We start from the raw sequence: 144179 nt of genomic DNA, 5'->3' as shown, positions 1-144179 counted from the left end.
TGTGGCATTTCATTAACAAAGTTATGTAATCCTGGAAACCCAAAATTTCCTTCTCAGTAGCGGAATGAGGCGTTACCTGTATGTTTTTCACCATTGCACTATGAGCCGAAAGTACTTTCTTACGATTTCCTTATCGATGTTTGATCTGACTGCTTGTAGATCTTTCACAGGAGGGATAAAAAATTCACAGTAAGTGAGACTAGAACCGGGAAGCATAACAGATGGTTTTCCACAAGTCAGTACATTACCACAGAGTTAGCGAAGAAATATATTCCTTCACTACCTCTTACGAGGCCAATAGTGGCTAGAACTCGTAAACCCCTATTTAAAGGACGAGATTAGTTGCGATTTCAGAGTACTATGACTTTCGCGGACTGAAAATCGTAAATTTACAATGTTTTGTTACACCTCAAGCAATAATACCTCAGATTATTCAATGGAAATGACTGGAAAACTCAAGTGAACTTTGAGGCTTAATTCCGTGCACACCAGGAAGTAACTCGTCGATCACAGAGTTGCCAAACATACCTAGCCTGGTTGCCAAATCTCAGTTACAGTACCAACAGGAAGAGGACGAACAGATGTGTGCCTACAGCGGGCTGGGAAGTGACCATAGCTGGCGTCTCAAAGATGCGGCTGTCACGGGCTGGAAATACGTAATGCATCTGATTCGCATATCTGTAACTAGTTTTAGGGACTGGAGTATACTAATAATACTCAGAACTGACTGCAAACTAAGCATCATAAATCAGTAACTCTCATAATTGTTTTTATATTCCTTTCATAAGTGTACTCAAAACTAAGAAATTCATTCATGGTCATTTTCGTGCTTGGCCGATAGTCGAGCACAACAAACAAATAAAATTAAAAAAAGAATGTGTGTGTGTGGTTGTGTGTGACAAGAGAGAGAGAGAGAGACATAAATATAAAAAAGAATGAGAGAGAGAGAGTAAAAAGTAGTTGTAAAGAAAATTAAACATGGTATGTAAAGAAACCTTTCATTATAATGACACGTTCCACATCATTACGTAATGTCATATTCATGATCTATGGAACAAGTATTAATCTAATCAGATTCAATCTAATTTAATCATATCATATTGCTGACTAGCCATGAAGAGTCAGGAATTACCGAAATTTTCGCCAATATCCGTAACCAAATCTAAGCTTGAAAATAAAAGACGACAGTTTTTGTAATAAACCGGGACTCCATTCGTCCCTGTTAACTAACCACGAAAGATGTCTAATATACTTCCATTCAGAAGTAATAAAGTGTGCATGCTTTTTAAGATGAAGTGCATGATGAGAAGTTCTGTGATGGAGATACGAATGCAGCTCATAATCGGATTGTTAATTAAGTAAAATGAAATGTTACGTATCGGTTTTTCTTACCAGCTGCTAGGTGTTTGAATCTAAAATAAGGATACAAATTTTTGTGCCTGAGCGACAATCGAGCCGCACACCTACCGACATTCTTTATCATCCACGAATATAGCTTAAGTATTAATTGTTTAGTCATCAACAGTAAGATGTGTGCGTGATTGACCAGAAATAACGACGCCTATTGCGATTGTTGACAACACATGAACAGACATTAAAAATGCACATTAATTTTCACTAGCAGGCTGGTTTGCAGGTGAAAATGAAATTAAGAATATTTTGGTACTGGATCAGGATTCGGACCCACATACCTACATTTGGAGGAGACCTAGAGAAGACTGCAGTGTTGTGAAAAGGAACGAAATTATTGAATTATACTGTTCCGAGATATTCAGATCCTCAAAAGAGGAGATACGAATTCGAATCACAGAACAGCACCAAATTTTTCAACGTCTCTATTTCAATCAAGTACAGATAAAATAAGAGCCCTGTTCCTTTAAATGGCTATCGGTTCATGAAACAAAATAAAATTTTCTAATTTAAGTAAGTTTAGTGGCGACAGTATTTCTGTTTATCATGACATCCACCTATGTCATTTCCCAACGTAAACAGCATCTGCCCAGTTGGTAATGAAGGAACGTGATGTTTTATGCGGATACTGGATTATATCGTCTTTCTCTTGAGGTTACCAAAGGTAAAGTAAATCTGTTTGTGCGTCTCAAAAGTAAAAGTCTGAACCCACGCGTTGCACCTGTGATACTTCGTTCCACCACGCCATTGTGGCCACATTTCCCAGCCCAAGGAGTGTACTGTAAAGGAATATGTGCTTAGCTTACAACATTAGTCACGGTGGAAAAAATGCGAGTCTATTAAATGGTTAAGTAGAAGCAAGCTTCTGACGCGGATATTATGCTATTCTCATGTGAGCAGGGTGTAAAGAATCTTCAATGTATCATAGCCTCGATGTGAAGCCAATTTGAAAATTTCACTAATTCAACAAGTTTCTTACTTCGAGAAAATCAACTGTGAAGTGTGGAATTACCGGAAAATTCGATTTTTACCGTCATTATTACTTTCATTTTCTTCATACCGCTGATTTAACACATTTGCTTGAAGATCATTTAATGCCTTTTGGTGATTATAGAAGCAGTTGCCCAAGAACAGGTTCTTTCCCTGTCTACGGAATCCTTTTCATGTTAATATCAAACATCTGCAATTACTAGTAGATTACATTAAAACTAAAGTAACTGATGAAGACGTTACTTGATAACAAAAACGCGCCGCCTTTCTTCATTTACTTTCGCCTAGAAATGGCAGTCGAATACAGCCAAACCAAAAGCCAAGGGATCTTACTGCTTTCCGATATACGTCGCTGTCAGTTCTTCCATATGATTTGGTCGACGTGATCTGTTTCAAGTTGTGTATGACAGAGAATGTTTTAGAAAATCAATTGTTTTCCTTTGCAGTAAACAGAAAGATTTACATAAGCTATGCAAGTTCAAACTTTTCGCAATATTAGTTCAAATTTATTACTCGCTTCAATAATGTAGGGAAGTATTTCACAGTTGCAAGACCCACATCCGACTCATTGACCTTACACTTAGTCGCTGACCATGAATTCTAGCTCAGAGTGACGCCAGTTTAAGTAACCTAATGTAGGGAAGAGTGTTTGGAATTGCTCTGTCTTACCGGGAAATAGGCCGTTCACTCATTGGGCTCCATAAGTACACTGTAACAGTAATTTCTGTGTGTGTGCAATGCATACGGATTGTAGAGTTTAGTGGTGCTCTCTCTTCTACTTCTGTATACAATATGCCTGAGCTAAACGGACCGTTTCTCATTATAGGCTCTGGGCAGTACAACATCATACTGACAACAGTAATGTGCTTATACTGACAACCTCACTGTTCGTTTTACCTGATTTTGTAATCATTTAAATAAAACAACAAGATCTTCCAGTGGGAGACGTTTCGTCCCCCTTTTCCTTCTGTGTAATTTGTCAGTAAGCTTTTTGCCTTCCAACCAGCGAAATGCGGCAGAGGACGGTCGGTAAAGGATTCACAAACCACGATTTAGTGCCGTTAAGACGATTTGTTTAAACATTGTCGCAGCTGAAGGAATTAAATTTCTTCTTAAATCGCCTTATGCAGCAACGTTCACAGACATCTCAAATAGGAAGAGCTCTTTATCCCGGTACGAAGGTTGTAAAACAAACTTCTCACAGTTTGTGTCAGGTTGATCTTTTCGTCTGATAGCACTGCATTAGTATTTTGTCTAAGAGGTATGTGCTGTATGTCTAGAGGAGGCTGAAATGCACGCGTTTAAATACACGCAGATTGGCGTGAGGTCTGGAACAGGACAATGTCTTGAGAATTGCAATAAAGTACGAAAATCTTGCAATACTTAACTTTAATCCACATTTGTAGAACATCGCTCTTGATGATACAGAAGTATAATAGCAATAATAACAAAGGATAATGGCGCCTTGCTAGGTCGTAGCAAATGACGTAACTGAAGGCTATGCTAACTATCGTCTCGGCTAATGAGAGCGTAATTGTCAGTGATCCCCTTCTGGCAAAGTCGTCTGTACAACTGGGGCGAGTGCCAGGACGTCTCTCTAGACCTGCCGTGTGGTGGGGCTCGGTCTGCTATCACTGACAGTGGCGACACGCGGGTCCGACATATACTAATGGACCGCGGCCGATTTAAATGCTACCACCTAGCAAGTGTGGTGTCTGGCGGTGACACCACACTATGCAAGTAGTGTTCCTGTGGCTGTAGGTATCATTGGTTGAAAACGAGTTTAAGACCAATGGGTACAGTACTGCTAAATATTCAAAATGAATATCAACCTAACAGAATTTTTTCTGTAAATTAGCAGCTCCATTAAATAAATCAGAAAAAGAGCTTGCACATGCTGACCCCTACCACGGTTATAACTGCGACACGAGACACGGGCGGTACCATGGGGCTACGGACACACAAATGCCAACACCTATCACTCATCATGGTATTAGTCGCTCAGCCTCATGACGCATCGTGAAAGATAATAAAATTTGTCACTTATGTGAAGAACAGAATTTCTTCAGCCAAAAAAATTGAATTTTCATTCTCAGCGTCTTAGTTTACGTGAGGACTATATAGCACGAATCATTCAAATGGAAAGGGAATATGAAGTGAATTTAGCAAGTCGGTTCAGTACCATACACGGAAGTGATTGCACTGTCACAGTGTTGCCAAATGTTTGTGACGATGTTGCCAATTCTCAGCTGTGGTAGGACCAGCACATAGAGGCATTCGACTGAAACACAGCCATGACCAAGATTGTAACTGGGTTCGACAGCATCGTCGTCTACCACCTTGACAAATCGAACGGTGATAGTGCTCGGCCGGTTACTTACGTTTACTGGTATCAAAATTACTACATGAAAACACAAAAATGTTAACATCCCAGAGATCATTAGCTTTGAAACCCATAGTAAAGTAAAGCAATCATCAGTCGGAAGTTTGGTTTGGACACCACAGTGCTTTAATAGGCGCGGTCTTTTTGGAGGTGGTTTGCCGTTGCTATCCTCCGACCTTTGAGTTGACTTACCTTACTAGTTAATAGTGGAACCTACAGTTTAACGAGGCTTTCGGACCACAGTGCAACTCGGCATTTTTCACATCAACAAACACTGCACGAGGTGAAATAAGTGTATAGTGGCACATGAAAATCGTGGTACTGATCAAGCTTGCACCCGAGACCATTGTAGTCTTAGTCTTGCTCTTAACCACTTCGCCACCATGTAACGGCTGGAAGCTCTAACCTACTAATGAAATGTTTTATTTGTAGACGCTCCTTCGGTGTACAGCATTTAAAATGCGATTGTCCGTCCTCAACTTTGTCCTCGATTTTTTCAGATGCTAGGGAGTGTATAGCACAAAGCTAGAACATCCATGCAATATTTGACAAGAATCGGTAGCGCACTTGTCAGACCCTCTCCTTGTGAAACTTATTTGCAAATCGGAAGTTTGTGGAGACTGTTTCCCCCTGATCTAAGTGACATACAGCAATGTATGCAATACCTTGAATACACTGAACGCCACAGTTTACTTTACTAAAACATGTTCGTTCCTTCGAAATAATAGTTACGACAAAAACATATTTCTGTTTAACATGAATTTTGTTGGACAGGTATAAATTGTCATCTAACACAGATCATAAAAATTTGAGACTTGTGATTTTGGCTGATATACCCATAAACCCAACACACCTATCAGTTGCAACTGGATCATCTGCAACAGCATTGATTTAATGATATTTCTCTAAACGTTCCAGTGAAATCGTGAATATAATTCGCGTGTCACAGTATTGAAAGCTTGAAATCTGGAATGAATTTGACGTCGGTGCTCGTGCGAGTGCTCTGCGTCCTGTGTGCCACTTCGTTTCCTGTTGCCTTGTGAGTCGGTTCTTACTTCTGTCAAGGCGACATGTCACAGCTCAGTGAGTTTGATAAAGGTCGTATCGTTGCGCTTTATGAAGACGGGTACTGGTTCAAATGGTTCAAATGGCTCTGAGCACTATGAGACTTAACTTCTGAGGTCATCAGTCCCCTAGAACTTAGAACTACTCAAACCTAACTAACCTAAGGACATCACAGACGTCCATGCCCGAGGAAGGATTCGAACCTGCTACTGAAGCAGTCGCGCGGTTCCAGACTGAAGCGTCTAGAACCGCTCGGCCACTCCCGCCGGCAAGACGGGTACTGTATCAGTGCCATTTCCCGTGTTCTCGGATACAGCAAATCCACTGTTCATCTCTGGGTGAAGAGGATGGAACATGGCCACGTAAACCTTCGTCGTCACTCTGGACGCCCACGGAGCACCACAGAGAATGAAGACAGGAGTTCACTCCGCTGCAGTGTTGAGGACCCTTTCAGGAGTGGCAGAGAAATTAAAAACATCCTGCAGCTAACATTGAGCAGGTCGACGATACGTCATCGGCTCAACAAGGAAGGATGATATGTACGGAAAACGGCTGCTAAGGGAATGCTGAACGAGCAACACAAGACTGCCAGGTTAAATTTCGCACTGGCCTGTGGGAGGAAGCCGCTTTCGGACTGGGACCGAGTTATGTTTACCGACGAGAAGGTATTTTCAACTGCTGCAAATAGCTCTGTCCATGTGTATCGACTAAAAAAAACCTAAGGCCTCGAGTTCGAGTCTCGGTCGGGCACACAGTTTTAATCTGCCAGGAAGTTTCATATCAGCGCACACTCCGCTGCAGAGTGAAAATCTCATTCTGGTGTATCGACTAAGTTTAACGGGATACGACCGTAAATATGTCCAACAGAGGCAAAGGCGTGGCCGGACGTCTGTCACAGTTTGGGGCTGGATATCAGCAAATGGTTGCGGCGTGCTGTGGGAACTCGAGCGTCCGCTTTGTAGTGCTTATTAGTGCGAAATACTGGAAGAAATCATACTTCCTTCTGTTCGCCAGCGATTTCCTGGAGGTAGAATCATTTTCCAACATGACCATTCCCCAATTCATACAGCCAATCGAGTAAGACACTGGTTTCAGATGAAAGGAGACGTTGAGCTGTTAGACTGGCCTCAAAAGCTGCTGACCTCAGTCCCACAGAGCACGTGTGGGCAGAGATGGAAAAAATTATTAGGAGGAAAAGACCTGCATCAACATCCAAGGCAGCGTTGTCGGAAGCAGTTCACGCTGCGTGGGAAGAGATGTCACAGTGACAGATGCATCAGAAAAGCTTGTTGCCTCTGTTCCCTGGCGATTAAATGCATTTGTAGAAGAGGACGGGGCTGGACGCGGTACTGACCCTACTGTGTTAACAGGAAGAAGACTTTGTTTAAAGCACATATTGTTTAATTTCAGCTTAACTTCTCTTCAGCGATTAAGATGCTGTGAACAAAAGGAAAACGTCTCCTATTTTAATTTTGTTAGTAAAATTTTAATGTAAAATAAATCGCAAATATTTGCATAACAGGACGAAGATGTTTATTTCGATGAAGATTACGTTTTTAATCATAAGACGCATAATGGCAATGAAGATTAAGGCATCAAAGAGAGATCATTTATGTTGTTTAATTTTTCTCCATTTCTGTTTATGCCAACTTGGAGGTACTACATTCAATTCAGTTCTATTTACTTTGGCGCAGGGACACGCAAGTGCCAAGGCACAAACGAGGGGTTCTTAATGTTAAGGACAAACAAAAGCCACAGTGGTGGCTACGTGGTGGCAAAGTGGTAAAGAGCAGTCAGCGGTGGGGCAAGGTCGTCGTGCCTGTGTCCCCCTGTTAGCGTACCGCGCGCGCGCGTGTTTACTTGTTTACCTTCCGGTGCGGCGAGTGTCACGTGTCCGTGTCTCGGTAATGCCATGGCGCACTCGTACGGCAAGTCCACAATTAAGATCACATTTCAAGCGGACTACGCAAGACCTCGAGCAATTGACATTGAACGTTTCATCCGGGAAGAACTTCAATTGCACCTCAAGACATCATTTGGATCCACTTTTCCATAACACAAAGTGATAAATGAAAAGGCGTGCACTGATGTTGTGCGCCGACACACTCATGGCCACATAGGAACTGTCACGATCGACCACGCTGGATTAGGCCTTCGCACTCTGAGGATCTTCGAGCTGCCATTCGAAGTCCCACCAGATGTTGTGGTGACAACTTTAAAACTGTACGGCAACGTGCTAAGCCACCTGGCTGAAAAATGGCATACGTTTGAGACATACCTCGTCCTAAACGGAGTGCGACAAATTAAGATTGAACTGACGAAGCATGTGCCATCCTATCTAGTAATTGCGGCTGCAGACCCATTGTCATGTACGACGGACAACCGGGCTTGCGCCGGTTGTGGCCAGGAAGGACATGTCCGATCGGTCTGCATTCAACGCCGACTGACCCAGACACCGGTTGGTGAAGTTCCATCCCCGGCGACGCCTACTTCACTCCCCATCACGTATGCAGCGGCTGCAACCGCAACAGCTTTTCCTGCCCAGGATCGTAACACCATATTGCAGTCAGTGGTCGATGACAGTGTGGCGGACAGAATATCCCCCTCTATGACGTCATCGGCAGACCTGCCTCAAGACGGTGATAAATTGTGCCACCGAGACGAGCCTAAAGAGAACATGGAAATTGTCCTGACTTCTGCCTTCCTACCAATGGAGACCACATCAAACGATTGCCGCCCGCACTCTGACACTGAACAACATGTCCGAAAACAACGGACCCCTCGAAAACGCAAGAAACGGCGCCATACGCCATCCGATGCCTGCCTGCTGTGTGACCCGGACGAATATCCGTCATCGGACGACACTCAGGACTCTATCACCACAACTCACCCTTCCCGTCACGATTCTACGGCGAATACTGTTTCTGAGCCTCGGTCTGACAACACGACTTCTGCTACTGAACATGCGCGTGAGCGCTCTACTGACAGCACTAATCAACAGTTACCAACTGCTGCATCTGATTCTTCGGCGGATGACGTCGAGGATGAGCCACAGCACCAGGAGGATGCCGAGGGCAGAGATGTTCCCTCGGCTGTACCCAGCACCGACCAACCACAGCGACTAAGGCTGTATCGTCAGCCTCTGTGGGGCCGCCCCTGCCGCCCACACCTGGCCTCCTAAATAACCCAGTTTCCGACCTGGCTGACCAGACATATCGTCTAGCAACGATTAACATCAACAACATACGTGCCCGACATAAACTAGCGATGCTAGAGGTTCTGCTCAACGCAGCAGACATCGACATTGCGCTCCTTCAAGAGGTGTATAGGTGTATGTCGCAGACTTCAAGGAACCCTATGGCTAGAAGACTTGGGTCTCACATGCGTCGGACAATGGCAGTGGTGTGGCGATCATCCTCCGCGAAGCTGTATCCGCAGAAGATGTCGAGTATCTCCCTGACGCCAGAGGCATGGCTCTTACTATCCAAGGAGTCAAACTTATTAACATCTACGCACCGTCAGGATCTGGTCGGCGTCGCGAACGATCCACCTTTTTCGCTCATACAATCACGCCCCTCTTCATGGGCTGTCAGGATAGACTTCAGCTGTAGCCAAGCACCTAAGGATCAGTTACCACATCATTCTCCCTGCAAAGAACTTGCGACAATTATAAATAATCTTCAATTGGTGGACTCGTGGGAACGTGTTTGTGGCGATCGGTCCGGATTTACTCACTACACCAGCCATTCCTCCAGCCGTATCGACCAAATTTACATCTCGCGCTCCATAGCTGTGGGGGCGAGAGCTGCCGAAGTTTGGCCCTCAGCGTTTTCTGACCACGAGGCCTACATCTGCGCCATTACCCTCGGCTGTCAGAAGGTATGGCACAGCTGTGGGCCATGGAAGTTGAACGTCACTCACCTAGCCTCTCAGGAAAGCCGCCGCCTTATAGGGAACATGTGGGATTCCTGTAGCCGCCGGCGTGGAACCTACCGGTCTACACTGTCGTGGTGGTTACTCTGCACCAAACCGGCCCTCCGGAAGATCTTGATAGGCTACGGCCGAGATGTTGCAGCATGGAAGAGACATACCATGGACTTTTACTACAGCATCTTAATGGAATGTACAACATTGCCGTACTCACGTGCATTGCAGGTGACAGTGGACCGTGCCAAAGCACAGATCATCAGATTAACACGTTGCCACCTTGAGGGTGCGAACGTCAGTACATGCACTCAAGACACAGTGACCCAGGAGGAACAGTCCATGTATCACGTCATTGCAGAACGACGGCGCCGACGCAGGACACTGATCCAAGCTATCACGACGGAAGACGGACGACGCCTTGATACCCAGCGCGATATAGGAAACGCCCTTCATGCTCGCTACACTAGGCTGCACTCGGGACATCGACATCCCCCAGAGGTGATCGCCGAATTTTCTCAACTCACTTATGCCACGATCTCTCCGACAGCGGCAGCGGATTTGACTGCAGATGTAACGGAGGAGGAAATCATTGAAGCAGTACAGGTCTCCGGGACCTGATGGCCTTCCTCTGGAATTTTACCGGACATATCAACAATGGCTGGCACCAGCATGGACTGATATTTGCCGCGATCTTACGTCTCCCATGACGCAGATCCCTGGGGCTTTCCTAGAAGGACTGATTGTGCCCATACACAAACCACGAGGCGGATCCAGGATCAGTGATTGTCGCCCCTTGGCTTTACTCAACAGTGATTTGAAGATTTTCACCCGGCTTCTGGCGGCACGCCTAAAGCGATTGGTACAATGTATTGCGTCGCAGGACCAGGCATTGTTAGGTGAAGACCATAATATTCGCACTGCACTGTGCCGATAACGAGACATCATCGCGCTAGCCAAAGCTCGCCAACTGCCAGGAGTTTTGGCGTCACTCGACTTTAGCCAGGCCTTTGACAGACTCCACCACTCATTTTTGATGGAGGTACTGCGACACATTGGGTATCCGGACATCATAGTTAAGGTACTGATGCGTCTCCTACGCGGCGCGACCTCCAAGGTGTTATATAATGGCCGTCTCACACCGCCGATACAGATCCAGCGATCGGTGCGACAAGGCTGCCCTCTTTCGGCGATATTGTACACCCTCGTCTTGGAACCACTCCTCTGCGGCCTCCGACAACGCCTAAATGGGATGTCCCTTAGTGGACACACTTTTTGCTGCACTGCCTATGCGGATGATATGGTACTCCTTCTTCGCAGTAATGACGATGTTTGTGCAGTACTGGCGTGGGTGGAGACCTACGGCGCGGCATAGGGGAGCAATCTCAATCTCCACAAATCGCACGCCCTGCCTATTTTCTACCCGACGCTACGAATCAGTGACACAATCCGCTGTATTGGCATTGAATTCACATCTGACATGAAGCGTTAAACAGCCCTTAACTACAGGCGTTTATAGAATCAGATGAGAGCAGGAATAAGTGACCACCGTCTGAGACATCTAGACCTCCTGCAACGGTCACGACATGCTAACGTCTATTTGGCGTCACGTATCCCCCATTTTGCACAGATACTCCTGATACCACCTACTCTGGCTCACCGCATGTTGGCGGTTTTGGGATCCTTTGTTATTACGGACATGTTATTTAAGATTCGTTACAAGTCCCTAACCTTCCCGAGGAGCAGAGGGGGTTTAGGCCTTTGTCATGTTCAGAACATAGCGAAGGCCCTGTTCGGTAGGTGTCACCTGCAACTGTGGCGACGAAGTCCGACGTGCCTCACAATTCTCTTACTGGAGACCTTACGACCAATCTCACTCGCACCCCTTGTGATGATATCGGACATCCCACCACCTTTCTTTTACATTAGCCAATTCTTCCTTGAAATAAGCTACATCCGCACCGCACTACTACCCACACGCCTGAAGATGACGAGGGCGATATATGCTGCCAAGCAAATGAACAGGACGCCGAATGTGATTGAAAGCAAACACCCCCCTAAAAAGTGGCGTGCTGTGTGGCACGCAGTGAATGCCACCACCCTTGATAGTGACGTGCAGTCTGCATGGCGCGTAACTGTTAATGGGAAACAGTTGTGCCAGACCCGCCTACATCACATCCACCTCGCCGATTCACCCTTGTGCGCCACATGCCAAGTGATTGACACGTATGAACATCGTTTCGAATGCGGGTCGGCAAAGTACGTTTGGTATTTGGTGCGTCAGATATTGGCTTTTCTCACACGCAATACTCCCGACAGGATAACTACCCGGTCACTTCTTTTGCCCGATGAGATGTATTTCCAGAGAGCAAAAACGAACTCTATGATGTGGATTAGCGGCCACGCTGTTCACTACCTGTTCGGTAATGGCGAAAAGACAGTACCCGATTGTTGGTATTACGTCAACGAACGACATTTTGCGATCGTGAATAACCCTAATTATAGGCAATATTTTCCCAATCGCCTTTGGAGTGCATTTCATAATCCACCTCGCAGCTGGATTATCGATGAAATGAGAAGATAACCACAGCACCTCTTCCCAGTTCCTATTTATATGAGATTGAACAAACAACGGAAACAACACAGCAACGAGACGACAGTCATCGAAAAATTCGCAGCGGGCTATAGTATGTAGCATGTTTTATCGTAACGGGACGGCTTCCTATTATTCTGTTTATGTACCCGAAGAGGAACGGCCTTCCTTTTATCCATTTGTATAAAAATAAAATAAAATAAAAATACAAAAAGCAGAAAAACAAACCTTCCACAATCCTTTTTCCTTTTTTTTCAAAATAAATAAATAATGTAGGCATTGAAAAAACAAAAAAAAAGAAAAAAAAACAAAAAGGAAAAAAAGAAAAAACTAAAAAAGTGGTAAAGACAAAGGAATACAAAGTTTTCAGTTTCGATCCCTGGTCAACACCACAATTTTTATGTGCCATTTTACACATACAGTATTTCCGCTCGGGCAGTGTTTGTTGATGTGAAAAATGCCGAGTTGCACTGTGGTCAGAAAGCCACGTTAAACTGTAGTTTCCCACTGGCTAGGTAAGTCAACTCAAACGTTGGAGGAAAGCAATGGCATACGGCCTCCAACAAGACCGTGCCTATTAAAGCACTGTGGTGTCCAAGCCAATCTTCCGATTGATGACTGCTTTACTTTACTATGGGTTCCAAAGTTAATGATGTCCGGGTTATTAACTTTTTTGTGTTTTCATGGTGTAGCTTTGATGCCAGTAAACGTAAGTAACCAGCCGAGCACTGTCGCCGTTCGATTTGTCAAGGTGGTAGACGACGATGCTGTCGAACCCAGTTACAATCTTGGTCATGGCTATGTCTCAGTCGAATGCCTCTATGTGCTGGTCCTAGTACAGCTGAGAACTGGCAACATCGTCACAAACATTTGGCAACATTGTGACAGTGCAATCACTTCCATGTATGGTACTGAACTGACTTGTTAAATTCACTTGATATTCCCTTTCCATCTGAATGGTTCGTGCTATATAATCCTCACGTAAACTAAGACGCTGAGAATGAAAATTCAATTTTTTGGATAAAGAAATGCTATTCTTTACGTAAGTGACAAATTTTATTATCTTTCACGATGCGTTATGAGGCTGAGCGACCAATACCATGATGAGACAAGGGTGCTGGCAGCTGTGTGTCCGTAGCCCCATGGTACCACCCGTTTCTCGTGTCGCAACGGCTCACTTAGTCGTCAGTTATAACTGTGGTAGGGGTCAGCATGTGCAAGCTCTTTTTCTGATTTATTTAATAGAGCTGCTAATTTACAGAAAAACATTCCTTAACGAAATCTGAAGAAAACCTTTACACTTCACGTCCTCTTGGTAGCTCGACTCAGTAAGTTGTCTTAATGGTCATAGATCTCGGCTTTATGACTGCCAAGCTGCTTCACAATACAAGCGTCTCTGAAGAAATTCGACTCGACCATCAAAGATACAAATTTCATTGTTGTTCTTCACTTAGGACTCACATGCCACGGTGATATGTATGAAGGAAATGAACCTCTTGATTACTATAGGGCCTCTATGCTAAATTTCCACAGCAGCAATTAGGAACTCTCTGCAGACGTTTGCTAACAGAGGCTCCAGTAACTTACTTTTTCTCTGGGTAGCTTCAAATATGTGCAATTTTGTCACCTTAAATCCAATTGAATATTTTAAATAACACTTTTGAACAACGTTCACTTCTCCATTAATTAATGTATGAACCTGAAAACAAGCAATTTGCCTGAGTAGCTATAGAACAGGTTCTGTAAGGTATTGACACAATGTTTCGCATCCATTTACCATAGGGAATCAAAGAAAGAAACCAAACACGTTACACTGCATTTACACTCTGTGCATTGAATAACACGTATGAATACAAGACAAAAACAAATTATTTGAAGAATCTCCTGTAAAAGGAAAAAGAACACGATGTGACGCTTTAATTATAGCACACTGGATCAGGAACAATGAAATTAATACTGTGCCACATTGATGTATTGCATACTAGTGTAATAAAATACTCATCAAATAAAAACGGTTTTGTGCTTCCATTGCTATCGAGTGTGAAACACAAATCGTAGACAGATTTCATGGGTCACCACTCAACAACATTAGTGCATGTTACATCGTCGAGAGTGAGGAGTGGAGCAGACGTTGTCGGAGAAGGCGAGAGAGCGCAGTGCCTCAGACCCCGCCGGTAGGCAGAAAACGGGTCCCAGAGAACTCAGACACATGCAGTGTACAGAGGCAGATGGTCAGCCAAGAAATCTCTCGCTAAAATATTGTTGAACATAACTGTAATTACCGATGTGACAGGAAGCGAAATATATTGTACATTCGCTTGAATTACACTCATAGCTTCAGCACCGAGAGGAAAGATGCGATAAAAACTTTGTCGACGTGTGCTTTCGGTTGCCAGACATCGTATTAGCTAGTCCCGCGTTTTACCTCAAGAATACGGTCATAGTCAAGGGTGATGTACTCAGACTGTTGTCAAGAATTCCTCCGGGAAGTGCCTCAGTCTACAATGTTGCCAGATCGAGTATATTGCCGTACTTAGAATTCTGAGTGGAGCACGACAGAATTGTCCACCTTACATAAACGACTCGGCGGTCAATGTTTTTGTCTAAGACAACACACATTGCACGCTCAAGACCTAGAAGAATTTACAAAAAATCACTTTATGAGAGCAATATTAATTGTAGCGTTCGAAGTATTCATAGTATTGTATACGTGTGTGTAAACGCCTTCCAATGTGCACTCAAGGAAGACAAGGATACACAGTCTAGCTTCAATATTATAAATACGCCTCAGTTTGTGGATGAACTCAGACTTAGGTTGATTATCATTTTGAATATTCAAACTTAGGTTGATTATCATTCTGAATATTCAGCATTCGTGTTAAAATCGTTTTCAACCAATGATTCCCACAGTTATAGGAACACTACTTGTGATACCTCTTGGACAAAATACTTACGCAGTGCTATCAGACGAAAAGATCAACCTGACACAAACTGTGGGAAGTTTGTTTTAACACCTTCGTACCTGGATAAAGGGCTTTTCCTATTTGAGATATCTGTGAACGTTGCTGCATAAGGCAATTTAAGAAGAAACTAAATTCCTTCAGCTACCACAATGTTTAAAGAAATCGTGGTTTGTGAATCGTTTACCGGCCGTACTCTGCCGCATTTCGCTGTTTGGAAGGCAAAAAGCTTACTGACAAATTTCACAGATGGAAAAGGGGAACGAAACGTCTCCCACTGGAAGGTCATGTTGTTTTATTTAAGTGATTACAAAATCAGGTAAAACGAATACTGTTACAGTGTACTTATGGAGCCCAAGGAGTGAACTGCCTATTTTCCGGTGAGAAATAGCAATGGCAGACAGTCGTCGCTACATTAGGTTCCTTAAACTGGCGTCACTCTGAGCTAGAATTTGTGGTCAGCGACTAAGTGTAAGGTCAATGAGTCGGATGCGGGTTTTGCAACTGTGAAATACTTTCCTACATTATAGAAGCAAATATTCAATTTGAACTAATATGGCGAAAAGTTTGAACTTGCATAGCTAAGAATGTAAATCTTCCTGTTTATTGCAAAGGAAAACAATTGACTATCTAAAACATTCTCTGTCATACACAACTTGAAACAGTTCACGTCAACCAAATCATATGGAAGAACTGACAGCGACGCATATCGGAAGGCAGTAAGATCCCTTCGCTTTTGGTTTGGCTGTATTCGACAGCCATTTCTAGGCGAAAGTAAATGAAGAAAGGCAGCGCGTTTTGTTATCAAGTAACGTCCTCATCTATTACTTTAGTTTTAATGCAATCTACGAGTAATTGCTGTGTTTGATATTAACATAAAAAGGATTCCGTAGACAGGGAAAGAACCTGTTCTTAGGCAACTGCTTCTATAATCACAAAAAGGCATTAAATGATCTTCAAGCAAATGTGTTCCATCAGCGGTATGAAGAAAATGATAGTAATAATGACGGTAATAATCGAATTTTCCGGTAATTCCACACTTCACAGTTGTTCTTCTCGAAGTAAGAAACTTGCTAAATTAGTCAAAATTTCAAAATGGCTCCACATTGAGGCTACGATGCCCAACAGAGTCTTTACATCCTGCTGACATGAGAATATCATAATCTCCGCGTCAGAAGCTTGCTTCTACTTAACCATTTAATAGACTCGCATTTGAAAGCTAAGCACATATTCCGTTACAGCACACTCCTTGGGCTGGGAAATGTGGCCACAATGGTCTGGTGGAACGAACTATCACAGGTGCAACGCGTGGGTTCAGACTTTTACTTTTGAGACGCACAAACAGATTTACTTTACCTATGGTAACCTCAATAGAAAGACGATATAATCCAGATTCCGCATAAAACATCACGTTCCTTCATTACCAACTGGGCAGATGCTGTTTACGTTGGGAAATGACATAGGTGGATGTCATGATAAACAGAAATACTGTCGCCACTAAACTTACTTAAATTAGAAAATTTTATTTTGTTTCATGAACCGATAGCCATTTAAAGGAACAGGGCTCTTATTTTATTTGTACTTTATTGAACTAGGGACGTTGAAATATTTGGTGCTGTTCTGTGATTCGAATTCGTATCTCCTCTTTTGCGGATCGGAATCTCTCGGAACAGTATAATTCAATAATTTCGTTCCGTTTCACAACACTGCAGTCTTCTCTAGGTCTCCTCCAAAGGTAAGTATGAGGGTCCGAATCCTGATCCACTACAAAAATATTCATAATTTCATTTTCACGTGCAAACCAGCCTGCTAGTGAAAATTAATGTGCATTTTTAATGTCTGATCATATGTTGTCAACAATCGCAATAGGCGTCGTTATTTCTGGTCAAACACGCACACATCTTACTGTTGATGACTAAGCAATTAATACTTAAGCTATATTCGAGGATGATAAAGAAGGACGGTAGGTGTGCGGTTTGATTGTCGTTCAGGCACAAAAATTTGTTTCCTTATTTTAGATTCAATCACCTAGCAGGTGGTAAGAAAAACCGATACGTAACATTTCAATTTACTTAATTAACAATCCGATTATGAGCTGGCTTCGTATCTCCATCACAGAACTTCTCATCATGCACTTCATCTTAAAAAGCATGCACACTTTTTTACTTCTGAATGGAAGTATATTAGACATCTCTCGTGGTTAGTTAACAGGGACGAAAGAGTCTTGATTGGAGTCCCGGTTTATTACAAAAACTATTGTCTTTTATTTTCAAGCTTAGATTTGGTTACTGATATTGGCGAAAATTTCGGTAATTCCTGACTCTTCATGGCTAGTCAGCAATATGATATCATTAAATTAGATTAGGTCTGATTAGATTAATACTTGTTCCATAGATTATGAATACGACATTTCGTAATGATGTGGAACGTGTCATTATAATGAAAGTTTCTTTACTTACCATGTTTAATTTTCTTTACAACTACTTTTTACTCTCTCTCTCTCATTCTTTTTTATATTTATGTCTCCATCTCTCTCTCTCTCTTGTCACACACAACCACACACACACATTCTTTTTTTAATTTTATTTGTTTGTTGTGCTCGACTATCGGCCAAGCACGAAAATGACCATGAATGAATTTCTTAGTTTTGAGTACACCAATGAAAGGAATATAAAAACAACTATGAGAGTTACTGATTTATGATGCTTAGTTTGCAGTCAGTTCTGAGTATTATTAGTAACTCTACTCCAGTCCCTAAAACTAGTTACAGATATGCGAATCAGATGCATTGCGTATTCCAGCCCACGGCAGCCGCATCTTTGGGACGCCAGATATGGTCACTTCCCAGCCCGTTGTAGGCACACATCTGTTCGTCCTCTTCCTGTTGGTACTGTAACTGAGATTTGGCAACCAGGCTAGGTATGTTTGGCAACTCTGTGATCGACGAGTTACTTCCTGGTGTGCACGGAATTAAGCCTCAAAGTTCACTTGAGTTTTCCAGTCATTTCCATTGAATAATCTGAGGTATTATTGCTTGAGGTGTAACAAAACATTGTAAATTTACGGTTTTCAGTCCGCGAAAGTCATAGTACTCTGAAATCGCAACTAATCTCGTCCTTTAAATAGCGGTTTACGAGTTCTAGCCACTATTGGCCTCGTAAGAGGTAGTGAAGGCGCATATTTCTTCGCTAGCTCTGTGGTAATGTACTGACCTGTGAAAAACCATCTGTTATCCTTCCCGGTTCTAGTCACACTTACTGTGAAGTTTTTATCCCTCCTGTGAAAGATCTACAAGCAGTCAGATCAAACATCGATAAGTAAATCGTAAGAAAGTACTTTCGGCTCATAGTGCAATGGTGAAAAACATACAGGTAACGCCTCATTCCGCTACTGAGAAGGAAATTTTGGGTTTCCAGGATTACATAACTTTGTTAATGAAATGCCACAGTGCGAAAATTTCGTAAGGTTTCTTTTAGTGTTGTTAAAACAGTAGTAAATCTGAGAGACAAATAATTCATCAACGATATATGCGAATTCTCTGGTGTTATCTATAACCGTCTGACAATACACATGCAGTTTATTGATTACATGCATGTAGAAAACTTGTTCTGAGTTAAGGCTGTCAAACAAGGTTTGAAGAACAATAAAATGCTACTACCACACGACAGCTAATGCAGGAAATACTTTTCTGACGTATTTTGGCACGTTGCGCTTGCCCCATACTTAATACAAAAGTTTGGAGTTGCATCTGCTGCCTGGCCGTCTATTAAACCTGAAAAGAACAAAATGTCGCAGAAGTTAGCCCTTTATCCACATGCGGCTATTTTGGGTTTATAAGTGAAGGGAATTATGTTCAAAGTTCCATTAGATTGATAACCTCAGCAGACAGCAGAATTGCGTTTTAAGAAATGCAGCAGTGAATGTATTTGAACTCGCGACACTTACCATGACGCTACCAGCTGACACATAGCTACAGCAGTTGCAGAAGTCAACAACAATTCCTCCAGAACTCTTGCATTCCTCAGTGCTGTGAGATAATGCATATGGACGGATCTAGACTCCTGAGAGACAGACAGTTACACCTTTTCTCTTGCACTGCACGACGTTTTCGACAAACAGATAGCGTAATAGAATAGCTCAAGTGGAAAGGAACACTTCCCATTTAAATTTCTGCATCCTACAGTGTTGGCAGTTCTGTGTAGGTGTAAGTTACATGATTTTATTTCGGCGATTACAAGATAGAGTCGAATGTATGCGCTGGGTAGCCGAGGCAGCTGGTTTATGGCGATTTGGTCAACGAAGTAAATGAATGTACTGAACATGCTGCAAACCACTACAGGGAGCCTGTGTGTCAGAATTCTCATCCAGTGTGGCTCAACGGCGTTCCGATAGAAAAATGAGCCACCGAGATGAGGATTTGGTAGTCTGTTGGATTGATGATAGGTTGATATAGTTATGGTCGGGGTTTAATTCCAACTTCTGCCAATGATTTTTGACAGGGAGAGAGAGAGATTCTTTTCTCTTCTGCCAACGCCAAGTGAAGAAGGTGTAATGGCATTGTTGTCTGAAATTCCCATTAAACATGATACTCCGTCTCTACCGGGTAGACGTTAGGCTGAACCACAATAGAGCCTGCAGTGGCGACATGTAGGGACTCTTATCACCAGTAACCTTTCTTATATTAGTTATTCATTTCTAGTGACGATACATACGCTATGTAGGGTCACAGGACGCTTATTCTATCTTTTATTTGAGCTTCTGTATGTCGATAAAATTGATTCTGTACTGGGGATACAACTCAGAGCGCCCTTAACGCGGAATTTGACCTCTTAGTGACAATACAGCTCGGCTACAATTTGTTGTTTGTTCTAAACTGTAGATTCTTCAGCATCTCCACATATTGCGAGTGAATGGGTTTGAATCCTGTAATGAATACGGATGCAATTTCTGTGTTTCATCGTCAATGTCATGGTCGAAGGGTTACAGTAAACCTGCTGTGGTGCATCGGAGTCTAAAACTGGGCCCCAAGGAAAGAGCCAAAGTACATATTCTTTGAAACGGTACTCCTGTGGACATAAATCGGCATTACGAATTTTGTATTGAATCCGGATGCAATTTCTGTGTTTCATCGTCAATGTGATGGTCGAAGGGTAACAGTAAACCTGCTGTGGTGCATCGGAGTCTAACACTGGGCCCCCAGGGAAGAGCCAAAATACAGACTCCCCGAATCGTTATTCTCGTCAATATAAATCGGCATTGCGGGTTTTGTATTGAATCCTGACGCAATTTCTGTGTTTCATCGTCAGTGTGATGGTCGAAGGGTAACAGTACACATGCTGTGGTGCATTGGAGTCTAACACTGGGCCCCCTGGGAAGAGCCAAAATACATGCTCCCCGAATCGTTAGTCTCGTCAATTTAAATCGGCATTGCGTATTTTGTATTCAATCCGTCAATATCAATCTGCATTGCGTATTTTGTATTGAATACGGGTGCAATTTCTGTGGTTCATCGTCAATGTGATGGTCAGAGGGTAACAGTAAACCTGCTGTGGTGCATCGGAGGCTAACACTGGGCCCCCAGGAAAGAGCCAAAGTACATACTCTTCAAAACGGTACTCCTGTGGATATAATCTGCATTGTGAATTTTGTACTGGTTCCCGATGCAATTTCTGTGTTTCATCGTCAATGTGATGATCGAAGGGTTACAGTAAACCTGCTGTTGTGTGTCGGAGTCTAACACTGAGCCCCCAGGGAAGAACCAAAAAACAGACACCCCGAAACGTTACTCTCGTCAATACAAATCGGCATTGCAAATTTTGTATAGAATCCGGATGCAATTTCATTGTTTCATCACCAGTGTGATGGTCATAGGGTTACAGTAAACCTGCTCTGGTGCATCGGAGTCTAACAATGAGCACCCAGGGAAGATCCAAATAGAAGACTCCCCGAAACGTTACTCTCGTCAATATAAATCGGCATTGCGAATTTTGTATCGAATCCGGATGCTATTTCTGTGTTTCATCGTCAATGTGATGGTCGAAGGGTAACAGTAAACCAGCTGTGGTGCATCGGAGTCTAATACTGAGCCCCCAGGAAAGAGCCAAATAGAAGACTCACCAAAACGTTACTCTCGCCAATATCAATTGGCATTGCGAATTTTGTATTGAATCCGGATGCAATTTCTGTGTTTCATCGTCAATGTCATGGTCGAAGGGTTACAGTAAACCTGCTGTGGTGCATCGGAGTCTAAAACTGGGCCCCAAGGAAAGAGCCAAAGTACAAACTATTCGAAACGGTACTCCTGTGAACAGAAATCGGCATTGTGAATTTTGTATTGAATCCGGATGCTATTTCTGTGTTTCATCGTCAATGTGTTGGTCGAAGGGTAACAGTAAACCTGCTGTGGTGCATCGGAGTCTAACACGGGGCCCCCAGAGAGGAGCCAAAATACAGACTCCCCGAATCGTTATTCTCGTCAATATAAATCGGCATTGCGGGTTTTGTATTGAATCCTGATGCAATTTCTGTGTTTCATCGTCAGTGTGATGGTGGAAGGGTAACAGTACACATGCTGTGGTGCATTGGAGTCTAACACTGGGCCCCTGGGAAGAGCCAAAATACATGCTCCCCGAATCGTTAGTCTCGTCAATTTAAATCGGCATTGCGTATTTTTTATTCAATCCGGATGCAATTTCTGTGTTTCATCGTCAATGTGATGGTCGAAGGGTAACAGTAAACCTGCGGTGGTGCATCGGAGTCTAACACTGGGCCCCCAGGGAAGAGCAAAAGTACATACTCTTCGTAACGGTACTCCTGTGAAGATTAATCTGCATTGTGAATTTTGTAATGGTTCCCGATGCAATTTCTGTGTTTCATCGTCAATGTGATGGTCGAAGGGTAACAGTAAACCTGCTGTGGTGCATCAGAGTTTAACACCGGGCCCCCAAGGAAGAGCCAAAGTATAAACTGTTCGAAACGGTACTCCTGTGAACAGAAATCGGCATTGTGAATTTTGTGTTGAATCCGGATGCTATTTCTGATTTTCATCGTCAATGTGATGGTCGGAGTGTAACAGAAAACCAGTTGTGGTGCATCGGAGTCTAACACTGGTCCCCCCTGGAAGAGCCAAAATACAGACCCACCGATTCGTTACTCTCGTCAATATAAATCGGCATTGCGAATTTTGTATTGAATCCGGATGCAATTTTGTGTTTCATCGTCAATGTCATGGTCGAAGGTTAACAGTAAACCTACTGTGGTGCATTGGAGTCTAACCCTTGACCCCCTGGGAAGAGCCAAAGTACATACTCTTTGAAACGGTACTCCTGTGAACAGAAATAGGAACTGTGAATTTTAAATGGATTCCCGATGCCATTTCAGTGTTTCATCGTCAATGTCATGGTCGAAGGGTTACAGTAAACCTGCAGTGGTGAATCAGAGTCTAACACTGGGCCCCAAGGGAAGAGCCAAAGTACATATTCTTCGAAACGGTACTCCTGTGGACATAAATCGGCATTACGAATTTTGTATTGAATCCGGATGCAATTTCTGTGTTTGATCGTCAATGTGATGGTCGAAGGGTAACAGTAAACCTGCTGTGGTGCATCGGAGTCTAACAGTGGGCCCCCAGGGAAGAGCCAAAATACAGATTCTCCGAATCGTTATTCTCGTCAGTGTAAATCGGCATTGCGAATTTTGTATTGAATCCTGATGCAATTTATGTGTTTCATCGTGAATGTGATGGTCGAAGGGTAACAGTAAACCTGCTGTGGTGATTTGGGGTCTAACACTGGGCCCCCAGGTAAGAGCCAAATTACAGACTCCCCGACCTTTACTCTCGTCAATGTAAATCGGCATTGCGAATTTTGTATTGAATCCGGATGCAATTTATGTGTTTCATCGACAATGTGATGGTCGAAGAGAAACAGTGAACCTGCTGTGGTGCATCGGAGTCTAACCCTTGGTCCAAGGTGAAGAGCCAAAGTACATACTCTTCGATACGGTACGCCTGTGGACAGAAATCGGCATTGTGAATATTGTATTGATGCCCGATTAAATTTCTGTGTTTCATCGTTAATGTGATTGTCGAAGGGTAACAGTAAAACTGCTGTGGTGCTTCGGAGTCTAACACTGGGCCCCCAGGGAAGAGCCAAAGTTGAAACTCTTCGAAACGGTACTCCTGTGGACAGAAATCGGCATTGTAAATTTTGGATTGAATCCAGATGGTATTTCTGAGTTTCATCGTCAATGTGATGGTCGAAGGGTAACAGTAAACCTGCTGTGCTGCATCGGAGTCTAACACTGGCCCCCAGGGAAGTGCCAAAGTACATACTCTTCGAAACAGTACTCCTGTGGACAAAAATCAGCATTGTGCATTTTGTATTGATCCCCGATGCATTTTCTGTGTTTCATCGACAAAGTGATCGTCGAAGGTTAACAGTAAACCTGCTATGGTGCATCGGAGTCTAACACTGGGCCCCCAGGGAAGAGCAAAAGTACATACTCTTCGAAACGGTAATCCTGTGGAGATTAATCTGCATTGTGAATTTTGTATTGGTTCCCGATGCAATTTCTGTGTTTCATCGTCAATGTGATGGTCGAAGGGTAACAGTAAATCTGCTGTTGTGCATCGGAGTCTAACACTGAGCCCCAAGGGAAGAGCCGAAGTACACACTCTTCAAAACGGTACTCCTGTGGACAGAAACCGTCATTGTGAATTTTGTATTGAATCCGGATGCAATTTCTGTGTTTCATCGTCAATGTGGTGGTCGGAGTGTAACAGAAAAGCAGTTGTGGTGCATCGGAGTCTAACACTGGTCCCCCAGGGAAGAGCCAAAATACAGACCCACCGATTCGTTACTCTCGTCAACATAAATCGGCATTGCGAATTTTGTATTGAATCCGGATGCAATTTTGAGTTTCATCGTCAATGTCATGGTCGAAGGGTAACAGTAAACCTACTGTGGTGCATTGGAGTCTAACCCTGGACCCCCTGGGAAGAGCCAAAGTACATACTCTTTAAAACGGTACTCCTGTCGACAGAAATAGGCATTGCGAATTTTGTATTGAATCCGGATGCAATTTCTGTGTTTCATCGTCAATGTGATGGTCGATGCGTTACAGTAAACCTGCTGTGGTGCATCGGAGTCTAACATTGGGCCCCCAGGAAAGAACCAAAAAACAGGATCCCCGAAACGTTACTCTCGTCAATATCAATCGGCATTGCGAATTTTGTATTCAATCCGGATGCAATTTCTGTGTTTCATCGTCAATGTGATGGTCGAAGGGTAACAGTAAAGCTGCTGTGGTGCATCGGAGTCTAACACTGGGCCCACAGGGAAGAGCCAAAGTACAACCTCTTCGAAACGGTACTCCTGTGGACAGAAATAGGCATTGCGAATTTTGTATTGAATCCGGATGCAATTTCTGTGTTTCATCGTCAATGTGATGATCGATGCGTTACAGTAAACCTGCTGTGGTGCATCGGAGTCTTACACTGGGCCCCCAGGGAAGATACAAAGACAGACATTCCGAAACGTTATTCTCGTCAATATAAATAGGCATTGCGAATTTTGTATTGAATCCGGATGCAATTTCTGTGTTTAATCGTCAATGTGATGGTCGAAGGGTAACAGTAAACCTGCTATGGTGCATCGGAGTCTAACACTGGGCCCCCAGGGAAGAGCAAAAGTACATACTCTTCGAAACGGTAATCCTGTGGAGATTAATCTGCATTGTGAATTTTGTATTGGTTCCCGATGCAATTTCTGTGTTTCATCGTCAATGTGATGGTCGAAGGGTAACAGTAAATCTGCTGTGGTGCATCGGAGTCTAACACTGAGCCCCAAGGGAAGAGCCGAAGTACACACTCTTCAAAACGGTACTCCTGTGGACAGAAACCGTCATTGTGAATTTTGTATTGAATCCGGATGCAATTTCTATGTTTCATCGTCAATGTGATGGTCGGAGTGTAACAGAAAAGCAGTTGTGGTGCATCGGAGTCTAACACTGGTCCCCCAGGGAAGAGCCAAAATACAGACCCACCGATTCGTTACTCTCGTCAACATAAATCGGCATTGCGAATTTTGTATTGAATCCGGATGCAATTTTGAGTTTCATCGTCAATGTCATGGTCGAAGGGTAACAGTAAACCTACTGTGGTGCATTGGAGTCTAACCCTGGACCCCCTGGGAAGAGCCAAAGTACATACTCTTCGAAACGGTGCTCCTGTGGACAGAAATCGGAATTGTGAATTTTAAATGGATTCCCGATGCCATTTCAGTGTTTCATCGTCAATGTCATGGTCGAAGGATTACAGTAAACCTGCTGTGGTGCATCGGAGTCTAACACTGGGCCCCAAGGGAAGAGCCAAAGTACATATTCGTCGAAACGGTACTCCTGTGGACATAAATCGGCATTACGAATTTTGTATTGAATCCGGATGCAATTTCTGTGTTTGATCGTCAATGTGATGGTCGAAGGGTAACAGTAAACCTGCTGTGGTGAATTGGAGTCTAACACTGGGCCCCCAGGTAAGAGCCAAAATACAGACTCCCCGAATCGTTACTCTCGTCAATGTAAATCGGCATTGCGAATTTTGTATTGAATCCGGATGCAATTTTTGTGTTTCATCGACAATGTGATGGTCGAAGAGAAACAGTGAACCTGCTGTGGTGTATCGGAGTCTAACCATTGGCACCCTAGTGAAGAGCCAAAGTACATACTCTTCGATACGGTACGTCTGTGGACAGATATTGGCATTGTGAATATTGTATTGATTCCCGATGCCATTTCTGTGTTTCATCGTCAATGAGATGGTCGAAGGGTTACAGTAACCGTGCTGTGGTGCATCGGAGACTAACACTGGGCTCCCAGGCAAGGGCCAAAGTACATACTCTTCGAAACGGTACTCCTGTGGACAGAAACCCTCATTGTGATTTTTCTATTGTTTCCGGGTGCAATTTCTGTGTTTCATTGTCAACGTGATGGTCGAAGGGTAACAGTAAACCTGCTGTGGTGCATCGGAGTCTAACACTGGGCACCCAGGGAAAAGCCATATACGGATTCAATACAAAATTCGCAATGCCAATTTATATTAACGAGTGTAAAGATTCGGGGAGTCTGTATTTTCTCTCTTCCCTTGGGGCCCAGTGTTAGACTCCGATGCACCACAGCAGGTTTACTGTTACCCTTCGACCATCACGTTGACAATGAAACACAGAAATTGCACCCGGAAACAATAGAAAAATCACAATGAGGGTTTCTGTCCACAGGAGTACCGTTTCGAAGAGTATGTACTTTGGCCCTTGCCTGGGAGCCCAGTGTTAGTCTCCGATGCACCACAGCACGGTTACTGTAACCCTTCGACCACCTCATTGACGATGAAACACAGAAATTGCATCCGGATCCAATACAAAATTGGCAATGCCTATATTTTATTGACGAGAGTAATTTTCGGTGAGTCTGATCTTTTGGATCTTTCCTGTGGGCTCAGTGTTAGACTCCGATGCACCACAGCAGGTTTACTGTAACTCATCGACCATCACATTGACGATGAAACACAGAAATTGCATCCGGATTCAATACAAAATTCGCAATGCCGATATCTGTCCACAGGAATACCGTTTCGAAGAGTATGTACTTTGGCTCTTCCCCGGGGGCGCAGTGTTAGACTCTGATGCACCACAGAAGCTTTACTGTATCGCTTCGACTATCATATTGACGATGAAACACACAAATTGCTTCCGGATACAATACAAAACTCACAATGCCGATTTCTGTCTACAGAAGTACCGTTTCGAAGAGTATGTACGTTGGCTCTACCCTGGGGGCCTAGTGTTAGACTCCAATGCACCACTGCAGGTTTACTGTTACCCATCGACCATCACATTGACGATGATACACAGAAATTGCATCCGGATTCAATACAAAATTCACAATGCTGATTTCTGTCCACAGGAGTACCGTTTCGAAGAGTATGTACTTTGGCTCTTCCCTGGGGGCCCAGTGTTAGACTCCGATGCACCACAGCAGGTTTACTGTTACCCAACGACGATCACATTGACGATGAAACACAGAAATTGCATCCGAATTCAATACAAGGTTCGCAATGCCGATTTATATTGACGAGTAAAGTTTAGGGGAGTCTGTTTTTTTGGCTCTTCCCTGGGGGCTCAGTGTTAGACTCCGATGCACCACAGCAGGTTACTGTTACATTTAGACCATGTTATTGACGATGAATCACAGAAATTGCATCCGGATTCAATACAAAATTCGCAATGCCGATTTGTATTGACGAGAGTAACGTTTCGGGGAGTCTGTTTTTTGGCTCTTCCCTGGGGGCCCAGTGTTAGAATCCGATGCACCACAGCAAGTTTACTGTTACCCTCCGACATCACATTGACGATGAAACACAGAAATTGCATCCGAATTCAATACAAAGTTCGCAATGCCGATTTATATTGACGAGTAACGTTTCGGGGAGTCTGTTTTTTTGGCTCTTCCCTGGGGGCTCAGTGTTAGACTCCGATGCACCACAGCAGGTTTACTGTTACCCTTCGACCATCACATTGACGATGAAACGCAGAAATAGCATCCGGATTCAATACAAAATTCACAATGCCGATTTCTGCACACTGGATTACCGTTTCGAAGAGTATGTACTTTGGCACTTCCCTGGGGGCCCAGTGTTAGACTCCAATGCACCACAGCAGGTTTCCTGTTACCCTTCGACCATCACATTGACGATGAAACACAGAAATAGCATCCGGATTCAATACAAAACTCACAATGCCGATTTCTGTCCACAGGAGTAGCGTTTCGAAGAGTTTGTATTTTGATTCTTCCCTGGGGGCTCAGTGTTAGACTCCGACACACAACAGCAGGTTTACTGTAACCCTTCGACCATCACATTGACGATGAAACACAGAAATTGCATCCGGATTCAATACAAAATTCGCAATGCCTATTTCTGTCCACAGGAGTACCGTTTCGAAGAGTATGTGCTTTGGCTCTTCCCTGTGGGCCCAGTGTTAGACTCCGATGCACCACAGCAGCTTTACTGTTACCCTTCGACCATCACATTGACGATGAAACACAGATATTGCATCCGGATTGAATACAAAATTCGCAATGCCGATTGATATTGACGAGAGTAACGTTTCGGGGATTCTGTTTTTTGGTTCTTCCCTGGGGGCCCAGTGTTAGACTCCGATGCATTACAGCAGGTTTACTGTTACCTTTCGACGATCACATTGTGGATGAAACACAGAAATTGCATCGGGAATCAATACAAAATTCACAATGCTGATTTTTGTCCACAGGAGTACTGTTTCGAAGAGTATGTACTTTGGCACTTCTCTGGGGGCCCAGTGTTAGACTCCGATGTAGCACAGCAGGCTTACTGTCACCCTTCGACCATGACATTGACGATGAAACACAGAAATACCATCTGGATTCAATACAAAATTTACAATGCCGATTTCTGTCCACAGGAGTACCGTTTCCAAGAGTTTCAACTTTGGCTCTTCCCTGGGGGCCCAGTGTTAGACTCCGATGCACCACAGCAGGTTTACTGTAACCCTTCGACCATGACATTGACGATGAAACACTGAAATGGCATCGGGAATCAATTTAAAATTCACAATTCCGATTTCTGACCACAGGAGTACCGTTTCGAAGAGTATATACTTTGGCTCTTCCCAGGGGGTCCAGGGTTAGACTCCAATGCACCAGAGCAGTTTTACTGTTACCCTTCGACCATCGCATTAACGATGAAACACAGAAATTGCATCGGGAATCAATACAATAATCACAATGCCGATTTCTGTCCACAGGCGTACCGTATCGAAGAGTATGTACTTTGGCTGTTCACTGGGGGCCAAGGGTTAGACTCCGATGCACCACAGCAGGTTCACTGTTTCTCTTCGACCATCACATTGACGATGAAACACATAAATTGCAACCGGATTTAATACAAAATTCGCAATGCCGATTTACATTGGCGAGAGTAACGATTCGGGGAGTCTTTATTTTGGCTCTTGCCTGGGGGCCCAGTGTTAGACTCCAATTCACCACAGCAGGTTTACTGTTACCCTTCGACCATCACATTCACGATGAAACACATAAATTGCATCAGGATTCAATACAAAATTCGTAATGCCGATTTATATTGACGAGAATAACGATTCGGGGAATCCGTATTTTGGCTCTTCCCTGGGGGCCCACTGTTAGACTCCGACGCACCACAGCAGTTTTACTGTTACCCTTCGACCATCACATTGACGATCAAATACAGAAATTGCATCCGGATTCAATACAAAATTCGTAATGCCGATTTATGTCCACAGGAGTACCGTTTCGAAGAATATGTACTTAGGCTCTTCCCTTGGGGCCCAGTGTTCGACTCCGATGCACCACAGCAGGTTTACTGTAGCCCTTCGACCATGACATTGACGATGAAACACTGAAATGGCATCGGGAATCAATTTAAAATTCACAATTCCGATTTCTGACCACAGGAGTACCGTTTCGAAGAGTATATACTTTGGCTCTTCCCAGGGGGTCCAGGGTTAGACTCCAATGCACAACAGTAGGATACTGATACCCTTCGACCATGACATTGACGATGAAACACAAAATTGCATCCGGACTCAATTCAAAATTAGCAATGCCGATTTATATTGACGAGAGTAACGAATCGGGGGGTCTGTATTTTGGCTCTTCCCTGGGGGACCAGTGTTAGACTCCGATGCACCACAACTGGTTTTCTGTGACACTCCGACCATCACATTGACGATGAAACACAGAAATTGCATCCGGATTGAATACAAAATACGCAATGCCGATTTAAATTGACGAGACTAACGATTCGGGGAGCATGTATTTTGGCTCTTCCCAGGGGGCCCAGTCTTAGACTCCAATACACCACAGCATGTGTACTGTTACCCTTCGACCATCACATTGACGATGAAACACAGAAATTGCATCCTGATTCAATACAAAATTCGTAATGCCGATTTATGTCCACAGGAGTACCGTTTCAAAGAATATGTACTTTGGCTCCTTCCTTGGGGCCCAGTTTTAGACTCCGATGCACCACAGCAGGTTTACTGTAACCCTTCGACCATGACATTGACGATGAAACACAGAAATTGCATCCGTATTCAATACAAAATTCGCAATGCCAAATTATATTGACGAGAGTAACGTTTCGGTGAGTCTGTGCTTTGGCTCTTCCCTGGGGGCTCAGTATTAGACTCCGATGCACCACAGCTGGTTTACTCTTACACTTCGACCATCACATAGACGATGATACACAGAAATTGCATCCGGATTCAATACAAAATTAGCAATGCCGATTGATATTGACGAGAGTAACGTTTCGGGGAGTCTTCTCTTTGGCTCTTCCCTGGGGGCTCAGTATTAGACTCCGATGCACCACAGCTGGTTTACTGTTACCCTTCGACCATCACATTGACGATGAAACACAAAAATAGCATCCGGATTCGATACAAAATTCGCAATGCCGATTTATATTGACGAGAGTAACGTTTCTGGGAGACTTCTATTTGGCTCTTCCTGGGGGCTCATTGTTAGTCTCCGATGCACCAGAGCAGGTTTACTGTAACCCTATGACCATCACACTGGTGATGAAACAATGAAATTGCATCCGGATTCAATACAAAATTCGCAATGCCGATTTATATTGACGAGAGTAACGTTTCGGGGGGTCTGTTTTTGATTATTCCCTGGGGGCTCAGTGTTAGACTCCGACACACAACAGCAGGTTTACTGTAACCCTTCGATCATCTCTTTGACGATGAAACACAGAAACTGCATCGGGAATCAATACAAAATTCACAATGCAGATTAATTCCACAGGAGTACCGTTTTGAAGAGTATGTACTTTGGCTCTTCCCTGGGGGCCCAGTGTTAGACTCCGATGCACCACAGCAGGTTTACTGTTACCCTCCGACCATCACATTGACGATGAAACACAGAAATTGCATCGGGAACCAATACAAAATTCACAATGCAGATTAATCTCCACAGGATTACCGTTTCGAAGAGTATGTATTTTGCTCTTCCCTGGGAGCCAACTGTTAGACTCCGATGCACCACAGCAGGTTTACTGTTACCCTTCGACCATGGCATTGACGATGAAACACAGAAATTGCATCCGGATTCAATACAAAATTCGTAATGCCTATTTATATTGACGAGAATAACGTTTCGGAAAGTCTGTTTTTTGGATCTCTTCCTGGGGGCTCAGTGTAAGACTCCGATGCACCACAGCAGGTTTACTGTAACGCATCGACCATCACATTGACGATGAAACACAGAAATTGCATCCGGATTCAATACAAAATTCGCAATGCCGATTGATATTGACGAGCGTAACGTTTCAGGGGTTCTGTTTATTGACTCTTCCATGGGGGTTCAGTGTTAGACTCCGATGCACCACAGCTGGTTTTCTGTTACCCTTCGACGATCACAATGACGATGAAACACAGAAACTGCATCAGGATTCAATACAAAATTCCCAATGTCTATTTTTACTGACGAGAATAACGTTTCGGAAAATCTGTTTTTTGGAACTTCCCTGGGGGCTCAGTGTAAGCCTCCGATGCACCACAGCAGGTGTACTGTAACGCTTCGACCATCACATTGACGATGAAACACAGAAATTGCATAGGGAACCAATACAAAATTCACAATGCAGATTAATCTCCACAGGATAACCGTTTCGAAGAGTATGTACTTTTGCTCTTCCCTGGGGGCCCAGTGTTAGACTCCGATGCAACACAACTGGTTTTCTGTTACACTTCGACCATCACATTGACGATGAAACACAGAAGTTGCATCTGGATTCAATACAAAATTCACAATGACGGTTTCTGTCCACAGGAGTACCGTTTCGAAGAGTGTGTAATTCGGCTCTTCCCTAGGGGGCTCAGTTTTAGACTTCGATGCACCACAGCAGGTTTACTGTTACCCTTCGACGAGCACATGGACGATGAAACACAGAATTTGAATCGGGAATCAATACAAAATTCACAATGCTGATTTTTGTCCACAGTGGTACCGTTTCGAAGAGTATGTACTTTGGCACTTCCCTGGGGGCCCAGTGTTAGACTCCGATGCACCACAGCAGGTTTACTGTTAACCTTCGACCTTTGCATAGACAATGAAACACAGAAATTGCATCCGGATTCAATACAAAATTCGCAATGCCGATTGACATTGACGAGAGTAACGTTTCGGGGAGTCTGTTTTTTGGCTCTTCCCTGGGGGCCCAGTGTTAGACTCCGATGCACCACAACTGGCTTTCTGTTACACTTCGACCATCACATTGACGATGAAACATAGAAATAGCATCTGGATTCAATACAAAATTCACAATGCTGATTTCTGTCCACAGGAGTACCGTTTCAAAGAGTATGTACTTTGCCTCTTCCCAGGGGGTCCAGGGTTAGACTCCTTTGCACCACAGTAGGTTTACTGTTACCCTTCGACCATGACATTGACGATGAAACACAAAATTGCATCCGGATTCAATACAAAGTTCGCAATGCTCATTTATATAGACGAGAGTAACGATTCGGGGGGTCTGTATTTTGGCTCTTCCTTGGGGGACCAGTGTTAGACTCCGATGCACCACAACTGGTTTTCTGTTACACTTCGACCATCACATTGACGATGAAACACAGAAATTGCATCCGGAATCAATACAAAATTCACAATGCCGATTTCTGTCCACAGGAGTACCGTTTCGAAGAGTATGTAATTTTGCTCTTCCCTGGGGGCCCAGTGTTAGACTCCGATGCACCACAGCAGGTTTACTGTTACCCTTCGACCATCACATTGACAATGAAACACAGAAATTGCATCCGGATTCAATACAAAATTCCCAACGTCTATTTTTATTGACGAGAATAACGTTTCGGAAAATCTGTTTTTTGGAACATCCCTGGGGGCTCAGTGTAAGCCTCCGATGCACCACAGCAGGTTAACTGTAACACTTCGACCATCACATTGATGATGAAACAAAGAAATTGCATTTGGATTCAATGAAAAATATTGACAAGTTAACGTTTCGGGGAGTCTGTTTTTTGGCTCTTCCCTGGGGGCTCAGTGTTAGTTCCGATCACCACAGCAGGTTTACTATAACCCTTCGACCATCACATTGACGATGAAATACAAAACTTGCATCGGGAATCAATACAAATTTCACAATGCCGATTTCTGTCCACAGGAGTACCGTTTCGAAGAGTATGTACTTTGGCTCTTACCTTTTGCCCAGTGCTTGACTCCGATGCACCACAGCAGCTTTACTGTTACCCTTCGACCATCTCATTGACGATGAAACACAGAAATTGCATCCGGATTGAATACAAAATTCGCAATGCCGATTGATATTGACGAGAGTAAAGTTTCGGGGATTCTGTTTTTTGGTTCTTCCCTGGGGGCCCAGTGTTAGACTCCGATGCATTACAGCAGGTTTACTGTTACCCTTCGACGATCACATTGTGGATGAAACACAGAAATTGCATCCGGATTCAATACAAAATTAGCAATGCCGATTTATATTGACGAGAGTAACGAATCGGGGGGTCTGTATTTTGGCTCTTCCCTGGGGGACCAGTGTTAGACTCCGATGCACCACAACTGGTTTTCTGTGACACTCCGACCATCATATTGACGATGAAACACAGAAATTCATCCGGATTCAATGCAAATTTCACAATGACGGTTTCTGTCCACAGAAGTACCGTTTTGAACAGTGTGTACTTAGGCTCTTCCCTTGGGGCTTAGTGTTAGACTCCGATGCACCACAGCAGGTTTACTGTTACGCTTCGTCGATCACATTGACCATGTAACACAGTATTTGCATCGGGAATCAATACAAAATTCGCAATGCCGATTTCTGACCACAGGAGTAACGTTTCGAAGAGTATGTTCTTTGGCTCTTCCATGGGGGTTCAGTGTTAGACTCCGATGCACCACAGGTGGTTTTCTGTTACCCTTCGACGATCACAATGACGATGAAACACAGAAATTGCATCAGGATTCAATACAAAAATCCCAATGTCTATTTTTATTGACGAGAATAACGTTTCGGAAAATCTGTTTTTTGGAACTTCCCTGGGGGCTCAGTGTAAGCCTCCGATGCACCACAGGAGGTTTACTGTAACGCTTCGACCATCACATTGACGATGAAACACAGAAATTGCATAGGGAACCAATACAAAATTCACAATGCAGATTAATCTCCACAGGATAACCGTTTCGAAGAGTATGTACTTTTGCTCTTCCCTGGGGGCCCAGTGTTAGACTCCGATGCACCACAACTGGTTTTCTGTTACACTTCGACCATCACATTGACGATGAAACACAGAAGTTGCATCTGGATTCAATACAAAATTCACAATGACGGTTTCTGTCCACAGGAGGACCGTTTCGAAGAGTGTGTAATTCGGCTCTTCCCTAGGGGGCTCTGTTTTAGACTCCGATGCACCACAGCAGGTTTACTGTTACCCTTCGACGAGCACATGGACGATGAAACACAGAATTTGAATCGGGAATCAATACAAAATTCACAATGCTGATTTTTGTCCACAGTGGTACCGTTTCGAAGAGTATGTACTTTGGCACTTATCTGGGGGCCCAGTGTTAGACTCCGATGCGCCACAGCAGGTTTACTGTTAACCTTCGACCTTTGCATAGACAATGAAACACAGAAATTGCATCCGGATTCAATACAAAATTCGCAATGCCGATTGACATTGACGAGAGTAACGTTTCGGGAAGTCTGTTTTTTGGCTCTTCCCTGGCGGGCCACTGTTAGACTCCGATGCACCACAGCAGGTTTACTGTTACCCTTCGACGATGACATTGACGATGAAACACAGAAATTGCATCGGGAATCAATACAAAATTCACAATGCTGATCTGTGTCCACGGGAGTACCGTTTCGAAGAGTTAATCTTTGGCACTTCCCTGGGGGCCCAGTGTTAGACTCCGATGCACCACAGCAGGTTTACTGTTACTCATTCGAAAATCACATTAAAGATGAAACACAGAAATTGCATCCGGATTCAATACAAAATTCGCAATGCCTATTTATATTGACGAGAATAACGTTACGGAAAATCTGTTTTTTGGATCATCCCTGGGGGCTCAGTGTAAGACTCCGAAGCACCACAGCGGGTTTACTGTAACGCATCGACCTTCACATTGACGATGAAACACAGAAATTGCATCCGGATTCAATACAAAATAAGAAATGCCGATTTCTGCCCACAGGAGTACCGTTTCGAAGAGTATGTACTTTGGCTCTTCCCTGTGGGCCCAGTGTTAGACTCCGATGCACCACAGCAGGTTAACTGTTACCCTTCGACCATCACATTGCCAATGACACACAGAAATTGCATCCGGATTGAATACAAAATTAGCAATGCCGATTTATATTGACGAGAATCACGATTCGGGGAGTCTGTATTTTGGCTCTTCCCTGGGGGCCCAGTGTTAGACTCCGATGCACCACAGCAGGTTTACTGTTACCCTTCGACCATGACATTGACGATGAAAAACAAAATTGCATCCGGATTCAATACAAAGTTCGCAATGCCGATTTATATAGACGAGAGTAACGATTCGGGGGGTCTGTATTTTGGCTCTTCCCTGGGGGACGAGTGTTAGACTCCGATGCACCACAACTGGTTTTCTGTTACACTTCGACCATCACATTGACGATGAAACATAGAAATAGCATCTGGATTCAATACAAAATTCACAATGCTGATTTCTGTCCACAGGAGTACCGTTTCAAAGAGTATGTACTTTGCCTCTTCCCAGGGGGTCCAGGGTTAGACTCCATTGCACCACAGTAGGTTTACTTTTACCCTTCGACCATGACATTGACGATGAAACACAAAATTGCATCCGGATTCAATACAAAGTTCACAATGCCGATTTATATAGACGAGAGTAACGATTCGGTGGGTCTGTATTTTGGCTCTTCCCTGGGGGGCCAGTGTTAGACTCCGATGCACCACAACTGGCTTTCTGTTACACTTCGACCATCACATTGACGATGAAACACATAAATTGCATCCGGATTCAATACAAAATTCACAATGACGGTTTCTGTCCACAGGAGTACCGTTTCGAAGAGTGTGTACTTCAGCTCTTCCCTTGGGGCTCAGTGTTAAACTCCGATGCACCACAGCAGGTTTACTGTTACCCTTCGACGATCACATTGACGATGAAACACTGAATATGGATCGGGAATCAATTCAAAATTCACAATGCCGATTTCTGTCCACAGGAGTACCGTTTCGAAGACATTGTACTTTGGCTCTCCTTGGGGGCCCGGTGTTAGACTCAGATGCACCACAGCATTTTTACTGTTACCCTTCGACCATCACATTGACGATGAAACACAGGAATTGCATCGGGAACCAATACAAAATTCACAATGCAGATTAATCTTCACAGGAGTACCGTTTCGAAGAATATGTAATTTTGCTCTTCCCTGGGGGCCCAGTGTTAGACTCCGATGCACCACAGCAGGTTTACTGTTACCCTTCGACCATCACATTGACAATGAAACACAGAAATTGCATCCGGATTCAATACAAAATTCCCAAAGTCTATTTTTATTGACGAGAATAACGTTTCGGAAAATCTGTTTTTTGTAACATCCCTGGGGGCTCAGTGTTAGACTCCGATGCACCACAGCATTTTTACTGTTACCCTTCGACCATCACATTGACGATGAAACACAGAGATTGCATTCGGATTCAATACAAAGTTCGCAATGCCCATTTATATTGTCGAAAGTAACGTTTCGTTGAGCCTGTTTTTTGGATCTTCCCTGGGGGCTGAGTGTTAGACTCCGATGCACCAGAGCAGGTTAACTGTAACACTTCGACCATCACATTGATGATGAAACAAGGAAATTGCATTTGGATTCAATGAAAAATATTGACGAGAGTAACGTTTCGGGGAGTCTGTTTTTTGGCTCTTCCCTGGGGGCTCAGTGTTAGTTCCGATCACCACAGCAGGTTTACTGTAACCCTTCGACCATCACATTGACGATGAAATACAAAAATTGCATCGGGAATCAATACAAAATTCACAATGCCGATTTCTGTCCACAGGAGTACCGTTTCGAAGAGTATGTACTTTGGCTCTTACCTTTTGCCCAGTGCTTGACTCCGATGCACCACAGCAGGTTTACTGTAACCCTTCGACCATCACATTGACGATGAAACACAGAAATTGGATCGGGAACCAATACAAAATTCACAATGCCGATTTCTGTTTACAGGAGTTCCGTTTCGAAGAGTATGTACTTTGGCTCTTCCCTGGGGACCCAGTGTTATACTCCGATGCACCACAGCAGGTTTACCGTTACCCTTCGAACATCACATTGACGATGAAACACAGATATTGCATCCGGATTCAAAACAAAATTCGCAATGACGATTTATATTGACGAAAGTAACGTTTCGGAAAGTCTGTTTTTTGGATCTTCCTTGTGGCTCAGTGTTAGACTCCGATCCACAACAGCAGGTTTACTGTAACGCTTCGACCATCACATTGACGTTGAAACACAGATATTGCATCCAGATTCAATAGAAAATTCGCAATGCCGATTTCTGTCCACAGGAGTACCGTTTCGAAGATTATGTACCATGATTCTTCCCTGGGGGCCCAGTGTTAGACACCGATGCACCACAGCAGGTTTACTGTAAGCTTACGACCATCACATTCACGATGAAACACAGAAATTGCATCGGGAATCAATACAATATTCACAATGCCGATTTCTCTCCAAAGGAGTACCGTATCGAAGAGTATGTACTTAGGCTCTACCCTGGGGGCCCAGTGTTACACTCCGATGCTCCACAGCAGGTTTACTGTTACCCTTCGACCACCACAATAACGATGAAACACAGAAATTGCATCCGGAATCAATACAAAATTCGCAATGCCGATTTATTTCCACAGGAGTACCGTTTCGAAGAGTATGTACATTGGCTCTTCCCTGCATCCGGATTCAATACAAAATTTGCAATGCCCATTTATATTGTCGAGAGTAACGTTTCGTTGAGCCTGGTTTTTGGCTCTTCCCTGGGGGCTGAGTGTTAGACTCCGATGCACCACAGCAGTTTAACTATAACACTTCGACCATCACATTGACGATGAAACAAAGAAATTGCATTTGGATTCAATGAAAAAATCGCAATGCCGCTTTATATTGACGAGAGTAACGTTTCGGGGAGTCTGTTTTTTGGCTCTTCCCTGGGGGCTCAGTGTTAGACTCCGATGCACCACAGCAGGTTTACTGTAATCCTTCGAGCATCACATTGACGATGAAACACAGAAATTACATCGGGAATCAATACAAAATTCACAATGCCGATTTCTGTCCACAGGAGTACCGTTTCGAAGAATATGTACTTTGGCTCTTCCCTGGGGGCCCAGTGATATACTCCGATGCACCACAGCAGGTTTACCGTTACCCTTCGAACATCACATTGACGATGAAACACAGAAATTGCATCCGGATTCAAAACAAAATTCGCAATGTAGATTTATATTGACGAGACTAACGTTTCGGGGAGTCTGTTTTTTGGCTCTTCCCTGGGGGCTCAGTGTTAGACTCCGATGCACCACAGCAGGTTTACTGTAATCCTTCGACCATCACATTGACGATGAAACACAGGAATTGCATCGGGAATCAATACAATATTCACAATGCCGATTTCTGTCCACACTAGTACCGTATCGAAGAGTATTTAATTTGGCTCTTCCTTGGGGGCCAAGAGTTAGACTACGATGCACCACAGCAGGTTCACTGTTACTCTTCGACCATCACATTTACGATGAAACACATAAACTGCATCCGGATTCAATACAAAGTACGCAATGCCGATTTACATTGACGAGAGTAACGATGCGGGGAGTCTGTATTTTGGCTCTTACCTGGGGGCCCAGTGTTAGACTCCGATGCACCACAGCAGGTTTACTGTAACCCTTCGACCATCACATTGACGATGAAACACAGAAATTGCATCAGGATTCAATACAAAATTCGCAATGTCGATTTATATTAACGAGAATAACGATTCAGGGAGTCTGTATTTTGGCTCTTCCCTGGGGGCCCAGTGTTAGACTCCGATGCACCACAGCAGGTTTACTGTTCCCCTTCCACCATGACATTGACGATGAAACACTGAAATGGCATCGGGAATCAATTTAAAATTCACAATGCCGATTTCTGTCCACAGGAGTACTGTTTCGAAGAGTATGTACTTTGGCTCTTACCTGGGGGCCCAGTGTTAGACTCCGATGCACCACAGCAGGTTTACTGTGACCCTTCGACCATCACATTGACGATGAAACACAGAAATTGCATCAGGATTCAATACAAAATTCGCAATAACGATTTATATTAACGAGAATAACGATTCAGGGAGTCTGTATTTTGGCTCTTCCCTGGGGGCTCACTGTTATACTCAGATGCACCACAGCAGTTTTACTGTTACCCTTCGACCATCACATTGACGATGAAACACAGAACTTGCATCAGGCCAATACAAAATTCACAATGCAGATTAATCTTCACAGAAGTATCGTTTCGAAAAGTATGTACTTTTGCTCTTCCCTGGGGGCCCAGTGTTAGACTCCGATGCACCACAGCAGGTTTACTGTTACCCTTCGACCATCACATTGACGATGAAACACAGAAACTGCATCCGGATTCAATACAAAATTCGCAATGTAGATTTATATTGACGAGAATAACGTTTCGGAAAATCTGATTTTTGGAACTTCCCTGGGGGCTCAGTGTTAGTCTCCGATGCACCACAGCTGGTTTACTGTTAACCTTCGACCATCACATAGACGATGAAACACAGAAATTGCATCCGGATTCAATTCAAAATTCGCAATGCCGATTGACGTTGACGGGAGAAACGTTTCGGGGAGACTGTTTTTTGGATCTTCCCTGGGGGCCCACTGTTAGACTCCGATGCACCACAGCAGGTTCACTGTTTCTCTTCGACCATCACATTGACGATGAAACACATAAATTGCATCCAGATCAATACAAAATTCGCAATGCTGATTTAAATAGACAAGACTAACGATTCAGGGAGTCTGTATTTTGGCTCTTCCCTGGGGGCCCAGTGTTAGACTCCGATGCACCACAGCAGGTGTACTGTTACCCTTCGACCATCACATTGATGTAGAAACACAGAAATTTCATCAGGATTCAATACAAAAGCCGTAATGCCGATTTATGTCCACAGGAGTACCGTTTCGAAGAGTATGTACTTCGGCTCTTCCCTGGGGGCCCAGTGTTAGACTCCGATGCACCACAGAAGTCTTACTGTAACCTTCGACCATGACATTGACGATGAAACACTGAAATGGCATCGGGAATCAATTTAAAATTCACAATGCCGATTTTTGTCCACAGGAGTACTGTTTCAAAGAGTATGTACTTTGGCTCTTCCCAGGGGGTCCACGGTCAGACTCCGATGCAACACAGCAGGTTTACTGTTACTCTTAGACCATGACATTGACGATTAAACACAGAAATTGCATCCGGATTCAATACAAAATTCACAATGCCGATTTCTGTCCACAGGAGTACCGTTTCGAAGAGTATGTACTTTGGCTCTTCCCAGGGGGTCCAGGGGTAGTCTCCGATGCACCACAACAGGTTTTTTGTTACACTTCGACCATCACATTGACGATGAAACACATAAATTGCATCCGCATTCAATACAAAATTCACAATGACGGTTTCTGTCCACAGGAGTACCGATTCGAAGAGTGTGTACTTCAGCTCTTCCCTTGCAGCTCAGTGTTAGACTCCGATGCACCACAGCAGGTTTACTGTTACCATTCGACGATCACATTGACGATGAAGCACTGAATATGCATCGGGAATCAATACAAAATTCACAATGCTGATTTTTGTCCACAGGAGTACCATTTCGAAGAGGATGTACTTTGGCACTTCCCTGGGGGCCCAGTGTTAGACTCCGATGCACCACAGCAGGTTTACTGTTACCCTTCGACCATCACATTGACGATGAAACACAGAAATAGCATCCGGATTTAATACAACATTCACAATGCCGAGTTCTGTCCACAGGAGTACCGTTTCGAAGAGTTTGTACTTTGGCTCTTCCTTGGGGGCCCGGTGTTAAACTCAGATGCACCACAGCAGGTTCACTGTTTCTCTTCGACCATCACATTGACGACGAAACACATAAATTGCATCCGGATTCAATACAAAATTCGCAATGCCGATATCTGTCCACAGGAGTACTGTTTCAAAGAGTATGTACTTTGGCTCTTCCCAGGGGATCCAGGGTCAGACTCCGATGCAACACAGCAGGTTTACCGTTACCCTTCGACCATCACATTGACGATGAAACACAGAAATTGCATCCGGATTCAATACAAAATTTACAATTTCGATTTCTGTCCAGAGGAGTACCGTTTCGAATAGTATGTACTTTGGCTCATCCCTGGGGGCCCAGTGTTAGACTCCGATGCACAACAGCAGGTTTACTGTAACGCTTCGACCATCACATTGACGTTGAAACACAGATATTGCATCCGGATTCAATACAAAATTCGCAATGCCGATATCTGTCCACAGGAATACCGTTTCGAAGATTATGTACTTTGGCTCTTCCCTGGGGGCCCAGTGTTAGACTCCGATGCACCATAGCAGGTTTACTGTAACCTTTCGACCATCACATTGACGATGAAACACAGAAATTGCATCGGGAACCAATACAAAATTCGCAATGCCGATTTCTGTCCACAGGAATACCGTATCGAAGAGTATGTACTTTGGCTCTTCCCTGGGGTCCAGTGTTAGACTCCGATGCTTTACAGCAGGTTTACTGTTACCCTTCGACCACCACATTGACGATGAAACACAGAAATTGCATCCGGAATCAATACAAAATTAACAATGCCGATTTCTGTCCACAGGAGTACCGTTTCGAAGAGTATGTACTTTGGCTCTTCCCTGGGGGCCCAGAGTTAGACTCCGATGCACCACAGCAGGTTTACTGTTACCCTTCGACCATCGCATTGACGATGAAACACAGATATTGCATCTGGTTTCAATACAAAATTCGCAATGCCGATTCATATTGACTAGAGTAACGTTTTGGTGAGTCTGTTTTTTGGCTCTTCCCTGGGGTTCAGTGTTAGACTCCGATGCAATACGGCAAGTTTACTGTTACCCTTCGATCATCACATTGACGTTCAAACACAGAAATTGCATCCGGTTTCAATACAAAATTCGCTATGCTGATTTATATTGACGAGAGTAACGTTTCGGGAGTCTGTTTTTTGGCTATCCCTGGGGGCTCAGCGTGAGACTCCGATGCACCGCAGCAGGTTTACTGTGACCCTTCGACCATCACATTGGTGATGAAACACAGAAATTGCATCCGGTTTCAATAAAAAATTCGCAATGCCGATTTCTATTGACGAGAGTAACGTTTCGGGGAGTCTGTTCTTTGGCTCTTCCTTGGGGGCTCAGAGTCAGACTCCGATGCACCACGGCAAGTTTACTCTTACCCTTCGACCATCACATTGACGATGAAACACAGAAATTACATTCGGTTTCAATACAAAATTCGCAATGCCGATTTATATTGACGAGAGTAACGTTTCAGGGAGCCTGCAATTCGGCTCTTCCCCAGCGGCTCAGTGTTAGACTCCGATGCACTACAGCAGGTTTACTGCTACCCTTCTACCATCAAATTGACGATGAAACACAGAAATTGCATCCGGTTTCAATACAAAATTCGCAATGCCGATTTTTATTGACGAGAGTAACGTTTCGGGCAGTCTTTTTTTCGGCTCTTCCCTGGTGGCTCAGTGTGAGACTCCGATACACCACAGCAGGTTTACTGTTACCCTTCAGCCATCACATTGACGATGAAACACAGAAATTGCATCCGGTTTCAATACAAAATTCGCAATGCAGATTTATATTGACGAGAGTAAGGTTTCGGGGAGTCTGCTTTTCGGCTCTTACCTGGGGGCTCAGTGTGAGATTCCGATGCACCACAGCAGGTTACTGTTACCCTTCGACCATCAGATTGACGATGTAACACAGAAATTTCATCCGGATCAATACAAAATTCACAATGCCGATTTCTGTCCACAGGAGTACCGATTCGAGGAGTATGTACTTTGGCTCTTCTCTGGGGGCCAGTGTTAGACTCCTATGCACCACAGCAGGTTTACTGTTACCCTTCGACCATCACATTGACGATGAAACACAGAAATTGCATCCGGTTTCAATACAAAATTCGCAATGCCGATTTAAAATGACGAGAGTAACGTTTCGGGCAGTCTTTTTTTCGGCTCTTCCCTGGTGGCTCAGGGTGAGACTCCGATACACCACAGCAGGTTTACTGTTACCCTTCAACCATCACATTGACGATGAAACACAGAAATTGCATCCGGTTTCAATACAAAATTCGCAATGCAGATTTATATTGACGAGAGTAACTTTTCGGGGAGTCTGTTTTTGGCTCTTTCCTGGGGGCTCAGTGTGAGACCCCGATGCACCACGTCAGGTTTACTGTTTCCCTTCGACCATCACATTGACGATGAAACACAGAAATTGCATCCGGTTTCAATACAAAATTCGCAATGCCGATTTATATTGACGAGAGTATTGTTTCGGGATTCCTGATTTTTGGCTCTTCCCTGGGGGCTCAGTGTGAGACTCCGATGCACCACGGCAGGTTTACTGTTACCCTTTCAACATCAGATTGACGATGAAACACAGAAATTGCATCCGGTTTCATTACAAAATTCGCAATGCTGATTTACATTGACGAGAGTAACGTTTCAGGGAGTCTGTTTTTCGGCTCTTCCCTAGGGGCTCAGTGTGAGACTCCGATGCACCACGGCAGGTTTACTGTTACCCTTTCAACATCAGATTGACGATGAAACACAGAAATTGCATCCGGTTTCATTACAAAATTCGCAATGCTGATTTACATTGACGAGAGTAACGTTTCAGGGAGTCTGTTTTTCGGCTCTTCCCTGGGGGCTCAGTGTGAGTCTCCGATGCACCACAGAAGGTTTGCTGTTACCCTTCGACCATCACATTGACGAAGAAACACAGAAATTGCATCCGGTTTCAATACAAAATTCGCAATGTCGATTTCTTCTGACGAGAGTAACGTTTCAGGGAGACTTCTCTTCGGCTCTTCCCTGGGGGCTCAGTGTGAGACACCGATGCACCACAGCAGGTTTACTGTTACCCTTCGACCATCACATTGACGATGAAACACAGAAATTGCATCCGGTTTCCTTACAAAACTCGCAATCCCGATATATATTGACGAGAGTAACGTTTCGCGAAGTCTGTTTTTTGTCTCTTCCGTGGGGGCTCAGTGTGAGACTCCGATGCACCACAGCAGGTTTACTGTTACCCTTCGACCATGACATTCACGATGAAACACAGAAATTGCAACCGGATCAATACAAAATTCACAATGCCGATTTCTGTTCACAGGAGTACCGTTTCGAAGGAAATGTATTTTGGCTTTTCCCTGGGGGCCCAGTGTTAGACTCCGATGCACCACAGCAGGTTTACTGTTACCCTTCGACCATCACATTGACGATGAAACACAGAAATTGCATCCGGTTTCAATACAAAATTCGCAATGCCGATTAATTTGACGAGAGTAACTTTTCGCTGAGTCTGTTTTTTGGCTCTTCCCTGCGGCTCAGTGTGAGACTCCGCTTCACCACAGCAGGTTTACTGTTACCCTTCTACCATCAAATTGACGATGAAACACAGATATTGCATCCGGTTTTAATACAAAATTCGCAGTGCCGATTTATATTGACGAGAATAACGTTTTGGGGGGTCTGTTATTTGGCTCTTCCGTAAGGGCTCAGTGTGAGACTCCGATGAACCACAGCAGGTTTGCTGTTACCCTTCGACCATCACATTGACGATGAAACACAGATATTGCATCCGGTTTCAATACAAAATTCGCAATGGTGATTTATATTGACGGTCGTAACGTTTCTGGGAGCTTGTTTTTCGGCTCTTCCCTGGGGGCTAAGTGTGAGACTCCGATGCACCACAGGAGGTTTGCTGCTACTATTCGACCATCACATTGACGATGAAACACAGAAATTGCATTAGGTTTCAAAACAAAATTTGCAATGCCGATATATATTGATGAGAGTATCGTTTCAGGGAGTCTGTTCTTCGGCTCTTCCCTGGGGGCTCAGTGTGAGACTCCGATACACCACAGCAGGTTTACTGTTACCCTTCGACCATCATATTGACGATGAAAAACAGAAATTGCAACCGATATCAAAACAAAATTCGCAATCCAGATTTATATTGACGAGAGTAACGTTTCGGGGAGTCTGTTTTTTGGCTCTTCCCTGGGCTCTCACTGTCAGACTCCGATGCACCACAGCAGGTTTACTGGAACCCTTCGACCATCACATTGACGATGAAACACAGAAACTGCAACCGGATCAATACAAAATTCACAATGCCGATCTCTGTCCACAGGAGTACCGTTTCGAAGAGTATGTACTTTGGCTCTTCCCTGGGGACCCAGTGTTAGACTCCGATGCACTACAGGAGGTTTACTGTAACCCTTCGATCATCACATTGACAATGAAACACTGATATTGCATCCGGTTTCAATACAAATTTCGCAATGCCGTTTTATATTGACGAGAGTAACGTTTCGGGGAGTCTCTTTTTTGGCTCTTCCCTGGGGCTAATTTGGGACTCCGATGCACCACAGCAGATTTACTGGTACTCTTCGACCATCACATTGACGATGAATCACAGAAATTGCATCCGGTTTCAATACAAAATTCGCAATGCCGATTAACTTTGTTGAGAGTAACTTTTCGCGGAGTCTGTTTTTTGGCTCTTCCCTGGGGGCTCAGCGTGAAACTCCGCTGCACCACAACAGGTTTACTGTTACCCTTCTACCATCAAATTGACGATGAAACACAGATATTGAATCCGGTTTCAATACAAAATTCGCAATGCCGATTTATATTGACGAGAGTAACGTTTCGGGGAGTCTGATCTTTGGCTATTCCCTGGGGGCTCAGCGTGAGACTCCGCTGCACCACAGCAGGTTTACTGTGACCCTTCTACCATCAAATTGACGATGAAACACAGATATTGAATCCGGTTTCAATACAAAATTCGCAATGCCGATTTATATTGACAAGAATAACGTTTCGGGGAGTCTGCTCTTTGGTTCTTCCCTGGGGGCCCAGTGTGAGACTCCGATGCACCACAGCAGGTTTGCTGTTACCCTTCGACCATCACATTGACGATGAAACGCAGGAATTGCATTAGGTTTCAATACAAAATTCGCAATGCCGATTTATGTTGACGAGAGTAACGTTTCAGGGAGCCTCTTTTTAGGCTCTTCCCTGGGGGCTTAGTGTGAGACTCCGATGAACCACAGCAGGTTTACTGTTTCCCTTCGACCATCACATTGACGATGAAACACAGAAATTGCATCCGGATCAATACAAAATTCACAATGCCTATTTCTGCCCACAGGAGTACCGATTCGAAGAGTAAGTACTTTGGCTCTTCCCTGAGGCACCAGTGTTAGACTCCTATGCACTACAGCAGGTTTACTGTTACCCTTCGACCATCACATTGACGATGAAATACTGAAATTGCATCCGGTTTCAATACAAAATTCGCAGTGCCGATTTATATTGGCGAGAATAACGTTTTGGGGAGACTGTTTTTTGGCTCATCCCTGGGAGCCCAGTGTTAGACTGCGATGCACCACGGCAGGTTTACTGTTATCCTTTCAACATCAGATTGACGATGAAACAAAGAAATTACATCCGGTTTCAATACAAAATTCGCAATGATGATTTACATTGACGAGAGTAACATTTCAGAGAGTCTGTTCTTCGGCTCTTCCCTGGGTGCTCAGTGTTAGACTCCGATGCACCACGGCAGGTTTACTGTTACCCTTCGACCATCACATTGACGATGAAACACAGAAATTGCATCCGGTTTCAATACAAAATTCGCAATGTCGTTTTATATTGAAGAGAATAACGTTTCGGGGAATCTGTTTTTTGGCTCTTCCCTGGGGGCTGAGTGTTAGACTCCGATGCATCACGGCAGGTTTACTGTTACCCTTCGACCATCACATTGACGATGAAAAAAAGAAATTGCATCCGGATTCAATAAAAAATTCGCAATGCCTATTTATATTGACGAGAGTAACGTTTCGGGGAGTCTGTTTTTTGGCTCTTCCCTGGGGGCTCAGTGTTAGACTCCGATGCACCATGGCAGGTTTACTGTTACCCTTCGACCATCACATTGACCATGAAACACAGAAATTGCGTCCGGCTTCAATACAAAATTCGCAATGGCGATTTATATTGACGAGAGTAACGTTTCTGGGATTCTGTTCTTCGGCTCTTCCCTGGGGGCTCACTGTGAGACTCCGATGCACCACAGCAGGTTTACTGTTACCCTTCGACCATCGCATTGACGATGAAACACAGAAATTGCATCCGGTTTCAGTACAAAATTCGCAATGCCGATTTATATTGACGAGAGTAACGTTTCGGGGAGTCTGTTATTCGGCTCTTGCCTGGGGGCTCAGTGTGAGATTCCGATGCACCACAGCAGGTTTACTGTTACCCTTCGACCATCACATTGATGATGAAACACAGAAATTGCGTCCGGTTTCAATACAAAATTCGCAATGGCGATTTATATTGACGAGAGTAACGTTTCTGGGATTCTGTTTTTCGGCTCTTCCCTGGGGGCTTAGTGTGAGACTCCGATGCACCACAGTAGGTTTGCTGTTACCCTTCGACCATCACATTGACGATGAAACACAGAAATTGCATTAGGTTTCATAACAAAATTCGCAATGGCGATTTATATTGACGAGAGTAACGTTTCTGGGAGTCTGTTTTTCGGCTCTTCCCTGGGGGCTCAGTGTGAGACTCCGATGCACCACAGCAGGTATGCTGTTACCCTCGACCATCACATTGACGATGAAACACAGAAATTGCATTAGGTTTCAATACAAAAATCGCAATGGCGATTTATATTGACGAGAGTAACGTTTCTGGGAGTCTGTTATTCGGCTCTTCCCTGGGGGCTCAGTGTGAGACTCCGATGCAACACAGCAGGTTTGCTGTTACCCTTCGACCATCACATTGACGATGAAACACCGAAATTGCATTAGGTTTCAAAACAAAATTTGCTATGCCGATCCATGTTGACAAGAGTAATGTTTCAGGGAGTCTGTTTTTCGCCTCTTCCCTGGGGGCTCAGTGTGAGACTCCGATGCACCACAGCAGGTTTGCTGTTACCCTTCGACCATCACATTGACGATGAAACACAGAAATTGCATTAGGTTTCGAAACAAAATTTGCAATGCCGATTTCTGTTGACGAGAGTAACGTTTCAGGGATTCTATTTTTTGTCTCTTCCCTTGGGGCTCAGTGTTAGACTCCGATGCACCACAGCAGGTTACTGTTACCCTTCGACCATCACATTGACGATGAAACACAGAAATTGCATCCGCATCAATACAAAATTCACAATGCCGATTTCTGTCCACAGGAGTACCAATTCAAACAGTATGTAATTTGGCTCTTCCCTGGGGGCCCAGTGTTAGACTCCAATGCACCACAGTAGGTTTACTGTTACCCTTCGACCATAACATTGACGATGAAACACAGAAATTGCATCCAGTTTCAATACAAAATTCGCAAAGTCAATTTATATTGTAGAGAATAACGTTTCGAGGAATCTGTTTTTTGGCTCTTCCCTGGGGGCTCAGTGTTAGACTCCGATGCATCACGGCAGGTTTACTGTTACCCTTCGACCATCACATTGACGATGAAAAACAGAAATTGCATCCGGTTTCAATACAAAATTCGCAATGCCGATTAATATTGACGAGAATAACGTTTCGGGGAGTCTGTTTTTCGGCTCTTCCCTGGGGGCTCAGTGTGAGACTCCGATGCACCACAGCAGGTTTACTGTAACCTTCGACCATCACATTGACGATGAAACACAGAAATTGCATCCGGTTTCAGTACAAAATTCGCAATGCCGATTTATATTGACGAGAGTAACGTTTCGGGGAGTCTGTTATTCGGGTCTTCCCTTGGGGCTCATTGTGAGACTCCGATGCACCACACCAGGTTTACTGTTACCCTTCGACCATCACATTGACGATGAAACACAGAAATTGCATCCGGTTTCAATACAAAATGGGCAATGCCATTGCCGAGAGTAACGTTTCGGGGAGTCTATTTTGTGGCTCTTCCCTGGGGCTAAGTTGAGACTCCGATGCACCACAGCAGATTTACTGTTACTCTTCGACCATCACATTGACGATGAAACACATATATTGCTTCCGGTTTCAATACAAAATTCGCAATGCCGATTTATATTGACGAGAGTATCGTTTCGGTGAGTCTGTTTTTTGGCTCTTCCCTGGGGCTCAGTGTGAGACTCCAATGCACCACAGCAGGCTTACTGTTCCCCTTCGACCATCACATTGACGATGAAACACAGAAATTGCACCCGGTATCAATACATAATTCGCAATGCCGATTTATATTGACGAGAGTAACGTTTCTTGGAGTCTGTTTTTTGCCTCTTCCCTGGGGGCTCAATGTGAGACTCCAATGCACCACAGCAGGTTTACTGTTACCCTTCTACCATCAAATTGACGATGAAACACTGAAATTTTTTCCGGTTTCAATACAAATTCGCAATGCCCATTTATATTGACGAGAGTAACGTTTCCGGGATTCTGTTTTTTGGCTCTTCCCTGGGGGCTCAGTGTGAGACTCCAATGCACCACAGCAGGTTTACTGTTCCCCTTCGACCTTCACATTGACTATGTAACACAGAAATTGCATCCGGTTTCAATACAAAATTCGCAATGCCGATTTATATTGACGAGAGTAACGTTTCGGGGAGTGTGTTTTTTGGCTCTTCCCTGGGGGCTCAGTGTGAGACTCCAATGCACCACAGCAGGTTTACTGTTCCCCTTCGACCATCACATTGACGATGAAACACAGAAATTGCATCCGGATCAATATAATATTAACAATGCCGATTTCTGTCCACAGGAGTACCGATTCGAAGAGTATGTACTTTGTCTCTTCCCTGGGGGCCCAGTGTTAGACTCCGATGCACCACAGCAGGTTTACTGTTACCCTTCGACCATGACATTGACGATGAAACACAGAAATTGCATCCGGTTTCAATACAAAATTCGCAATGCCGATTCATATTGACAAGAATAACGTTTCGGGGAGTCTGTTCTTTGGCTCGCCCTGGGGGCCCATTGTTAGACTCCCATGCAAGACGGCAGGTTTACTGTTACCCTTCGACCATCTCATTGACCATGAAACGCAGAAATTGCAACCGGTTTCAATAGAAAATCCGCAATGCCGATTTACATTGACGAGAGTAACGTTTCGGGGAGCCTGTTTTTTGGCTCTTCCCTGGGGCTCATTGTTAGACTCTGCTGCACCACGGCAGGTTTACTGTTACCTTTCGACCATCACAATGACGATGAAACACAGAAATTGCATCCGGATCAATACAAAATTCTTAATGCCGATGTCTGTCCACAGGAGTACCCATTCGAAGACTATGTAATTTGGCTCTTACCTGGGGGCCCAGTGTTATACTCCGATGCACCACAGCAGGTTTACTGTTACCCTTCGACCATCACATTGACGATGAAACACAGAAATTGCATCCGGTTTCAATGCAAAATCCGCAATGTCGATTTATATTGAAGAGAATAACGTTTCGGGGAATCTGTTTTTTGGCTCTTCCCTGGTGTCTCAGTGTTAGACTCCGATGCACCACGGCAGGTTTACTGTTACCCTTCGACCATCACATTGACGATGAAACACAGAAATTGCATCCGGTTTCAATACAAAATTCGCAATGCCGATTTATATTGACGAGAGTAACGTTTCGGGAGTCTGTTTTTTGGTTCTTCCGTGGGGGCTCAGTTGAGACTCCGATGCACCACAGCAGGTTTGCTGTTACCCTTCACCATCACATTGACGAAGAAACACAGAAATTGCATCCGGTTTCAATACAAAATTCGCAATGTCGATTTATTTTGACGAGAGTAACGTTTCAGGGAGTCTTTTTTTCGGCTCATCCCTGGGGGCTCAGTGTGAGACTCCGATGCACCACAGCAGGTTTACTGTTACCCTTCGACTATCACATTGACGATGAAACACCGAAATTGCATTAGGTTTCAAAACAAAATTTGCTATGCCGATTTATGTTGATATGAGTAATGTTTCAGGGATTCTGTTTTTCGCCTCTTCCCTGGGGGCGCAGTGTGAGACTCCGATGCACCACAGCAGGTTTGCTGTTACCCTTCGACCATCACCTTGACGATGAAACACAGAAATTGCATTAGGTTCCGAAACAAAATTTGCAATGCCGATTTATGTTGACGAGAGTAACGTTTCAGGGATTCTGTTTTTTGGCTCTTCCCTTGGGGCTCACTAGCAAACTCCGATGCACCACAGCAGGTTTACTGGAACCCTTCGACCATCACATTGACGATGAAACACAGAAATTGCAACCGGATCAATACAAATTTCACAATGCCGATCTCTGTCCACAGGAGTACCGTTTCGAAGAGTATGTACTTTGGCTCTTCCCTGGGGGCGAAGTGTTAGACTCCGATGCAATACGGCAGGTTTACTGTTACCATTCGACAATCACATTGACGATGAAGCACTGAAATTGCATCTGGTTTCAATACAAAATTCGCAATGTTAATTTATATTGACGAGAGTAACGTTTCGGGGAGTCTGTCTCTTGTCTCTTCCCTGGTGGCTCAGTGTGAGACTCCGATGCACCACAGCAGGTTTATTGTGACCCTTCGACCATCAAATTGACGATCAAACACACAAATTGCATCCGGTTTCGATTCAAAATTCGCAATGCCGATTTATATTGACGAGAGTAACGTTTCGGGGAGTCTGTTTTTCGGCTCTTCCCTGGGGGCTCTGTGTGAGACTCCGATGCACCACAGCAGGTTTACTGTTACCCTTATACCATCACATTGACGATGAAACACAGAAATTGCATCCGGTTTCAATACAAAATTCGCAATCCCGATATATATTGACGAGAGTAACGTTTCGCGGAGTCTGTTCTTCGGCTCTTCCCTGGGGGCTCAGTGTGAGACTCCGATGCATTACAGAAGGTTTGCTGTTACCCTTCGACCATCACATTGACGAAGAAACACAGAAATTGCATTCGGTTACAATACAAAATTCGCAATGCCGATTAACTTTGACGAGAGTTACGTTTCGGGGAGTCTGTTTTTTGGCTCTTCCCTGGGTGCTCAGTGTGAGACTCCGATGCACCACAGCAGGTTTACAGTTACCCTTCGACCATCACATTGACGATGAAACACAGAAAATGCTTCCGGTGTCAATACAAATTTCGCAATGCTGATTTATATTGACGAGAGTAACGTTTCGGGAGTCTGTTTTTTGGCTCTTTCCTGGGGTCTCAGTGTGAGACTCCGATGCACCGTAGCAGGTTTACTGTGACCCTTCGTCCATCACATTGACGATGAAACACAGAAATTGCAATTGGTTTCAATACAAAATTCGCAATGCCGATTTATATTGCCGAGAGTAAGGTTTCGGGGAATTTACTTTTCGGCTCTTACCTGGGAGCTCACTGTGAGACTCCGATGGACCACAGCAGGTTACTGTTACCCTTCGACCATCACATTGGCGATGAAACACAGAAATTGCATCCGGATCAATACAAAATTCACAATGCCGATTTCTGTCCACAGGAGTACCAATTCAAAGAGTATGTAATTTGGCTCTTCCCTGGGGGCCCAGTGTGAGACTCCGATGCACCACAGCAGGTTTACTGTGACCCTTCGACCACCTCATTGACGATGAAACACAGAAATTGCATCCGGTTTCAATACAAAATTCGCAATGCCAATGCCGAGAGTAACGTTTCGGGGAGTCTCTTTTTTGGCTCTTCCCTGGGGCTAAGTCGAGACTCCGGTGCACCACAGCAGATTTACTGTTACTCTTCGACAATCACATTGGCGATCAAACACAGAAATTGCATCCGGTTTCAATACAAAATTCGCAATGCCGATTTATATTGACGAGAGTAACGTTACCGTGATTCTGTTTTGGCTATTCCATGGGGGCTCAGTGTGAGATTTCAATGCACCACAACAGGTTTACTGTTCCCCTTCGACCATCACATTGACGATGAAACACAGAAATTGCTTCCGGTTTCAATACAAAATTCGCAATGCCGATTTATATTGACGAGAGTAACGTTTCGGGGAGTCTGTTTTTTGGCTCTTCCCTGGGGGCTCAGTGTGAGACTCCAATGCACCACAGCAGGTGTACTGTTCCCCTTTGACCTTCACATTGACGATGTAACATAGAAATTGCATCCGGTTTCAATACAAAATTCACAAAGCCTATTTATATTGACGAGAGTAACGTTTCGGGGAGTCTGTCTTTTGGCTCTTCCCTGGGGGCTCAGTGTGAGACTCCAATGCACCACAGCAGGTTTACTGTTCCCCTTCGACCATCACATTGACGATGAAACACAGAAATTGCATCCGGATCAATTCAAATCTCACAATGCCGATTTCTGTCCACAGGAGTACCCATTCGAAGAGTATGTAATTTGGCTCTTACCTGGGGGCCCAGTGTTAGACTCAGATGCAACACAGCAGGTCTACTGTTACCCTTCGACCATCACATTGACGATGAAACACAGAAATTGCATCCGGTTTCAATGCAAAATTCGCAATGTCGAGTTATATAGAAGAGAATAACGTTTCGGGGAATCTGTTTTTTGGCTCTTCCCTGGGGGCTGAGTGTTAGACTCCGATGCACCACGGCAGGTTTACTGTTACCCTTCCACCATCACATTGACGATGAAAACAGAAATTGCATCCGGTTTTAATACAAAATTCGCAATGCCGATTAATATTGACGAGAGTAACGTTTCGGGGAGTCTGTTTTTCGGCTCTTCCCTGGGGGCTCAGTGTGAGACTCCGATGCACCACAGCAGGTTTACTGTTACCCTTCGACCGTCACATTGACGATGAAACACAGAAATTGCATCCGGTTTCAATACAAAATTCGCAATGCCGATTTATATTGCCGAGAGTAACGTTTCGGGGAGTCTGCTTTTCGGCTCTTACCTGGAGGCTCACTGTGAGACTCCGATGCACCACAGCAGGTTTACTGTTACCCTTTGACCATCACATTGACGATGAAACACAGAAATTGCATCCGGTTTCAATGCAAAATTCGCAATGTCGAGTTATATTGAAGAGAATAACGTTTCGGGGAATCTGTTTTTTGGCTCTTCCCTGGGGGCTGAGTGTTAGACTCCGATGCACCACGGCAGGTTTACTGTTACCCTTCCACCATCACATTGACGATGAAAACAGAAATTGCATCCGGTTTTAATACAAAATTCGCAATGCCGATTAATATTGACGAGAGTAACGTTTCGGGGAATCTGTTTTTTGGCTCTTCCCTGGGGGCTCAGTGTGAGACTCCGATGCACCACAGCAGGTTTGCTGTTACCCTTCGACCGTCACATTGACGATGAAACACAGAAATTGCAACCGGTTTCAATACAAAATTCGCAATGCCGATTTATATTGCCGAGAGTAACGTTTCGGGGAGTCTGTCTTTTGGCTCTTACCTGGAGGCTCACTGTGAGACTCCGATGCACCACAGCAGGTTTACTGTTCCCCTTCGACCATCACATTGACGATGAAACACAGAAATTGCATCCGGATCAATTCAAATCTCACAATGCCGATTTCTGTCCACAGGAGTACCCATTCGAAGAGTATGTAATTTGGCTCTTACCTGGGGGCCCAGTGTTAGACTCCGATGCAACACAGCAGGTTTACTGTTACCCTTCGACCATCACATTGACGATGAAACACAGAAATTGCATCCGGTTTCAATGCAAAATTCGCAATGTCGAGTTATATTGAAGAGAATAACGTTTCGGGGAATCTGTTTTTTGGCTCTTCCCTGGGGGCTGAGTGTTAGACTCCGATGCACCACGGCAGGTTTACTGTTACCCTTCCACCATCACATTGACGATGAAAACAGAAATTGCATCCGGATTCAATACAAAATTCGCAATGCCGATTAATATTGACGAGAGTAACGTTTCGGGGAGTCTGTTTTTCGGCTCTTCCCTGGGGGCTCAGTGTGAGACTCCGATGCACCACAGCTGGTTTGCTGTTACCCTTCGACCGTCACATTGACGATGAAACACAGTAATTGCAACCGGTTTCAATACAAAATTCGCAATGCCGATTTATATTGCCGAGAGTAACGTTTCGGGGAGTCTGCTTTTCGGCTCTTACCTGGAGGCTCACTGTGAGACTCCGATGCACCACAGCAGGTTTACTGTTACCCTTCGACCATCACATTGACGATGAAACACAGAAATTGCATCCGGTTTCAATACAAAATTCGCAATGCCGATTTATATTGACGAGAGTAACGTTTCGGGGAGTCTGTTTTTTGGTTCTTCCCTGGGGGCTCAGTTGAGACTCCGATGCACCACAGCTGTTTTACTAATACCCTTCGACCATCACATTGACGATTAAACACAGAAATTGCATCCGGATAAATACAAAATTCACAGTGCCGATTTCTGCCCACAGGAGTATCGATTCGAAGAGTGTGTACTTTGGCTCTTCCCTGGGGCCCCAGTGTTAGACTCCAATGCACCACAGCAGGTTTACTGTTACCCTCCGACCATCACATTGACGATGAAACACAGAAATTGCATCCGGTTTCAATACAAAATTCGCAGTGCCGATTTATATTGACGAGAATAACGTTTTGGTGAGTCTGTTTTTTGGCTCTTCCCTGGGAGCCCAGTGTTAGACTGCGATGCACCACGGCAGGTTTACTGTTACCCTTTCAACATCAGACTGACGATGAAACACAGAAATTACATCCGGTTTCAATACAAAATTCGCAATGCTGATTTACAATGACGAGAGTAACGTTTCAGGGAGTCTGTTTTTCGGCTCTTCCCTGGAGCTCAGTGTGACACTCCGATGCACCACAGAAGGTTTGCTGTTACCCTTCACCATCACACTGACGAAGAAACACAGAAATAGCATCCGGTTTCAATACGAAATTCGCAATGTCGATTTATTTTGACGAAAGTAAAGTTTCAGGGAGTCTTTTTTTCGGCCCATCCCTGGGGACTCAGTGTGAGACTCCGATGCACCACAGCAGGTTTACTGTTACCCTTCGACCATCACATTGACGATGAAAGACAGAAATTGCATCCGGTTTCAATACAAAATTCGCAATCCCGATATATATTGACGAGAGTAACGTTTCGCGGAGTCTGTTCTTCGGCTCTTCCCTGGGGGCTCAGTGTGAGACTCCGATGCACCACAGAAGGTTTGCTGTTACCCTTCGACCATCACATTGACGAAGAAACACAGAAATTGCATTCGGTTTCAAAACAAAATTCGCAATGCCGATTAACTTTGACGAGAGTTACGTTTCGGGGAGTCTGTTTTTTGGCTCTTCCCTGGATGCACAGTGTGAGACTCCGATGCACCACAGAAGGTTTACAGTTACCCTTCGACCATCACATTGACGATGAAACACAGAAAATGCTTCCGGTGTCAATACAAATTTAACAATGCTGATTTATATTGACGAGAGTAACGTTTCGGGAGTCTGTTTTTTGGCTCTTTCCTGGGGGCTCAGTGTGAGACTCCGATACACCATAGCAGGTTTACTGTTACCCTTCGACCATCACATTGACGATGAAACACAGAAATTGCATCCGGATCAATACAAAATTCACAATGCCGATTTCTGTCCACAGGAGTACCCATTCAAAATGTAATTTGGCTCTTCCCTGGGGGCCCAGTGTTAGACTCCAATGCACCACAGTAGGTTTACTGTTACCCTTCGACCATCACATTGACGATGAAACACAGAAATTGCATCCGGTTTCAATACAAAATTCGCAATGTCGACTTATATTGAAGAGAATAACGTTTCGGGGAATCTGTTTTTTGGCTCTTCCCTCGGGGCTCAGTGTTAGACTCCGATTCATCACGGCAGGTTTACTGTTACCCTTCGACCATCACATTGACGATGAAAAACAGAAATTGCATCCGGTTTCAATACAAAATTTGCAATGCCGATTTATATTGACGAGAGTAACGTTTCGGGGAGTCTGTTTTTTGGCTCTTCCCTGGGGGCTCAGTGTGAGACTCCAATGCACCACAGCAGGTTTACTGTTCCCCTTCGACCAACACATTTACGATGAAACACAGACATTACATCCGGTTTCAATACAAAATTCGCAATGCCGATTTATATTGACGAGAGTAACGTTTCGGGGAGCCTGTTTTTTGGCTCTTCCCTGGGGGCTCAGTGTTAGACTCTGATGCACCACGGCAGCTTTACTGTTACCCTTCGACCATCACAATGACGATGAAACACAGAAATTGCATCCGGATCAATTCAAATCTCAGAATGCCGATTTCTGTCCACAGGAGTACCCATTCGAAGAGTATGTAATTTGGCTCTTACCTGGGGGCCCAGCGTTAGACCCCGATGCAACACAGCAGGTTTACTGTTACCCTTCGACCATCACATTGACGATGAAACACAGAAATTGCATCCGGTTTCAATGCAAAATTCGCAATGTCGAGTTATATTGAAGAGAATAACGTTTCGGGGAATCTGTTTTTTGGCTCTTCCCTGATGGCTGAGTGTTAGACTCCGATGCACCACGGCAGGTTTACTGTTACCCTTCCACCATCACATTGACGATGAAACACAGAAATTGCATCCGGTTTTAATACAAAATTCGCAATGCCGATTAATATTGACGAAAGTAACGTTTCGGGGAGTCTGTTTTTCGGCTCTTCCCTGGGGGCTCAGTGTGAGACTCCGATGCACCACAGCAGGTTTACTGTTACCCTTCGACCGTCACATTGACGATGAAACACAGAAATTGCAACCGGTTTCAATAAAAAATTCGCAATGCCGATTTATATTGCCGAGAGTAACGTTTCGGGGAGTCTGCTTTTCGGCTCTTATCTGGAGGCTCACTGTGCGACTCCGATGCACCACAGCAGGTTTACTGTTACCCTTCGACCATCACATTGACGATGAAACACAGAAATTGCATCCGGTTTCAATACAAAATTCGCAATGCCGATTTATATTGACGAGAGTAACGTTTCGGGGAGTCTGTTTTTTGGTTCTTCCCTGGGGGCTCAGTTGAGACTCCGATGCACCACAGGTGTTTTACTAATACCCTTCGACCATCACATTGACGATTAAACACAGAAATTGCATCCGGATAAATACAAAATTCACAATGCCGATTTCTGCCCACAGGAGTATCGATTCGAAGAGTATGTACTTTGGCTCTTCCCTGGGAGCCCAGTGTTAGACTGCGATGCACCACGGCAGGTTTACTGTTACCCTTTCAACATCAGACTGACGATGAAACACAGAAATTACATCCGGTTTCAATACAAAATTCGCAACGCTGATTTACAATGACGAGAGTAACGTTTCAGGGAGTCTGTTTTTCGGCTCTTCCCTGGAGCTCAGTGTGACACTCCGATGCACCACAGAAGGTTTGCTGTTACCCTTCACCATCACACTGACGAAGAAACACAGAAATAGCATCCGGTTTCAATACGAAATTCGCAATGTCGATTTATTTTGACGAGAGTAAAGTTTCAGGGAGTCTTTTTTTCGGCCCATCCCTGGGGACTCAGTGTGAGACTCCGATGCACCACAGCAGGTTTACTGTTACCCTTCGACCATCACATTGACGATGAAAGACAGAAATTGCATCCGGTTTCAATACAAAATTCGCAATCCCGATATATATTGACGAGAGTAACGTTTCGCGGAGTCTGTTCTTCGGCTCTTCCCTGGGGGCTCAGTGTGAGACTCCGATGCACCACAGAAGGTTTGCTGTTACCCTTCGACCATCACATTGACGAAGAAACACAGAAATTGCATTCGGTTTCAAAACAAAATTCGCAATGCCGATTAACATTGACGAGAGTTACGTTTCGGGGAGTCTGTTTTTTGGCTCTTCCCTGGATGCACAGTGTGAGACTCCGATGCACCACAGCAGGTTTACAGTTACCCTTCGACCATCACATTGACGATGAAACACAGAAAATGCTTCCGGTGTCAATACAAATTTAACAATGCTGATTTATATTGACGAGAGTAACGTTTCGGGAGTCTGTTTTTTGGCTCTTTCCTGGGGGCTCAGTGTGAGACTCCGATACACCATAGCAGGTTTACTGTTACCCTTCGACCATCAAATTGACGATGAAACACAGAAATTGCATCCGGATCAATACAAAATTCACAATGCCGATTTCTGTCCACAGGAGTACCCATTCGAAGAGTATGTAATTTGGCTCTTACCTGGGGGCCCAGTGTTAGACTCCGATGCAACACAGCAGGTTTACTGTTACCCTTCGACCATCACATTGACGATGAAACACAGAAATTGCATCCGGTTTCAATACAAAATTCGCAGTGCCGATTTATATTGACGAGAATAACGTTTTGGTGAGTCTGTTTTTTGGCTCTTCCCTGGGAGCCCAGTGTTAGACTGCGATGCACCACGGCAGGTTTACTGTTACCCTTTCAACATCAGACTGACGATGAAACACAGAAATTACATCCGGTTTCAATACAAAATTCGCAATGCTGATTTACAATGACGAGAGTAACGTTTCGGGGAGTCTGTTTTTCGGCTCTTCCCTGGAGCTCAGTGTGACACTCCGATGCACCACAGAAGGTTTGCTGTTCCCCTTCACCATCACACTGACGAAGAAACACAGAAATAGCATCCCGTTTCAATATAAAATTCGCAATGTTGATTTATTTTGACGAGAGTAACGTTTCAGGGAGTCTTTTTTTCGGCCCATCCCTGTGGACTCAGTGTGAGACTCCGATGCACCACAGCAGGTTTACTGTTACCCTTCGACCATCACAATGACGATGAAAGACAGAAATTGCATCCGGTTTCAATACAAAATTCGCAATCCCGATATATATTGACGAGAGTAACGTTTCGCGGAGTCTGTTCTTCGGCTTTTCCCTGGGGGCTCAGTGTGAGACTCCGATGCACCACAGAAGGTTTGCTGTTACCCTTCGACCATCACATTGACGAAGAAACACAGAAATTGCATTCGGTTTCAAAACAAAATTCGCAATGCCGATTAACTTTGACGAGAGTTACGTTTCGGGGAGTCTGTTTTTTGGCTCTTCCCTGGATGCACAGTGTGAGACTCCGATGCACCACAGCAGGTTTACTGTTACCCTTCGACCATCACAATGACGATGAAAGACAGAAATTGCATCCGGTTTCAATACAAAATTCGCAATCCCGATATATATTGACGAGAGTAACGTTTCGGGGAGCCTGTTTTTTGGCTCTTCCCTGGGGGCTCAGTGTTAGACTCTGATGCACCACAGCAGCTTTACTGTTACCCTTCGACCATCACAATGACGATGAAACACAGAAATTGCATCCGGATCAATTCAAATCTCACAATGCCGATTTCTGTCCACAGGAGTACCCATTCGAAGAGTATGTAATTTGGCTCTTTCCTGGGGCTCAGTGTGAGACTCCGATGCGCCGTAGCAGGTTTACTGTTACCCTTCGACCATCACATTGACGATGAAACACAGAAATTGCATCCGGATCAATACAAAATTCACAATGCCGATTTCTGTCCACAGGAGTACCCATTCAAATAGTATGTAATTTGGCTCTTCCCTGGGGGCCCAGTGTTAGACTCCAATGCACCACAGTAGGTTTACTGTTACCCTTCGACCATCACATTGACGATGAAACACAGAAATTGCATCCGGTTTCAATACAAAATTCGCAATGTCGATTTATATTGAAGAGAATAACGTTTCGGGGAATCTGTTCTTTGGCTCTTCCCTCGGGGCTCAGTGTTAGACTCCGATTCATCACGGCAGGTTTACTGTTACCCTTCGACCATCACATTGACGATGAAAAACAGATATTGCAGCCGGTTTCAATACAAAATTTGCAATGCCGATTTATATTGACGAGAGTAACGTTTCGGGGAGTCTGTTTTATGGCTCTTCCCTGGGGGCTCAGTGTGAGACTCCAATGCACCACAGCAGGTTTACTGTTCCCCTTCGACCATCACATTGACGATGAAACACATAAATTGCATTCGGTTTCAATACAAAATTCGCAATTCCGATTTATATTGACGAGAGTAACGTTTCGTGGAGTCTGTTTTTTGCCTCTTCCCTGGGGGCTCAGTGTGAGACTCCAATGCACAACAGCAGGTTTACTGTTACCCTTCTACCATCAAATTGACGATGAAACACCGAAATTGCATCCGGTTTCAATACAAAATTCGCAATGCCTCTTTATATTGACGAGAGTAACGTTTCCGGGATTCTGTTTCTTGGCTCTTCCCTGGGGGCTCAGTGTGAGACTCCAATGCACCACAGCAGGTTTACTGTTCCCCTTCGACCATCACATTGACGATGAAACACAGAAATTGCATCCGGTTTCAATACAAAATTCGCAATGCCGATTTATATTGACGAGAGTAACGTTTCGGGGAGTCTGTTTTTTGGCTCCTCCCTGGGGGCTCAGTGTGAGACTCCAATGCACCACAGCAGGTTTACTGTTCCCCTTCGATCATCACTTTGACGATGAAACACAGAACTTGCATCCGGATCAATATAAATTTCACAATGCCGATTTCTGTCCACAGGAGTACCGATTCGAAGAGTATGTACTTTGTCTCTTCCCTGGGGGCCCAGTGTTAGACTCCGATGCACCACAGCAGGTTTACTGTTACCCTTCGACCATAACACTGACGATGAAACACAGAAATTCCATCCGGTTTCAATACAAAATTCGCAATGCCGATTTATATTGAGAAGAATAACGGTTCGGGGAGTGTGTTCTTTAGCTCGTCCCTGGGGGCCAATTGTTAGACTCCGATGCACGACGGCAGGTTTACTGTTACCCTTCGACCATCACATTGACAATGAAACACAGAAATTGCAACCGGTTTCAATAAAAAGTCCGCAATGCAGATTTACATTGACGAGAGTAACGTTTCGGGGAGCCTGTTTTTTTGCTCTTCCCTGGGGGCTCACTGTGAGACTCCGATGCACCGCAGCAGGTTTACTGTGACCCTTCGACCATCACATTGACGATGAAACACAGGAATTGCAACCGGTTTCAATACAAAATTCGCAATGCCGATTTATATTGCCGAGAGTAACGTTTCGGGGAGTCTGCTTTTCGGCCCTTACCTGGGGGCTCACTGTGAGACTCCGATGCACCATGGCAGGTTACTGTTACCCTTCGACCATCAGATTGACGATGAAGCACAGAAATTGCATCCGGATCAATACAAAATTGACAATGCCGATTTCTGTCCACAGGGGTACCCATTCAAAGAGTATGTAATTTGGCTCTTACCTGGGGGCCCAGTGTTATACTCCGATGCACCACAGCAGGTTTACTGTTACCCTTCGACCATCACATTGACGATGAAACACAGAAATTGCATCCGGTTTCAATACAAAATTCGCAATGTCGATTTATATTGAAGAGAATAACGTTTTGGGGAATCTGTTTTTTGGCTCTTCCCTGGGGGCTCAGTGTTAGACTCCGATGCATCATGGCAGGTTTACTGTTACCCTTCGACCAACACATTGACGATGAAACACAGAAATTGCATCCGGTTTCAATACAAAATTCGCAATGCCGATTAATATTGACGAGAGTAACGTTTCGGGGAGTCTGTTTTTCGGCTCTTCCCTGGGGGCTCAGTGTGAGACTCCGATGCACCACACCAGTTTTACTGTTACTCTTCGACCATCACATTGACGATGAAACACAGAAATTGCATCCGGATCAATACAAAATTCACAATGCCGATTTTCGTCCACAGGAGTACCGATTTTATGAGTATGTACTTTGGCTCTTCCCTGGGGGCCCAGTGTGAGACTCCGATGCACCACAGCAGGTTTACTGTTACCCTTCGACCACCACATTGACGATGAAACACAGAAATTGCATCCGGTTTCACTACAAAATTGGCAATGCCGATTTATATTGACGAGAGTAACGTTTCGGGGAGTCTCTTTTTTTGGCTCTTCCCTGGGGCTAAGTTGAGACTCCGAATCACAGCAGCATATTTACTTTTACTCTTCGAAATCACATTGGCGATGAAACACAGAAATTGCATCCGGTTTCAATACAAAATTCCCAATGCTGATTAACTTTGACGAGAGTAACGTTTCGAGGAGTCTGTTTTTTGGCTCTTCCCTGGGGGCTCATGGTGAGACTCCAGTGCACCACAGCAGGTTTACTGTTACCCTTCTACCATCAAATTGACGATGAAACACAGAAATTGCATCCGGTTTCAATACAAAATTCGCAATGCCGATTTATATTGACGAGAGTATCATTTCTGGGAGTCTGTTTTTTGGCTCTTCCCTGGGGGCTCAGTGTGAGACTGCGATGCACCACAGCAGTTTTACTGTTCCCCTTCGACCATCACTTTCAAGATGAAACAAAGAAATTGCATCCGGATCAATATAAAATACACAATGCCGATTTCGTCCACAGGAGTACCGATTCGAAGAGTATGTACTTTGTCTCTTCCCTGGGGGCCCAGTGTTAGACTCCGATGCACCACAGCAGGTTTACTGTTACCCTTCGACCTTGAAATTGACGATGAAACACAGAAATTGCTTCCGGTTTCAATACAAAATTCGCAATGCCGATTTATATTAACAAGAATAACGTTTCTGGGAGTCTGTTCTTTGGCTCTTCCCTGGGGTCCCAGTGTTAGACTCCGATGCACGACGGCAGGTTCACTGTTGCCCTTCGACCATCACATTGACAATGAAACACAGAAACTGCTTCCGGTTTCTATACAAAATTCGCAATGCCGATTTAAATTGACGAGAGTAACGTTTCGGGGAGCCTGTTTTTTAGCTCTTCCATGGGGGCTCAGTGTTAGACTCCGATGCACCACGGCAGGTTTACTGTTACCTTACGACCATCACATTGACGATCAAATACAGAGATTGCATCCGGTTTCAATACAAAATTCGCAATGCCGATTTATATTGACGAGAGTAATGTTTCGGGAGTCTTTTTCTGGTTCTTCCCTGGGGGCTCAGTGTGAGACTCCGATGCACCGCAGCAGGTTTACTGTGACCCTTCGACCATCACATTGACGATGAAACACAGAAATTGCAACCGGTTTCAATACAAAATTCGCAATGCCGATTTATATTGCCGAGAGTAACTTTTCGGGGAGTCTGCTTTTCGGCTCTTACCTGGGGGCTCACTGTGAGACTCCGATGCACCACAGCAGGTCACTGTTACCCTTCGACCATCAGATTGACGATGAAACACAGAAATTGCATCCGGATCAGTACAAAATTCACAATCCCGATTTCTGTCCACAGGAGTACCCATTCGAAGAGTATCTAATTTGGCTCTTCCCTGGGGGCCCAGTGTTGGACTCCAATGCACCACAGCTGTTTTACTGTTACCCTTCGACCATCACATTGACGATGAAACTAAGAAATTGCATCCGGTTTCAATACAAAATTCGCAATGCCGATTAATATTGACGAGAATAACGTTTCGGGGAGTCTGTTTCTCGCTCTTCCCTGGGAGCTCAGTGTGAGACTCCGATGCACCACAGCAGGTTTACTGTTACCCTTCGACCATCATATTGACGATGAAACACAGAAATTGCATCCGGCTTCAATACAAAATTCGCAATAGCGATTTATATTGACGAGAGTAACATTTCTGGGAGTCTGTACTTCGGCACTTCCCTGGGGGCTCAGTGTGAGACTCCGATGCACCACAGCAGGTTTGCTGTTACCCTTCGACCATCACATTGACGATGAAACACAGAAATTGCATCCGGTTTCAATACAAAATTCGCAATGCCGATTTACATTGACGTGAGTAACGTTTCAGGGAGTCTGTTTTTTCGGCTCTTCCCTGGGGGCTCAGTGTGAGACTCTTATGCCCCACAGCAGGTTTACTGTTACCCTTCAACCATAACATTGACGATGAAACACAGAAATTGCATCCGGTTTCAATACAAAATTCGCAATGCCGATATATATTGACAAGAGTAACTTTTCGAGGAGTCTGTTCTTTGTCTCTATCCTGGGGGCTCAGAGTGAGACTCCGATGCACCACAGCAGGTTTACTGTTACACTTCGACCACCACATTGACGATGAAACACAGAAATCGCATCCGGTTTCAATAAAAAATTGGCAATGCCGATTTATATTGACGAGAGTAACGTTTCGGGAAGTCTCTTTTTTGGCTCTTCCCTGGGGCTAAGTTGAGATTCCGATGCACCACAGCAGATTTACTGTTACTAATCGACCATCACGTTGACGATGAAACACAGAAATTGCATCCGGTTTCAATACAAAATTCGCAATGCTGATTAACTTTGACGAGAGTAACGTTTTGGGGAGTCTGTTTTTTGGCTCTTCCCTGGGTGCTCTGTGTGAGACTCCGATGCACCACAGCAGGTTTACTGTTACCCTTTGAACATCACATTGACGATGAATCACAGAAATTGCATCCGGTTTCAATACAAAATCCGCAATGCCGATTTATATTGCCGAGAGTAACGTTTCGGGGAGTCTGTTTTTTGGCTCTTCCCTGGGGGCTCAGTGTGTGACTCCGATGCACCACAGCAGTTTTACTGTTACCCTTCGACCATCACATTGACGATGAAACACAGAAATTGCATCCGGATCAATATAAAATTCACAATGCCGATATCTGTCCACAGGCGTACGGATTCGAAGAGTATGTACTTTGTCTCTTCCCTGGGGGCCCAGGGTTCGACTCCGATGCACCACAGCAGGCTTACTGTTACCCTTCGACCATGACATTGACGATGATACACAGAAATTGCATCCGGTTTCAATACAAAATTCGCAATGCCGATTCATATTGACGAGAGTAATGTTTCAGGGAGTCTGTTTTTCGGCTCTTCCCTGGGGGCTCCGTGTGAGACTCCGATGCACCACAGCAGGTTAACTGTTACCCTTCGACCATCACACACACGACGAAACACAGAAATTGCATCCGGTTTCAATCCAATTTCGCAATGCCGATTTATATTGACGAGAGTAACGTATCGGGGAGTCTGCTTTTCGGCTCTTACCTGGGGGCTCACTGTGAGACTCCGATGCACCACAGCAGGTCACTGTTACCCTTCGACCATCAGATTGACGATGAAACACAGAAATTGCATCCGGATCAGTACAAAATTCACAATCCCGATTTCTGTCCACAGGAGTACCCATTCGAAGAGTATCTAATTTGGCTCTTCCCTGGGGGCCCAGTGTTGGACTCCAATGCACCACAGCTGTTTTACTGTTACCCTTCGACCATCATATTGACGATGAAACACAGAAATTGCATCCGGCTTCAATACAAAATTCGCAATAGCGATTTATAATGACGAGAGTAACATTTCTGGGAGTCTGTACTTCGGCTCTTCCCTGGGGGCTCAGTGTGAGACTCCGATGCACCACAGCAGGTTTGCTGTTACCCTTCGACCATCACATTGACGATGAAACACAGAAATTGCATCCGGTTTCAATACAAAATTCGCAATGCCGATTTACATTGACGTGAGTAACGTTTCAGGGAGTCTGTTTTTTCGGCCCCAGGGAAGACGATCAAATACAGAGATTGCATCCGGTTTCAATACAAAATTCGCAATGCCGATTTATATTGACGAGAGTAATGTTTCGGGAGTCTTTTTCTGGTTCTTCCCTGGGGGCTCAGTGTGAGACTCCGATGCACCGCAGCAGGTTTACTGTGACCCTTCGACCATCACATTGACGATGAAACACAGAAATTGCATCCGGTTTCAATACAAATTTCGCAATACCGATTTAAATTGACGAGAGTAACGTTTCGGGGAGTCTGTTTTTTAGCTCTTCCCTGGGGGCTCAGTGTTAGACTCCGATGCACCACGGCAGGTTTACTGTTACCTTTCGACCATCACATTGACGATCAAATACAGAGATTGCATCCGGTTTCAATACAAAATTAGCAATGCCGATTTATATTGACGAGAGTAACGTTTCGGGAGTCTTTCTTTGGCTCTTCCCTGGGGGCTCAGTGTGAGACTCCGATGCACCGCAGCAGGTTTACTGTGACCCTTCGACCATCACATTGACGATGAAACACAGAAATTGCAACCGGTTTCAATACGTAATTCGCAATGCCGATTTATATTGCCGAGAGTAACTTTTCGGGGAGTCTGCTTTTCGGCTCTTACCTGGGGGCTCAGTGTTAGACTCCGATGCACCACAGCAGTTTTACTGTTCCCCTTCGACCATCACATTGACGATGAAACACAGAAATTGCATCCGGTTTCAATACAAAATTCGCAATGTCGATTTATATTGACAAGAATAACGTTTCTGGGTGTCTGTTCTTTGGCTGTTCCCTGAGGGCCCAGTGGTAGACTCTGATCCACGTTGGCAGGTTTACTGTTACCCTTCGACCATCACATTGACAATGAAACACAGAAATTGCAACCGGTTTCAATACAAAATTCGCAATGACGGTTTAAATTGACGAGAGTAACGTTTCGGGAGGCCTGTTTTTTGTCTCTTCCCTGGGGGCTCAGTGTTAGACTCCGATGCACCACGGCAGGTTTACTGTTACCTTTCGACCATCACATTGACGATGAAACACAGAGATTGCATCCGGTTTCAATACAAAATTCGCAATGCCGATTTATATTGACGAGAGTAACGTTTCGGGGAGTCTGTTATTTGGCTCTTCCCTGTGGGCTTAGTGTTAGACTCCGATGCACCACAGCAGTTTTACTGTTACCCTTCGACCATCACATTGACGATGAAACACAGATATTCCATCCGGATCAATACAAAATTCACAAAGCTGATTTCTGTCCACAGGAGTACCGTTTCGAAGAGTATGTACTTTGGCTCTTCCCTGGGGGCCCAGTGTTGGACTCCAATGCAGCACAGCAGTTTTACTGTTACCCTTCGACCATCGCATTGACGATGAAACTAAGAAATTGCATCCGGTTTCAATACAAAATTCGGAATGCCTATTAATATTGACGAGAGTAACATTTCTGGGAGTCTGTTTTTCGGCTCTTCCCTAGGGGCTCAGTGTGAGACTCCGATGCACTACAGCAGGTTTGCTGTTACCCTTCGACCATGACATTGACGATGAAACACAGAAATTGCATCCGGTTTCAATACAAAATTCGCAATGCCGATATATATTGACAAGAGTAACTTTTCGGGGAGTGTGTTCTTTGTCTCTATCCTGGGGGCTCAGAGTGAGACTCCGATGCACCACAGCAGGTTTACTGTTACACTTCGACCACCACATTGACGATGAAACACAGAAATCGCATCCGGTTTCAAAACAAAATTGGCATTGCCGATTTAAATTGACGAGAGTAACGTTTCGGGAAGTCTCTTTTTTGGCTCTTCCCTGGGGCTAAGTTGAGATTCCGATGCACCACAGCAGATTTACTGTTACTCTTCGACCATCACATTGACGATGAAACACAGAGATTGCATCCGGTTTCAATACAAAATTCGCAATGCCGATTTATATTGCCGAGAGTAACGTTTCGGGGAGACTGTTTTTTGGCTCTTCCCTGGGGGCTCAGTGTGAGACACCGATGTACCACAGCAGGTTTACTGTTACCCTTCGAGCATCACATTGACGATGAAACATAGAAATTGCAACCGGATCAATATAAAATTCACAATGCCGATTTCTGTCCACAGGAGTACCGATTCGAAGTGTATGTACTTTGTCTCTTCCCTGTGGGCCCAGTGTTCGACTCCGATGCACCACAGCAGGTTTACTGTTACCCTTCGACCATGACATTGACGATGAAACACAGAAATTGCATCCGGTTTCAATACAAAATTCGCAATGCCGATTTATATTGACGAGAGTAAACTTTCAGGGAGTCTGTTTTTCGGCTCTTCCCTGGGGGCTCCGTGTGAGACTCCGATGCACCACAGCAGGTTTGCTGTTACACTTCGACCATCACATTGACGATGAAACACAGAAATTGCTTCCGGTTTCAATACAAAATTCGCAATGCCGATTTATATTGACGAGAGTAACGTTTCAGGGAGTCTGTTTTTTCGGCACTTCCCTGGCGGCTCAGTGTGAGACTCCGATGCACCACAGCAGGTTTGCTGTTACCCTTCGACCATCACATTGACGATGAAACACAGAAATTGCATCCGGTTTCAATACAAAATTCGCAATGCCGATTTATATTGACGAGAGTAACGTTTCAGGGAGCCTGTTTTTCGGCTCTTCCCTGGGGGCTCAGTGTGAGACTCCGATGCACCACAGCAGGTTTACTGTTACCCTTCGACCTTCACATTGACGACGAAACACAGAAATTGCATCCGGTTTCAATACAAAATTCGCAATGCCGATTTATATTGACGACAGTAACGTTTCTGGGAGTCTGTTTTTCGGCTGTTCCCTGGGGGCTCAGTGTGAGACTCCGATGCACCACAGCAGGTTTGCTGTTACCCTTCGACCATCACATTGACGATGAAACACAGAAATTGCATCCGGTTTCAATACAAAATTCGCAATGCCGATTTATTTTGACGAGAGTAACGTTTCTGGGGGTCTGTTTTTAGGCTCTTCCCTGGGGGCTCACTGTGAGACTCCGTTGCACCACAGCACGTTTACTGTTACCCTTCGACCATCACATTGACGATGAAACTAAGAAATTGCATCCGGTTTCAATACAAAATTCGCAATGCCGATTAATATTGACGAGAATAACGTTTCGGGGAGTCTGTTTCTCGCTCTTCCCTGGGAGCTCAGTGTGAGACTCTGATGCACCACAGCAGGTTTACTGTTACCCTTCGACCATCATATTGACGATGAAACACAGAAATTGCATCCGGCTTCAATACAAAATTCGCAATGCCGATTTATATTGACGACAGTAACGTTTCTGGGAGTCTGTTTTTCGGCTGTTCCCTGGGGGCTCAGTGTGAGACTCCGATGCACCACAGCAGGTTTGCTGTTACCCTTCGACCATCACATTGACGATGAAACACAGAAATTGCATCCGGTTTCAATACAAAATTCGCAATGCCGATTTATTTTGACGAGAGTAACGTTTCTGGGGGTCTGTTTTTAGGCTCTTCCCTGGGGGCTCACTGTGAGACTCCGTTGCACCACAGCACGTTTACTGTTACCCTTCGACCATCACATTGACGATGAAACTAAGAAATTGCATCCGGTTTCAATACAAAATTCGCAATGCCGATTAATATTGACGAGAATAACGTTTCGGGGAGTCTGTTTCTCGCTCTTCCCTGGGAGCTCAGTGTGAGACTCTGATGCACCACAGCAGGTTTACTGTTACCCTTCGACCATCATATTGACGATGAAACACAGAAATTGCATCCGGCTTCAATACAAAATTCGCAATGCCGATTTACATTGACGAGAGTAACGTTTCAGGGAGTCTGTTTTTTCGGCTCTTCCCTGGGGGCTCAGTGTGAGACTCTTATGCCCCACAGCAGGTTTACTGTTACCCTTCAACCATAACATTGACGATGAAACACAGAAATTGCATCCGGTTTCAGTACAAAATTCGCAATGCCGATATATATTGACAAGAGTAACTTTTCGAGGAGTCTGTTCTTTGTCTCTATCCTGGGGGCTCAGAGTGAGACTCCGATGCACCACAGCAGGTTTACTGTTACCCTTCGACCTTCACATTCACGACGAAACACAGAAATTGCATCCGGTTTCAATACAAAATTGGCAATGCCGATTTATATTGACGAGAGTAACGTTTCGGGAAGTCTCTTTTTTGGCTCTTCCCTGGGGCTAAGTTGAGATTCCGATGCACCACAGCAGATTTACTGTTACTCTTCGACCATCACATTGACGATGAAACACAGAAATTGCATCCGGTTTCAATACAAAATTCGCAATGCTGATTAACTTTGACGAGAGTAACGTTTCGGGGAGTCTGTTTTTTGGCTCTTCCCTGGGTGCTCTGTGTGAGACTCCGATGCACCACAGCAGGTTTACTGTTACCCTTTGAACATCACATTGACGATGAATCACAGAAATTGCATCCGGTTTCAATACAAAATCCGCAATGCCGATTTATATTGCCGAGAGTAACGTTTCGGGGAGTCTGTTTTTTGGCTCTTCCCTGGGGGCTCAGTGTGAGACTCCGATGCACCACAGCAGGTTAACTGTTACCCTTCGACCATGACATTGACGATGATACACAGAAATTGCATCCGGTTTCAATCCAATTTCGCAATGCCGATTTATATTGACGAGAGTAATGTTTCTGGGAGTCTGTTATTCGGCTCTTCCCTGGGGGCTCAGAGTGAGACTCCGATGCACCACAGCAGGTTTGCTGTTACCCTTCGACCATCTCATTGACGTTGAAACACAGAAATTGCATCCGGTTTCAATACAAAATTCGCAATGCCGATTTATTTTGACGAGAGTAACGTTTCAGGGAGTCTGTTTTTAGGCTCTTCCCTGGGGGCTCTCTGTGAGACTCCGATGCACCACAGCACGTTTACTGTTACCCTTCGACCATCACATTGACGATGAAACACAGAAATTGTAACCGGTTTCAATCCAAATTCGCAATCCTGATTTTAAATTGACAAGAGTAACGTTTCGTGGAGTCTGTTTTTTGGCTCTTCCCTGGGGGCTCAGTGTGAGACTCCGATGTACCACAGCTGGTTTACTGTTACCATTCGACTATGACATTGACGATGAAACACAGATATTCCATCCGGTTTCAATACAAAATACGTAATGCCGATTTATATTGACGAGAGTAACGTTTCGAGGAGTCTGTTTTTGGCTCTTCCTTGGGGGTTCATGGTGAGACTCCAGTGCACCACAGCAGGTTTACTGTTGCCCTTCTACCATCAAATTGACGATGAAACACAGAAATTGCATCCGGTTTCAATACAAAACTCGCAATGCCGATTTGTATTGACGAGAGTAACATTTCCGGGAGTCTGTTTTTTGGCCCTTCCCTGGGGGCTCAGTGTGAGACTGCGATGCACCACAGCAGTTTTACTGTTCCCCTTCGACCATCACATTGACGATGAAACAAAGAAATTGCATCCGGATCAATATAAAATTCACAATGCCGATTTCTGTCCACAGGAGTACCGTTTCGAAGAGTATGTACTTTGGCTCTTCCGTGGGGGCCCAGTGAAGGACTCCGATGCACCACAGAAGGTTTACTGTTACCCTTCGTCCATCACATTGACGATGAAACACAGATATTACATCCGGTTTCAAGACAAAATACGTAATGCCGATTTATATTGAGAGAGTAACGTTTCGAGGAGTCTGTTCTTTGGCTCTTCCTTGGGGGCTCAGTGTGAGACTCCGATGCACCACAGCAGTTTTACTGTTACCCTTAGACCATCACATTAACGATGAAACACAGAGATTGAATCCGGATAAATACGAAATTCACAATGCCGATTTCTGTCGACAGGAGTACCGTTTCGAAGAGTATGTACTTTGGCTCTTCCCTGGGGGCCCAGTGTTATACTCCGATGCATCACAGCAGGTTTACTGTTACCCTTCGACCATGACATTGACGAAGAAACACAGAAATTGCAACCGGTTCCAATACAAAATTCGCAATGCTGATTAACTTTGACGAGAGTAACGTTTCGAGGAGTCTGTTTTTTGGCTCCTCCCTGGGGGCTCATGGTGAGACTCCAGTGCACCACAGCAGGTTTACTGTTACCCTTCTACCATCAAATTGACGATGAAACACAGATATTGCATCCGGTTTCAATACAAAATTCGCAATGCCGATTTATATTGATGAGAAAACCGTTTCGGGGAATCTGTTTTTAGGCTCTTCCCTGGGTGCTCAGTGTTAGACTCCGATGTCACGGCAGGTTTACTGTTACCCTTCGACCATCACATTGACGATGAAAAACAGAAATTGCATCCGGTTTCAATAAAAAATTCGCAATGCCGATTTATATTGACGAGAGTAACGTTTCGGGGAGTCTGTTCTTTGGCTCTTTCCTGGGGGCTCAGTGTTAGAATCCGATGCACCACAGCAGTTTTACTGTTTCCCTTCGACCATGACATTGACGATGAAACACAGAAATTGCATCCGGTTTCAATACAAAATTCGCAATGCCGATTTATATCGACAAGAATAACGTTTCGGGGTGTCTGTTCTTTGGCTGTTCCCTGAGGGCCCAGTGGTAGACTCCGATCCACGACGGCAGGTTTACTGTTACCCTTCGACCATCACATTGGCAATGAAACACAGAAATTGCAACCGGTTTCAATACAAAATTCGCAATGACGGTTTAAATTGACGAGAGTAACATTTCGGGAAGCCTGTTTTTTGTCTCTTCCCTGGGGGCTCAGTGTTAGACTCCGATGCACCACGGCAGGTTTACTGTTACCTTTCGACCATCACATTGACGATGAAACACAGAGATTGCATCCGGTTTCAATACAAAATTCGCAATGCCGATTTATTTTGACGAGAGTAACGTTTCGGGGAGTCTGTTATTTGGCTCTTCCCTGTGGGCTTAGTGTTAGACTCCGATGCACCACGGCAGGTTTACTGTTACCTTTCGACCATCACATTGACGATGAAACACAGAAATTGCATCCAGTGTCAATACAAAATTCGCAATGCCGATTAATATTGACGAGAGTAGCGTTTCAGGGAGTCTGTTTTTCGGCTCTTCCCTAGGGGCTCAGTGTGAGACTCCGATGCACTACAGCAGGTTTGCTGTTACCCTTCGACCATCACATTGACGATGAAACACAGAAATAGCATCCGGTTTCAATACAAAATTCGCAATGCCGATATATATTGACAAGAGTAACTTTTCGGGGAGTCTGTTCTTTGTCTCTATCCTGGGGGCCCAGAGTGAGACACCGATGCACCACAGCAGGTTTACTGTTACACTTCGACCACCACATTGACGATGAAACACAGAAATCGCATCCGGTTTCAAAACAAAATTGGCAATGCCGATTTATATTGACGAGAGTAACGTTTCGGGAAGTCTCATTTTTGGCTCTTCCCTGGGGCCTCAGTGTGAAACTCCGATGCACCCGAGCTGGTTTGCTGTTACCCTTCGACCATTACATTGACGGTGAAACACAGAAATTGCATCCGGTTTCAATACAAAATTCGCAATGCTGATTAACTTTGACGAGAGTAACGTTTCGGGGAGCCTGTTTTTTGGCACTTCCCTGGGGGCTCAGTGTTAGACTCTGATGCAATACGGTAGGTTTACTGTTACCCTTCGACCATCACATTGACGACAAACACAGAATTTGCATGTGGTTTCAATACAAAATTCGCAATGCGGATTTATTTTGACGAGAGTAACGTTTCAGGGAGTCTGTTTTTAGGCTCTTCCCTGGGGGCTCACTGTGAGACTCCGATGCACCACAGCAGGTTTGCTGTTACCCTTCGACCATCACATTGACGATGAAACACAGACATTGTATCCGGTTTCAATACAAGATTCGCAATCCCCATTTATATTGACGAGAGTAACGTTTCGTGGAGACTGTTTTTTGGCTCTTCTCTGGGGGCTCAGTGTGAGACTCCGATGTACCACAGCAGGTTTACTGTTACCCTTCGACCATGACATTGACGATGAAACACAGAAATTGCATCCGGATCAATACAAAATTCACAATGCCGATTTATGTCCACAGGAGTACCGTTTCGAAGAGTATGTACTTTGGCTCTTCCCTGGGGGCCCAGTGTTGGACTCCGATGCACCACAGCAGGTTTACTGTTACCCTTCGACCATCACATTGACGATGAAACACAGATATTGCATACGGTTTCAATACAAAATTCGTAATGCCGATTTATATTGACGAGAGTAACGTTTCGGGGAGTCTGTTTTTTGGCTCTTCCTTGGGGGCTCAGTGTGAGACTCCGATGCACCACAGCAGTTTTACTGTCACCCTTCGACCATCACATTGACGATGAAACATAGAAATTCAATCCGGATAAATACGAAATTCACAATGCAGATTTCTGTCCACGGAGTACAGTTTCGATGAGTATGTACTTTGGCTCTTCCCTGGGGGCCCAGTGTTATACTCCGATGCACCACAGCAGGTTTACTGTTACCCTTTGAACATCACATTGACGATGAAACACAGAAATTGCATCCGGTTTCAATACAAATTTCGCAATACCGATTTACATTGACGAGAGTAACGTTTCAGGGAGACTGTTCTTCGGCTCTTCCCTGGGGGCTCAGTGTGAGACTCCGATGCACCACAGCAGGTTTGCTGTTACCCTTCCACGATCACATTGACGATGAAACACAGAAATTGCATCCGCTTTCAATACAAAATTCGCAATGCCGATTTATATTGATGAGAGTAACGTTTCAGGGAGTCTGTTTTTTCGGCTCTTTCCTGGGGGCTCAGTGTGAGACTCCGATGCACCACAGCAGGTTTACTGTTAACCTTCGACCATCACAATGACGATGAAACACAGAAATTGCATCCTGTTTCAATACAAATTCGGAATGCCGATTTATATTGACGAGTATAACGTTTCGGGGAGTCTGTTTTTTGGCTCCATCCTGGGGCTCAGTGTGAGACTCCGATGTACCACAGCAGGTTTACTGTTACACTTCGACCATCACATTGACGAAGAAACACAGAAATTGCATCCGGATCAATACAAAATTCACAATGCCGATTACCGTCCACAGGATTACCGATTCGAAGAGTATGTAATTTGGCTCTTCCCTGGGGGCCCAGTGTGAGACTCTGATGCACCACTGCAGGTTTTCTGTTACCCTTCGACCATCACATTGACGATGAAACAGTGAAATTGCATCCGGTTTCATTACAAAATTCGCAATGCCAATTTAATTTGACGAGAGTAACGTTTCAGGGAGTCTGTTTTTAGGCTCTTCCCTGGGGGCTCAGTGTGAGACTCCGATTCAACACAGCAGGTTTACTGTTACCCTTCCACCATCACATTGACGATGAAACACAGAAATTGCATCCGGTCTCAATACAAAATTCGCAATCCCGATTGATATTGACGAGAGTAACGTTTCGTGGAGTATGTTCTTTGGCTCTTCCCTGGGGGCTCAGTGTGAGACTCCGATGTACCACAGCAGGTTTACTGTTACCCTTCGACCATGTCATTGACGATGAAACACAGAAATTGCAACCGGATCAATACAAAATTCACAATGCCGATTTCTGACCTAGGAATATAGTTTCGAAGAGTATGTACTTTGGCTTTTCCCTGGGGGCCCAGTGTTGGACTCCGATGCACCACAGCAGGTTTACTGTTACCCTTCGACCATCACATTGACGATGAAACAAAGAAATTGCATCCGGTTTCAATACAAAATTCGCAATGCCGATTAATATTGACGAGAGTAACGTTTCGGGGAGTCTGTTTTTCGGCTCTTCCCTAGGGGCTCAGTGTGAGACTCCGATGCACCACAGCAGGTTTGCTGTTACCCGTCGACCATCACGTTGACGACGAAACACAGAAATTGCATCCGGTTTCAATACAAAATTCGCAATGCCGATTTATTTTGACGAGAGTAACGTTTCAGGGAGTCTGTTTTTAGGCTCTTCCCTGGGGGCTCAGTATGAGACTCCGATGTACCACAGCAGGTATACTGTTACGCTTCGACCATGACATTGACGATGAAACACAGAAATTGCAACCGGAACAATACAAAATTCACAATGCCGATTTCTGTCCACAGGAGTACCGTTTCGAAGAGTATGTACTTTGGCTCTTCCCTGGGGCCCCAGAGTTGGTCTCCGATGCACTACAGCAGGTTTACTATTACCCTTCGACCATCACATTGACGATGAAACACAGATATTGCATCCGGTTTCAATACAAAATTCGTAATGCCGATTTATATTGACGAGAGTAAAGTTTCTGGGAGTCTGTTTTTTGGCTCTTCCTTGGGGGCTCAGCGTGAGACTCCGATGCACCACAGCACTTTTTCTGTTACCCTTCTACCATCACATTGACGATGAAACATAGAAATTGAATCCGGATAAATACGAGATTCACAATGCCGATTTCTGTCCACAGGAGTACCGTTTCGAAGAGTATGTATTTTTGGCTCTTCCCTGGGTGCCCAGTGCTATACTCCGTTGCACCACAGCAGGTTTACTGTTACCCTTCGACCATACCATTGACGATGAAACACAGAAATTGCATCCGGTTTCAATACAAAATTCGCAATGCCTATTTATATTGACGAGAATAACATTTCGGGGAGCCTGTTATTTGGCTCTTCCCTGGGAGCCCTGTGTTAGACTCCGATGCACCACGGCAGGTTTACTGTTACCCTTTCAACATCACATTGACGATGAAACACAGAAATTGCATCCGGTTTCAATACAAATCTCTTAATGCCGATTTATATTGACGAGAGTAACTTTTCGGGGAGTCTTTTATTTGTCTCTATCCTGGGGGCTCAGAGTGAGATTCCGATGCACCACAGCAGGTTTACTGTTACCCTTCGACCACCACATTGACGATGAAACACAGAAATTGCTTCCGGTTTCAATACAAAATTGGCAATGCCGATTTATATTGACGAGAGTAATGTTTCGGGGAGTCTCTTTTTTGGCTCTTCCCTGGGGCTAAGTTGAGACTCCGATGCACCACAGCAGATTTACTGTTACTCTTCGACAATCACATTGACGATGAAACACAGAAATTGCATCCGGTTTCAATACAAAATTCGCAATGCTGATTAACTTTGACGATAGTAACGTTTCGGGGAGTCTGTTTTTTGGCTCTTCCCTGGGGGCTCAGTGTGAGACTCCGATGCAACACAGCAGATTACTGTTACCCTTCTACCATCAAATTGACGATGAAACACAGGAATTGCATCCGGTTTCAATACAAAATTCGCAATGCCGCTTTATTTTGACGAGAGTAACTTTTCAGGGAGTCTGTTTTTAGGCTCTTCGCTGGGGGCTCAGTGTGAGACTCCGATGCACCACAGCAGGTTTACTGTTACCCTTCGACCATCACATTGACGATGAAACACAGATATTGCATCCGGTTTCAATACAAAATTCGTAATGACGATTTATATTGACGAGAGTAACGTTTAGGGGAGTCTGTTCTTTGGCTCTTCCCTGGGGGCTCAGTGTTAGACTCCAATGCACCACGGCAGGTTTACTGTTACCCTCGACCATCACATTGACGATGAAACACAGAAATTGCATCCGGTTTCAATACAAAATACGCAATGCCGATTAATATTGACGAGAGTAACGTTTCGGGGAGTCTGTTTTTCGGCTCTTCCCTGGGGGCTCAGTGTGAGACTCCGATGCACCACAGCAGGTTTACTGCTACCCTTCGACCATCACATTGACGATGAAACACAGATATTCCATCCGGATCAATACAAAATTCACAAAGCCGATTTCTGTCCACAGGAGTACCCTTTCGAAGAGTATGTACTTTGCTCTTCCCTGGGGGCCCAGTGTTAGACTCCGATGCACCACAGCAGGTTTACTGTTACCCTTCGACCATCACATTGACGATGAAACACAGATATAGCTTCCGGTTTCAATACAAATTTCGCAATGGCGATTTATATTGACGAGAGTAACATTTCTGGGAGTCTGTTTCTCGGCTCTTCCCTGGGGGCTCAGTGTGAGACTCCGATGCACCACAGCAGGTTTGCTGTTACCCTTCGATCATCACATTGACGATGAATCAAAGAAATTGCATCCGGTTTCAATACAAAATTCGCAATGCCGATTTATATTGACGAGAGTAACGTTTCAGGGAGTCTGTTCTTTCGGCTCTTCCCTGGGGGCTCAGTGTGAGACTCCGATGCAACACAGCAGGTTTGCTGTTACACTTCGACCATCACGTTGACGATGAAACACTGAAATTTCATCCGGTTTCAATAAAAAATTCGCAATGCCGATTTATATTGACGAGAGTAACGTTTCGGGGAGTCTGTTTTTCGGCTCTTCCCTGGTTGCTCAGTGTGAGACTCCGATTTACCACAGCAGGTTTACTGTTACCCTTCGACCATGACACTGACGATGAAACACAGAAATTGCAACCGGATCAATACAAAATTCACAATGCCGATTTCTGTCCAAAGGAGTACCGTTTCGAAGAGTATGTACTTTGGCACTTCCGTGGGGGCAAAGTGTTAGACTCCGATGCACCACAGCAGGTTTTCTGTTACCTTTCGACCATCGCATTGACGATGAAACACAGAAATTGCATCCGGTTTCAATACAAAATTCGCAATGCTAATTTATATTGACGAGAGTAACGTTTAGGGGAGACTGTTGTTTGTCTCTTCCCTGGGGGCTCAATGTCAGACTCCGACGCACCACAGCAGGCTTACGGTTACCCTTCGACCATCACATTGACGATGAAACACAGAAATTGCATCCGGTTTCAATACAAAATTCGCAATGCCGATTTATATTGACGAGAGTAACGTTTCGGGGAGTCTGCTTTTTGGCACTTCCCTGGGGGTAAGTGTGAGTCTCCGATGCACCACAGCTGTTTTACTGATACCCTTCGACCATCACATTGACGATGAAACACGGAAATTCCATCCGGATCAATACAAAATTCACAATGCCGATTTCTGCCAACAGAAGTACCGATTCGAAGAGTATTTACTTTGGCTCTTCCCTGGGGGCTCAGTGGGAGACTCCGATGCACCATAGCAGGTTTACTGTTACCCTTCGAAAAACACATTGACGTTGAAACACAGAAATTGCATCCGGTTTCAATACAAATTTCGCAATCCCGATTTATATTGACGAGAGTAACGTTTCGGGGAGTCTGTTTTTTGGCTCTTCCCTGGGGGCTCAGTGTGAGACTCCGATGCACCACAGCAGGTTTACTGTTACCCCTCGACCATCACATTGACGATGAAACACAGATATTGCATCCGGTTTCAATACAAATTTCGCAATGGCGATTTATATTGACGAGAGTAACATTTCTGGGAGTCTGTTTCTCGGCTCTTCCCTGGGGGCTCAGTGTGAGACTCCGATGCACCACAGCAGGTTTGCTGTTACCCTTCGATCATCACATTGACGATGAATCAAAGAAATTGCATCCGGTTTCAATACAAAATTCGCAATGCCGATTTATATTGACGAGAGTAACGTTTCAGGGAGTCTGTACTTTCGGCTCTTCCCTGGGGGCTCAGTGTGAGACTCCGATGCAACACAGCAGGTTTGCTGTTACACTTCGACCATCACATTGACGATGAAACACTGAAATTTCATCCGGTTTCAATAAAAAATTTGCAATGCCGATTTATATTGACGAGAGTAACGTTTCGGTTAGTCTGTTTTTCGGCTCTTCCCTGGTTGCTCAGTGTGAGACTCCGATTTACCACAGCAGGTTTACTGTTACCCTTCGATCATCACATTGACGATGAATCAAAGAAATTGCATCCGGTTTCAATACAAAATTCGCAATGCCGATTTATATTGACGAGAGTAACGTTTCAGGGAGTCTGTTCTTTCGGCTCTTCCCTGGGGGCTCAGTGTGAGACTCCGATGCAACACAGCAGGTTTGCTGTTACACTTCGACCATCACATTGACGATGAAACACTGAAATTTCATCCGGTTTCAATTAAAAATTCGCAATGCCGATTTATATTGACGAGAGTAACGTTTCGGGGAGTCTGTTTTTCGGCTCTTCCCTGGTTGCTCAGTGTGAGACTCCGATGCACCACAGCAGGTTTGCTGTTACCCTTCGATCATCACATTGACGATGAATCAAAGAAATTGCATCCGGTTTCAATACAAAATTCGCAATGCCGATTTATATTGACGAGAGTAACGTTTCAGGGAGTCTGTTCTTTCGGCTCTTCCCTGGTGGCTCAGTGTGAAACTCCGATGCAACACAGCAGATTTACTGTTACCCTTCGACCATCACATTGACGATGAAACACAGAAATTGCATCCGGTTTCAATACAAAATTCGCAATGCCGAGTTATATTGACGAGAGTAACGTTTCGGGGAGTCTGCTTTTTGGCACTTCCCTGGGGGTAAGTGTGAGTCTCCGATGCACCACAGCTGTTTTACTGATACCCTTCGACCATCACATTGACGATGAAACACGGAAATTCCATCCGGATCAATACAAAATTCACAATGCCGATTTCTGCCCACAGAAGTACCGATTCGAAGAGTATTTACTTTGGCTCTTCCCTGGGGGCTCAGTGTGAGACTCCGATGCACCATAGCAGGTTTACTGTTACCCTTCGACCAAGATATTGACGTTGAAACACAGTAATTGCATCCGGTTTCAATACAAATTTCGCAATCCCGATTTATATTGACGAGAGTAACGTTTCGGGGAGTCTGTTTTTTGGCTCTTCCCTGGGGGCCCAGTGTTAGACTCCGATGCACCACAGCAGGATTACTGTTACCCTTCGACCATCACATTGACGATGAAACACAGATAATGCATCCGGTTTCAATACAAAATTTGTAATGCCGATTTATATTGACGAGAGTAACGTTTCGGGGAGACTGTTTTTTGGCTCTTCCCTGGGGGCTCAGTGTTAGACACCGATGCAATACGGCAGGTTTACTGTTACCCTTCGACCATCAGATTGACGATGAAAGACAGATATAGCATCCGGTTTCAATACAAATTTCGCAATGGCGATTTATATTGACGAGAGTAACATTTCTGGGAGTCTGTTTCTCGGCTCTTCCCTGGGGGCTCAGTGTGAGACTCCGATGCACCACAGCAGGTTTGCTGTTACCCTTCGATCATCACATTGACGATGAATCAAAGAAATTGCATCCGGTTTCAATACAAAATTCGCAATGCCGATTTATATTGACGAGAGTAACGTTTCAGGGAGTCTGTTCTTTCGGCTTTTCCCTGGGGGCTCAGTGTGGGACTCCGATGCAACACAGCAGGTTTGCTGTTACACTTCGACCATCACATTGACGATGAAACACTGAAAATTCATCCGGTTTCAATACAAAATTCGCAATGCCGATTTATATTGACGAGAGTAACGTTTCGGGGAGTCTGTTTTTCGGCTCTTCCCTGGTTGCTCAGTGTGAGACTCCGATTTACCACAGCAGGTTTACTGTTACCCTTCGACCATGACACTGACGATGAAACACAGAAATTGCAACCGGATCAATACAAAATTCACAATGCCGATATCTGTCCATAGGAGTACCGTTTCGAAGAGTATGTACTTTGGCACTTCCGTGGGGGCAAAGTGTTAGACTCCGATGCACCACAGCAGGTTTTCTGTTACCTTTCGACCACCACATTGACGATGATACACAGAAATTGCATCCGGTTTCAATACAAAATTCGCTATGCTAATTTATATTGACGAGAGTAACGTTTAGGGGGGACTGTTGTTTGTCTCTTCCCTGGGGGCTCAATGTCAGACTCCGATGCACCACAGCAGGCTTACGGTTACCCTTCGACCATCACATTGACGATGAAACACAGAAATTGCATCCGGTTTCAATACAAAATTCGCAATGCCGATTTATATTGACGAGAGTAACGTTTCGGGGAGTCTGCTTTTTGGCACTTCCCTGGGGGTAAGTGTGAGTCTCCGATGCACCACAGCTGTTTTACTGATACCCTTCGACCATCACATTGACGATGAAACACGGAAATTCCATCCGGATCAATACAAAATTCACAATGTCGATTACTGCCCACAGAAGTACCGATTCGAAGAGTATTTACTTTGGCTCTTCCCTGGGGACTCAGTGTGAGACTCTGATGCACCATAGCAGGTTTACTGTTACCCTTCGACAAACACATTGACGTTGAAACACAGAAATTGCATCCGGTTTCAATACAAATTTCGCAATCCCGATTTATATTGACGAGAGTAACGTTTCGGGGAGTCTGTTTTTTGGCTCTTCCCTGGGGGCCCAGTGTTAGACTCCGATGCACCACAGCAGGATTACTGTTACCCTTCGACCATCACATTGACGATGAAACACAGATATTGCATCCGGTTTCAATACAAAATTTGTAATGCCGATTTATTTTGACGAGAGTAACGTTTCGGGGAGACGGTTTTTTGGCTCTTCCCTGGGGGCTCAGTGTTAGACACCGATGCAATACGGCAGGTTTACTGTTACCCTTCGAATATCACATTGACGATGAAACACAGAAATTGCATCCGGTTTCAATACAAAATTGGCAATGCAGATTTGTATTGACAAGAGTAACATTTCGGGGAGTCTGTTTTTGGCTCTTCCCTGGTGGCTCAGTGTGAGACTCCGACGCACCACAGCAGGTTTACTGTTACCCTTCGACCATTAACATGACGATGAAACACAGATATTGCATCCGATTTCAATACAAAATTCGCAACTCTGATTGATATTGACGAGAGTAACGTTTCGGGGTGTCTCTATTTCGGCTCTTCCCTGGGGGCTAAGTGTTAGACTCCGATGCACCACGGCAGGTTTACTGTTACCCTTCGACCATGACATTGACGATGAAACACAGATATTGCATCCGGTTTCAATACAAAATTCGTAATGCCGATTTATATTGACGAGAGTAAAGTTTCTGGGAGTCTGTTTTTTGGCTCTTCCTTGGGGGCTCAGCGTGAGACTCCGATGCACCACAGCAGTTTTACTGTTACCCTTCTACCATCACATTGACGATGAAACATAGAAATAGGGTCTGCATAAATACGAGATTCACAATGCCGATTTCTGTCCACAGGAGTACCGTTTCGAAGAGTATGTACTTTGGCTCTTCCCTGGGGGCCCATTGCTATACTCCGATGCACCACAGCAGGTTTACTGTTACCCTTCGACCATGACATTGACGATGAAACACAGAAATTGGATCCGGTTTCAATTCAAAATTCGCAATGCCTATTTATATTGACGAGAATAAGATTTCGGGGAGCCTGTTATTTGGCTCTTCCCTGGGAGCCCTGTGTTAGACTCCGATGCACCACGGCAGGTTTACTGTTACCCTTTGAACATCACATTGACGATGAAACACAGAAATTGCATCCGGTTTCAATACAAATTTCGCAATGCCGATTTATATTGACGAGAGTAACTTTTCGGGGAGTCTTTTATTTGTCTCTATCCTGGGGGCTCAGAGTGAGATTCCGATGCACCACAGCAGGTTTACTGTTACCCTTCGACCACCACATTGACGATGAAACACAGAAATTGCTTCCGGTTTCAATACAAAATTGGCAATGCCGATTTATATTGACGAGAGTAATGTTTCGGGGAGTCTCTTTTTTGGCTCTTCCCTGGGGCTAAGTTGAGACTCCGATGCACCACAGCAGAATTACTGTTACTCTTCGACAATCACATGACGATGAAACACAGAAATTGCATTCGGTTTCAATACATAATTCGCAATGCTGATTAACTTTGACGAGAGTAACGTTTCGGGGAGTCTGTTTTTTGGCTCTTCCCTGGGGGCTCAGTGTGAGACTCCGATGCACCACAGCAGGTTTACTGTTACCCTTCGACCATCACATTGACGACGAAACACAGATATTGCATCCGGTTTCAATACAAAATTCGTAATGACGATTTATATTGACGAGAGTAACGTTTCGGGGAGTCTGTTCTTTGCCTCTTCCCTGGGGGCTCAGTGTTAGACTCCGATGCACCACGGCAGGTTTACTGTTACCCTCGACCATCACATTGACGATGAAACACAGAAATTGCATCCGGTTTCAATACAAAATACGCAATGCCGATTAATATTGACGAGAGTAACGTTTCGGGGAGTCTGTTTTTCGGCTCTTCCCTGGGGGCTCAGTGTGAGACTCCGATGCACCACAGCAGGTTTACTGCTACCCTTCGACCATCACATTGACGATGAAACACAGATATAGCATCCGGTTTCAATACAAAATTCGCAATGCCGATTTATATTGACGAGAGTAACATTTCTGGGAGTCTGTTTCTCGGCTCTTCCCTGGGGGCTCAGTGTGAGACTCTGATGCACCACAGCAGGTTTGCTGTTACCCTTCGATCATCACATTGACGATGAATCAAAGAAATTGCATCCGGTTTCAATACAAAATTCGCAATGCCGATTTATATTGACGAGAGTAACGTTTCAGGGAGTCTGTTCTTTCGGCTCTTCCCTCGGGGCTCAGTGTGAGACTCCGATGCAACACAGCAGGTTTGCTGTTACACTTCGACCATCACATTGACGATGAAACACAGATTTTGCATCCGGTTTCAATAAAAAATTCGCAATGCCGATTTATATTGACGAGAGTAACGTTTCGGGGAGACGGTTTTTTGGCTCTTCCCTGGGGGCTCAGTGTTAGACACCGATGCAATACGGCAGGTTTACTGTTACCCTTCGAATATCACATTGACGATGAAACACAGAAATTGCATCCGGTTTCAATACAAAATTGGCAATGCAGATTTGTATTGACAAGAGTAACATTTCGGGGAGTCTGTTTTTGGCTCTTCCCTGGTGGCTCAGTGTGAGACTCCGACGCACCACAGCAGGTTTACTGTTACCCTTCGACCATTAACATGACGATGAAACACAGATATTGCATCCGATTTCAATACAAAATTCGCAACTCTGATTGATATTGACGAGAGTAACGTTTCGGGGTGTCTCTTTTTCGGCTCTTCCCTGGGGGCTAAGTGTTAGACTCCGATGCACAACGGCAGGTTTACTGTTACCCTTCGACCATGACATTGACGATGAAACACAGATATTGCATCCGGTTTCAATACAAAATTCGTAATGCCGATTTATATTGACGAGAGTAAAGTTTCTGGGAGTCTGTTTTTTGGCTCTTCCTTGGGGGCTCAGCGTGAGACTCCGATGCACCACAGCAGTTTTACTGTTACCCTTCTACCATCACATTGACGATGAAACATAGAAATAGGGTCTGCATAAATACGAGATTCACAATGCCGATTTCTGTCCACAGGAGTACCGTTTCGAAGAGTATGTACTTTGGCTCTTCCCTGGGGGCCCATTGCTATACTCCGATGCACCACAGCAGGTTTACTGTTACCCTTCGACCATGACATTGACGATGAAACACAGAAATTGGATCCGGTTTCAATTCAAAATTCGCAATGCCTATTTATATTGACGAGAATAAGATTTCGGGGAGCCTGTTATTTGGCTCTTCCCTGGGAGCCCTGTGTTAGACTCCGATGCACCACGGCAGGTTTACTGTTACCCTTTGAACATCACATTGACGATGAAACACAGAAATTGCATCCGGTTTCAATACAAATTTCGCAATGCCGATTTATATTGACGAGAGTAACTTTTCGGGGAGTCTTTTATTTGTCTCTATCCTGGGGGCTCAGAGTGAGATTCCGATGCACCACAGCAGGTTTACTGTTACCCTTCGACCACCACATTGACGATGAAACACAGAAATTGCTTCAGGTTTCAATACAAAATTGGCAATGCCGATTTATATTGACGAGAGTAATGTTTCGGGGAGTCTCTTTTTTGGCTCTTCCCTGGGGCTAAGTTGAGACTCCGATGCACCACAGCAGAATTACTGTTACTCTTCGACAATCACATGACGATGAAACACAGAAATTGCATTCGGTTTCAATACATAATTCGCAATGCTGATTAACTTTGACGAGAGTAACGTTTCGGGGAGTCTGTTTTTTGGCTCTTCCCTGGGGGCTCAGTGTGAGACTCCGATGCACCACAGCAGGTTTACTGTTACCCTTCGACCATCACATTGACGACGAAACACAGATATTGCATCCGGTTTCAATACAAAATTCGTAATGACGATTTATATTGACGAGAGTAACGTTTCGGGGAGTCTGTTCTTTGCCTCTTCCCTGGGGGCTCAGTGTTAGACTCCGATGCACCACGGCAGGTTTACTGTTACCCTCGACCATCACATTGACGATGAAACACAGAAATTGCATCCGGTTTCAATACAAAATACGCAATGCCGATTAATATTGACGAGAGTAACGTTTCGGGGAGTCTGTTTTTCGGCTCTTCCCTGGGGGCTCAGTGTGAGACTCCGATGCACCACAGCAGGTTTACTGCTACCCTTCGACCATCACATTGACGATGAAACACAGATATAGCATCCGGTTTCAATACAAAATTCGCAATGCCGATTTATATTGACGAGAGTAACATTTCTGGGAGTCTGTTTCTCGGCTCTTCCCTGGGGGCTCAGTGTGAGACTCCGATGCACCACAGCAGGTTTGCTGTTACCCTTCGATCATCACATTGACGATGAATCAAAGAAATTGCATCCGGTTTCAATACAAAATTCGCAATGCCGATTTATATTGACGAGAGTAACGTTTCAGGGAGTCTGTTCTTTCGGCTCTTCCCTCGGGGCTCAGTGTGAGACTCCGATGCAACACAGCAGGTTTGCTGTTACACTTCGACCATCACATTGACGATGAAACACAGATTTTGCATCCGGTTTCAATAAAAAATTCGCAATGCCGATTTATATTGACGAGAGTAACGTTTCGGGGAGACGGTTTTTTGGCTCTTCCCTGGTGGCTCAGTGTTAGACACCGATGCAATACGGCAGGTTTACTGTTACCCTTCGAATATCACATTGACGATGAAACACAGAAATTGCATCCGGTTTCAATACAAAATTGGCAATGCAGATTTGTATTGACAAGAGTAACATTTCGGGGAGTCTGTTTTTGGCTCTTCCCTGGTGGCTCAGTGTGAGACTCCGACGCACCACAGCAGGTTTACTGTTACCCTTCGACCATTAACATGACGATGAAACACAGATATTGCATCCGATTTCAATACAAAATTCGCAACTCTGATTGATATTGACGAGAGTAACGTTTCGGGGTGTCTCTTTTTCGGCTCTTCCCTGGGGGCTAAGTGTTAGACTCCGATGCACCACGGCAGGTTTACTGTTACCCTTCGACCATGACATTGACGATGAAACACAGATATTGCATCCGGTTTCAATACAAAATTCGTAATGCCGATTTATATTGACGAGAGTAAAGTTTCTGGGAGTCTGTTTTTTGGCTCTTCCTTGGGGGCTCAGCGTGAGACTCCGATGCACCACAGCAGTTTTACTGTTACCCTTCTACCATCACATTGACGATGAAACATAGAAATAGGGTCTGCATAAATACGAGATTCACAATGCCGATTTCTGTCCACAGGAGTACCGTTTCGAAGAGTATGTACTTTGGCTCTTCCCTGGGGGCCCATTGCTATACTCCGATGCACCACAGCAGGTTTACTGTTACCCTTCGACCATGACATTGACGATGAAACACAGAAATTGGATCCGGCTTCAATTCAAAATTCGCAATGCCTATTTATATTGACGAGAATAAGATTTCGGGGAGCCTGTTATTTGGCTCTTCCCTGGGAGCCCTGTGTTAGACTCCGATGCACCACGGCAGGTTTACTGTTACCCTTTGAACATCACATTGACGATGAAACACAGAAATTGCATCCGGTTTCAATACAAATTTCGCAATGCCGATTTATATTGACGAGAGTAACTTTTCGGGGAGTCTTTTATTTGTCTCTATCCTGGGGGCTCAGAGTGAGATTCCGATGCACCACAGCAGGTTTACTGTTACCCTTCGACCACCACATTGACGATGAAACACAGAAATTGCTTCCGGTTTCAATACAAAATTGGCAATGCCGATTTATATTGACGAGAGTAATGTTTCGGGGAGTCTCTTTTTTGGCTCTTCCCTGGGGCTAAGTTGAGACTCCGATGCACCACAGCAGAATTACTGTTACTCTTCGACAATCACATGACGATGAAACACAGAAATTGCATTCGGTTTCAATACATAATTCGCAATGCTGATTAACTTTGACGAGAGTAACGTTTCGGGGAGTCTGTTTTTTGGCTCTTCCCTGGGGGCTCAGTGTGAGACTCCGATGCACCACAGCAGGTTTACTGTTACCCTTCGACCATCACATTGACGACGAAACACAGAAATTGCATCCGGTTTCAATACAAAATTCGTAATGACGATTTATATTGACGAGAGTAACGTTTCGGGGAGTCTGTTCTTTGCCTCTTCCCTGGGGGCTCAGTGTTAGACTCCGATGCACCACGGCAGGTTTACTGTTACCCTCGACCATCACATTGACGATGAAACACAGAAATTGCATCCGGTTTCAATACAAAATACGCAATGCCGATTAATATTGACGAGAGTAACGTTTCGGGGAGTCTGTTTTTCGGCTCTTCCCTGGGGGCTCAGTGTGAGACTCCGATGCACCACAGCAGGTTTACTGCTACCCTTCGACCATCACATTGACGATGAAACACAGATATAGCATCCGGTTTCAATACAAAATTCGCAATGCCGATTTATATTGACGAGAGTAACATTTCTGGGAGTCTGTTTCTCGGCTCTTCCCTGGGGGCTCAGTGTGAGACTCCGATGCACCACAGCAGGTTTGCTGTTACCCTTCGATCATCACATTGACGATGAATCAAAGAAATTGCATCCGGTTTCAATACAAAATTCGCAATGCCGATTTATATTGACGAGAGTAACGTTTCGGGGAGTCTGTTTTTCGGCTCTTCCCTGGTTGCTCAGTGTGAGACTCTGATTTACCACAGCAGGTTTACTGTTACCCTTCGACCATGACACTGACGATGAAACACAGAAATTGCAACCGGATCAATACAAAATTCACAATGCCGATTTCTGTCCAAAGGAGTACCGTTTCGAAGAGTATGTACTTTGGCACTTCCGTGGGGGCAAAGTGTTAGACTCCGATGCACCACAGCAGGTTTTCTGTTACCTTTCGACCATCACATTGACGATGAAACACAGAAATTGCATCCGGTTTCAATACAAAATGCGCAATGCTAATTTATATTGACGAGAGTAACGTTTAGGGGAGACTGTTGTTTGTCTCTTCCCTGGGGGCTCAATGTCAGACTCCGACGCACCACAGCAGGCTTACGGTTACCCTGCGACCATCACATTGACGATGAAACACAGAAATTGCATCCGGTTTCAATACAAAATTCGCAATGCCGATTTATATTGACGAGAGTAACGTTTCGGGGTGTCTGCTTTTTGGCACTTCCCTGGGGGTAAGTGTGAGTCTCCGATGCACCACAGCTGTTTTACTGATACCCTTCGACCATCACCTTGATGATGAAACACGGAAATTCCATCCGGATCAATCCAAAATTCACAACGCCGATTTCTGCCCACAGAAGTACCGATTCGAAGAGTATTTACTTTGGCTCTTCCCTGGGGGCTCAGTGGCAGACTCCGATGCACCATAGCAGGTTTACTGTTACCCTTCGAAAAACACATTGACGTTGAAACACAGAAATTGCATCCGGTTTCAATACAAATTTCGCAATCCCGATTTATATTGACGAGAGTAACGTTTCGGGGAGTCTGTTCTTTGGCTCTTCCCAGGGGGCTCAGTGTGAGACTCCGATGCACCACAGCAGGTTTACTGTTACCCCTCGACCAGCACATTGACGATGAAACACAGATATTGCATCCGGTTTCAATACAAATTTCGCAATGGCGATTTATATTGACGAGAGTAACATTTCTGGGAGTCTGTTTCTCGGCTCTTCCCTGGGGGCTCAGTGTGAGACTCCGATGCAACACAGCAGGTTTGCTGTTACCCTTCGATCACCACATTGACGATGAATCAAAGAAATTGCATCCGGTTTCAATAAAAAATTCGCAATGCCCATTTATATTTACGAGAGTAACGTTTCAGGGAGTCTGTTTTTTGGCTCTTCCCTGGGGGCCCAGTGTTAGACTCCGATGCACCACAGCAGGATTACTGTTACCCTTCGACCATCACATTGACGATGAAACACAGATTTTGCATCCGGTTTCAATACAAAATTTGTAATGCCGATTTATATTGACGAGAGTAACGTTTCGGGGAGACTGTTTTTTGGCTCTTCCCTGGGGGCTCAGTGTTAGACACCGATGCAATACGGCAGGTTTACTGTTACCCTTTGACCATCACATTGACGATGAAACACAGAAGTTGCATCCGGTTTCAATACAAAATTCGCAATGCTGATTTAATTTGACGAGAGTAACGTTTCGGGGAGTCTGTTTTTTGGCTCTTCCCTGGTGGCTCAGTGTGAGACTCCGATGCACCACAGCAGGTTTACTGTTACCCTTCGACCATCACATTGACGATGAAACACAGAAATTGCATCCGGTTTCAATACAAAATTGGCAATGCCGATTTGTATTGACAAGAGTAACATTTCGGGGAGTCTGTTTTTGGCTCTTCCCTGGTGGCTCAGTGTGAGACTCCGACGCACCACAGCAAGTTTACTGTTACCCTTCGACCATTAACATGACGATGAAACACAGAAATTGCATCCGGTTCCAATACAAAATTCGCAACTCTGATTTATATTGACGAGAGTAACGTTTCGGGGAGTCTGTTTTTCGGCTCTTCCCTGGGGGCTCAATGTTAGACTCCGATGCACCACGGCAGGTTTACTGTTACCCTTCGAACATGACATTGACGATGAAACACAGAAATGGCATCCGGATTCAATACAAAATTAGCAATGCTGATTTCTGTCCACAGGAGTACCGTTTCGAAGAGTATGTTCCTTGGCCCTTCCCTGGGGGCCCAGAGTTAGACTCCGATGTACCACAGCAGGTTTTCTGTAACCCTTTGACCATCACAATAACGATGTGACATAGAAATTGCGTAGGGATTCAATACAAAAATAACAATGCCGTTTAGTGTCCACATGAGTATAGTTTCGAAGAGTCTGTTTTTTGAGTCTTCCCTGGGGGCCTAGTGTTATTCTCTGATGCACCACAGCATTTTTACTGTTACCCTTCGACCATCAAATTTACGATGAAACATAGAAATTGCATCGGGATTCAATTTAAAAGTCTCTATGGCGATTTCTGTCCACAGGAGTACCGTTTCGAAGAGTATATACTTTGGCTCTTCTCTGGGGGCCCAGTGTTATACTCCGGTGCACCACAGAAGGTTTACTGTATCCCTTCGACCATCACATTGTCGATGATACACAGAAATTGCATCGGGAACCAATACAAAATTCACAATGCCGATTTCTGTCCACAGGAGTACCGTTTCCAGGAGTATGTTTTTTGGCCCTTCCCTGGGGGCCCAGTGTTAGACTCCGATGTACCACAGCTGGTTTACTGTAACCCTTCGAACAACACAATAACGATGATACATAGAAATTGCATCGGGATTCAATACAAAAATAACAATGTAGTTTAGTGTCCACAGGAGTATAGTTTCGAAGAGTCTGTTCTTTGGGTCTTCCCTGGGGGCCCAGTGTTAGACTCCGATGCAACACAGCAGGTTTACTGTAACTTTTCGACCATCACATTGACGATGAAACACAGAAATTGCATCCGGATTCAACACAAAATTCGCAATGCCGATTTATATTGACAAGAGTAACGTTTCGGGGAGTCTGTTTTTTTGCTCTTCCCTGGGGCACAGTGTTAGACCCCGATGCACCAAAGCTGGTTTACTGCAACTTTTCGACCATCACATTGACGACGAAACACAGAAATTGCATCCGGATTCAATACAAATTTCGCAATGCCGATTTGTATTGACGAGAGTAACGTTTCTGGGAGCCTGTTTTTTGGCTCGTCCCTGGGGGCACAGTGTAAGACTCCGATGCACCACAGCAGGTTTACTGTAACCCTTCGACCATCACATTGACGATGAGACACAGAAATTGCATCCGGATTCAATACAAAATTCGAAATGCCGATTTATATTGACGAGAGTAACATTTCGGCGAGTGTGTTCCTTGGCTCTTCCCTGGGGCTCGGAGTTAGACTCCGATGCACCACAGCAGGTTTACTGTAACCCTTCGACCATCACAATAACGATGATACATAGAAATTGCATCGGAATTCAATAAAAAATAACAATGCCGTTTAGTGTCAACAGGAGTATCGTTACGAAGAGTATGTTCTTTGGCTCTTCCCTGGGGGTCTAGTGTTATCCTCCGATTCACCACAGCAGTTTTAATGTTACCCTTCGATCATCACATTTACGATGAAACATAGAAACTGCATCGGGATTCAATACAAAATACACTATGGCGATTTCTGTCCACAGGAGTACCATTTCGAAGAGTATGTACTTTGGCTCTTCCCTGGAGGCCCAGTGTAATACTATGATGCACCACAGCAGGTTTACTGTTACTCTCCGCCCATCACATTGACGATGAAACATAGAAATTCCATCGGGATTCAATAGAAAATTCACTATGCCCATTTCTGTCCACAGGAGTAACGTTTCGAAGAGTATGTACTTTGGCTCTTGCCTGGGGGCCCAGTGTTAGACTCCGATGCACCACAGCAGGTTCACTCTTCCCTTCGACCATCGCATTGTCGTTGAAACACAGAAATAGCATCGGGAATCAATAGAAAATTCACAATGCCGATTTATGTCCACAGGAGTACCGTTCCGAAGAGTATGTCCTTTGGCTATTCTCTGGGGGTCCAGTGTTATACTGCGATTCACCACAGCAGGTTTAATGTTACCCTTCGACCATCACATTTACGATGAAACATAGAAATTGCATCGTTAATCAATACAAAATTCACTATGCCGATTTCTGTCCACAGGAGTAACGTTTCCAAGAGTATGTTCTTTGACTCTGCCCTGGGGCTCAGTGTTAGACTCCGATGCACCACAGCAGGTTTACTGTATCCCTTCGACCATCAATATGACGATCAAACACAGAAATTGCATCAGGGTCAATACAAAATTCACTATGCCGATTTCTCTCCACAGGAGTAACGTTTCGAAGATTATGTACTTTGGCTCTTCCCTGGGGCCCAGTGTTAGACTCCGATGCACCACAGCAGGTTTACTGTTACCCTTCGACCATCACATTGACGATGAAACACAGATATTGCATCCGGTTTCAATACAAAATTTGTAATGCCGATTTATATTGACGAGAGTAACGTTTCGGGGAGACTGTTTTTTGGCTCTTCCCTGGGGGCTCAGTGTTTGACACCGATGCAATACGGCAGGTTTACTGTTGCCCTTCGACCATCACATTGACGATGAAACACAGAAGTTGCATCCGGTTTCAATACAAAATTCGCAATGCTGATTTAATTTGACGAGAGTAACGTTTCGGGGAGTCTGTTTTTTGGCTCTTCCCTGGTGGCTCAGTGTGAGACTCCGATGCACCACAGCAGGTTTACTGTTACCCTTCGACCATCACATTGACGATGAAACACAGAAATTGCATCCGGTTTCAATACAAAATTGGCAATGCCGATTTGTATTGACAAGAGTAACATTTCGGGGAGTCTGTTTTTGGCTCTTCCCTGGTGGCTCAGTGTGAGACTCCGACGCACCACAGCAGGTTTTGCTGTTACCCTTCGACAATTAACATGACGATGAAACACAGAAATTGCATCCGGTTTCAATACAAAATTCGCAACTCTGATTTATATTGACGAGAGCAACGTTTTGGGGAGTGTGTTTTTCGGCTCTTCCCTGGGGGCTCAGTGTTAGACTCCGATGCACCACGGCAGGTTTACTGTTACCCTTCGACCATGACATTGACGATGAAACACAGAAATTGCATCCGGATTCAATACCAAATTCGATATGCCGATTTATATTGACGAGAGTAACGTTTTGGGGAGTCTGTTCTTTGGCTCTTCCCTGGGGGCTAGTGTTAGACTTCGATGTACCACAGCAGGTTTCCTGTAACCCTTCGACCATCACATAACGATGTTACATAGAAATTGCATCGGGATTCAATAAAAATTCACAATGCCGATTTCTGTCCACAGGAGTACCGTTACGAAGAGTATGTTCTTTGGCCCTTCCCTGGGGGACCAGTGTTAGACTTCGATGTACCACAGCAGGTTTACTGTAACCCTTCGACCATCAAATTGACGATCAAACACAGAAATTGCATCAGGGTCAATACAAAATTCACTATGCCGATTTCTCCCCACAGGAGTAACGTTTCGAAGAGTATGTTCTTTGGATCTTCCCTGGGGGCATAGTGTCATACTCCGATGCACCACAGCATGTTTACTGTAACTTTTCGACCATAAAATTGACAATGAAACACAGAAATGGCATCCGGATTCAATACAAAATTAGCAATGCTGATTTCTGTCCACAGGAGTACCGTTTCGAAGAGTATGTTCTTTGGCCCTTCCCTGGGGGCCAAGAGTTAGACTCCGATGTACCACAGCAGGTTTACTGTAACCCTTCGACCATCACAATAACGATGTGACATAGAAATTGCATCGGGATTCAATTTAAAAGTCTCTATGGCGATTTCTGTCCACAGGAGTACCGTTTCGAAGAGTATATACTTTGGCTCTTCTCTGGGGGCCCAGTGTTATACTCCGATGCACCACAGAAGGTTTACTGTATCCCTTCGACCATCACATTGTCGATGAAACACAGAAATTGCATCGGGAACCAATACAAAATTCACAATGCCGATTTCTGTCCACAGGAGTACCGTCTCCAGGAGTATGTTCTTTGGCCCTTCCCTGGGGGCCCAGTGTTAGACTCCGATGTACCACAGCTGGTTTACTGTAACCCTTCGAACAACACAATAACGATGATACATAGAAATTGCATCGCGATTGAATACAAAAATAACAATGTAGTTTAGTGTCCACAGGGGTATAGTTTCGAAGAGTCTGTTCTTTGGGTCTTCCCTGGGGGCCCAGTGTTAGACTCCGATGCAACACAGCAGGTTTACTGTAACTTTTCGACCATCACATTGACGATGAAACACAGAAATTGCATCCGGATTCAACACAAAATTCGCAATGCCGATTTATATTGACGAGAGTAACGTTTCGGGGAGTCTGTTTTTTTGCTCTTCCCTGGGGGCACAGTGTTAGACTCCGATGCACCAAAGCAGGTTTACTGCAACTTTTCCAAAATCACATTGACGACGAAACACAGAAATTGCATCCGGATTCAGTACAAAATTCGCAATGCCGATTTGTATTGACGAGAGTAACGTTTCTGGGAGCCTGTTTTTTGGCTCTTCCCTGGGGGCTCAGTGTAAGACTCCGATGCACCACAGCAGGTTTACTGTAACCCTTCGACCATCACATTGACGATGAGACACAGAAATTACATCCGGATTCAATACAAAATTCGAAATGCCGATTTATATTGACGAGAGTAACGTTTCGGCGAGTGTGTTCCTTGGCTCTTCCCTGGGGCTCGGAGTTAGACTCCGATGCACCACAGCAGGTTTACTGTAACCCTTCGACCATCACAATAACGATGATACATAGAAATTGCATCGGAATTCAATAAAAAATAACAATGCCGTTTAGTGTCAACAGGAGTATCGTTACGAAGAGTATGTTCTTTGGCTCTTCCCTGGGGGTCTAGTGTTATACTCCGATTCACCACAGCAGGTATAATGTTACCCTTCGACCATCACATTTACGATGAAACATAGAAACTGCATCGGGATTCAATACAAAATACACTATGGCGATTTCTGTCCACAGGAGTACCATTTCGAAGAGTATGTACTTTGGCTCTTCCCTGGAGGCCCAGTGTAATACTATGATGCACCACAGCAGGTTTACTGTTACTCTCCGCCCATCACATTGACGATGAAACATAGAAATTCCATCGGGATTCAATAGAAAATTCACTATGCCCATTTCTGTCCACAGGAGTAACGTTTCGAAGACTATGTACTTTGGCTCTTGCCTGGGGGCCCAGTGTTAGACTCCGATGCACCACAGCAGGTTTACTATTCCCTTCGACCATCGCATTGTCGTTGAAACACAGAAATTCCATCGGGAATCAATAGAAAATTCGCAATGCCGATTTATGTCCACAGGAGTACCGTTTCGAAGAGTATGTTCTTTGGCTATTCTCTGGGGGTCCAGTGTTATACTGCGATTCACCACAGCAGGTTTAATGTTACCCTTCGACCATCACATTTACGATGAAACATAGAAATTGCATCGTTAATCAATACAAAATTCACTATGCCGATTTCTGTCCACAGGAGTAACGTTTCCAAGAGTATGTTCTTTGACTCTTCCCTGGGGGCTCAGTGTTAGACTCCGATGCACCACGGCAGGTTTACTGTATCCCTTCGACCATCAAATTGACGATCAAACACAGAAATTGCATCAGGGTCAATACAAAATTCACTATGCCGATTTCTCTCCACAGGAGTAACGTTTCGAAGATTATGTACTTTGGCTCTTCCCTGGGGCCCAGTGTTAGACTCCGATGCACCACAGCAGGTTTACTGTAACTTTTCGACCATCACATTGACCATGAAACACAGAAATTGCATCCGGATTCAATACAAAATTCGAAATGCAGATTTATATTGACGAGAGTAACGTTTCGGGGAGTCTGTTACTTGGCTCTTCCCTGGGGGCTCAGTGGTAGACTCCGATGCACCACAGCAGGTTTACTGTAACCCTTCGACCATCACAATAACGATGATACATAGAAATTGCATCGGGATTCAATACAAAAATAACAATGCCGTTTAGTGTCCACAGAAGTATTGTTACGAAGAGAATGTTCTTTGGCTCTTCCCTGGGGGTCCAGTGTTATACTCCTATAGACCACAGCAGGTTTAATGTTACCCTTCGACCATCACATTTACGATGAAACATAGAAACTGCATCGGGATTCAATACAAAATTCACTATAGCGATTTCTGTCTACAGGAGTACCGTTTCGAAGAGAATGTACTTTGGCTCTTACCTGGGGGCCCAGTGTAATACTATGATGCACCACAGCAGGTTTACTGTTACCCTCCGCTCATCACATAGACGATGACACATAGAAATTGCATCGGGATTCAATAGAAAATTCACTATGCCGATTTCTGTCCACAGGAGTAACGTTTCGAAGAGTATGTACTTTGGCTCTTACCTGAGGGTCCAGTGTTATACTCCGATTCACCACAGCAGGTTTAATGTTACCCTTCGACCATCACATTTACGATGAAACATAGAAATTGCATCGTTATTCAATACAAAATTCACTATGCCGATTTCTGTCCACAGGAGTATCGTTTCGAAGAGTATGTTCTTTGATTCTTCCCTGGGGGCTCAGTGTTAGACTCCGATGCACCACAGCAGGTTTACTGTAACCCCTCGACCATCAAATTGACGATAGGACACAGAAAATGCTTCAGGGTCAATACAATATTCACTATGCCGATTTCTGTCCACAGGAGTAACGTTTCGATGAGTATGTTCTTTGGCTCTTCCCTGGGGGAGAGTGTTAGACTCCGATGCACCACAGCAGGTTTACTGTAACCCTTCGACCATCGCGTTGACGATGAAACACAAAAATTTCATCCGGATTCAATTCAAAATTAGCAATGCCGATTTATATTGATGAGAGGAACGTTTCGGGGAGTCTGTTTTTTGGCTCTTTCCTGGGGGCTCAGTGTTAGACTCCGAAGCACCACAGCAGGTTTACTGTATCCCTTCGACCATCACATTGACTACGAAACACAGAAATTGCATCGGGAATCAATACAAAAATCACAATGCCGATTTCTGTCCACAGGAGTACCGTTTCCAAGAGTATGTTCTTTGCCTCATCCCAATGGCCCCAGTGATATACACCGATGCACCACAGCAGGTTTACTGTTACTCTTCGACCATCACACTTACGATGAAACGTAGAAATTGCATCGGGATAAAATCCAAAATTCCTATGCCGATTTCTGTCCACAGGAGTACCATTTAGAAGAGTATGTACTTTGGCTCTTCCCTGGGGGCCCAGTGTTATACTCCGATACACCACAGCAGCTTTACTGTTAACCTTCGACCATCACATTTACCATGAAACATAGAAATTGCATCCGGATTCAAGACAAAATTCACAATGCCGATATCTGTCCACAAGAGTACCGTTCCGAAGAGTATGTTCTTTGGCTCTTCCCTGGGGGCCCAGTGTTGGACTCCGATGCACCACAGCAGGTTTACTATATCCCTTTGACCATCACATTGACGATGAAACACAGAAATTTCATCGGGTTTCAATACAAAATTTACAATGCCGATTTCTGTCCACAGGAGTACCGTTTCGAAGAGTATGTCCTTTTGGCTTTTCCCTGGGGCCCAAGGTTAGAATCCGATGCACCACAGCAGGTTTACTGTTTCCCTTTGACCATCATATTGACGTTGAAACACAGAAATTGCAATGGGAATCAATACAAAATTCACAACGCCGATTTCTGTCCACAGGAGTACCGTTTCGAAGAGTATATTGTTTGACTCTTCCCTGGGGGACCAGTGTTATACTTCGATGCACCACAGCAGGTTTACTGTTACCCTTCGCTCATCACATTGACGATGAAACACAGAAATTGCATCGGGATTCAATAGAAAATTCACTATCCCGATTTCTGTCCACACGAGTAACGTTTCGAGGAGTATGTTCTTCGGCTCTTCCCTGAGGCCCCAGTGTTGGACTCCGATGCACCACAGCAGGTTTACTGTATCCCTTCGACCACCACATTGACGATGAAACACGGAAATTGCATCGGGAATCACTACAAAATTCACATAGTCGATTTCTGTCCACAGGAGTACCGTTTCGAAGAGTATGTACTTTGGCTCTTCACTGGGGGCCCAGTGTTAGACTCCGATGCACCACAGCTGGTTTACTGTTACCCTTCGACCATCACATTTTGGATGAAACTCAGAAATTGCATCGGGATACAATACAAAATTTTATGCCGATTTCTGTCCACAGGAGTATCGTTTCGAAGAGTATAACACTGGGCTCACAGGGAGGAGCCAAAGTACAGACTCCGATGCACCACAGTAGGTTTACGGTTACCCTTCGACCATCATGTTGACGATGAAACAAAGAAATTGAATCCGGATTCAATACAATATTCGCAGTGCCGATTTATATTGACGAGAGTTACGTTTCGGGCAGTCTGTTTTTTGGCTCTTCCCTGGGGTCTCAGTGTTAGTATCCTATGCACCACAGCAGGTTTACTGTATCCCTTCGACCATCACATTGACGATGAAACACAGAAATTGCATCGGGAATCAATACAAAATTCACAACGCCGATTTCTGTCCACAGGAGTACCGTTTCGAAGAGTATATTGTTTGACTCTTCCCTGGGGGACCAGTGTTATACTCCGATGCACCACAGCAGGTTTACTGTTACCCTTCCCTCATCACATTGACGATGAAACATAGAAGTTGCATCGGGATTCAATAGAAAATTCACTATCCCGATTTCTGTCCACACGAGTAACGTTTCGAGGAGTATGTTCTTCGGCTCTTCCCTGAGGGCTCAGTGTTAGCCTCCGATGCACCACAGCGGGTTTACTGTAACCCTTCGCTCATCACATTGACGATGAAATGTAGAAATTGCATCGGGATTCAATACCAAATTCACTATGCCGATTTCTCTCGACAGGAGTACCGTTTCGAAGAGTCTGTTCTTTGGCACTTCCCTGGGGACCCAGTCTCATACTCCGATGCACATCAGCAGGTTTACTGTTACCCTTCGACCATCACATTTACAATGAAGCACAGAAATTGCATCGGGAATCAATACAAAATTCACAATGCCGATATCTGTCCACAGGAGTACCGTTTCGAAGAGTATGTTGTTTGGCTCTTCCCTGGGGGTCCAGTGTTATACTCCGATAAACCACAGCAGGATTACTGTTACCCTTCGACTATCACATTTACGATGAAACGTAGAAATTGCATCATGATTCAATACAAATTTTACTATGCTGATTTCTGTCCACAGGAATAACGTTTCGAGGAGTATGTTCTTTGGCTCTTCCCTGAGGGCTCAGTGTTAGACTCCGATGCACCACAGAAGGATTACTGTTACCATTCGCTCATCACATTTACGATGAAACCTAGAAATTGCATCGGGATTCAATAAAAAATTCACTATGCCGATTTCTATCCACACGAGTAACGTTTCGAAGAGTATTTACTTTGGGTTTTCCCTGAGGGCTCAGTGTTAGACTCCGATGCACCACAGCTGGTTTACTGTAACCCTTCGACCGTCACATTTACGACGAAACATAGAAATTGCATCGGGATTGAATACCAAATTCACTATGCCGATTTCTGTCCACAGGAGTACCGTTTCGAAGGGTCTGTTCTTTGGCACTTCCCTGGGGGCCCAGTGTCATAATCCGATTCACAACAACAGCTTTACTGTTACCCTTCGACCATCACATTGACGATGAAACATATAAATTGCATCGGGATTCAATAGAAAATTCACTATCCCGATTTCTGTCCACACGAATAACGTTTCGAAGAGATTGTTCTTCGGCTCTTCCCTGGGGACCCAGTGTCATACTCCGATGCACATCAGCAGGTTTACTGTTACCCTACGACCATCACATTTACAATGAAGCACTGAAATTGCATCGGGAATCAATACAACACTCACAATGCCGACTTATGTCCACAGGAGTACCGTTTCGAAGAGTATGTTGTTTGGCTCTTCCCTGGGGGTCCAGTGTTATACTCCGATAAACCACAGCAGGATTACTGTTACCCTTCGACTATCACATTTACGATGAAACGTAGAAATTGCATCATGATTCAATACAAATTTTACTATGCCGATTTCTTTCCACAGGAGTACCGTTACGAAGAGTATGTTCTTTGGACCTTACCTGGGGGACCAGTGTTAGACTCCGATGTACCACAGCAGGTTTACTGTAACCCTTCGACCATCACATTTACGATGAAACTCAGAAATTGCATCGGGATACAATAAAAATTCCTGTGCCAAATTCTGTCCACAGGAGTATCGTTGCGAAAAGTATGTACTTTGGCTCTTCCCTGGGGGCCGAGTGTTAAACTCCAATGCACCACAGCAAATTTCATGTTACCCTTCGACCATCACATTTACGATGCAACATAGAAATTGCATCGGGATTCAATACAAGATTCACTATGCCGATTTCTGCCCACAGGAGTACCGCTTCGACGAGTATGTTCATTGGCTCTTCCCTGGGGGCCCAGGGTTAGACTCCGATGCAACACAACAGGTTAATGTTACCTTTCGACCATCACATTGACGATGAAACACAGAAATTGTATCCATATTCAATACAAAATTAGCAATTCCGATTTATATTGACGAGAGTAACGTTTCGTGGAGTCTGTATTTTGCTCCTCCCTGGGGGCTCCGTGTTAGACTCCGATGCACCACAGCAGGTTTACTGTAACCCTTCGACCATCACATTGACGATGTGACACAGAAATTGCATCCGGATTCAATACAAAATTCGAAATGCCGGTTTATATTGACGAGCGTAACGTTTCGGGGAGTCTGTTACTTGGCTCTTCCCTGGGGGCTCAGAGTTAGACTCCGATGCACCACAGCAGGTTTACTGTAACCCTTCGACCATCACATTGACGATGAAACACAGAAATTGCATCCGCATTCAATACAAAATTCGCAATTCCGATTTATATTGACGAGAGTAGCGTTTCGAGGAGTCTGAGACTCCAGGGAAAAGCCAAAAAACAGTGTTAGACTCCGATGCACCACAGCAGGTTTACTGTAACCCTTCGACCATCACAATAACGATGATACATAGAAATTGCATCGGGATTCAATACAAAAATAACAATGCCGTTTAGTGTCCACAGCATATCGTTTCGAAGAGTCTGTTATTTGGGTCTTGCCTGGGGGCCCAGTGTTATTCTCCGATGCACCACAGCAGGTTTACTGTTACCCTTCGACCATCACATTTACGATGAAACATAGAAATTGCATCGGGAATCAATACAAAATTCACTATGCCGATGTTTGACCACAGGAGTACCGTTTTCGAAGAGTATGTTCTTTGGCTCTTCCCTGGGGGCACAGTGTTAGACTCCGATGCACCACTATAGGTTTACTGTTACCCTTCGACCATCACATTTACGATGAAACTCAGAAATTGCATCGGGATACAATAAAAATTCCTGTGCCAAATTCTGTCCACAGGAGTATCGTTGCGAAAAGTATGTACTTTGGCTCTTCCCTGGGGGCCGAGTGTTAAACTCCAATGCACCACAGCAAATTTCATGTTACCCTTCGACCATCACATTTACGATGCAACATAGAAATTGCATCGGGATTCAATACAAGATTCACTATGCCGATTTCTGCCCACAGGAGTACCGCTTCGACGAGTATGTTCATTGGCTCTTCCCTGGGGGCCCAGGGTTAGACTCCGATGCAACACAACAGGTTAATGTTACCTTTCGACCATCACATTGACGATGAAACACAGAAATTGTATCCATATTCAATACAAAATTAGCAATTCCGATTTATATTGACGAGAGTAACGTTTCGTGGAGTCTGTATTTTGCTCCTCCCTGGGGGCTCCGTGTTAGACTCCGATGCACCACAGCAGGTTTACTGTAACCCTTCGACCATCACATTGACGATGTGACACAGAAATTGCATCCGGATTCAATACAAAATTCGAAATGCCGGTTTATATTGACGAGCGTAACGTTTCGGGGAGTCTGTTACTTGGCTCTTCCCTGGGGGCTCAGAGTTAGACTCCGATGCACCACAGCAGGTTTACTGTAACCCTTCGACCATCACATTGACGATGAAACACAGAAATTGCATCCGGATTCAATACAAAATTCGCAATTCCGATTTATATTGACGAGAGTAGCGTTTCGAGGAGTCTGAGACTCCAGGGAAAAGCCAAAAAACAGTGTTAGACTCCGATGCACCACAGCAGGTTTACTGTAACCCTTCGACCATCACAATAACGATTATACATAGAAATTGCATCGGGATTCAATACAAAAATAACAATGCCGTTTAGTGTCCACAGCATATCGTTTCGAAGAGTCTGTTATTTGGGTCTTGCCTGGGGGCCCAGTGTTATTCTCCGATGCACCACAGCAGGTTTACTGTTACCCTTCGACCATCACATTTACGATGAAACATAGAAATTGCATCGGGAATCAATACAAAATTCACTATGCCGATGTTTGACCACAGGAGTACCGTTTCGAAGAGTATGTTCTTTGGCTCTTCCCTGGGGGCACAGTGTTAGACTCCGATGCACCACTATAGGTTTACTGTTACCCTTCGACCATCACATTTACGATGAAACTCAGAAATTGCATCGGGATACAATAAAAATTCCTGTGCCAAATTCTGTCCACAGGAGTATCGTTGCGAAAAGTATGTACTTTGGCTCTTCCCTGGGGGCCGAGTGTTAAACTCCAATGCACCACAGCAAGTTTCATGTTACCCTTCGACCATCACATTTACGATGCAACATAGAAATTGCATCGGGATTCAATACAAGATTCACTATGCCGATTTCTGCCCACAGGAGTACCGCTTCGACGAGTATGTTCATTGGCTCTTCCCTGGGGGCCCAGGGTTAGACTCCGATGCAACACAACAGGTTAATGTTACCTTTCGACCATCACATTGACGATGAAACACAGAAATTGTATCCATATTCAATACAAAATTAGCAATTCCGATTTATATTGACGAGAGTAACGTTTCGTGGAGTCTGTATTTTGCTCCTCCCTGGGGGCTCCGTGTTAGACTCCGATGCACCACAGCAGGTTTACTGTAACCCTTCAACCATCACATTGACGATGTGACACAGAAATTGCATCCGGATTCAATACAAAATTCGAAATGCCGGTTTATATTGACGAGCGTAACGTTTCGGGGAGTCTGTTACTTGGCTCTTCCCTGGGGGCTCAGAGTTAGACTCCGATGCACCACAGCAGGTTTACTGTAACCCTTCGACCATCACATTGACGATGAAACACAGAAATTGCATCCGGATTCAATACAAAATTCGCAATTCCGATTTATATTGACGAGAGTAGCGTTTCGAGGAGTCTGAGACTCCAGGGAAAAGCCAAAAAACAGTGTTAGACTCCGATGCACCACAGCAGGTTTACTGTAACCCTTCGACCATCACAATAACGATTATACATAGAAATTGCATCGGGATTCAATACAAAAATAACAATGCCGTTTAGTGTCCACAGCATATCGTTTCGAAGAGTCTGTTATTTGAGTCTTGCCTGGGGCCCAGTGTTATTCTCCGATGCACCACAGCAGGTTTACTGTTACCCTTTGACCATCACATTTACGATGAAACATAGAAATTGCATCGGGATTCAATACCAAATTCTCTATGGCGATTTCTGTCCACAGGAGTACCGTTTCGTAGAGTATTTACTTTGGCTCTTCCCTGGGGGCCAGTGTTATACTCCGATGCACCACAGCCGGTTTACTGTAACCCTTCGACCAACATATTTACGATGGGACATAGAAATTGCATCGGGATTCAATGCAAAATTCACTATGCCGATTTCTGTACACTGAAGTACCGTTTCGAAGAGTCTGTTCTTTGGCTCTTCCCTGGGGGCCCAGTGTTATACTCCGATGCACCACAGCAGGTTTACTGTTACCCTTCGATCATCACATTTACGATGAAACATAGTAATTGCATCGGGATACAATACAAAATTCACTATGCCGATTTGTAGCCAATGGGTACCATTTTGAAGAGTATGTACTTTGGCTCTTCCCTGGGGGCCCAGTGTAATACTATGATGCACCACAGTAGGTTTACTGTAACCCTTCGACCATCACATTTACGATGATACATAGAAATTGCATCAGGGTCAATACAATATTCACTATGCCGATTTCTGTCCACAGGACTAACGTTTCGAAGAGTATGTTCTTTGGCCCTTCCCTGGGGGCTCAGTGTCAGACTCCGATGCACCATAGCTGGTTTACTGTAACTTTTCGACCATAATATTAACAATGAAACGCAGAAATTGCATCCGGATTCAATAAAAAATTAGCAATGCGCATTTCTGTCCACAGGAGTACCGTTTCGAAGAGTATGTACTTTGACTCTTCACTGGGGGCCCAGCTTTAGACTCCGATGCAGCACAGCAGTTTTACTCTAACCCTTCGACCAACACATTTACGATGGATCATAGAAATTGCATCGGGATTCAATGTAAAATTCACTATACCGATTTCTGTCCACAGGAGTACCGTTTCGAAGAGTCTGTTCTTTGGCTCTTCCCTGGGGGCCCAGTGTTATACTCCGATGCACCGCAGCAGGTTTACTGTTACCCTTCGACCATCACATTTACGATGAAACATAGAAATTGCATCGGGATACAATACAAAATTCACTATGCCGATTATGTCCACATGAGTACCGTTTCGAAGAGTATGTACTTTGGCTCTTCCCTGGGGGCCCAGTGTTATACTCCGATGCACCACAGCTGGTTTACTGTAACCCTTCCACCATCACAGTAACGATGATATATAGAAATTGCATCGGGATTCAATACAAAAATAACAATGCCGTTTAGTGTCCACAGGAGTATCGTTTTGAAGATTCTGATCTTTAGCTCTACATCTACATCCATACTCCGCAAGCCACCTGACGGTGTTTGGCGGAGGGTACCTAGAGTACCTCTATCGGTTCTCCCTTCTATTCCAGTCTCGTATTGTTCGTGGAAAGAAGGATTGTCTGTTTGCGTCTGTGTGGGCTCTAATCTCTCTGATTTTATCCTCATGGTCTCTTCGTGAGATATACGTAGGAGGGAGCAATATACTGCTTGACTCTTCGGTGAAGGTTTTATGTTTATAGCTCTGGAGCAGTACTAAAAGTGCAGTGAAGCAATTAACAGGAGGAAATGATGAACATATAAAGATTAATCAATATTTCTAAATTTCATGTAAGGCAACTTTTGGCTAACCATGAAATGACAAATGCTCCTCTGTGAACGATCGTACAGGGTGTATCAGAAAGAATCATCCAAATTTTAAAAAGTCATAAATATTATGTAATTTGAGATATGTGCCTGAACAACGTACTGTTGGAAAGAGCAAACTCTCGAGTTTTACATGGTTCCCGCTAGGTAGCAACAGTGTGGGCCCGCTACAGTTTTACTAACAATGCTGCAGGGACAACAGAAAGCGTTCTGTGTTCTACGTTTTGCGCAGTGTGGGTGAGTAATAACTGTTAAGCGTGACTTTCGTTCTAGGTATAGTGTGGATCCTCCCACAGCACAGAAACATCTGTAGGAAACACTACGTTCATTTTTCTAACGAAACGAGTGGTCTTGGAAAGAAACGGCGACTTTCTTTGTTTACGATTCACTTGTGTTTTGACATTCGCTGTACTAAAAGGTATGTTGTCGAAATCCCCGTCTTAAATTTTGTTTGTGGAATAATAATATTATAGTTCATAAATATCGGCGTCTGCAGCTGTTCTGGCGAAACTGTTAATATTGCCGTACTGAATTTATTTAATGAATTTATGTTTATCAGGAAGATGTATCAGGAAATTGTGCTCACATTATTTGAAGTCAAAGCGACAATTTGCTTACGCGTCGTGTCGTTTTAAGAATATTATTCTCCACAAGTCGAACCTTCAGATGTAGTTTCACGAAGTGCGATCGAATGCTGCCTTCTTACGTGGAAGTCACAATAGTACTTTCCGCCCAAGGAGCCTCCAAACAGTAATGGTACTCTTTAACCACCAGAGTCTGATGTATCAAAAGAATACAACGGCGATGGCCCAAAGGTACAAAAAATTGTAATGGTTCAGTATGCGTGGGTAAGGCTACTAACCACATCGTATCATCGCATTTCGGGGAAAACTCATACTCCCGCATAGCATTTTTTTATTAATTTAAATATTTCTCTCACATTTACCCGCCAGTAACGACAGATGAATTACAGCAGACACTACACTGTTTTCTTCCTTACGTAAGTGGATTATCGCGTTGATTAAATTTCCTTTGTATGTTAACTGAAACTATTTATCATACCCCTAACGAATGGATGCACCGAACACCTCAGCCAAAACTCAATACGCTGCACAGTCCCAGAAATCAAGGCTTTTCGTATTAAAATGTAAATCCGATGAGGGCAATCTTGACTGGGAAGCCTGCCCAGAGAGTTCGCTTCCGATATGTAGAGTGCGAGAACTGTCTGACATCGAGAAGTGTTCGATTTCGATTGCTAGTACGGACGGCGCTAGAGTCGATACACGCGGTATTTGCCATACTGCTGCGCCGCATTAACTCGTCTAGCGGTGACTGCTGTGGTTTAGGCGTGTGGCTTACTGCTGTCATTTGCTGTGGGTCTAGTCGTAGTATCAGAGCTTACGGTGATGTGCGCGTACGTCGTATCGTGGACGGAGAGTTCGGGCGTTAGGTGCAATTATTTTTTATTTAGTGCCACGTTGACCACTTGCGTGTCAATAATGGAATAAAGACGATGACAATAGCTTTGGAGGCAGCTGTTGTCTGTATCCGACGAGCGGAATGTTCTATGTCTGTATCTCATTGCTGTTTACTGGTTGACGCTGCAGTCCTTGGTAAGTACGGAGCATGCTTTGCTGATGTTCTGCACGGCGCAGCTGTTACTAAATGTGGCCTGTTTGACAGGCTACGGGAAAGCTAAGTCGTGATGTTGATGTACTTTGTAAATCGACATTTGGATCACTAGCTATATCCTTACAGCTTTCTCACGTATGTATTCGGAAAAATGATGTAACGTCAGTTACGTCCACGTATTTAGTAGCTGAACAAATTTTGAACAAACGTTAATTTTTTCTGGCGGTTTGTGCAATAACTGTTGGAGCTTAGCATCCTAGTTGCGCTCTGTATTGAAGTGTGGAAGAATTTTTAATACGTAGAAGACGTGCTTCAAAGTTGAACATCAGTGTTAAATGTCATGTGCGAAGTGTGTCCCGTAAATGCTAGTAACTAATGGTGCGAAATACGTTGAGAACTTGGTCGAAAAGCTATTATGTGGCGACCAGAACGTCAGTTTAAGGCGGGGTGGGGTTGAACAGCGGGTGCGTGAGCGCCCCCCCCCCCCCCCTTTCATACATTATCTAACAAGTTGCTAAGTTTAGTGCGTTTGCGAAACAATTGAACGTTTACGGTGTGTTTTGATGTGTTTGTGAAGCGTCTGTGGATTTCATTGCATGTGTTTAGTGAAAAATTTTCATTCAAGTAAGTGTCACTATATCGTAAGTTCCCAAACTATAGGAACAAAATAGCACTGTCTCTTACTAAAATGGGAACTGTGTTGCGTCTTTCCCAGACATGTATTACGCATGACGAGGTTAAGAACATTAATATTCTACATTTAGCATACAAAGTACTAGCGGGAGTAAACTGAAATGAAAAAAAATGGAAGTTCTCAGTTTATTCCACGAATGATATGGGCTATGTAACCACGTAGCGCTATGTTAATGAATGTCGTTAGAGGCACAATTACAGTGGTTTTTCATTGCGACTGCGAGTTAACATAAAATTGCTCACTATCTACTTGCAGGAATATCATGTAATTATCAGGTGCTCAGCGTAACTTTCCATTTATCTTCCATTTTAAACCAATCCTTACACTGTCTTGTTTACTTCTGTAGATGGTCTGAGTTGATGTTAAAAATGTTTAATGTCCATTTGTAGTTACTCCCCCTAATGTCAAAATATAGCTCACACTAAAACCGTCTGCTTCAAAAGTAACGTTAAATCGTCAAACTTTCTTGGTACACGAAGGGCTCGTTCAAGAAATCCGCAGCTAGGAAAGGGCGAATTCTGCAAAGTTTTTGCATTTACGACGGTTTAACTCAAACGCAAAGGTTCGGGGATCCCTAGGTACAGAACACGGTCAAGGCAGCCAGCTCTGAAATACGGGCGGGGGGTGCGGGTGTATCTGAAACCAACCAACTTTCACCCCCCCCCCCCCCCCCCTGCCAAGGAGGTCTAAATTCTTTACGCTCGCGATAGCAGATAACCATTTTGTGGCGTCTTTACTACAGGTGAATTTGTGGTTTCAGTGACAACTGTTCCCTCTGAAATTTTGGGAATGTATGAACTGCAAAAGTGATACGCTCCTTCCGTTAAATTATCAGAAAGATCGATCTGCAGCTCAGATCGAAGTCCAGGTTAGGTTTAAAGGATAATGTGCTGAGAGATAAAGCCAAAGGAGGTTGCTGAGACTGATCTTTAGTGGAGCCTAATGTTCCACGCCATGTTTCGGTGCACCTTTCATCATAAAAAGGAAAACAACGTACACTCGGGAAACATGTAATAGGTGGTGATAGAGTATCCTAATGCGTATTACGCACTTAGAGCACACAAAGTACTGAAAATGAAAATGGGGTCCGCTGCTAAATTTTCTCCAGGTGCCACCCAGCTTCGACATGTGCTCATTGTTCTAACTAGAAAGATATTAGTACGGCATGGAAGTTTCTTGAAAGAACTGAATAAGGTAGCATTGTTTTTACGAAGTATTCGCAATAAAAGATACTTACAACCATTTCTTGGATTTTTCGTGAAACAAAATTGAGTTCGTGTCGTGCTTCCACGCATGCAGGTTTTTCTTCGTTCGAAAAGATACATATCGTTGACAGCAGCTTGAACTTTGGCTTCATGCTAGTTGTTTCATACACTGCTTGGACGTTAACTTCTCTCGTTGCGTCGAAATCAAAATGTCTTTGCAAATATTAAAACTTAAAGGGTCAACAGAAACATCCGATCTCACGCGTCGGCTTTGACCCGTGACGTAAGCGTGTTGTGGTGTGTGACGTCATTACGGCGCGGAGTTTGGTTTGTGATTGTGGCGTGTTTGTAGATGTCGTGTTGTTGTTTGTTGTGCCCTCTGGTGGTGTGTTCGTGGTTTTCGTTTGTTTGGTGTGTTGGGGTCAGTTTGCTGTTGCTCAGTGGTGAGTGCTGCGTGCGTGGTTTTGAAGCGGAATTTGTATTAGTGAGTTAACGCTTTTGTGTGATGGTTAATGTAATGATGATTGCTTTACGTCGGGTGAGTTTGTTATTAAGTGTATTCGGTTTTTTTTATTTTTGGCGTATGTGTTGTGTATTGGGTATAGGGAAGTGTTTTATTGAGATTTGTGGCTGTGAAGGTTGGTATTGGTATTCGTATTGGGTGATGTGTTTGAGTTCATAGGTCATGGGTAGTGGTCGATCCTAAGTTATGGGATTGGTAGTTGCTGTTGAGCTATATAGTTGGAGGGAAGTGTTCAATCTCAATGTTTGGTGGAGTATGTTGATTTTTGTAATGGGAGATGGGATCGGGAGTTGCTGTTGAGCTATATAGGTCAAGGGAAGTGTTCGATCCTAATTTATAGGATCGGGAGCTGTTGTAGATATATGTAGGTGAAGGGAAGTGTTTGTTCGCAATGGTTTGCGGTGTATTTTGATTTTTGTATTGGGGGATGGGATCAGGAGATTCTGTTGAGCTATATAGGTCAAGGGAAGTGTTCGATCCCAATTTATGGGATCGGGAGCTACTTTAGATCTATATAGGTCAAGGGAAGTGTCTGATTCCGGATAAGAATGTGTTTTGTGGTATTTGGTGAGTTTTGTGATGTCGATTTTTTTCGTCGTTTTGCGTGGTTTTGTATGGCGGTCGGTGGCTAAATTTGTGTATATTTAGTTTCTCCCCACCCAAAAACCCCCAATTTCCCACGCTTGTCCCGTTAGTCATTAGGTTTTTTGTGAAACCTGTGTGTGTTGTTTTTCTATGTATTTTCGTGTTTGTGATACGTATGCGATGTTTTTATATCCGCCATATTGGAATTGTCGTTTCTGGTCGTTTCCGCCATATTTGTGACGTCATGGGTCAAAGCCGACGCGTAGGATCGGACGCTTCTGTATTTCCAACTTAAGTTACTCGCCGTAAATACTTCAGCATTTAATTTTGGTTTGAACGTTTACCTCATACAGAAATAGGTACCTTGATTATAGTTCGGAGGTAGGTGACATTTCACGTGCTGAAATCTTTGTTGGTTGACCGAAAATTTCGTTCGCGTAATGTTACCGGAATGTTAAGATTATAATTTTCCGTAAGCGCGCAGCTATTGGTATCAGGTTTTCTGTGCGAATGGAGAGATTCATTCACTGCTGTGTATATCTTTGCGTTCGAATTAAAAGAAATACTGTAACAGAGGTGAGGTATTTGGTACGTCTTATGTGCCAATAAAGAAAATTGCCAATGCTGTATTATCAGGTAGAAAATAAAATCGTAATTGGTGATACATTAACCACTATAGTTTAAGAATATTTTGCTAACTGAAACCTTAGGAGGATGTCAATCCAAATATGCTGAAAGCAGGAAATGGCCACGCAAGCCAGAAAACACTTAGAATCGAACGAGTGGGTGTGGTTAATGTAAGATATTCTACCGTTTAATACGTGTGACAGTACGTTACTTACCCCCGTAGTTTCTCTGATGTACAGCGTGAACACAGATCTCAGTATTTTGCAGCTTATTAAACGAAGATAAGTATTGCCAAATTTTAGCTACATAGTACTTGGAACAGCCTCACATAGCTCTACAGATAGGTATACTCTGTTTTAGCCGACCTTGCAGCAAGTCGTGACGCAGACGGAACCGTTTGTCACAACTCCCACTTGCTGTAGGTCATTAAGCAACAAAGCAGGAGCAGTTTGTTGTTTCCGTGGATGAAGTAATTAGTCTGCTCTTTGTCGCTTTCTATATCCATGTTCTCGTTGTTTGCTAACCTGGAACAAGAATACAAAGTCGCTAATTTTGATGTAATTTAAAACACGTGTTAGGTGAAAAATGAAACTGAATAAAGTAAGTTTTGTTAAACATATTAAAGTATTGACATATGTCCTGGGCTGTAGCTGTAGAATATGGTAAGCCTAGTATTGGAGCAGTCGTTACAATGTTGTGTTAACTTGTATATCTGATGTAAGTAGTACTGAACTGTTTACGGCCAGGCTATGACCAAGTCGTGCTTTTAGTGTACCATGGATCACTTCGTATTCCCTAAGATAATTTTTACTAACGTATTCGGAAAACTTCGGTAGCGACATTAAATAATATTTATTCGAACAAAAGTGAACTCCGTAAGTACAATGCTTTGGATTATTGGTTTGTGCACTAACTGCTGAGTGAACTTAAGCATCGTTGTAGCGCTGTATAGTCAAATGTGGTAGAAAACGAAAGATGAACAGCAGTTGGCATTGATGTTATAAGTCGGGCACGAAAGGTGTCTGGTAATTGCATGGAGATCGTTTAATCTTGTACAAATGGCTACGTGGCAACTGGAATGCGACAGTTTTGGTTTGGAAGGGAGGTGCAAGGGAAGAAAGGAGTAGGAGTGAACTCGGATTATTTTAGGTAACGATAAAGACCTCTATCTCGTCCACGATACTGCCAGCGCAAACTTCAAGTAACAGCACATAAGACTTGACCAAAAGTTTTGTGCGCTGAGATTTACTCCTGTTGTGCGTGTTTCGTTATTTAATTTTCAAATGAGTGAAAATACTGACCGCAGAGTAAGACCCACACAAGACGTGAACGACAATCCTTAAGAATTTGATTCAGTTCTGGTTTAGCAGAAGCACAGAAAACGAGTGTCCACCAGTCATGCGATATAGAGGCGGTGCGTTATCCGCCCACCATCCCTTGAGGTGTTTTAGTGGAAATACGGAAGTGTCCGATCCCACCCATCGGCTTTCACCCATGACGTCACAAATATGGCGGATATAAAATCGTTGCATACGTATCATAAAGACGAAAATACATAGAAAAAAAACACACAGGTTTCACAAAAAGCCTAATGACTCTAACGGGACAAGCGTGGGAAATTGGGGGATTTTGTGTGGGGAGAAACTAAATATAAACAAATTTAGCCACCTTAACAAACACTATACAACAAAATAAACCACCCACCCCACCCTGAACCACAGCCACCCACCCTCCTACCCACCCACCCTAACTAACCACTTTCGGCCCATACATTTTACCCACAGCCCTTAAGAAAACCCGAACAATACAATAGCCCTCTGGGACACTCTTCCGCCAACAGTACTCATTTAAATGAGACTGAAGGTTGGAAGAGCGCCTCTTCCCCCTCCCAAGAACTGACTTAACTGCCCCCCACATCCCCTCTATTGTATTAGTAGATGCCCCTGTCTCATAATTCTTAAACTCTAAACTATGGTTCACTACTAAATGATTGAATCCCCTCTCACCCAACCCCCTATAAGAAGAAAAAGCATCAGAAACTGTTGTGGACCCCGGCTCTATATATTCCTCAATTAACCCCACTAATTCAGCCTTCGACCTCCCTTCCACAACCCTAAAAACACATTCGGAACCCCCACCCCCTGGAACAACAGCCCCCCACACCCAAAGACCAGCCACAGGCTTCCCCCTCCCATACTTCCTTTTACCAAACTGTGACTCGTCCACCTCCACAACCACCCCATGCCCCCCCAACTTACCCCTGTACTTAATAAATTCCGAACACACTTCACGACAAAAGGAATACCAATCTAAAACAGTCCTCTCACTCGCACCAGTCTCATGCGCCAAAAACTCTGTGGAGATCTATAACAAAAATAATATGTAACAAGCACAATCTCACGCATGCCCAATCTAGACTTCTCGAACCAGGTACCGCGCCGTATGGAACGCCATGTCATCTTTGCGACAGCGCCACATGTAACCGTCCCTGGTCCGAGAGGACGGAACTTTAACCAATTTCATAGGTTCACGGCACACACCGCACTTCACGACCTCAGCAATTAAGCCAAATAGCTGAAGAAATTTAATCAGCTCTAAAGCTGTCTCCCCCATCATAGCCCTCAACCGAGAACTATTAATCTGGTCTTTCATATCCATTCCTGAACAAAAAACCACAACCGAATACACTTAATAACAAACCCACCTAACGTACAGCAACCATCATTACATTAACCATCACACAAAACCGTTAACTCACTGATACAAATTCCGCTTCAAAAAGACGCACGCAGCACTCACCACTGAGCAACAGCAAACTGAGCCCAACACACCAAACAAACGAAAACCATGAACATACCACCAGAGGGCACAACAAACACATCTACAAACACGCCACACTCACAAACCAGACTCCGCGCCGTAATGACGTCACACACCACAACACCCTTACGTCACGGGTCAAAGCCGACGCGTGATATCGGATGTTTCTGTTGATCCGTTTTAGTTCTCATTTGTTTACCCTTCCGCGAGACCACCATGTTGTTTGTACTGTAGGCGAAGTTTGTGGTTCCGGTGACATATTTTCTTTCAAATGATGGGCACGTATGAAGAGCAGTGTGAGGTATTGCTGCTCCCCCCCAAACCTTACCTTCCGTGAAATCATGGTTGTGGTGAGATAGACCTGTAGCATAGATCGAAGTTTGTTAGGCTGGATTCCGATAATTTGGTGTCGTTGGCGAAGCCAGCGAATGTTAATGCCAAATAAAGGAAGTGGTAACACTGACCTGTAGCGTAGCCTCAAGTTTAAGCTAGCGCTGTATTTCAACGAACTTAACTGTTTTCTGTTACAAAAAGTGAATCTGTAAATTCAGAAAACGTATATTAGGTGTCGACAATTCTCGGAGTACGTTGTCACGTTACGCACACTTTCGTATTTAAACAACGGAAAATGTAAATATATTCCGCTGCTAAATTTTAACTACAGTGCTGTGCCAATTCTGTCTGAGCCTCTCATTCATGTTAAATTGTGTATTTACTTGATGAGCTGAATCAGATATTTACATGTGTTTGATGAAATTTTTATAATGAAAGCTACTGACAGTGTCAGTTTTCGTAAAACTGATCTATTCATTGAAAATGCTAGGAAGGCCTTCTTTACGTACAGTTGCGCTGTTTTTCCTTAGGTCACTTCAACAACTTCAGGTCTTCAGCATAAGAAATTTTCATGACTTCATTTTAGTCTCATGTAGTGCTTCGATGTTCACTAAATTCTGTTCGTGCGATCAGAACGAAGATAAAACGTCTTTGGAAATATTAGAACGTACAGGTTCTTCACCGCAACCCTTCAGTATTGTAGTAATTTCGGCGCGAGTGTTTACCTTACAACGAACAAGATGACGTAAATTGAGTTCAGAGCTAATTTCCGTCATTCTATATGCTAACATACTTTCGTTGCTCAACCTACATTTGTTACCAATAATATTAATAGAATTCCTGTTTCTTGGAAGTTACCCTTAAGGGGAGCTGGAGGTGCCTATGCTGCCCATGTTAAAATCACTAAGTTCGAGGAACATTTATGAATAAACTACCAAATAGAAAAAATTGATTTTTTTTACATATAGAATGGTTTAGTATTGCAGTTAAGACATGGATTTTGGAGTATCTTTTCTAGTTTCCTTCCAATTTTTTTTTATTAATGACCCAAATTTTTTTTACAAATAATTGCTTTATAATTAAACTGAAATGAAACTACTGAACATATTGCCAAATGGCTGTGTTACAATGTAAGTTTGACCACTAGGAGTGCTGTATAAAAATTTCATCTCTCTAGCTTCTATTCGAAAAATTCTAATTTACGGGAAATGGATGTCACTCTCAATTCATTCCTGCACTATAGGATGGATTATCAGCGTCTTCTTCATCCTCCAAAAGCTTCCTCTTCTGTCTTCTTTTGTGGCTTGTTGTTCCATCCTACTTCATATGCCTTTCTCTTCTTTATGCTCCTCTTATCCTTTCTCTGTCAATATTTCTTAGTGCTTGTACAGTGTTCACCCCAGCTGTAAATCCTAATGCCTTCAGAACTTCACACTTCATACTGTTCCCTTGGTTGTAGGGTGCTGTTGCATCATAAATGCCAAAGTGCAGTGTTTTTATGCTTGCAAACACCCTTTTAGGAATCACTTTCCAAATCAAATTGTTTACGCTCTCATTAGGATTCTGCATCTTTCCATGTAGACATTTGTGTAACAATTCTGGCTGTGCTAAGTCATGAAAAATTGGTTTTATTTCCTTATCACAGCTGCTGGCAAACCATGTTTGTGATCATAGTCCTTTTTTGCATTATATTTGCACCAGGAATCTTTTTGGCACAGGCTGTGTTAAGGGTATTCATTGGAAGAGGCAGTATGAAGGAACAATGCCCATACTGCTGTTTGCATGTCACTAACATTACTAGTATTTTGCCTTCTAGCATACCCATAGTATCTCTGTAGACGTTCAATCATCTCATCAGTAAGCCTGCCTCTCCCTCCTGTTGTCTTTCCATCACTGAGCTTACTTGAACCCAAAGTTTGTTTGAGCCTTCGAAGCCGTGCACCCATACGCTTTTGCACATGCCCAATGCATTCCAACTTTTCAACTCCAAATTCATTTCCATATTGTTTCAGTTCCTCTATAGTCTTCAAACCTTTGGAGTCACCATCCCCAAGGTAGTATTTGCTAGATGATGTCACAGGGCTATGGCCGGCCATGTGTTGCTTAGCAGAACAACTCACTGTTTCAGTAATTGTAGTATTGCAACTTGGTATTAGTGTTAATTTTCTTTTCCCTACGTTCTTCCTCTTCTTATACACACGGTTACTAGAACGTGGCATCGTAACCAGAACAACGCTTTACACAAGAAGTATAATACTACCAACAACAGGCGCAACACTGAACTAATTCGAAACGGTAAACAGCAAAGAGACGATGTTCCGCGCTCTTAGCCCTTCATTTGTCACAGAAAACAATGTAGCCAACCCTTGCACACTCGCTGTATGCGTAACATAAGGCGCTGTATGCGTAACAGGCCGAGAAAATCCCAAGCAGTTCGCCAGGAAGTCACGAGAGGGTGTTAGATGCATTCAGCGGCCGCCCATTTCCTCTGCAGGCGTGGGGAAAACGGTAATAACTCCACTTCTAGGGCGAGTAGAACAATAATTAAAAGTTTACATTAAAGAGGAATGTTTCAATTAATTTTCGGTAGCAAAAAAAATTGTAATTTTTTGGATTTGACGTCCTCCGGCTCCCTTTAAATTTTTTTTGCTAACGCGCATGTACCTGAACGGGTTTCGTGTTCGAAGGATTAACCTTCCCTGTTGCGTATTTGTTAAAACGGATGGCATACTTCACTGTTGCGTGTTACGACGGAAGTGCCAGTCAGTAATGTGGAAGTACCACCGTGCAGAAAATAATCATAGTTGACGATAAGCTAACCACTGAAGTTAAAGAACATTTTACTAAGCTGATACCTGATCAGCGGAATCATTGTAGTCGATGGAAATGTGTACTTATGACTACAGCCAGAAAATTATACGTAAGCTTGAGAACATTTATCCAGAAATGGAAGAAAAAGATGAGGTTGACCCATACTTCTCTGCAGTTCTGGAAAAAGTATTAGTGTTACCCAAAGAGGAAGTATGTAAATATAAGTATAAAGCGCATCCACAAGATGCCTTTTTTGTGCATATGCGTATAAGTTTTGAACAGCGCAACTACGCACGCGCTTCTGTGTTTGTGTAATTTACTGGAAATGAAGATAGTACTCAGAGCATTGCTACCCACGACTTCGGTGGGTATCTTCCCGCTTTTCAGCAAACTGCAGGAAGCTAGGGTTTGATTGTATAGCGCGCTGAGGTTACGCTGTGAAGTGATTTCTATGCAATTCCATCTGGCTTCCAAAGGAAGCACACGTTAAGTTCATGGATTACAGAGAGAAAACGGTATAAAATACCGCTTCTGATAGTATGAATAAAGAAACCGAAAATTGCACGGAGTGTCAAATATTAGTGTGATGGTATTACTGTAAGGAATGACACCGTAAGTTTCGAAGTAGAAATTCATGAAAAGTATGCATGGGAACCGTGGAAGATTGTTCATGCTATGGCGATGTTAAAGTACAACTGAGGAGACACTTCTGTTCAGATGTGATTGGATATGTTTAGCTCCTCTACATGCTACTAGAAATAGAAATGAAGCTCACTAATGATGCAAGAAATACAAATTTGAAAAACGTAGCCTCCGTTCAGGTGGAGTCTGGCGTCTAGGAAATTACGAAATTTGTCGAGCGTGAGGATGGACCACCAGAGCCAAAGTGGCTCCATGCTTTTTATTGCTTATGTCAGCTTGTGTTTCTGTATGGTTAGATTGATGGATAACAGAATATAACATTAAAATAGTTTCTGTTGAGCTTATGAATAAAATACCATTCGAAACATAAAAGTAAACATGGACTCTAAAATTCATACATTAAGAGCTATGGGCAATTCTCGATCTTGGATACTGTGAAATTCCTTCCACTGCAAGCTCTTTGCTTTCCGTATTTTGAGAAGTGTTAGTGCAGACCAAAACAATAAAAAATCTAAAAATCCAATAAACATGTGTCCTAAAATAAATATCTTAATAATTAGGAATATTAGAAACACATCTTCATTAAGATTTGTTTCAAAGCAGCGAAGACGAAAAAGTGCTAATCAGTAGTGACATTCAAACTTTCGCCTAACTATGGTTCCGTAAGTCCAAGAACATTTTTACCTACGTCTTGGTCAACTGGTAGAAGGGGATCAACGCCAGTGTTTGGGAATACATTCAGTATGTATTTACTACAAACAAAAGTGACGAGAATTCTATACCAAACCTGTCTGGCTTGCTTGCAGTATATTGTGCGAATGGGCATCTTGGTTTAGACGGCAAAATCTGTTCAGTTGTAGGATAAGGTTATGCTTTCCAACATGACACACTGGTTTTCTATGAAGGCATTCCAAATGTGAGACGAGAGCATGTTTTCCAGTTTTGAGGCGTTAAGCTGCAGTGGATTTGATGTCAAACGCCACATACTTATTTCGGTAACTATTTCGCCCCATAGTTTCTGAATAACGGAATACCCCATACTAGTGACTGCAGGCTTCTGCGCTCCTCTTGCATTCATTACGGTGAGAAAAGCATCAACTTCTTCAAACTCTACTGTCCAGGAATCGTGTGCAGTCCGACGACGAACCTCAGCTTCAGTGCAGTGCTTGATGTGGCGCATCATGGAAGCACTTAAAACTAGCCGCCAAACGAAAAAAGTTCCCCACTCTGAATTTTCCTTCTAACATTTGATGGCGGACCTGGGCTGTCTTGCAAAGTGAAAAGACTTTGCAGGCGACCTGAAGAAACGAAAAATGATTATTTGTAAGTGTAGTGTACTGATAATAGAATTACATCTGTTCCTGTATGGCATCCTATTTCGTCCCCCCTGCGGGTCCGGGGATTAGAATAGTCCCGAGGTATTCCTGCCTGTCGTAAGAGGCGACTAAAAGGAGTCCATCCCCCTCACGGGGGTAGTTAGCGCCTGCGTCCGGAGACGGACAGTTCCACGACCTATAATTGTGGTCTTTTTGGTTTTTCACTTCTCGTTTCTTCCTTCCTTTTGTTGGTTCCTTTCTTTGCTCTTCTCCACCTCACTGTCTTCCTTACTCTTTCCCTTGACTTCTCCTTGCCTTCTCATTGCCTTCTTCTCCTTGCCTTCTCATTGCCTTCTTCTCCTTGCCTTCTCATTGCCTTCTTCTCCTTGCTTTCTCATTGCCTTCTTCTCCTTGCTTTCTCATTGCCTTCTTCTCCTTGCTTTCTCATTGCCTTCTTCTCCTTGCTTTCTCATTGCCTTCTTCTCCTTGCTTTCTCATTGCCTTCTTCTCCTTGCTTTCTCATTGCCTTCTTCTCCTTGCTTTCTCATTGCCTTCTTCTCCTTGCTTTCTCTGGTCTCCGCCTCGGCGTTTGAGACAGGCTGTCCTCTTTCTCCCTCTCTCTCTTCTTTTTCCTCTTCTCCCTTCCTCCCTGTGCGTGCCTGAAGGCCGACCCACGCGTTCGCGTGCGTAGCCGGTGACGGGGTAACGCGTAATTCCCCGCCCTGGGTAGACATGTAAGGCACGCGCGTACCCCCTGGTAAAGGCCAGGCCCGGGGAGGGGTGATTGCCTGAGCTGATACCTTCTGATCATGCCGATTGGTCCCTCCGTCTGTTTCTCGGGAGGTGTGACCTGAGGTGTAAACATTCACCTAAGGTGGGAGTGCCCTCTGAGAGGGTCCCCACAAGGAACGAGCGCGCCATCGGAGATGCTGGCAATCATGGGGGATTCCTCCGCAATGGATTCCACTCCATCTCTCTCGACTTCTGAGCCAAAACGGAAACGTGACCAGCCACCAGTGACAAAAGTACTACCGCCTGCCCCACAGTTCCTCGTCGTTTCTCGATCTGAGGACGGAAAGGATTTTTCCTCTGTCAACCCTTTTGTTATCCAGAAGGGCGTAGATGCCATAGCCGGATCTGTCAAATCTTGTACCAGGTTGCGTAACGGTACCTTATTACTAGAAACAGAGAGTGCCGTTCAGGCGCACAAACTGCTTCGGGCCACCCTCCTGTACATGTTCCCTGTCCGGGTGGAGGCCCACCGAACTTTGAATTCGTCTCGTGGTGTAGTCTATACTAGCTCCTTCGACGGATTGACTGACGAGGAGATTCAGTCTTTCCTCGCTGAGCAGGGCGTGACGGCTGTCCATAGGGTCATGAAAAAGGTCAACAATGACCTTGTACCGACCATGACACTTTTCTTGACCTTCGATAGTGTTAAGTTGCCATCGCGCATCAAGGCGGGCTACGAGGTTATTTCTGTGCGCCCCTATGTCCCGACACCTACGCGCTGCTACCAGTGTCAGCGTTTCAATCACACTCGACAGTCTTGTTCCAGTGCGGCTAAATGTGTCACTTGTGGCAGGGATGCCCATGAGGGTGACTGTCCACCTCCGTCTCCTCATTGTGTGAACTGTCAGGGTGACCATGCCGCATCCTCCCGCGACTGTCCTGTCTATAAGGAAGAACGCTGTATCCAAGAAATTCGGGTCAAAGAGAAAGTGTCCACGTCGGCTGCTCGCAAGCTATTGGCTAGTAGGAAGCCCGCGCTGCTCCCAGCGGGGAAATACAGTACTGTCCTCGCCTCTCCTCGGACTACCAGGGAGGTAGCAACCCAGACATGCGATCTGACCTTCAGCACCACGGTCGTCCGTTCGGCCAGTGCTAAGATCGCGCGGTCGACGTCTCCTCTTCCTCCCATCACCCCACAGACATCAGCCCCTTCATAAGCTTCTGCTAAGACGAAGACCCCGAAGTCAGATGCACGGGACTTCAAGAAGGAACCATCCCGTGCAGACTTCCTACGTACCTAGACCTCCCATCCTTCGACCGGTACTTCCACCAAACGTCCTTCCAAAAAGGATCATAGGAAGCACAGTTCTCCTTCTCCGCCACGGCGCATTTCTTCTCCTGCGCCACCCAGCGGTTGCCACCCCAGGCCGTCATCCGTTTCGCCTGGCCGCACCGCTGGTAGCCGTACACCTGGCCGTTCACCGGCGGAGGAAGCTCCCCCTCCCGGCCATCCTCCAGAGATGGTCGATGAACCTATAGACCCAATGGACGATGACTGTCCGCCTACTGATAGCGGCGGCAGTGCTCGCTCGAAGCCAGGCCCTCAGCGGCCTTCGAGGTGACCCCATCTTTCATCTTCCTTCTCTTACGATGGCACTTATTCACTAGAATATTCGCAGCATTCGCTCCAACCGAGAGGACTTGAAGTTGCTGCTCCGCTTGCACCGTCCGCTCGTCGTAGCCCTCCAGGAAACGAAGCTACGCCCATGCGATCAAATTGCCTTGGCACACTACACCTCTGTGCGTTTTGACCTACTCCCTGTGGTAGGTATCCCAGCTCATGGAGGGGTTATGTTGCTGATCCGGGATGATATTTACTACGATCCCATCACGTTGCACACCGGCCTGCAGGCAGTTGCCATCTGCATTACTCTCCCCACTTTTACATTTTCCATTTGTACCGTTTACACTCTCTCATCTGCCGTTACCAGGGCAGACATGATGCAACTTATTGCTCAGCTCCCTGCACCATTTCTGTTAACTGGAGACTTCAATGCCCACCATCCCCTTTGGGGCTCTCCAGCATCCTGCCCGAGGGGCTCCTTGTTAGCAGACCTTTTCAACCAGCTCAATCTTGTCTGCCTCAATACTGGCGCCCCTACTTTTCTTTCGGACACATCTCACACCTATTCCCATTTAGACCTCTCTATATGTACTTCCCAACTTGCACGCCGGTTTGAGTGGTATGCACTTTCTGATACATATTCGAGCGACCACTTCCCATGTGTTACCCATCTCCTGCAGCATACCCCCTCTCCGTGCTCCTCTAGTTGGACCATCTCCAAGGCAGACTGGGGGGCTCTTCTCTCCCAGGGCGACCTTTCAGGATCAAACCTTCAGAAGCTGCGATCGTCAGGTCGCACACCTCACGGAAGTCATTCTCGCTGCTGCTGAATATTCCATCACTCACCCTACTTCTTCTCCACGTCGCGTACCGGTCCCCTGGTGGACCGCAGCATGTAGAGACGTTTTACGTGCTCGTCGACGTGCTTTACGCACATTTAAACGCCACCCTACAGTGGCGAATTGTATCAATTATAAACGAATACGTGCTCAGTGTCGTCGTATTATCAAAGAAAGCAAGAAAGCCAGCTGGGCTGCTTTCACAAGCACCTTCAACAGTTTTACTCCTTCTGTTGTCTGGGGTAGCCTGCGCCGGCTATCTGGCACTAAGGTCCACTCACCAGTTTCAGGCTTGAATGTCGCGAATGACGTCCTTGTGACCCCTGAGGCTGTCTCCAATGCCTTCGGCCGCTTTTTCGCAGAGGTTTCGAGCTCCGCTCATTACCACCCTGCCTTCCTCCCCCGCAAACAGGCAGAGGAGGCTAGGCCACCTAACTTCCGCTCCTCGAATTGTGAAAGTTATAATGCCCCATTCACCATGCGGGAACTCGAAAACGCACTTGGCCGATCACGGTCCTCCGCTCCAGGGCCTGATTCTATTCATATTCAGATGCTGAAGAACCTTTCTCCTGCGGGTAAAGGTTTTCTTCTTCGTACATACAATCGCATCTGGATTGAGGGACTTGTTCCCGCATGCTGGCGCGAGTCTATTGTTGTCCCGATTCCTAAGCCGGGAAGGACAAGCACTTGCCTTCCAGTTATCGACCTATCTCGCTTACCAGCTGTGTCTGTAAGGTGATGGAGCGAATGGTTAACTCTCGATTGGTTTGGCTGCTCGAGTCTCGACGCCTACTTACCAATGTACAATGTGGATTTCGTAGGCGCCGCTCTGCTGTTGACCATCTGGTTACCTTGTCGACCTTCATTATGAATAACTTCTTGCGGAAGCGCCCGACCGCGGGTGTGTTCTTTGATTTGGAGAAGGCTTATGACACCTGTTGGAGGGCGGGCATTCTCCGCTCCATGCATACATGGGGCCTTCGCGGTCGCCTCCCTCTTTTTGTTCGTTCCTTTTTAATGGATCGACAGTTCAGGGTACGTGTGGGTTCTGTCCTGTCCGACACCTTTCGCCAGGAGAATGGGGTGCCACAGGGCTCAGTTTTGAGCGTCGCTCTCTTCGCCATCGCGATCAATCCAATAATGGATTGCCTCCCAGCTGATGTATCAGGCTCCCTTTTCGTGGACGATTTTACCATCTATTGCAGCGCGCAGTGTACACGTGTCCTGGAGCGCTGTCTTCAGCGTTCTCTTGACCGTCTTTACTCCTGGAGTGTCGCCAATGGCTTCCGTTTTTCTGCCGAGAAGACGGTCTGTATTAACTTCTGGCGCTACAAAGAGTTTCTCCCACCGTCCTTACGACTTGGTCCCGTTGCTCTCCCAATCGTGGAGACAACCAAATTTTTAGGCGTCACCTTTGACAGGAAACTTAGCTGGTCTCCACATGTGTCATATTTGGCCGCCCGTTGTACCCGTTCTTTAAATGTCCTCCGTGTTCTCAGTGGTATGTCGTGGGGAGCGGATCGAACCGTCCTACTTCGTCTATATCGGTCGATCGTCCGCTCCAAGCTGGATTATGGGAGCTTCGTATACTCCTCTGCACGGCCATCCATCTTACGCCGCCTCAACTCCATACAACATCGGGGTTTACGACTTGCGATTGGAGCATTTTATACTAGTCCCGTAGAGTGTCTTCATGCTGACGCTGGCGAATTGCCACTCACCTACCGGCGCGATATACTGCTTTGTCGGTATACCTGTCGGCTACTGTCAATGCCCGACCATCCGTCTTAGCGTTCCTTTTTTGACGACTCTCTCGACCGTCAATACGGGTTGTATGTCTCTGCCCTGCTACCCCCTGGAGTTCGCTTTCGTCGCCTCCTTCAACACCTTAATTTTTCACTGCCTGCAACCTTTCGAGTGGGCGAGAGCCACACGCCACCTTGGCTCCAGGCTCAGGTCCGCATTCACCTTGACCTCAGCTCGCTTCCAAAAGAGGTTACCCCCGGTTCGGTCTACCACTCCCGTTTTTTGGAACTTCGTTCGAAGTTCATCAACATGACTTTTATTTATACAGATAGCTCTAAGACCAATGACGGGGTCGGGTGTTCCTTTATTGTCGGGGCACAAAGTTTCAAATACCGGCTCCATGGCCATTGTTCGGTCTTCACAGCTGAGCTCTTTGCCATCTACCAGGCTGATCTTTACATCTGCCGCCACCGACATTCTGCTTATGTCATCTGCTCCGACTCCCTGAGCGCCATCCAGAGCCTCAGTGATCCATACCCGGTTCACCCTTTCGTACACCAGATCCAACGCTCTCTTCAGCAGCTGGTGGACGTCGGTTCTCCGGTTAGCTTTATGTGGGTTCCTGGCCATGTCGGTATCCCTGGGAATGAAGCTGCATATGCCGTGGCCAAGGCTGCGGTCCTCCAGCATCGGACAGGTTCTTGTTGTGTCCCTTCGTCCGATTTTAGCAGGGTCGTTTGTCGGCGCATTGTGTCGCTGTGGCATGCCGATTGGGCTGCACTTACAGACAACAAGCTTCGGGCCTTAAAACCTCTTCCCGTGGCTTGGACGTCCTCCTCACGCCCTTCTCGGCGGCAGGAGGTAGTTTTGGCCCAGTTAAGAATTGGACACTGCCGGTTCAGCCATCGCCATCTGCTGACTGCCGCGCCAGCGCCGTTCTGCCCATGTGGGCACTTGCTGACGGTTCGACACATTTTAATGTCCTGTCCATATTTTAACACACTGCATCTAGATCTTAACCTGCCAAGTACTTTCGATGCCATTTTAGCGGATGACCCACGAGCAGTTGCTTGTGTTCTTCGTTTTATCAATTTGACAAACCTCTCTCAGGACATTTGATGATGCTGTTTTTTAATCCTATGCCTGTCAGTCTGTCTTTTATCGTGTTTTCCCTTTTAGTTGTTGTTGTCCACTTGTGCCTCACGGTGCATTCTTAGAGTAGTCAGGGCGCTAATGACCATTGAAGTTGTGCGCCCTAAAACCACAAAAAAAGAAAAAACTCTGCAGTGTTTCTTTTAACTGCGACGACGACCTTGGACAGTTTTGCACCTAAGATCCAGCACGGTAGCCAGTCCGTTGTGGTGGGGCCGCCATGTACCCTCTTGGTTGTAGCCCCCTGACAACACAGGGATCGCTCTACTGATGCCTGCGCCGTTAACTCCCCACGTATGCCAAGGAGTAGATGCCCGTCTCCCTGGGGCATCAGGACTCCCGGCAATGGCCATCCTGCCAGGTGGCTATTGCTGCGGCTGGGTGGCGCCCGTGGGGAGGGCCCTTGGTCGGAGTAGGTGGCATCAGGACGGATGACCCGCAGTGAAGCGTGGTACATCATCTCTCGCTGGCGGCCAGCCGCCAGCAGTCTCTAAGCGTTCTCGGGCTCAATTTAATGCTGAAAAGTACAATCCGAAAACGTTCCCCTCTCTGGCCACGCCGTGGGAGGAGCGTAAGTCTCAGGATGGAGGTAATAGTTATTCGCCCCGATTCTTAGTTTGTACGAGAGCTGATGGGGAGTCTTTTCTCTCCACAAAGCCTCAGTTCTTCGTCGAGCATTTAGAGGACAAGTTTGGGGAGGTGGAGGGCTTGTCAAAAATGCACTCTGGATCGATCCTGATCCAAACGGCATCCTCTGCCCAGTCACGACGGTTGCTTGCTTGTGACAAGTTGGGGGATGTTGCTGTTACGATCACGCCGCATAAGAGTTTAAATATGGTTCAGGGAGTTATTTACCATAAGGACCTGCTTTTGCAGTCTGATGACGAGCTGCGCGCCAACTTAGAGCGCAGGGGTGTACATTTCGTCCGGCGCGTTCATCGGGGTCCGAAGGAAAATCAGATAGCTACCGGTGCCTTCATCTTGGCCTTCGAGGGTGATACATTACCGGAAAAGGTCAAGGTGATGGTCTACCGATGTGACGTCAGGCCCTATATTCCTCCCCCGATGCGGTGCTTCAAGTGCTGGAAATTCGGCCATATGTCTTCCCGCTGCACTTCCAGCCTCACATGTCGAGATTGCGGACGCCCATCTCATCCCGATACTCCATGTGCCCCGCCTCCCATCTGTGTCAACTGCGGGGAGCACCATTCACCTTGCTCGCCTGACTGCAAAGTCTTTCAGAAAGAGCGCAAAATTATGGAATATAAGACCCTGGACCGGCTGACCTATACTGAGGCCAAAAGGAAATATGACAGACTCCATCCTGTGAGAATGACATCTTCTTATGCAGCTGCTACGACAACTGTGCTAGCCCCATCAGTTTCGAGACTTCCAGCCAGCTCGATAAACAGTAAGACTCCTCCTGCCCCCTTGCCTGTGGGGGGCTCTACCCAGCCGGTTGCTCCTGCACCACCTACCTCAGGAGCAACCTCCTCCCACCCGTCGGGGACGTCCGTCCCCGCTTCTCAGCTGGAGAAGCGTCTAACTTCTTCGGCTACTCCCGCCCGTAAGATTTCCCTTAGGACCCTCCCTTCGCAGGGTTCCACCAGCGGGAAGGATGACGGCCGCCAGTGGCATAAGTCCTCACCAGCGGCCGGGCGTAGGGCTTCACGATCCTCCTCTGTCCCAGAGACTGAATTGGTGAAGCCTTCCCAGCCGTTACAACCCAAGGTTCAGCGAGAGAAGTCCAAGAGAAAGACCTCTAAGGCCAAAGAACTTGCGGTGGCGCCAACCCCGCCGCACCTTTCGCGCTCTGCGTCTGAGGATGCAGTCGAGATTCTAGCGTCCGCTGAGGACCTTGATCTCGCTGGTCCCTTAGACGCCATGGATGCCTCTCGTACGGGTACTGAATCGGTGGCAGTGAGTGAACAAGCGGCGTAAATTGCCTTCCCAGTCCTTTCACGCCTTTCTCAGCCATGGACAATATCATCCTCCAGTGGAACTGCGGCGGTTTTTTCCACCATCTAGCTGAGCAACAACTTATCAGCCTTCACCCTTTCTTCTGCATTGCTCTTCAGGAAACTTGGTTTCCAGCAATGCGAACCCCCGCCCTCCATGGCGATCGGGGTTATTATAAGAACCGGGCAGCATATGAAAGTGTGTCGGGTGGTGTCTGCCTCTATGTCCTTCACACTCTGCACAGCGAGTCTGTCCCTCTCCACACACCTTTAGAGGCTGTTGCTGTTCGGGTGTGGACGCCACAGGCTAATACCGTCTGCAGTCTTTACCTTCCATCGGATGGTGATGTCTCGCAGCATGTCCTGGCTGTGCTGATAGCCCAATTGCCTCCACCTTTCTTGCTATTGGGCGACTTCAACGCCCATAACCCTCTGTGGGGTGGGTCAGTGGCAACAGGTCGAGGCGCCATCGTTGAGCGTTTATTGTCGCAGCTCGATCTCTCGATTTTAAATGATGGTGCCTTCACACACTTCAGTGTGGCGCATGGCACATACTCCGCCATTGACCTTTCAATATGTAGCCCTAGTCTCTTACCGTCTGTCCAATGGAGTGTGCATGACGACCTGTGTGGTAGTGACCACTTTCCGATCTGTCACTACCACAGCGTCACTCTTCTGGGCGCCCTAGCAGATGGGCTATGAATAAGGCTGACGGGGACTTGCTCTCCTCCACTGCCGCTCTTGAGTCTCTCTCTAATGACGACATTGATGCGGTGGTTCAATCGGTCACCACCGGCATCGTTACTGCCGCCGAATCTGCCATTCCCCGTTCTTCTGGGTCCCCTCGGCGGAAGGCTGTGCCTTGGTGGTCGCCTGAGATTGCTGAAGCGATTAAAGATCGCCGGCGGGCGCTCCAGCGTCACAAGCGACATCCCTCCTTAGACCACCTTATCGCCTTCAAACGGCTGCGTGCGCGGGCCCGCCTCTTTATCCGCCAAGGCAAGAAGGATGTGTTGGGAGCGGTATGTGTCCACCATTGGCCTCCATGTCACTCCTTCGCAAGTCTGGGCCAAGATTCGACGCGTCTACGGCTATCGGACCCCTGCCAGCGTCCCTGCGCTCTCACTGAATGGAGCAGTTTATACTGACTCCGACTTCATTGCCAATCGCTTAGCAGAGCATTTTGCTATGAGCTCCGCCTCTGCGAATTACCCCCAGGCCTTCCGCTCCATTAAAGAGCGGATGGAACGTCGGAGCCTTTCGTTTCGCACCAACCACCCAGAATCTTACAATGCTCCATTCAGTGAGTGGGAATTTCGCAGTGCCCTAGCTTCTTGCCCTGATCCCGCTTCTGGGCCATCCACTGTCAGATGCTGAAACACCTTTCAGTGGACTGCCAGCGGCGCCTTCTCGATCTTTACAACCGTCTTTGGGTCGAGGGGGTGTTTCCGTCGCAATGGCGGGAAGGCATTGTCATCCCCGTTTTGAAACCTGGAAAGACCCATCTGGAGGTGATCAGCTACCGCCCCATTAGCCTCATCAACGTTCTTTGTAAGCTTCTCGAACGGATGGTGAGCCGGCGCTTAAATTGGGTACTGGAGTCTCGGGGCCTTCTGGCTCCGTCTCAGGGTGGGTTCCGGAAAGGCCGCTCCGCCGCCGACAATCTGGTGAGCCTGGAGTCGGCCATCCGTACTGCCTTTGCCCGCCGTCAGCACCTGGTCGCTGTCTTTTTCGACATGCAGAAGGCGTACGATACGACATGGCGTCATCACATCCTTTCTACGCTTCATGGATGGGGTGTTCGGGGCCCTTTGCCGATCTTTATCCGCTTTTTCCTGTCGTATCGTACCTTCCGCGTGCAAGTCGCAGCCTCCTATAGTTCCACCCACGTCCAGGAGAACGGTGTGCCACAGGGTTCTGTTTTAAGTGTCTGCCTGTTTTTAATAGCCATTAACGGGCTCGCTGCGGCCGTGGGAAATTCTGTCTCTGCTTCCCTGTATGCTGACGACTTCTGCCTTTATTACAGATCCACTGGCATTGCAGCTGTTGAACATCAGCTACAGGGCGCTATCCGTAAGGCGCAGTCTTGGGCTGTAGCGCATGGGTTTCAGTTTTCGGCAGCCAAGACCCGCGTTATGCATTTCTGCCGGCGCCGAACAGTCCATCCTGAGCCGCGGCTTTATCTTGCCGACGAACTCCTTGCTGTGGTGGAGACCCACAGGTTTTTGGGGGTGGTTTTCGATTCCCGGTTGACTTGGCTGCCTCATACCCAGCAGCTTAAACAGACGTGTTGGCGGCATCTAAACGCTCTGAGACACTTGAGCCACACCCTCTGGGGCGCCGACCGCTCTACCCTGTTGCGGCTCTACCAGGCGTTAATCCAGTCCCGTCTGGATTATGGGAGTCTGGCTTATGGCTCAGCATCCCCATCTGCGTTACGGGTGCTGGACCCAATTCTCCACAGCGGGATACGCCTTGCCACTGGTGCTTTCCGCACCAGCCCTGTGGACAGCGTACTAGTGGAGGCAGGTGTACCTCCACTGCGGTTCCGGCGCCAACGTTTGCTGGCCGCTTATGCTGCCCATGTTCTAAGCTTGCCCGGGCATCCAAATTATCGTGTCCTGTTCCCGCAGTTAGTCGTCCATCTGCCAGACCGTCGGCCCCAGTCGGGTTGTCCGATCGCCGTACGCATCAAGAAGCTTCTCTGCGGGCTTGGGTTTTTCCCAGTTCCACCTCCTTTCCGGGCGCCTCTGCGTACACCCCCGTGGTGTGTTCCTCGCCCTTGCCTTCGGCTCGACTTGGCACAGGGCTCGAAGGACTCGGTCCCTCCAGAGGCCTTCCGCCGCCGCTTTTAATCCATCCTGGCCACGTATCAGGGCTCTGGAATTGTTTACACCGACGGTTCGATGATTGCTGGTCGTGTCAGGTATGCGCTAACTCTAGGGGACCATTCCGAACAACGGTCCTTGGCGGCTGGCTGCAGCGTTTATACTGCTGAGCTAGTCGCCATCTTTCGAGCCCTAGAGTATATCCGCTCATGCTCAGGTGAGTCCTTCGTTACCTGTAGCGATTCCCTGAGCGGTTTACGAGCTCTCGACCAGTGTTTTCCTCGTTATCGTCTGGTGATGGCTGTCCATGAGTCCCTGCATACTCTTGCGCGTTGCGGCCGCTCTGTGGTCTTTGTGTGGACCCCCGGTCATATCGGTATCTCGGGCAATAAACATGTTGACCGCCTGGCGAAAGAGGCCACGAGTAAACCATCTCTGGATGTTGGCCTCCCAGAGGCTGATTTGCGAGCAGTCCTCCGCCGAAAAGTTTTTGCGCTTTGGGACGCTGAATGGCGCGATCGGATTACACCCAATAAACTCCATGCCATTAACGAGACGACGTCTGTGTGGTGGTCCTCCATGCGAGCCAACCGCAGGGACTCAGTCGTCCTTCGTCGGCTCCGCATTGGCCACTCCCAGCTAACAGTTATTTACTGCGCCGGGTGGACCCTCCTGTATGTCGCTGCGGGGCGGCTTTGACCGTGGCCCACATTCTGTTGAGCTGCCCTCTTTTAGCTGTGGTCAGGCAGACATTTGCGCTTCCTGATACGCTCCCTGCCGTTTTATCTGATGACCCTGTTATGGCTGCCTTAGTTTTACATTTTATTAGGGCAGGGAGTTTTTATTCTTTAATCTGAGTGTTTGTTTTATTTTATTTTTTGTGATGATTCTGGCCTTTGGCCTATGATTTTAAACTGATCTTTTACTGTGTTTCTAAGTGGTTGGCTTTTCCTTTTTTATTTCTATGGTCGACCAACCACTGTCACACTCTGTGTGGTTTTAGTTCGTTTTGTCTTGTCTTTGTCTCAGTTTCTCTTGTTCTGTATCGTCTGTGTTCTATTCTGTTCCTCGTTTTTATTCTCTGTGGGTGTTCTTTGTATTTGGAAAAAGGCACCGATGACTGTAGCAGTCTGGTCCCTTTCATCCCCCAAACCAACCAACCAACCTGAGCGCCATCCAGAGCCTCAGTGATCCGTATCCAGTTCACCCTTTCGTGCACCAGATCCAACGCTCTCTTCGGCAGCTGGTGGACGTCGGTTCTCCGGTTAGCTTTATGTGGGTCCCTGGCCATGTCGGTATCCCTGGGAACGAAGCTGCAGATGCCGCGGCCAAGGCTGCGGTCCTCCAGCCTCGGACAGCTTCTTGTTGTGTCCCTTCGTCAGATTTTAGCAGGGTTATTTGTCGACGCATTTTATCGCTGTGGCATGCTGATTGGGCTGCCCTTACAGCCAACAAGCTTCGGGCCTCAAAACCTCTTCCCGTGGCTTGGACGTCCTCCTCACGCCCTTCTCGGCGGGAGGAGGTAGTTTTGGCCCGGTTAAGAATTGGACACTGCCGGTTCAGCCATTGCCCTCTGTTGACGGCTGCTCTGGCGCCGTTCTGCCCATGTGGGCAATTGCTGACGGTCCGCCACATTATAATGTCATGTCCGGATTTTAACGCACTGCATCTCGATCTTAACCTGCCATGTACTTTAGCTGCCATTTTCGCGGATGACCCACGAGCAGCTGCTCGTGTTCTTCGTTTTATCAATTTGACAAACCTCACTAAGGACATTTGATGATGCTGTTTTTTAATCCTATGTCTGTCAGTCTGTCTTTTATTGTGTTTTCCCTTTTAGTTGTTGTTTTAAACTTGTGCCTCGCGGTGCATTCTTAACGTCGTCAGGGCGCTAATGACCATTGAAGTTGTGCACCCTAAAACCACAAAAAAAAATCTGCTCTGATTCTCTCAGCTCTCTCCTCAGTCTCCAAGCTCTTTACCCTGTGCACCCTCTGGTCCACCGGATTCAGGACTATCTGCGCTTGCTCCACCTGGGGGGCGTCTCGGTGGCGTTCCTCTGGCTCCCGGGACACGTTGGTATCTGCGGAAATGAGGCGGCCGATATTGCAGCCAAGGCTGCAGTCTCTCTTCTTCGGCCAGCTATTCCATCGATTCCCGTCGCCGATCTACGGAGCGTTTTATGTCGTCGTGTTGTTCATTTATGGCACGCGCACTGGTCGACACTTCCCCAAAATAAATTGCGGCACGTGAAAGCTCTTCCTTGTGCTTGGACCTCTTCCTCCCGAACGCGTCGTCAGGAGGAGGTAATTTTGACTAGACTCCGGATAGGGCACTGTCTTTCTAGCCATTGACATCTTTTAAGCGGCGATCCTTCCCCACTCTGTCCCCACTGCTCTCAGCTGTGGACGGTAAGACACCTTTTGAGTGCCCCTATTTTAATCCGTTATGCTCCCGTCTACAGCTGTCGCCTGATATATCGTCGACTTTAGCAGATGACACGTGCTCAGCCGATCGCGTTCTCGAGTTTATTGGTGCCAGTGAAATGACGTTAGTCATTTGAAGCTTTTTTGGGGACAACCAACCCCTTTCTGTAGAGGATTTTTAAGCCTTCCTTCTGTTATGAGTTTCTCCAATTTTATGACTTTCGTTCCCATTGCTGCTGGTTTCCATTTTCGGTTTTTTACTGTTAAGTCTCGGTCCGGGCGCTAATGACCATAGCAGTTTTGCGCCCTAAAACCAAAACAAAAAGTCATAACCTCATTGAGGATACCCTCATTTTCAAATTTACTCGCCATACTAATCACACAGCTGTCTCCGTCATTACTGAAATATTCCTAGGATCTTCAGATAAGACCGTACACAGATACATATACGCAATATAACAAAATCAATCGAAAGTTAGTGGCAATGCTTCAGTAATCTTCCACTTACTATGACTAATGAGAATCCAGTACTCTGTATTGTGTGTCCGTATGTAGAAGTAATAAAAGGCTTCAGATTCACAACATACATACAATACTATATGCCGTATCCGACCAACAAGTAGTGGCGTGGTATTTAAATCTCGGAAACGCTATAGCAAGTTCGGAACGATTTTGGGTAACAGATTAATATATTAGACTCATAATGTCAGCCGGCCGTAGTGTCAGAGCGGTTCTGGAACCGCGCGACCGCTGCGGTCGCTGGTTCGAATCCTGCCTCGGGCATGGATGTGTGTCATGTCCTTAGGTTAGTTAAATTTAGTTCTAAGTTGTAGAGGACTGATGACCTCAGAAGTCCCATAGTGCTCAGAGACATTTGAACCAATTTCATAATGCCAAATCATTGACACGGCCTAGATCATCGGAAATACTTCGATACAGGGAATAATCTGCCATTCCTTCTACGCAAATGAAACCAGTAAAAGGTCAGAAGCGTTTAAACACAACGAAGTATCTAAGATCGGTATGTACAACTTGTCACATAGAATGTTTTATGCCGGCCACAAATTTGAAAGTGTTTTATGTAAGAGGGCCAATGATCCTCCTGGATCCCCACCTCACTCCACAATTGTAAGACATCTCATCATGCAGGTTAAGACATAAACCTGTGTAAGTGTTGGGATAACAGCCATTCGTCAGATAATTACTTCGAACACTCTAGTACTGTTCGTATACTGCTGACTTCGTCTCACTGGATCGGCCTTTATCACTCGATTCCGCCCTTCATCCATGCTGCTTCTCAGCAACTCTGATGGCGTCACTAGCGCGGGTAAAGATGGCGGAATTTCAGTTGCGCATTTAGTCATACAGGTATGTCACAATGCTGGTGTTACCTGCTAACATGGCATATTCGTGCTCTGTGCCATTCACAACTCCAGGTAGATAATAAGGGTAAAGCAGGCTAGATGGAGGACCGAGGACAGGAGGCCAGACACTGTTCCAGTGATAATATTAAGACTAAACCTGTTTGACATGAACAGCTTCATGTCGCCTATATTAAGACTTCCAGGGGCAACAAAAATCTAGTTTTTTAAAATACAATCCACAGTTACACGAAATACCGAAAATAACATTCCTGTCACGATCTACTAAGGAAGAGTTACCATCTGACGTTACAAGTTTGGCACAGTAAGAAAAGTTTCAGCCAGAAACTGTGGAGGACTTCATGCAGTACGGCTCATGGTGTACAACCAGATTTAATGACAGCATTCAGTTGCTACCAACAGACTTCCAACACAATTGCAATCATTTTGTAAATGCTTGATGACAGATACATGGTTCTTCAAGACATAAACTCATCTGTAAAGCAATCAGAAGTTCAATCACCAAAGTATAAAATAACTTGAAAGAATTGGAGGTTCACTAATTACACTCGTACTGTTAATGTTGCTGCTTACAAAAGTATCTTCCTCCAGTTCATATTTGACTTCATTTAATATTACCCAAAATCTGCATTAGCTCTAATACATTTTGATGTACCAGAACTAAGTTCTCATTTTAGATTTTAGCACAAACTTTGCTATCCTATAGCTTAATTTTCAATTCTGTAATAAGCATTTGAAATAAAGCCAAACTTTTATGTTCCTGCTTTTGTGCCCTTTAGCCTTTACGTTAACTGTGGCACTTAATGTATACTGTATTAACTTCATTTTCTATGTTCTTAAATAGTAACAATATTCTGTTAAGACTTCCGTTTTGTCATATTAGATAATAGGTTTTAGTTAAGTACATCACATGGTAGTTTCAGCTTAGTTTTCTGTTAACAATTTTGCTTTCAGTGCAAGTTGAAATTCTATAGATAAAATAGAATGTATTATTACTGTCGTGGTTATCATCCCGCCCCATTTCTTCAGTTTATAAGAATGCCTAATCCAGAAATTAGGGGCTTAGTATAATGTATTTTGCTGTAAATTTACTTTTGTGCACATTGTTTTGGTTAAGTTTTGAATAGTTTAATTTACAGTTAATTATTGTGGATATGGAATAAAACCATGCACTCTTAGTATCATCTTCAAAACTTACTAAGTTTGATTGTAATCTTAGATTTGGTTAAATTATTAAGGACGTGAACTTATATTGATTTGTTGCTGGTAATGTAATGTGATAGTGCATAAGCTTATGCATGGTTAGGTATTTCACAGGAGTATCTGATTCCCATAGTGCCATCGCTTTGTGATGTCATACGACAGAAATATTGGACATGGCTCTGTTACCATATTCCTAAACATGATATAATTAACGATTGTGCTCAGTATGAAATTTGAATTCTATGCCATGTAAACAGGTTTGTGTATTACGTTGGGATGGCGTGTGTTCGGTTATGTGGACATTTCAAGAAACTGATTCCCTTCTTTGGACATACATGTTTCACTGTCCTACTTCTATGTACTAATAACTTAATCGTACGGTATAAATGATGCTACTATGTGCATATATGCTCTTTGTTTGTAAGATATTTACATCGTATCTGTGTACCTCAAAGCCAATGTTTTGCTGTAGTACTGGAAACTTTTCACTGTTCCACAAATTTTGATGATAATCGTTCTTCATTTGTCAAAAAATAGACGTGACAAAAAAAATGATTACTTCAAAAGTATTTAAAGTAGGTTGTGTAATCTAATGGGATCTTCTGTTATGTTTTAATGTTAAGTGTCCTTTTATGTTTTTGTGGAGTGCAGTGAGGACTTTATATAACGAAACCATCCCTAATAAGTATTAAAATACTTTCGTCAAGCCTTTGTCGTAGTGTGTGTAAAATTCGTTGTATGAAGATGGAATTTATTACCAACACACACATTTGAATGTATATATGTATTATGTGTGTATTATGTATGTATGTTCCATCATCCTGTATCCTCAAAGCCACTATAGGCGGATCCTTCTCATCCTCGGTTCTGAGTGGCTATCTTCTGTTTGATTCATTGGCAGAGGTTAAACAATCTTTCTGGTCGAAGGAATTACTAGTGAGAAGGCATAGCTTTTTCAGGTGGATTTTCCTGTTGACATCACTAATTTCTCAGTATGAAATGTCTTTCCATAGTTAGTTACATTCTGTCATACGAACAGTTTGGGTGAAGTTAAATAATTTTTCCTATTTTAATAACTTTTATTACTATTATCAACTTGAGTTTTTCACAGTCAACGAAACTGGTATTCGCTCTGTGCTTCAAGTATTCTTTATGATTTGAAAAGATTGTGCCTCTAATAAGGAAAATGCTCTAAAATATCTGTATTGCATAAATTTATCGCAATATAAATTTGTACTACCAGTTAAGTCACTTGAATTTCCACTTCTTGAAAGGAAACGGGAATATTCCATATTATCATTACATTAGTATGTGTTCGTCCAAGCAATGTAAAAAACAAGTGTTAAAGATGTATATGTACCAATCAGAATTTTATCAGGTTAAGTCAGATCATGCAATGTCGTATTTTGTATCTTCAATGTATATGTAACGATATTTGCAGATGTACATACTACATGAACATAAATGCCATTTATGTAGAAAATGGTATTAACCCATCATTTAATATACTGCTAGTACTGTCGCTGAATATTTCATAGTTACGAAATATTTAACATGTTACTCGTCACTTGTGCCTGAAATTCTCGTACCAGCTGCATCTATGACATTATTCGCCACCTTTAAAGACGTGTTCAATGATATATGTTACTTAAGTCTTAAAACTTTACGTCATAGATACATACCTGTGATACGTGGTTGTAACAGACACAACTGACAGTTACATTATTCAGAACTAGCTGATTTGTCTGTGTCCAGGTTACATACATGACTACTCTGACAAGCAGTTAGATAATAGTTCAGTACAGTCCTTAACAGGAATGTACATAGAGCAGTTTAATCACTATTTATACCTTACGTTCACATTCATGTAGTTGTATACGTACGTTTTTGACGTTAGAAATGTTGGCTAGTGGATTTTGCAATGTTAATTTAACTGTCACCAGTTAGCTTGCCAACGATTAATTTAATACCCATAAGCATACATTACCGCTTGGCTTGTATAGTGTTTTAGTCTCTTGTTTGCGGAAGGTAGAACTGCTGATCAGGATATGCCTGTATGTTATTTGTATGTAAGTTAGTTATGGTTTACATGTGATACAAAGAGGTCCTGGAGTAAAAGGACGGAATCGTCCTCTTAAAATTATACAGCAAGAGTGTATGAATCTGTGACATATTTTACTGCTGTTCACTGGGTGTCTGATAAAGAGCATACTTTCTTTATGAACACACCGCCATTTTAGTGCATTGTTGTTTATTTAATTACGACCCAGGTTTCGGCCTTCAATGCCATTTTCAAGTAATAAATATTCGCTCCCCACGAAATAGCAGATGCTGGGAGCGAAAATTTTTCTTAATTCAGGGTCCATTTTGAGCTTGCGGACCTGCAATATATGTTAAAAACATAAATTTAATCACTTAAAAATGGCATAAAATGCCGGAACCTGGGTCGTATATAAATAACGGTGTGTGGATTTAAAAACCATTGTATGACTAGCTCAGCAATATCAAAAACTGTGATAAAGTAGATTTTCCCGGCGTATCAAATGCTGATTATTTTCACGGGTTTGCAGCCGGGTTCCATCGTCCTGACACGATATTTCGGTGGACCATCTGACCGCCATCTTCAGGTGAGATTGAGTGCACAATCACGCCGGAACTGAAGAGACCTCAGATTCGGCGGCTCCTTTATACCGCGGGTGCTGGCCGTTGCGTGTGAGGCGAAGAATTGCAGCAGCGCCAGTGGTGAAAACTGTCAGAAGTGAGGAATGGCAAAATTAAAATGCAGCCGGTCGGAAACCAGACCGTTTCTTTATCTGTGATAAAATAGGATTGCACGTCTTACTTAAAAGGAAACCTTTATGTCTATTAATATCATCAGACAGACGTATTTCAATTGATTCTTTCAATACGCAATCCCAGTAACGGGAAGCCGAGGCAATGATTTGCGTCTCATTGTACGACATACTGTGACCTTCATTAAGACAGTGTTCAGCAACGGCTGATTTTTCCAGCTAGAGCAGACGTGTATGCCGTTGATGTTCGACACATCGATCTTGGACTGTACGAAAAGTTTGTCGAATGTAGGCCTTTCCGCAGTGACAGGGCATCTTTTACACCCCAGGCTTCCTCAGAAATATCGTGTTGCCAGGACGATGGAACCCGGCTGCAAACCCGTGAAAATCATAAACATCAAACTGTTTACAGGGCATACTGCAATGCGTAGGTGGTTTCATACGTGGATTGAGAATTCATGTGGTATCTTGTGCGACATGGTCCATAGTGCTCACATATTTTTAAATAATGACCGATAACTTAAGCTGAAATTAGATCTGTCATGGTTACGTTTTTCAACTTTTGGACTGTATAGAAATTCAGTATTAATCTTGTATGTTGGTATATTGACATGTTGATTTTATAGATGGTTCGTAATGATATTTTAATAAAAATAGGCCTGTAGTACAGTGAATAAGTGATAGAAATAAGTCAATTACTGTCGACGTTTTCTTTCATGAAATACTTAGTCGGTGGACCCATTTCTAAAAATTTATCAATCTTGTTAAACGGTAGATGCAGGAATAGTTCGCCAAGACGATGCAGCTACAGTTCAGAATGTCAATCAACTTCTAAATATTATTGTTAATATCAAAATTTGGTTTATTTACAGAAACCTTTAATCTCTCTGTTAGTATGGAGGAACTTGCCGAAAATAGTACTTTCTGTTCTATAACCTGTGAATATAGGCAGATAACATAGTTCGATTTAGCTAAATTAAGATATTAACCAAACTCATTCGAGTTGCCACGATAATCCATTTCACTGTAAAATTTTTCAACTGATGGATACATATCAGCTCCAAAATCACCCAGCTTTGTGTTAAATATGCACAGCATTATTTCTGTTTCATGGCACAAATTAAATGTGTGTAAAATTCAGTATTTCAGATAGAATGGTTTAAATTTGGTATTAATTTTTAGTAAAGATGTAACTTACATGCGGGAGGTAATGTTGACTGCTTTCGCTGTATCATTGAATGTAAGTCTCTTATGAATTGTCTATATGTTTTGAAAATTAACTGTAACAGAACTGTTACTCCATGAATGTAAAGTGATAACTGATTTCTTTTTTATCCACTAGTAAAAACGATGCCAGTAATCTCAGTAATTCATGCAAGCAAATCGAAGTAATCATCACAGTGTAATGCTTACCACAGTAATATTTCCTGTCTGTCAGATGTGTTCGACCATTTTTCGAAAGACCAGCACGTGTGTAACTGCCGAAACCGCTTCCTCTTCATCCTCACAGTTCTGTTTCTATTGTCTGTCGGCCTCTCTTGGCCAACTCTTGCTTTCTTCGACCCCGACGGTATTAGGTTGCGAGGCCCAAGGGTGTCGTTCATTTTCCTTTTCCAATCCTACATTCAGTGGCAGATGGCGACTTCCTCACGTGCAGTGAAGCGAGCTTTCCTGGGGTTGTAAACTCACAAGAAAATGCCTGGTCCTGCCCGCTGTGGTTGTGTGTAAAGGCTGGTAAACTGTTGGTGTAAGACTACCCATACTCACAAGCCTCAACTAGGTCTCGGACATGATGGCTGAGAGATGGTGAGGCCAAATCGTGCTGAGTGTGTAGACAGCAGTGTTTCGGCGATCACATGCTCACAAGAACTCAGGTATGGGAATAAAATTTGACCTGGAATTGGAGAAGTTTCATGCAGAGAAAATTGAAATACGCGGATATGTAAGCAATTGTTACTGCTCTCGAAAGTGTCAACAAATAATGAGGAATATGTCAAACGGTGCCATCACTACAGGGACAATATTGGAGAGGACAGCGCTTCAGCACAATACCGATGTGACTTTGATTGCAAGTGAAAAATTGCGACGCAGAGAAGGCTGTTGTTCAAAATTCCGGTGACTTTATGCACCAGGTTGGAAATTGGTGAGGTAACGAAACATTGTGGAGTATCATTGCTGAAAATACGTGTCGTGGGAGGGAGTACAGTGGTACCTCAATTGCCTACAGTCTCCCAGATGATACTGTTCCCGAATTACCAATCATCCTGGACGTCTACACCTAACGTCAAATGCGTTCTGGTGACTACTACAGGGAGGAACATCGTTACTGCAGAATATTGTGCTGCACGTCTGTTAACGGGAAAATGACATGGATCGAACCAGCTTAACTAGATGCCTGAAGCATCTCCACCTGCTGTCTTTCACTTGGGAAATTGACATTAGCTGCCTGTGGACAAACATCCTTCCACAGAAGCGTTGAAACTGTGACAAATCATAAGCTCTACCTGTCAAGCAGCCTGGGTCTCCGGGTTAGGTACCTGCCTCACCTTTCCTAAAACGTCAATCAGCATTGTAACGGGGAGATTATAAAGGTACGATGCAGTTCACGCGTGCCTCTGACAACACGCCGTGGATTCTGACAAGATGCTACATTAGTCGCAACACGTGGTGGTATTTCAACGAGTATTCAACTGAACGCAGTGGACTACTACTTTCGTCTGACGTGGAAGCAGACAGCTTTGAATTAATTCAGTGCAAGATACCAGCCTTTGCCAAACGTCTCAGATGAGGAAATGCTTCCCGAATGTATCGTGGGCCAGTTAGCGAGATGCGGTGGAGCTGTCGCTGTTGGTTCGTTCTATAAAAGGTTGAACGGTCAACAGTAGCTTAATGGCTCATTGTACCTAAGAAAACAGAGCTGGACCTGCATACAAACATTTCTCGAGGAAGACAGGATAAACAGAGTGCAGTGTAGTGTATGGCAAACTACGACCCACCTTCCAAGGTCTGTATCTGTTTTACACTGAACAACTTTTAAGAAAAGACTAAAAAGAAACCTATCGTCACCAGGAATAAATTGCTCTGTCCTCAACACTTCCGTCAACCTGTCTTCACTGTAGTATCAGCCACAGTTACCACTCTTGGGATGTGAGTGCCATGGCATCAGTTACGATTAGGAGGAGGAAAAACATTCCATGAGCGCAGGTCGCATTACTGGGATAAAATGACTGTTTAATTTCACTTCAGATGGATTTCACATTCTATTTGTGTACCTTTTCTACAGCTTTGCTATTTAGGTTCTTTGCCCATGAACTGTATATTGTTTAACAACAGAATATGTACATAAACATCTGTGATTATATTGTTATTCTCTGCCTTCGTTCTGGTACAATACTGCAGCAGAGAAGCTGTGGAATGCCCACTTGGCACAGGTGATAAAATGTCTCAGATGAATAGGTCGGCAATATAGTTACCACTTATGTAACGTAACTTTTTGTATGTAATGTGCATATTCAAATGAAGGCACTGGATGAGTGTTCAGGTTACTTCGCAGCTACAATATAACAAAAAACAAGAATTCTACCGATAATCTATAGGCAGAGTACTCTAACTTCAGAATTAAATCCCCCAATGAAAGGGCACTGTCCATACTTAGACCGTCTGTTTGTATAGTCTAAAACGCTGCACCAGTTTCTGTATACTCCCGCCCAGTGCCGATACATAGTTTAATATAGGCGCATTTTGTTGCAGAATAACCACACCAAGCTGTTGAACGTTATTCCATTACTCTGCAACTAGTTCGGTGTGCTATTGTTATGACAAAATGTCGCTTAACGAGCTGTGGTCACAATGTTTCAATACATATGTCGTCTGATATTACTGTTTCCAATTGTCATATTTGGGACATGTGAAATCTAGTTTTCGACTCCATTTTTGTAAGTCACTGAAATTGTTTCGGAATTTCAACCTTTCATACTGAATTCTACTTGTTAGTTGTACTATCGCAGTCAAACAATTTCGTAAACCCAAGAAATTAAGAAGCGAGTTGTAATAATATTTTCATACATGAGGTACAGAGACGTGTTCTTTATGTTTGAATGTATGGAGAAAATCTCTCAAATCTTTCAAGAAAGCCAATTGGGCAGTTGCATCCGGTTGTAAGGATATTTTTGTAATAAGGATATTTTTGTAATAAGGATATTTTTGTAATAAGGATATTTTTGTAATAAGGATATTTTTGTAATAAGGATATTTTTGTAATAAGGATATTTTTGTAATAAGGATATTTTTGTAATAAGGATATTTTTGTTCTTAACTGTTAGGACCACTGAAGGTCCTCACGGGCGCAAGCAGAATACTAAATCAGCAAGTTTCTCTCGTTCTTGTCTGTTATGTGCAGGGTGTTTCAAAATTCCTGTTGCAGGTTTCTACAGGTTGTACGCTCCTTGATCCATTGTCAAACATTGGTTCACTATCAAAACTTTATCAACCAAGCTAGCTCTACAACCCTAGCGAACGTGACAGGAATTTCGAAATGCACCGTATTTATTAGCGACCATATTGCTTGCAAATGTCTCATGTAGCTTACTAAGTGTTTGTAATTTAGTGTCCCTTACATCTAATTTGGGAACATAAGATACTGTACGCATTTCAATTTGTGCTACTAGTACACACAAAACCATGCACAATGTTCATTTATAAAGTTTTACGTTGTCAGTAGGATGCTTTCGAAGCTCGTTATTTGTGAAAAGCGTATTCTCATGTTCATGTAAAGTTTGAAACTTGGTTTTGGAGTAATTTATGTGCATGGTGCGATAAATTACATGCAC

The sequence above is a fragment of the Schistocerca cancellata genome, unplaced genomic scaffold (assembly GCF_023864275.1).
Source record: "Schistocerca cancellata isolate TAMUIC-IGC-003103 unplaced genomic scaffold, iqSchCanc2.1 HiC_scaffold_1075, whole genome shotgun sequence".
Taxonomy (NCBI): Eukaryota; Metazoa; Arthropoda; class Insecta; order Orthoptera; family Acrididae; genus Schistocerca; species Schistocerca cancellata.
Note: the sequence above shows the minus strand (reverse complement) of the source record.